Source organism: Eucalyptus grandis, chromosome 10 (assembly GCF_016545825.1).
Source record: "Eucalyptus grandis isolate ANBG69807.140 chromosome 10, ASM1654582v1, whole genome shotgun sequence".
NCBI lineage: Eukaryota > Viridiplantae > Streptophyta > Magnoliopsida > Myrtales > Myrtaceae > Eucalyptus > Eucalyptus grandis.
Window position 1 is genome coordinate 32,587,577 of NC_052621.1, and position 136,888 is coordinate 32,724,464.

The window sequence follows — 136,888 nt, forward strand, 5'->3', positions numbered from 1 at the left end:
TGAAATTCCCGGGGGCGGATTTTTTCGCTATTCGCGGAAATTGATAGGAGCCATCGGCGAATGGGAGGAAATCGCGATCCTTCGGAAGTAGAGAAAAATGAATAGGCGAAAAGGTAGAGAGAACATGCGTCGCTGTTTCCGACGGGCCGAGGTGTGGGCCCAAACGCGTCCGCTAAAAAGAGGAAAAATAAAAAAACAAAAAACAAAAACAAAAAGAAAGAAAGAATTCCCTATAGTTTGTTGAATTATAATGTATTTAATATGGTTTTTTTAGCGCAATAGAGCTAAAGCAATTGCTTTGACAATTAATTTTCTATTGTTTTCTAATTTGACTAGGGTTGTGATGTAGCATGGGCTGGACAGCGTTACCTCTAGGAAACTGGACAGAGAGCAGGACATTGAATATGCAATAAATAATATATAATATATATATATATATATATATATATCATTTTATGGCCTAAATGCCACCACGTCATATATATTGACATGATAAATTAATTAAAAGTATCGATTTTTTTCTTCATAACAGGCCTCGTAAGAAGTCAAGCTTGATTTTTTTGAGCTTCAAATCTGTCGATATCTACGAAGATAAGAATACGCTAGAAAGCACGCCGATACTTGATTGACCACCCAATTCGGAGTAGGTCAACATTATGCTGGATTTAATGCCGGCAATTGCCATGTCGTGTCATTGTACATGTCGTCGCCATTATATTGATGAGGTCAGTGCTTTTTAAATGAATTTGTTGGGCATTCGAGCATTAAAGAAAAATTGACTAATGTAGCATTGATAATTCAAAGCTATTGTGATCATATTGAGGGTGACTCTCTATCTTTGGGTAGGACTCCTGCTTCCGTTTCAACCATATGGAAGAGCAAGCAATTGAAGAAAGTCGTACTTTCATCAGCGGCCTTATGTCTTCCCCATAATGTGCAATTAAATCCCAACTCCCACCAACCTTCCCATAGGACATGTGCTGGTCAACTGGTTCCATGCTCCCTAGATTGAGTTCTTAATTGTTGTGATGTCCTGTCCTCATTATGTGATTTAGATATCAGTTCATCCAATCCTGTTAGGATTCGTAATGAAAGACAATTCAAACATCCTTTTACCCTTGGGGAAAACCTTTAGAAAAATATAAAGCAACTTTAACTCAAATAAGTTTTTCAAAATACAAATTGTATTTGTTAAATTGTAATTTGAAAGTCTATTGTAAAGCAATTTCAGATAAAATAATGTTTCATTAAATTATTCTCATAAAGGACTCTTCTTATTTTTATTCATAAAAAAAAGTCCAGCCGCCGGCAACCTACATCAAGTGCTAGCAATTGTCGTTTGAGGTCATGTGACTCAAAGTGGCACCTGACCTAAACAACCCTCACTAATGTTGTACAATCCTTTGTGATCGTCACCTAGGGGTTCCCTAGGTCACACAACCTTACCGACCTCTGGCAACCAGATCTAGCCTCACCGGTTATTCTCACGCAAAGAAGAGCCATTATCATGGGCAAAATCGGAAAACCAAAAAATTGAGTGGTTTTGGAAGGAAAAAAAATTGTTAACCCTAGGACTTGTAAGCCAAGAAAGCTAAAACCGCAAAGCATCCCAAAACTGGCCTTTTTTTTCAAAGAACGTTTTTTTTTTTTCAATGAGTTATAAATGGACCTATCCATAACCCATTTACAACCCATTTTTTCAATTGGGCTCTATTGTAATAAATCAATTTCAACTCCATATTAAAATTCCAACTATCCCATTGTCCATCCAGTCCATTAAATGCGAGTTACAATATAAGTCATTGACCCGTATGACCAGCCCTTGCAAAACCTCATGGGTAATTCCAACCATCGCCTTACGCGCTGCGAATCCTTAATAAGAAATTGTTTTTATCGCATTGACTGAGACAGCGAGCTCGTTGTGCCTCTTTGACTAGGGCGGAACATTGCTCAAAAGACCCGTACACGTCATCAGGATCCGAGGCAAGTGAACCAGTTCCTGCCCAAATCCCAGTCGTAATTGCTGAATTCGGACAGAACTGACCGAGTTCTTTAACAGGACCTACTGACCGACTTAACAGTTCCTTTCCCACATGATCTTTCGAGGATCCGATGTGCACCGAGGACCGCGTACCCGAATTAACAATGCAAAAAGCATCGACCCCATTTGCACGCAGATTAATTAAAATAATCACGTGACTCGTCACGTGGCTTCTGATGGGAAAGGGTTTAAATCTAAACCCCTCCCAGTCAGGGGAGATGGAACAGTGATATCAACAGTCAAACATGATCACATGATCCCACAGGCACCGGATCTCGTGAAAATCTCTATATTGACCTTAGTTTGAGGAAGTGGCGGATGACCGGGTACATAAATCCAAGAGATTAAACAGGCACGCCCATCATTACTTTGAAAAAAACACATCCTCACCTTTGACAAGAAGCAGCAGATACATAGGTTGCTTCTTGTGTTTCTGAGAGCGTTTCTGGAACCATGAGACTCAAATCAATACTAATGGCTGCACTCACCTTCCTGCTGCTGGTTCTTTCTTCTTTACCGCATGAGCTTTGCGTCGAGGGTCGAGTTTTGACGCAAAAAGCTCTTCGCAATCCGGCAAGGAGTCAGCGGCTTCTCAGGAAATGCCAACGGACGGGAAGAGTCCTTACGAGAAAGTCGGCTCGAGCTTCCGGCGCATACCTCCGAGCACATTCAACCCTATACAGAACAAGTGATCATTCCTGTCACCCGCCTCGGCATTTCCACACGTTTTGAAGGTCCCTTCCATCTTCTATCCGGGATGACTTTCTCATAAGGAAGGTCCTGCTTCCTCCAGGAGATGGGTAATAGACACAGAAGCTGAAAGATCAAGGTCAATCACATAGATTTCCCAGCATTTCCTTTTCTATTCAGTAGAAACTTATTCAGTTTTGTAGACCCACAGTAGATTTCGACTTCTAGGCCACTTGTACCGAAATTTATAGCGAAAGAATACGATTTTCTTTTGTATGGGGGAACTCTCAGAATGCCCATCTTTGACGAATGTAAATACATGGTTTCTTCTATGAAATCTGACTCTGTGCTCATAGTGCAGCTGCACCATGATATGTGACCATCAACTATTTGTAAGCACTCGAGACTCAGACTCTTGGCTTAACAGACTCGATAAATGAAGGTTACAAAAAAGATGCAAAAAAGTGGAGACGATATAAGAACTTAACAATATTCAGCTTAAAGGCAGATGTTACAACGTCTGGCAAAAGGAATGCCAAGTGATATCATTTCTTTGATTTCTTTTTAGAAACCTTTGAAGGGTCATCCTGTCTGCGCCGTTTCTTATCTGACTTGTCGAAAGAGTCAAACGGTCTCTTATTCTTGGCTTCCTTCTCAGTAGCTTTACTGGCAACATGGGCACTGCTGAATTCACCAGGACCCTTTCTCTTCTTCCTGTCATTTCCTTTGTAACTATGATGTTCAGCTCTTTCTTCACGCTGCCTAAGATCCGACTTCACTAAGGACGGCACAGCGGAACTCAGGCGATCATCAATTTCTTTTCTAATTTGCTTTATATTTGCAGTCTGTGATGCTCGTTTGGAAGTATTAGTGTCTGTAGGAAAGCTGTCATTTCCAGAAGATTTGGTTCCACTCGAGCCAAATATGGCACGAAATTCATCATAAGTTGTCTGTTTTGATACTTGTCTTGACCTCCATTGATCCGCGTGTGAGGCGTATCTGTTGCAATAAAGCAAACGCGATAAGTTCATAACTAGATACAAGATCGAGAGATGTGGGCGAAATTTCTAAAGACAACTAAATATCATTACAAAGATACAGGACCATTTGTTTCACCACCTTGATATAAGCAATCCACAACCAAAGGACAGCATCATTCAATCTCCATATCTTAAACGAGAAATTTTAACTCACCCATGAATGTCAAGTTTTCTCAAGAGGTGAGGCCCATGTTTTGTCCTGGAGAGCTCATTCCGCACAGCTAACAACTCACATACTATAGCCTCTCTGAGTGAGACATTACTGGCAGTGAAGCACTTTTCAACAGTAAAATAACCACTTGAGTGCATTGAAAGCTCTCCATAATGTTCCTGTAACCTTCATAAGAAAACCCAGGCAAATTGTAATTCCTCACGTGAAAGCCACAACAGAGTTCAATTAAGCAGATATATAGGATGACAGAGGATTCAAATCCCAAGAAGTACTGCAAATGCATGCATGTGAATTTGTTGTGACCATGGAAGTGGAGAGACCACATACTTCAGAATCAGTTTGCGCTTATGTTTTCCAGAAGCACTTGAATCAAGAAAAGCTTCAATAACATGTGCACCGGCAGAATCCTTAGCTGCTTCCACCAGATGGTCCACTTCCATCGATGTAATGCTAGTGACAAAAGGCTGCATGTATTCCTGCACACCAGGTATTCCAAAATAATTATTTGAATAATGAGCAGAAGAATTTCAAATAATACTCATTTTCTTGGGAAAATAACATGAGTTTTGATGGATGAAAAACTAAGTGGATTTCTAGTGCAAGAAAGCTAAAAGATGCTAGACTGTCAGCAACAAGCAAATTTTACTATAAGGCACATAAGTAACTGCAGTTATACATATAAAACCCAGCTGGTTGGGGAGATTGGTACCAGGCAAAAGCACCAAAAATGCAAGAAATAGAACTTACATTGCGACATCTGAATACTGCTTGCAGAATCAGAGAACCCATCACATGCATTTTAACACCGGCTGGCCATTTCCAATTGGATTGATCTTGGCAGCGGAAGTAACTATCAAAAAACAATAGCCGAGGAACAACACATGCTGGGGGGTCATCTGCCGAGCAAACTGCAGAAGCGATAGCCTGACAACACTGTCAAACAAGAATGGGAAATCAAAAACCAATATACAAAAAAGAAAAAAAAAAAAAAAGGAATAGTTCTCACTTGTGAGACTGGAAATCGACATAACAAGCAAGATCTATTAATTAAGCTAAACCCAAATAGAGGCATACAATAGAAAAGCACGTGCTTTGACAATGGTTACTGGACAAGGCTCCCTTGGCTATCTTGTTAAGCAGGAATGCACAAAAACTGCCTTGAATGTAACAAACCTTATGTTCATGGGTGTGAAGCCGGTGACTTGCAGCAACTAGCGAAGCAATAACTCCTGACCGTCCCATCTCGAGAAGATCCTTGAACTTTGTTCCAAGTTCCTCCCAGATCAACTCCATCTGATGGACAAGACACAGAGAAAACTTATGTCGCTAAAACAAATTCACACTATAAAGGATGTAGAAGGAGCAGTACAATATAGCCGAAGAAGAAAGAAAAGAAAAACCAGTTGATCAAAAGGAAGCATGCAATCAAATAAGTCTTCTCAGTAAAGATATGCACAGAAATGATTAGCCAAGCTCAAAAGTTTAAAAACACAAAATGGCCAGTGGCATCTAAGGAGGCATAATTGGAGGAGACAGAGTAAACATATATGTAACTAAAAAGTATCCACTCTAAAAAAATGTAAAAGGTGCAGAAAAAAGGTGCAGAATAATATAGCTGAATAAAAAGGAAAAGAAAAACCAGTTGATCAAAAGGAACAATGCAATAAAATAAGTCTTCTAAGTAAAGAAAAGCATTGAAATATATTATCCACAGTGGAAAATGAAAAGGATAAATTGACCAGTAGCATCTAGGGAGGCATACTTGCTCTTGATGCCTCGCCTTGGAAATTAGCGCTTGAACGACAAAGCTACCACATTGATGAGAAGACATCTCAAACAATGAATTCCTATATATCTTGTTGAACATTTCATTGTACAAGTAATCAGGAGCCACTTCCAGAATGACCTGTGAGTTATGCAGGGAAAAAAGGAATGGTTCAGTAAATAGTACTAAAAGAGGCTACTAACAAAGTCGAAGGTACATGTGAAAGCATGTCTGGGACGTTATAGTGAGCATGTGGTTGTCGATTCTATCATTAGGCCATTAGCCTGTCAAAAAGAAGTGGACACTGATGATTGGGAACATAACAAGAGACTATAAATTGTCTAGCAGTGTAGAAAACTGCTGATGGTATAGATTTTTAGGCAGCACTGTACTTGCCTATATAAAAGTCAACGACAAGGGAATTACATAACAAAGACAAACTCACTTGAACCGTGAATTAATGGTCACCAAAGGAAAGACTTGCAATAAGATATAAGATGACAACAATGTAGAAAATTTTAGGCATCTTACCTCCAATAAATGACTGTATGAAGTGTCTACCATAAAATTTTTCACTTCACGCCCCACAGTCATATCAATGGCATTCCCTTCCGCAATATTTCGTTTGTCGCAACCAAGAAGAATAGGTATTATCTGCCCCAACTCCTCATCATCCCCCGCTAATAGCTTCAAAACTGTCTGCCATGATAAAACCAGACATACCCAGGATGACCTTGTCAGTGTTAATAACAAACAGACAAAAAGAAGTCAATCAATCATCCATCAAATGGAGCCACTCTTTCCCCACACATTCCGCACGTGCATTCGCGCACATTCTTTCAATGAATTGGAAACTATTAGTACATATCCCAAGGCAACAAAAAGCTGTTATCGATGCTACGCCAGCTTTAATGAAAAACAGAGCAACATTATGAGGGTATACCAGAGACATGCCTGGAGGACCAAACTGCCGAACCGATCAACTAGCAAGTTCTTATCATTTGCAGTGCAATTAAGCATCCCTGTGACAAGATCTTTCAATAAACCCGGAAATCCATGGCCAAGATTCAGCTGGGCATGCTCATTAGGGCGAGATGTCTTAAGATTCAAGCGCTCTGCTACATTTGTCGAGGACTTAGTTCCCTGAAATTCTGCAGAATCTAATGATACTCCTTTGCAAAGACAAAGAAGTCTTCGAAGAACGTGTGAGCCGTAGCAGTTATACATCAAGTCAGCAGGGTTCTCAACAATCACCTGACAGGCACAAAAGATTATTTTCCACAAAAGATTGCACATTCATATTAGTTCATCTTACCAATCATAGTCAGGAGAATGCACAATCTTGTGATGTGATTTACTGACAAAGAATTTCTGCAGAACATGTATAGTTCCAGGGGCTAGTTCTTTCATCCAAACAGAGAGAAAAAACTAAACTGTACCTTGCATATCATTGTTAAGGTCTCCAAAATAGCAGAATAGGTCTCTTCATCTTGAAGATGCGTAGCTATAGACCTTAGAGCTGTTTCAGCCACATGAGAACCAGATCTATCCATTGCAATGAGAGGAAAGACCCTTGAGCAACTTCGAAGAAAGCCACAAAGATGGTCTACATCACAGGCTTCAAGGAGATTTTGGAAAAAGTGGCTTATGATGTAATCAGTTGCCAGTTCATATTCTTTGCCTCTAGTTTCTTCAAGAGCATTATTACATATTATAGATCTTTCCTCCAATTCAACTTCATTACTTTCAAAAAGATTCGCAATATCTGAGAAGTATTTTGTTGTCATAGGGTCGACTTGTTTCCTGCAAGGAAGTCAGTCATGCAATTATCATCCATAACCATAGAACAAATCACTAGAGCACGAATGGTTCAATAAGAAGCCTAACATTCACAAGTAAACAAATGCACCATCATCAAGCATCAAATTAACTCCAAAGGCTAATCACCTAATGATTGAGGATTTCGCAATCTCAGCATCCTGTCCTTTCGAGAACTTTGCATGTTTCCCAGAGCCATGTGAGGATTTCCCAAAACCATCTCCACCGGATCCAAAATCGCGTTCTTTTGCTCTCCTGTTCATGCCTTTTTTCCTTGTCGCTGACTTATGTGACCTATTTTCCTCATCCATGGGTCTGTCTTCCACAGAACTACGAACTTTGTGCCTTCTTGATTGTAAAACTTTTGAACCAACAGAAACCATGCGCCCCTTGATTGCAGCAGCCTCTGTTGTAGACAGCATCATAATTGCCAATAAATAAGATAAATTAAGATTGCTGACACTTCAATAGGAGAGCAAGAGTGAGTGCGTGCGTGCCAATTTACAGGACATTTTATGCAAGAGTACATGAGCAACACGAGTCTGTACAAGATATAAATGTAATCCGAATTCGGCAAGGCATAGACATCCAAGCATAGTGCAAACTAATGCTTGAACACTCCAGAACCGAAAATTTTGCTTCTCTGATCAATCAACATATCGGAACCGAAATCCAAGCAATCAATGACGATGCGCGTATGATTACATTGCACTACAAAGAGAACACGTAACTCTCGAACTAGCAACACTTCGAAACTAGAAACTCCTCGCAGACAAGCAGGACCTGCAGCACAGCTACTACGACACAACTCAAACCGACATCGAGCAAAGCGCGGACACCGTACAAGCTCCCGACGCCAACGAAACCGCGATTACACGAGAGCGGAGATCGCACAGCATCAACTCAGCAGGCAAGAGAAGCCGAAGAGAACGGACGAAGAAACGAAGCTACGCAGACGGAGAAGACGTCGCGGCGGGGGAGAACTGAAGGAGAAGGCGAACCGCCGGAAACGGCGCCGGCAGGTCGCCGGACGGGGAGCGAGGATTTACCTCCGAGAGCTCGAAGCTTGCTTCGGCGACGGAAGCGACCTCGGGTCTGGAACGGCGCGGTAATGAGCAGGAACGAGGAGGAGACGGGAGAAGCAGAAGGTCGCTCGGACCTTTTCCGGTTTTGCTGGGCTTGAAAAAAAGGCCGCTAACGGGCCGTCCGGTCGGCCCGTTTCCGGCCCGGTCCGATCATGGGCCCAACTTAACATGACTGAACATAAGCCCATCCGCTCGACGGGCCTACGGGTCCAGACCAGGCCTGCACCGACCCATTTAGATAATTTATATTTAGATAAGTTAAGTAAGGAAGGACAACAGTCTCTCTCGCTAGGAAGAGATGCTCTCTACCCTCTGGGGTAGCTCACTATAAACCCTAACAATGTTGCAAAATCCTAAACCCTCTCCAACTTCTTGGATCTACTCGACCCAGATAGTGGGATAGCATTGCTCCTTTTCATTCCAATGCCTGGGGTATCTTTACCCTAATGTAGTTTCTTCTCCCTTTTGGTGCTTACTTCTCATTTTTTTTGCTAGGATAGACTAGGTTCGTTTACCACGATGGAGGAAGGCTATCGGGACGAAGCTTGTCCGATTTCGCTCCACACAAGGTAGGAGATTTATTGTCTCAGAATGAAGTCACCATCACAAATGAAGAACAATCAGACGCAAGAATGGAGGAATGCAAACTCACCTTATTTGGTCAGCTTTACCAAAACCCCAATATTAACTTTCAAGCTTTTCAAAATACAATGCGGAAAGCCTAGCAAATAGATTCGATGGAAATCACACCAATGAAGAATGAGTTGTTCATATTTACCTTTTAAATTAGAAAAGGACTTGAAAAAGGGTCTTAGATTTGGGACTTTGGTCTTTTGCAAACAACTCGTCATTGCTCAAACCATGGGAATAGAATACACCCCTTCATTTGCTATAAGTTTAAATCATGCACTTTCTGGATTCAAGTCCATAGTTTGCCCCCACAAGTGGTGCTCGGAGAATATAATAGGTAAAGATGTGGAGGAGATGGGTGAGGTTCTTGAAGTTAGGATCGAAATAGGAATAACAAAAGCAAAAGCAGGGAAGGCATGAGTGCTTGTTGATTTGTCCAAGCCACTTTATCTAGAGCCATTATCAACCTTGCAAGAAAAAGAAGCTAGTTAAATTTCAAATATGAAAGATTACCCCATTTTTGTTATTCTTGTGGTAAGATGGGGTACAATGCTAGCTATTGCACAGAGATACCATATGATGAGGAGAAAATCTTTGCTGAAAAGGAAATTCTATTTGACAGTGGCTTAAGGCTGAAGTAAGTGATTACAGCCCTTTCTAAAAATTATTTTATAAAAAGGGGATGAAGATATTGGGGAAGATGCATTTGTACCTGAATTTCCAAGGAATTCTAGTCAGCTTGGTCCTTATCAACATGGTGCAGTCCACTCTACAAAGTTGAATGCATCTAATTAATTAGATAAGGGCAGAGAGAAGATGTCGGCATCCTATACTGAGAAAGACTTGGCAAGCCAGTATATAAACCTATTTGATGCTCTAGCTAATGTCCCTACACAAGATAGAGAAGGGAAATTAATAGTTGCTGACCATGGACTCTAGAAGTACTAGATGGAGACAATAAAGAAAAGCAAAACACTAGCAAGCAAAAGACCCAAACGTTATTCTCCTCATGATAACAAGAGCAACAGTATCAAGATTATAAATGAGATGCAACTCATAGAAACACAAGTTCATATGGCAGATGAAGTACATGAATGAACTTTGATGGCGAGCCCTAAAAAGTCACCGGAACTGTCAGGGATTGAGCACAGCCCCAACAGTTCAATATCTTTGAGCTCTTTTGGCTTAAAATAAGCCCACGATAATCTTTCTTATGCAAACAAAAAACGAGGAAAGTATGGTGTTGCGCATCAAAAAGAGACTAAAGTATTAGGGCAACTTTATTGTCAACCCAAAGGGTATAGCCGGAGGATTGGCTATTTTCTGGACCGACCAAATGAGAGTGCTAGTATGAACAAAATAAAGGAGTTAGGGAAGAGAATAAGAACACAAGAATTATAGTGGTTCGGCTTAATCCAAGCCTACGTCCACTCTCCCACGATAACAGCCTTCTTGGCTGGATTCCACTATGCAATCAACAAGAGATTACAACTCCGAGTGCAAACACTTAGTAGTAGATCACACTATCTCACTAAGTCACTCTCTTGGTATTTCTCTCACGATTACAAACGTTTAAGCTCTCAAGAGACAAGTATATGATCTAAAGTCGCTTAGACTTTGGAATTATAAATTCTACGCTCCGTCTCTTACTTGCTCATCGGTCCATGATCTCCTTAAATACTCCTCCACTTCCAAACTACCGTTGGACAGCATCCCGAGAATCGTCTTCCAATATACCCATTAGACAGCTCCGTATCTTAGAAGATTTGGTAGCCGTTGAGTGACAAAGGTAGAATCCCAAATTGATTCCGATCGCCCATACAAACGAAATCTTGGTTTCCATAAGTAAAGCTTCTTCGTATAGAAAGATCTTGTCTTCAATCAAATCAATCTTGATGTGGAATCCAAACCAGATCATAAAGCTTCTTCGTATAGAAAGATCTTGTCTTCAATCAAATCAATCTTGATGTGGAATCCAAACCAGATCACTAGCCGTTGTATGATTGGGCTTGAGTTACGATTCATCGAATGGATGTAAAGTCCGAGTCTTGAGACTTTACGATATGAGTCTTGAGACTTTACAATGCGGGTCTTGAGTCCGATGGTCTTCGCACTTTGAGTCTCGAGTCCTGCGGTCTTCGACTTTGATAATATCCTCTACATGTTCTATTATCTGCATGGTCTATTACTCAACCATCAAACATGTTAGTAGCCTTTGATTTATTTTGTCATCTTCAAAACATCATAAGGCTTCAGCATAGAGTCTGTCTTCAGACTTTGAGTCTTGAGTCTGACAGTCTTCAGACTTTGAGTCTCGAGTCCTGGCGCCGGACTTTGATAATATCCTCTACATGTTCTATTATCTACATGGTCTATTACTCAACCATCAAACATGTTAGTAGCCTTTGATTTATTTTGTCATCTTCAAAACATCATAAGGGATTTCCCTAACAATCTCCCCCTTTGATGATGACAAAACAATCTCTGAATATGCAGATTTAAAAATTTAAATCAAAGGATATCGAAGATAAAAAATAATTGCAGCTCAATATTATGCAATAAATAATATCAACCAATCAGCACATATGCATATTCATATCTTCTCCCCCTTTTTGTCATAATCAAAAGCGATAATGGATTCACGTAGAGAATGATAACAAATATCTTGCATGAATCACAATTTTCACAAATCAGCTTTTATAAAGTAAATCGAATATTAAAGATATGCAATATAGCTCACTTCGATTATATCAGCAAATATCCAATAAAAATCACGGATGCATCATGAAATTCACGTACCATTTTTGTCATAAAAGATTTGTTAATGACAAAAGGTAATAAGAGATGCACTAACCGGATTTTGTAGAATAAATTCTGATACAATTACCTTTCCTTCCATCCATAATAAGATCACGATCAATCAAAAAGATTTTCCAAGCTCCCCCTCAATTTGTTGCCTTTTGAGATGATCACGATTCTTTTCCTTTTCTTTTGGATTCGATTTCTCCCCTTCATTTCCTCATCGGATTAAGTCCGGTTCGAATCGACTGATTACGAGTCTCCGTCCGAGTTAGACTCGGATTCGAATGTGCCATCAAGCATAGATTTCTTTGCTCATCATCTTCTTTCATGATTCTTTTCTGCCATTCTGCTTGTATTTTCTTCCATCGAAATATGGTGGCCTTGTGTTGCTTTGCCCTTCCATAAGTCCTGGTGCCAACATACTAGCCATAAAGAATCTTTAGCTCAAAAGTAAAAACACTTTTATAAACCGAGCACTTGGCTCGATACCAATTGAGAGTGCTAGTATGAACAAAATAAAGGAGTTAGGGAAGAGAATAAGAACACGAGAATTATAGTGGTTCGGCTAATCCAAGCCTACGTCCACTCTCCCACGATAACAGCCTTCTTGGCTGGATTCCACTATGCAATCAACAAGAGATTACAACTCCGAGTGCAAACACTTAGTAGTAGATCACACTATCTCACTAAGTCACTCTCTTGGTATTTCTCTCACGATTACAAACGTTTAAGCTCTCAAGAGACAAGTATATGATCTAAAGTCGCTTAGACTTTGGAATTATAAATTCTACGCTCCGTCTCTTACTTGCTCATCGGTCCATGATCTCCTTAAATACTCCTCCACTTCCAAACTACCGTTGGACAGCATCCGGAGAATCGTCTTCCAATATACCCATTGGACAGCTCTGTATCTTAGAAGATTTGGTAGCCGTTGAGTGACAAAGGTAGAATCCCAAATTGATTCCAATCGCCCATACAAACGAAATCTTGGTTTCCATAAGTAAAGCTTCTTCGTATAGAAAGATCTTGTCTTCAATCAAATCAATCTTGATGTGGAATCCAAACCAGATCATAAAGCTTCTTCGTATAGAAAGATCTTGTCTTCAATCAAATCAATCTTAATGTGGAATCCAAACCAGATCACTAGCCGTTGTATGATTGGGCTTGAGTTACGATTCATCGAATCTGGATGTAAAGTCTGAGTCTTGAGACTTTACGATATGAGTCTTGAGACTTTACAATCTGGGTCTTGAGACTTTACAATATGAGTCTTGAGTCTGACAGTCTTCAGACTTTGAGTCTCGAGTCTGGTAGTCTTCAGACTTTGATAATATCCTCTACATGTTCTATTATCTGCATGGTCTATTACTCAACCATCAAACATGTTAGTAGCCTTTGATTTATTTTGTCATCTTCAAAACATCATAAGGCTTCAAAGATAGAGTCTGTCTTCGACTTTAAGTCTTGAGTCCGACGCAGTCTTCGACTTTGAGTCTCGAGTCTCGCAGTCTTCGGACTTTGATAATATCCTCTACATGTTCTATTATCTGCATGGTCTATTACTCAACCATCAAACATGTTAATAGCCTTTGATTTATTTTGTCATCTTCAAAACATCATAAGGCTTCAGCATAGAGTCCTGTCGTCTTCGACTTTAAGTCTTGAGTCTCGATCTTCGACTTTGAGTCTCGAGTCCGCGGCCTTCGACTTTGATAATATCCTCTACATGTTCTATTATCTGCATGGTCTATTACTCAACCATCAAACATGTTAGTAGCCTTTGATTTATTTTGTCATCTTCAAAACATCATAAGGGATTTCCCTAACACCAAATAGCAATTTCCATTAAGCAAAGTACTAATAAGTTTATCGATATAGCGTGTGAATTGAAAGACCAGCTGCATACTTGTGTCCATGCACCCAATGTATTTCATGATAGATAATGTTATGAGAGGAGATAGAAGGAATCAAACTTTTGAACCATTTACCATGGGGTGTGTATGGGGACATTTTAATGAAATATTTTATCCCTAGAAGAAGATGGGAAGGAGGATAGCTAAAAATTGTTGGCTAGTAGCATTTGGAAACTTCTTAAATAATTGTGATCTTATGGAAGTGGAAAGTAAGGGTTGCACTTACACTTGGGCTAATTAGAGAAGGGAGGAGTTCGTCAAGAAGAAACTAAATAGAGTTTTGCGCACAATTGAATGGAGGGTGCTTTTCTCAGGTACAACAGCTTTTGCTTTACTAGCAATAAGGTCATATCATAGTCCTATCTTGCTGAAACTATTCCCGCAACCAGTGAAAAGAGTAAAAGACTTCAGATTTGAAGCCTACTGGCTAAAGGACAAGGAGTACAAAAAAATTATCAAGGAGGTTTGGCTTTCTCCCAAGCAAGAAGAAACTAATTTATTGACAAATTTGTGAGAAGTGACCATAACCCTTACATATTAGAGTAAGAAAAAAATTCTCAAATGCTTATAGAAGAAGCGAGGCGCTAAAGTTGGAAATCCAATATATAACAAATAATCCAGATATTGTGCAAGGCAAAGAATAGATACTGAAATTGAGAGAGGAAATTGGTTCATTGTGGAAGAGGGAGGAATTGTATTGGGGCATGCGTTCTTAAAATTAGCTAGTTGAAATGGAGGGATAAAAACTCCAAATTTTTACGTGCAACAGCTATTCAAAGGAGACACCGAAATAGAATTTCTATGCAGGTTAATGCATAGGGGGAATGGACTAGTGAGCCTAGTGTTCTATAGCAAGTGATGGTGGAATACTTCAAAAGTTTATATATATCGACAGGACAAAGGAACTTTTAGCTTGCTGTTGAAAAAATCCCAACTTTAGTGAGGGAAAATATAGATTGAGAGTTGATAGCTGAGGTCACCATGTGAGAAGTCTCAAAAGCTATTAGTTAGTTGGGAGCTCTCAAAGCCCCTAGTCCTGATAGCTTAAGTGGATAGTTTTTTAAACATCATCAAAAGGACATTCAACAGCGCGTCTTTCAGGAGGTGACTTCCTTTTTTTAACAGTGGATGCTTAAATGCCAGGATGAACAAAATCCAAATTAAACTTATTCCCAAAGTGCCCAACCTAGAAAAGCTAGAACGGCTTTGTCCCATCAGCCTATGTAATTTTGTCTACAAAATAATATTTGAAATACTAGCCAATAGACTAAAACCATTACTTCCAAATGTTATCTACATAAAACAAAGCGCCTTTGTAAGTGGCCATCAAATTCAAGATAATATACTCATTGTTCAAGAGGTTTTACACCATTTGAGGGTACGTGCAAGTAAAAAAAAGTTCCAAGTTATGTTGAAACTTGGCATGTAAAAGGCATATGATAGAATAGAATGGGACTTTTTAGAAGCTTGTTTACTAAAAATGGGCTTTCATGCGTAATGGGTAAAGTGGGCGACGCAATGTGTCACAACTGTTTCCTTCAATGTTAAATTCAATGAAGAGCCCCTCCCCTACTTCAAAGCTTCGAGAGGTATTCGAACAAGGAGATCCAATTTCTCCATATTTGCTCATCTTGGTAGCAAACGTACTTTCATTAATGATTAAAAGAGCCGTCGAAGATGTACACTCCAAGGGATTAAATTGACTAGATCGTGTCATGTTCTTTCTCATCTTCTCTTTGCAAATGATTCAATATTTTTCTTGGATGAAAAGATTAGTGAGTGTCAAAATATTGCTAGTATCTTGAATCAGTATTGCTTTGCTTTTAGTCATGTGGTAAATTCGAATAAGTTAGGAGTTTTTTTAGTAAGGGGACCCCAGCGAACTTGAGGAAAGCAGCTGAGTTGAGGGTTCTAGAGATTGAGAAAATAGGGAAATATTGGGGGATTCCTTCTGATTGGGGAGCATCCAAAAAAAAATATATGTTTGCATGGATTTTGGCTCGGGTTAACATGAAACTTGAAGGTTGGAAAGAAAATATTTTGTCAAAAGCGGGAAAGGAAGTGTTAATTAAAGTTGTGGTGCAAGCCCGTTCCCAATATGCTATGTCAATTTTCAAGATATTAGTTTCAATTTGCAAGGCAATTGAGAGGAAAATAACAAACTTGTGGTGGCAAAATAATGAAATAAAAAAAAAAAAAAAAAAAGAAGAGTGCAGAGTGCATTGGAAAAGCTGGAATGTGCTGAAACTTGGCAAAAAGGTCGGTGGATTGGGTTTTTGAAACCTCATTTCCTTCAATAAGGCAATGTCAGGGAAGCAAGCATGGAGATTGTCGAATTCTCCTTCCACACTTTGGAGCCAAATTCTCGAAGGAATTTACTTCACAACTAATGACTTCTAGAAAGCAAGGAAAAGCAACGCCCTTCATGGGGTTGGCAGAATATACTTACCGGATGAGATTGCATTTTGCTCGATGTGATGTAGACCATTGGGAATGGGGAAAATTAAAATCAAAGAGGATAAGTGGTTGAAAAGGGGAGTATCGGAAGGACCGGTGAATAGGGATGGGCCCTTAAGGGTTGCTGATTTGATCATGAAACTTGAAGTAAAATGGAATGAAGCCTTTTGGAAAATCTATTTGATGAATAGATTGTGAAGGAAATCATTGCTATTCCTTTAAATCCTATTCTTAAGGAAGATAGTTCAGTGTGGACAAACACTAAAGCTGAAACTTATTCTATCAAGAGCAGACACCATAGTAGCAGGAAAACTATAGAGGGAACAAATCAGAATTCAGCATTTTCCTCATATCAAATCTCTAGACCACTTTGGAGTAAAATTTGGCAAACTCGAACAGCCCCAAAGATTAAATATTTCCTATAGGCTGCTTACTAGAACGCTCTCCCTACGATGGAAAATTTATATAAAAGAAGGGTCGTAACTGAACCGACCTGTGGTATTTGTCATCAAGTACTAGAAACCGTCGAGCACGTGTATATGTAGATACAAAAATAGGGAAGAAAGAAAATGTTCGGATACAAAAAATTGTCATTTTTTCTTTTTTGCATCTGGTGGGTTTCGTATTGTATAAATAGATATAAAAATAAATAAAATGTGTGAACTTAATGAAATAGGGCTAACAGAGAAGATTGGGCACAATCATTGGCAACGCGTGAACCGTCCCGGGCTTTTCACATTGTCACATGGTTCTGATTAATCCTCATGCGCATCGGTCCAACTCATAAGAGCTATGTATCAATTATGGTAACGTGTGCTTGATTTACATTATCCGTAGGCTATATAATATATTTTTTTCTTTCTGAACTTGGAAATCTTAATTAAGGATACGACGTGCCGAGAGCCCATTTGGTAACTTCAAATTAGTGTTCAAAATTAATACATCAACAGCAAATTTTATGAAACACGTCTCGAAATTGTAATTAGCTTTGACTTAAGAAAAAGCGACAAAAAAAAAAAACAATTTGCTAAATAAGAGTGGGCTTACTCAGCTCATTCGACTAAGTAAAAATCTAAAAAAATGAATTAAATTCTCGGTTCTTTTTCCGAGCATCTGTTGAAGAAAAAGATGCTGATCTTAAACTAATCAATTGAGAACAAATCATGCAAAGGCATGAAGTTGACCTTGGCTAACCGGCGGTTTTTATATCGAAGGGATTTCGCATGAACATGCACGATGCACTTCGCTGGCCAACTTTCTAATTTCTCCCTCTCCCTCTTTCTTTTTCTTTCTTGTTTCAATCCATTAACTGGAAGAACAAATTTCTATGTGAAATTTAAGGTTTTCAGTAAAAATTACATATAATATAAGTTTTAGGATCGCCCGGTAAAATTGCCCAGTGCATCTTGAAGATCCTCAAGTGAAATTCGAGCGATCAAAAAGTTAAATGAACATTTTAAAACACGAATAAAAACTCAAGGGAGATAGCCCAAACTCGAGATCGATCAAATTCAGTGCTATGCACAATCAACCCCCGGTTGTACCAAACGCCATGAGGATAATGTTTCAGGATAACCAAAGGCATTACTTAATTCACATTAAGCACCTTCGCTGAAACCTCGAGCTATCGTTTTCAAGGCGGTTCGAGGGACACCATCCAACCGAAACTTCCGACAACTTTCGTACTCTAAATTCTTGCCGCGTGTGAACGACAGACCTTATTCAGAAGGCCACGCTGAACCGATCCCGCGCGATGATCGGGAGAGATTGGGAGAACGGGGTCGTCGCTGCTGGTTGGTTTGGCATGATTCGTGCCGTTGATGTCCCGGACGAAAACCGGATTAAGACAGAGCTCGCATCGGGAATTGGTCAAAAGCAACTGTTTTAATGTGATGATTGGACGTTTGATGGTTTTTGGAGCAGATCCGCGTGAGCGCTGCGGCGCTGCCTGCTTCGCACATGGCTGGAATCCAAGACATTGCGCGGGACGCCAATTGTACATTTGCTGGAGCAGCCGGGTCGTCCCCATGAAAAAGATATGGTAGCGTCGAAATTGAATTATTAAACAACTCTTGATGACTTAAGAAGGGCTCATTCTAAGAGAAAAAGAAATGCCGTGTAAAACGATATGGCAGACTTTCATCTTGAGTTTAAATATGTAGAGGTGACCTGTCCGGCCAATTCTAATCAGGTTCTCGATTTGAAATTATGGGAACCGAACTACTACCAGTCTAATTCAGCTCTTGGCATGGAACAGAACTGAGCCGAGAAATCATAATTCTCACATTTTTAATTTTACCTTGCATATCGTATTCCTTAATTACTTCCTCCTCCCACTATAATAAAAGAGATGGTTTATTAGTAATAAGAAAAATTGGCTGGTTCTTGAGTAGACCTTGAAAAAGGACTGAACTAGACTAAATCGGATCGACAGAGTTAGTTCCAAAGTCTACACAATAAATTCTAAGTTTTAAAAATTGGGAATTAGTTCCGATAAAATTCCAAATTTAGAAACTACCCATCTTGAAAATTTGAAATTGCCCATTTATGATTACAGTTAAGTTTTCTAATAACAGTTTTCACGGGGATTGTCTCGTCTCGAAATCGGTTTGCCGTTATGAAACCTTAGTTTTGCTATTCGAATAGCAACGTTACTATTAAAGGGCTGGCAAAGGACTTGGGGGATTTCGTTTACAGGGAAAGCAAGTTATGGCTCAACAATTTTTGTTCCCAAAAAACCAAAATTAGAGCTTAATGAAAATGAAAAGGACAATTATATGCAAGTGCAGATTGGCCTCTATTAAGCAACCTAAAAACCCATTCCGTCATTATTGTGTTTGCTGAATGCTGACTCACCCTCAATTAATTTCTAGTGCACCCCCTGAATCCCCCATGCAGGTTTAGACATTCGGAAAAAGGACGTAGTCCCTATTATGCTTCCTAACTATACCCTCATTCCAAATGTCGAAAGAAACATTTCTTTTACGAGTGTGTACATGTCCCATAGGAGATTCGAAAGTGACTACCGTGCCTCGTATTGAGCTCAATCAGACTCGACTCTCTTGCACTCAACTCAATAGTCATGAGAGAGAAATTGAATGTATGTGTATGCCTAAATTTGCGCCAACAAAATGTTGCCATCAAAAGCGCTTTTGATAGAATAATTGTGTATAAAATCGTGTCTTCATTTAACAGTTTAAAATCTTTAGAATAATAGAAATTGGTCATATAAAATCTCATATGCTATCGAACATAGAAAATATTGAGTTCAAATAATTCCCACCATTGTTTGTCTTCCAAATCAGATATATTCATACTTAATATGAGACAAAAAGAACAAATTAAGTGCGATTAAAGATAATATAAATCGTATTTTCATCTAATAATTTAAATTTGAAAAATAATTTGCAATAGTTTCACAAGATTTTATAGGCTCTTTGGGCATTTTAGGACGGTTGGCAGTACGTGGAAGAAGAGAAAATGGAGATCGAATAATTGCTGATTATGGATTAAGCAAGCGAACCCCGAGCTGCCAAAATATGGGGATCCAACAATTGCAAATTACGCATTACCGATTTAAGTTTGGTCGGGGAAGAGATGGAGCGCCACGTGGCGCGTCCTCGATCGCCACGATATCCATGCACGACCACTTTCGCTCCAAAAGGCGAAGAAAAAAAAACCTTAGCAATGAAGAATCGACCTACCCCAAAAAGCTTGTCCAAGAATCACTCACAATTTTCAATTTCTCTTTCTTAATTTTTCTTTTTCTTTTTCCTTTTTTCACTGTTTAGTGTTCACAAATCGTCCTCTGTTGTAGAGAGAGAAAAAAGGTATATTCTCTCTCCTCTGTCTGTCTGTCTCTCTCCACTATAAAATGGAGGCTCCCCCGCCTAACCTTCCAAAAACCCACAGCATCTGTCTCTTTCTCTCTCTAGAACTTCCCACTTCCCACTTCACACGCTCTCACTCTCTCTCTCTCTCTCTCGCTGCGCGTGCTGCCGGACGAACTCGGGTCGGGTTTCCGGGTTTCGGATCCGGTCGGAGCTCCCCCTTCCGGCGAGGGATGGACACCATGAAGTCCTTCAAGGGCTACGGCAAGGTCGACGAGGCGGAGGAGCGGGCCTTCCGCCAGCGGACCCGCCGCCGCCTCATCATCCTCGTCGCCTCCGGCGTCCTCCTCCTCGCCGTCGTCGCCGCCGCCGTCGCCGGGACCATCATCCACCGGCGCAACAGCTCCGGCCGCGGCGGCGACGGCGGCGCGGCCCCCTCCGAGCTGACCCCGTCGGCCACCCTCAAGGCCGTGTGCAGCGTCACCCAGTACCCGGACTCCTGCTTCTCCAGCATCTCCGCCGCCGAGACCGCCAACGCCACCAACCCGGAGCATTTCTTCAGGCTCTCCCTCGCCGTCGCGATGGGGGCGCTCCAGAAGCTCCCGGGCTACGCCGACCAGCTGGGGAGCAGCGTCGATGATGTCGGGGCCAAGGCGGCGCTCGGCGTGTGCTCCGGCGTGTTCGACGACGCCGTCGAAAGGCTGAACGACTCGATCTCTTCGATGGCGGCCGGCGCCGGCGCCGGAGACGGGATTCTGTCCTCGTCGAAGATCAACGACATGAAGACGTGGCTGAGCGCGGCGATCACGGACCAGGAGACGTGCCTGGACGCGCTGCAGGAGATCAACTCGACCCTAACCGACACCGTGCGGGCCGCCATGGAGAACTCGACCGAGTTCGTCAGCAACAGCCTGGCCATCGTGAACAGGATCATCAGCCTGCTGGCCGATTTCAAGATCCCGATCCACCGGAAGCTCCTTGCCTCGTCTCCTTCGTCGTCGTCGTCGGAGTTCCCGAGCTGGCTCGGAGCGGCGGAGAGGAGGCTGCTGCAGGACGAGGGGTCGGCGGCGGCGCCGCACCTGACGGTGGCGCAGGACGGGAGCGGGGACTACAAGACCATCCAGGAGGCGGTGGACGCCGTCCCGAAGAAGAACGAGACGAGGTTCGTGATCCACGTGAAGGCCGGGACCTACAACGAGACGGTGCTGCTGGACAAGAGCAAGTGGAACGTGCTGATGTACGGCGACGGGAAGACGAAGACCATCGTCACCGGCAGCAAGAACTTCGTCGACGGCACTCCGACTTTCAGCACGGCGACCTTCGGTGAGTGAAATTCTCCTCCTTCAATTCGGTCACTTCGCTTTCGTCTTCTTCCGTCCAAATTCAATCCGACCCACAAGAAAAATGTCAAACAAGTTTCGAACTTGGAGCTTTCGGGAAGTAATTCCAGCTGATTAGCCCAACTAATCTTGGACTAACTCGTACCCAGAGACGGAGCCGTGGAAGCAATTCCACTCGTGGAAAGTGACGTCTCGAGTTCAATCGAAATCGAAACACCGTCTGACTCGAATGTTGTGGCGGTTGACGGGACGTGAATCGCTGGCAAGGTTAGCAACTTGCGTGATGGGTTCGATCCTGTTTTGGTTTTCGGACGAATCATCCACAACCGTTGCTGTCAAATGTCCTTTTCCGACCCTCGTCGCGATGTGAAACCGACCCCATCATCGAGCTCGCCGAAGGGAAAGGTGCTGCTCTGGTGGTGGGGTGGGGGCCCCATCGCTTAACCAGATCGACGGTCCAGATGAAGAATTTTGGTCTCGTGCCCTACCACCATGTGCATGCTATGCTAGGCATAAGTGAACGTGAAATTCTGCGAAAATTACCATTGTCCTGTCCCACATATGGTCCCCATCCACTACCCCTTGATTGGTGCCTGGTCAACGTAATCGCTTTGCCCTAGTCAGGAAAAAGCTAGATCTTCTACTTTTTCTATGGGTTTATGTGAGAGGATATGACCTATACTAGCAAATCAAAAAGCCTAATCTCTCTTTTCTAAACCGCCGACACTCTACCTTCAAAAGACCTCATTTTATAAAACGACATCTGGGTCTTCAGTTAAATCGTGTGTGATTGCATCAAAGTTAATTTTGGTTTCCCCTGATTATGCCATGTTCTATTTACTGCTCTGCTTTTTTTATGTCGGAGAAAGTTGCTGAACAGGGCATGAAAACATGACCCCGCTGTTTCGTGGGCCGTGGTGTCTTTTGTCCGTGATCGCCGCATCCGAACACGGAAAACTTAGTACTTTTATTCGTTAAAATGATGTCGAGAGCAGGGCATATAGAAGTGCTGATTCCATTGTTTTATCTTATGTTTTTTGCGGGTAAACTGTGCAAATAATGCTGACTCGGGTGATGCCATCTTTCACCAGCTGTTGCGGGTAAAGGGTTTATTGCGAGAGACATGATGTTCGTGAACACAGCCGGCGCGGCAAAGCACCAGGCAGTGGCGTTCCGGTCTGGGTCCGACCTCTCGGTGATATACCGCTGCGCCTTTGATGCGTTCCAGGACACGCTCTATGCGCACTCGAACCGCCAGTTCTACCGCGACTGCGACGTCACGGGCACGATCGACTTCATTTTCGGGAACTCTGCAGTCGTCTTCCAGAACTGCAACATCCAGCCCAGGCAGCCAATGGCCAACCAGTTCAACACCATCACAGCGCAGGGCAAGAAGGACCCCAACCAGAACACCGGCATCTCGATCCAGAAATGCAGCATCACCGCCAACGGCAACGTGACGGCCCCGACGTATCTCGGCAGGCCCTGGAAGGACTACTCGACGACCGTGATTATGCAGTCGACCATCGGCTCCTTGAACCCCAAGGGCTGGATCGAGTGGGTCAGCAACGTGGATCCCCGAGGACGATCTTCTACGGGGAGTACCAAAACCGCGGGGCGGGGGCGAGCACGGCCCAACGGGTCGCGTGGGCCGGGTATAAGCCGGCTCTCACGGCGACTGAGGCCGGGAAGTTCACGGTGGGGACGTTCATCCAAGGGAGCGAGTGGTTGCCTCAAACGAGCGTGACGTTCGACGCCGCTTTGTAATACGGTATTTGGTAATGATGTAGAGCCGCGAAGTGCTTATAGAGAAAAGGAAACTGTTTCCTATTTTCCCCTTCTTTTTTTATTTTTATTTTTTATTAATCGATAATGAAATTTCTTTGTAGCGTTCCGGTTTTCTCATATATGCTGTACACTAATTATGAAAACGGTAAAAAGAGAATCAATAGAGAAATGGTACCACTTTCTAAGCTTGTTCGTCCGTATGTCAGCCGACGTTCCATTATGTAATGAATGTGTGTGACAAGAGGCGAGGGGGAGATTATATGGTTCACCGATGATGGATTCTCTAAGTCTAAACGGGTCGCAATACATTAAAATTCTTCGAAACTCCTGCACAAAATGTCATGACACACGAAAATTTCCGAACTTTAAGATCGACACATGAAAGCATCCGAACTTTAAGATCCTGCACAAAATGTTGTAACGCATGAAAAGTTCCGAACTGTAAGATCGACACATGAAAGCATCCGAACTAAGATCAACCCCCGGAAGAAGATAGTTGGATGATTTCTTATCAGAGCCCAGTAAGGAAGATGAGTATTGCAAGAGCGAATATCTATGGCTAAAATGCAATCTCTTTCGAGTTAACATAGACCCTCCATGTGCGACCCGAATATATAAGCATCTGTTGTGTTGAGATGTCCTGAAAAGTTCAAGGGGGGGCCATTTCTTGTACTTTTGCCCTCGCGTGTTATGTTTTGCTAAGCACCAATTATACTCTGTAACTGCAAATCTTACCCCGGGCTGTAATGAGAAACTACCTAAGGTGCACCCCAAAACTTCAAGTTTAAGGACTAGAAGTGCATATAATACCCAAAGCTAATGCATGTGCACTTTAGCAGTGTAACTATGTCAAGAAGCAACACGAGCATTTTCGTACCAGCACGACAACAAATCAAAGCAAAAGATTTCATGGGCCACCCATAAACTGCCTGCGGTTGAAATTGTCTACACTGTATTCCATTCAAACGAGGGGCAGAAATTGTATAATCACAACATTAGTCCCGGAATGATAACCCAGCCAAAATAGGACGACAGTTTCAATTTCTGGCTTTGCAAAGTACAATTACAGGCAAGAATTCTTCAAAAGCACGCATGGGTGGGCACATGCCAAGAACATTACTTTAAACGTGAAGTTCCATGTAGATTCTCCTCATAGTCGACTAATGACCGCCTCCACCTCAGCAGGCGTGTAGAGATGGTATGCAGGAGCCACCTTCGCAATGTCCACATTGTTGGGTGTCACCTAAAATTCATACCAAAATCCACTTACAAAGAGCACACGAGGAAGCCAACAATTATTCAACACCGAAAAGTACACAGGCATTTCAGTTGATGCATTACCCTTTCTTCCATGACCTGCTTGAGGATGGAAAGAGCAATCGTCTCAGCTTCCGCAAGAGTTAAGTCCTGCAGCAACCAATCTTAATTGATTCACCAGCACTTCTCAAGAGTAGCAGCAAATACAAAGGGTGATGTATTCACCCAGGTAAGATTGTGATCACCTAGTATGGAAACTTCAACTTTGCTAACACCTATCAGATGCAAGCACATACCTTATTATATTGCTCCTGCAATGAGCTATCTGCTCCTTCCGAACCTGACCCAATGGCTTTTGCGTTGCACTGCCAAAATGTGCCAGAGGGATCTGTGTAGTATCTGTCAACCAAAAGATCCTTTTCTGAGTAAATAACCCAAGGCCCTCATGGATTGCACATTGATAAGCACAGGCCAACAAGCGAAAAGACATTCAGAGTCTCAAAATGCATCTCAAGGATATTTTAAATAGTATCATAGTTCCGATCCAAACAGTTATTCCTCTGTTATTTTCTCCTTTACCAATTGAGAGATAGAGCGTTTAGGGACAATAAGGAAAGATATGAAGCACTTACAAATTACAAAAGACTTGACACATGGAGTGCATTGGCATAAAAATTTCATATAACCGACCTCACCAAATGATATAAGGTTCCATCTGTTGTAGTTGTTTAGAATTATGTGTGCAGTTTATGTTAAAAAGGATTATCTGTTGTATTCAGTAAACACTACCAGTATAACGAGCAGCTATTTCAAGTTTAAGTAATAATTTTAGGTAATTCTCCAAAAGTTGATTGAGAGAAGAAAATCTAGCTTGTTGTAAAAATAATTGAATTACCGTACCATGACTCAAAGTCCAACACAGCTAAAAACTTATTCTTGTAGTTTTTGTTACTTTGGAAGGAATTATTTGTGCAGTTCATGAGTAGAAAAGAAATACTAAAACTTCGAGAAGAGAAAATATAGCTTCCAGGCTGATGATGAAAAAAATTAACGAAGATTATTTCGTCACAAAGCCTAGTTTTATACAAGTATGAATAAAAAAACGCAATTTAAACATAGTACTTGTGCAACAACAAACACTATACTCTGCACTAGAAATGATAAGTGCAGATCATTCAATCTTGAAGTCTAAAAGAGACTGCCCAATAAAAACAGCAAACTTACTATGTTGCTATAAAAAAAGACAAGTCGAGACATTTTTAGGTTCAATGATAGTATGAGTAGACAGAATCTTTTTCTTTTTTTTTTAAATAATGAATAACTAGTAGAAAGGATACTTAAGACTTTCATAGTAAATATGGTATTACGTTGCATTGTAATGAGGGCACCAACCATACAAGTAGAAGCTCTGACACGCTGTCTTATTGTGGAAAGGAAAAGCAAGAAAATGCTAGTGGTTGTTTACTTGATCATTGAGTTTAAGTCATATAACAACTGAAAAAATACTCCGAGGAAATCACAAGAAAGAATTTCAAACTCTACGCCAAATTAGATCCCATTAACTCCTCCCAATCCAGCAATAAAAGATATTCAAGGCATGAGAAGAAAAGGAAATTTTGGATCTTGCAAGCATTTGGACTGTGTTGAAACGCATAAAAGATCAAGTCTACTTACAAGCTGGGTCCATTTTCATCATGTCCAGCAATGAGAAGAGAGACTCCGAAAGGACGGGACTGCACAGCAGGATTATCACCCATGAGAAAGCATATAAAATACACGATGCACATGCACTCATGAAGACAAAAAATAAAAGCAGTGCCAAATTGAAGCATCTTTTGCCCTCAAATTCAAACCCATATTTTTGCATCACATTGCAGAATTGCAAACTAGAAATGACAGATGTACTTGTCTAGTGTATCCTCAGACACCAACTCTGCTAGAGAAAGATGGCCCTCAAGAGACTCCATGATCTCAAAAAACAAAGTTGCTATGCATCCTATGCCCTGCCACCTGGCTTCTGCCCAAGTCACAGAATCTCCAAGCTGCAAACAGCAAAGTTTTTCACCCTAGGAATAAGACCTATTCCTTACACTCTTTTCTTTTGACATAGCAGGCTAAAGGAATAACCCCAGGATCATTACCATCAAAAGGAAAAAAAGAAGCATATGAAGCAAGAAGCATTAAGCCATCGACTAAAAATCTACAACAGCGTTGAACATCCGCAAGTTATTTCTGAGAACAATGAGACAAAAAAAGGGAATTTAAAAGGCAAAGCAAGCACCAACCATATCAAAATCGATCTTCATATGCAAAACTCAATGATGGCTATTTCACACAAAAATTCTGCAGAAAATGAAAAAGAATGCACAATCATTAAAAAAAAACGTATTACCATTGTTTCTTCGTCACCCTCACCAAATCGCAAAGCAAGATCACAAATGGCTTGGGTGGATGATTCAATTGTCATTGGCTCACCATACGAGAACCTATGGTTCTGCGGACCATATCCAGCATAATAATAAGTTTGAGAAACAATCAACTAAGGATAAGAAGGCGGACAAAAAATTAAGACAGCCCATACCTGAGTTTCCACCCGAGCATGTTCTACTAGAGTGCGGGCATCGGCAATCAAGCCACTCATGGCACATCCAATATGGTCATCAATTTCCATGATTTTCTCAACACTGCTCGGCTCCTGCCAGTGAGTGAAGAATTGTTCTAGTAAGAACTCTATGTAAATTGTCCACAACTACCATATTGTGAAAACAATATTTAGTATTCAAAATAGAGAAATGCTCTTCATGCATTTAGCTCACTGACTTGGGTTAAATTGATATAATCATACTCCAGTGAAAAACCAAGTAGCATCAAGTAAAGTCTTTACAAATTCATGTGAATATATCATGTCATTTTAAGTAGTCATCTATCCCCTCACAACAGATGTAAACACGCATTCCATTCCCCATCGCATGAATTGGCTAAACACTCAAGCCGTATATATTTCCATTACCCGGAAAATTCTGCCAACAATTCAAGATAAGACTAGAACAACCAGCAAAGGCACTCAAAATCCCGAAAAAGCACAGCATCTCAAATGCCGGGCTACACTCGAAATAAAAGGAGAACTTAAAAAGAAAACAGACCAGCAGGGGCGAAGTAATACGCTTCTCGACAGCGAGCACAACACCTTCCTTCGTCTTCAATCCGATCGCAGTCGAACCAAGCTGCAGCAATCCAAACACACCCACACGCGTTCCAACTCATCATCAACCGTCTCAATAAACAGTCCCAATAAAAGCACCGCAGCCGCTACTTCATTTCCGCGACATTAACCGGAAAAAAAAAAAAAAAAAAGGAGGCAGCAGCAGCATTTTTACCTTGATGGCTTCAATGGCATATTCAACTTGAAACAATCTACCTTCCGGAGAGAAGGTGTTCACTCCCCTATCGTACTCAGTCCTGCAACAAACCGAAGAACAACGCCAAAAACCACTCAAGCTCAAAACTTTTTCAAAATCTCCCCCCAATCCCAGAGCCCTAGAAGACCCCCCAGGGCCAACTCCCGCGGAATCAAATGCGGCTCACCTCGTGAGAAACATCCCGGCGGCGGCGAGCTCGACTCACGGAACCTGCGACACGGCGAAACGAATCTCAGAATCCGCAATCGGATCGCGACCGGCACCGGCGCGCGATTTCCCGGGCGGTAGCCCTCCGATCCGAGGATCGGGCGGCGAATCGCGACGCGGGAATGCCGGACGAGGAGGAAACGAAATCGATCGAATCGCCGGAGAGAGAGCTTACCGTGGAGATTTCAGGGGTTCTCGAGTGCCGTTGCTTGGAGTGATTGGAGAGGCTTCGTGCTTTCCTGATTCAGTGTGGCTTTGCCTTTTAGCGAAGAACCCTTCTTGTGAAGCAAGTCAAGATGGTGGTGGTGGTGGGAGCGAAATGGGCCTGGGATGAGGGTGCGTATCCAGGCCCAGTGGAGGCGTTCTTATAGGCCCATCTTTGATAGGGCCCGTCCAGGCCCAAAAGAATCAGTGATTAGTAGTAGATGTGTATATCGTTTATTTATTTATTTATTTTCACAGTTGGGCATTTGGCCAGGCTAGTCACGGATCCCTAGGAGGCCGAGATGCTTTTATTGGATGCCTCACGCGGTGGCAGCAGCGGCTCGCGCGGAGGGGATCGACTGCGTGTGTGAAAATTGGGGCCAATCAGATGAGAAGGATGGGGTTCGAATTTCGACTTGAGAGGGAAGAAATTTTGGTTGTCATTTTGGAGGAATATTTCCCGAGAGAAAAAGAGAGAGATTTGCGCATGTGTTTCTCACACTCATTTATCTAATGTTACCGGCATTTAAAGCACATTGATGAATTGAATTAATTAGTGTCGAACTAAGCGAGAGTTGAATTGGAGTGTGTGGAAGCTCAACTAATTGCCTTTGGAGGCCGATGTCGATACATCTTATCAGTAGATAGTAGGTTGCATGATTTTATCATTGATGCCTACAAATTCCTATTCGTTGATATAAATTCATTACTCATCAAAACATGTTCCTACCTGGCGAAAAGGAAATGTTAGAAAATTGCCTTAGGTGCTGTTAGGTCAGGAGGTGGATAATTACAAGGTGGGAATTCCATATAGCTCCAGGGAAGGAAAGTGTCATCAATCAAACATTTTACAAGATAAGCTCCATGGACCCACCCCGTCCAGATAATACAAAACATGATGCATTATGACTAGACATGAACTATTTTAAATATCGATGCCTCACCATTCACAAGACCGGGCGTAGCATTACACGATGCACACCACCCAACAATATTAATCTCCTTGTGTTCAAGCCTTCTTTCCTCTCTTCTCACTCATTTAAGGTCAGAATCACAGTTTCATCATCTCCCTTTTTTAGCAATCGCTTCACGAGATCAATGGCCGCGACATGTTCCACCTCCCCTCGGCTTATTCTATGGGACTCAAGCCAGATTACGAGGCGGGTCGGCTCGGTTGCGATGCTCATGCGCAGCCGGATTCCGATCAACAGAGTGACTGCGGTCCGGACCCGATCGTCCTTGAAGAACCAGGTACACACGGTATGACTTGTGCTTCTTGGCGAATATTCGTCATAGGAAACGGTCAATTCGTGGTAAAGAACAACGGCGCCTTCTTTCATACTTGGATTCTGGGTTTTTATTGCAGGTTTTTGAGGATCAATGTGAAGGTATAGTATGTTACAGAGACGAGAGCGGGGAGATCATTTGTGAAGGATACGACGAGGGCCCGAGATTCGGCAGAAAGATTCTGAGGACTACATACCGCTACGAAGCTAGGTGAAGGACTTTTAAGCACAGTTCTTATGTTTTTTTATTACGATCGACCGAAACGGATCAGCTTTATCTAAACAATCCCGAATGGTTTTCAGGGATGCTGAAATCATCGACCTTCTTCAACGAAATTGGCTTCAGATTGCAGAAGATGGAGCATTGTACAAAGTGGAGGTGGGAGATATTCTACAAGAGGACTTGAGCTAGAATCGCTTTTCAATGGTGTCTGTTGAACAGAGGCTTATTTGGTCCAAAAATGTGAATTTTTCTTTGAATGGCCTAGCGAATGTGAAGTGTAATGTCAAAAAGGAAGGGAGTTTCCTCTTCAGTTGCAGGATATGAATTACGAGCACAAGCTATAATAATATTCTCCCATCAATGCAACACTATATACCCAAAGAGCCAAGCGCTTCGTTTTCCATTCCATCCCCGAGATCATTTCGATAGATCGCCCTTTTTCCAATGTCTGAAGGGTAAAACAGAGTAGACAGATTCAAGAGAAAAGAAAACGCTCTACTTTTAGAATCTGATGCGTCGATCTTAATCTAATTCATCGAAAGTATGCAAAAGCAGCCGCGGCGCTGACCATTGCATATGCAAATTGACGATCTTGAGTTGCTAGTAAACTCATGCTCACTGCCGGAGCTTTACTCGGTAGAGAAGCCACTACAGAATGATGAAAGAAAAGCGAGGACGAAGAATGAAGACTGCATGTGGATTGCATTAAACATCGATCAAAATTTATGGAAATCGACATTTGATTCAAGGCAAAACTTCACATGGATTCATATACACATTGCAATGCTTAATATATGCACGATTACTTCTGTACAACAGACCCCCTATCAAGGCAATCTAATAATTTACCCCTGACAGGTCGCCGTGGCTTCCACAGCCCCGTTCCGCAAATTTCTACAAAACAATGAAGATATATGCTCTTTCGGAAAATAGCATGAAGAACCTGGCAAGGGAAAAGAATGGGACACGGCGAAAAAGGAAAAGAAAATTTGTGAGTGAACAAATGAGAGTGCTTATCCTAATCGTAGCTTCAAAATCTACAGGTATAGATCGGAGTATCAGTTCACTGAGGGGGCCATTTGTGTGTCTTCCTCCTGTAAATCAGACTGCGATTTACTTGGGATAATGGTTGCAGGCGACCACTGATCTGGGAGCATGAGGAAATAGGTAGTCATCGCTTTCCTGAATCTTTTCTTGTACTGCTTGGGCGAAATTACGGTTGGAGATTCATTTTTTGGCCCGCCGAGAATGCCCGAAGTCTTTACCCATGTTTCGAGGTGCTTGTCCCAGGTATACTGACGCATGAAATCAATGATCCCAAGTACCAACTCATGCTTCTCTTCATCCACTCCGACCAGAAGTGAGTAATCCATCACATCCACCAACTGCAACAGAAGGCCATCACAGAGAATTATTAGCTTTACCAGTGCAAACGCGTGTTCATGCACGCGCGTGTGTGACCAAGCGAACACGAGAGAGAGAGAGAGAGAGAGATTACCGCAAGGAAAGAAGTGTCGTTCCAGACAGCTCTCTCCAACAACCGTTTCGCTTTATTTCCCACAAAAATGGGTGAAGTTCGCATTGCTTCAATCAAGTTTTGATCCAGCAGAACTTTGTTGCTTCCAGTGGAATCAGCATTATAGCGTGATCGAGTAGATCCTTTTAAGTCATAAAGCCGTGTCACTTTCCTCCCATAGAGAAGATTCTCCATAACAAGGACATCCATCTTGGTTTCTTTACCTCCTTTGACATGCTTTGTTGTTACCTACCGAGAGAGAGAAAAAAAAAAAAAGTAGATCGATAATTAAACTAAGATCCCGCAAAGAAGCTGTCTTACATGAGTGAACAGTGATAATGGTATTAGCTGCAACCGGCAAATATAGAAATGATTTCTTCACTCAATCAACTTGAGATGTCCTTGTTCACATACCTGATAAATCCCAAGAATCTTTGCCAAGCATGTTGGACCCCCTGTGCCAATCGATTCAGAGAGGTACTTGAAATATGCAGGAGCGAACTTGATAAATGACTCTAGCTCTGTCTTGGCGACTTGCTTGATGATAAACCGATCATCCAATGTCTTAGCAAAGAAGACATTACTCTTCCCTCCCTGTGCTCCCCACTTCTTACAACGACTAAGGGACCTCACGAAATCCATCTCAGATGGGCAACAAATCCTCCTTAAAGCTTCAAATCGTTTTGCATAGTAGCAAGTTACAGAATATTTCACCTGTCCATCATCTGAAAATGGGATCTTCACATGCAAGGCTTTAGTATATGATAGACAGTCTAAGCCCCCGGAGCTATGAGACCCAGACATCGATAGCATGCCATCATCTACAGAACCAAGACTTCTACTTTCAGAAGTCAGATCATCAAGTGACTGAGACGAATGAAAACTCATGGAATCCAAAGATGACAATGCAGCCACGGGCTCGGCATCCTTCACCTTTTCAGCCTCACCGCATAATTGAGCATGATAATACGGTGATGCCAATGCATAAGATATCATACTAGTGGGCTCATCATCATACACAGGAATAACAGTGTCATTGATTCCAGCAGGCAGTAGCAGCCGAGCTCCACCATATTCTGACTCCCGAAAGGATGAAATATGGATTGGATCGTAGTCTCCAAGCATATCAAGCTTTTGAGATCCTGCTAAATTATTCTTGTTAAGAGAGCGGTATAAGCTTATAGGTACTCCTAGCCAGCTAACTGAGTCAACCGCATCATCATAGTCCTTGGTAGACAATAAAGGAGGCAAAGAATGGGAAACCTTCAGTTTGCCCAAGTCCTCTGCACAGCCATTCACACCCAACCCCTCGGCCACTGCTTCTCCCTTCAAAGAATCAATTATGGCTGAATCAGAAAGTGCAGAAGAGATCTCCTTTTTCACAGCCATATTTGATTGATTTTTACCAGTCCATGCAGCATCCAGGGTCTCTGACAAATTGGCTGGAGTAGGAAACTGCCCCTCAGATAGGGTCCTGCGAACATTTGTCCCACTTTCTAGAGGCTCAGATTGACTGGAGGCATTAGCGCTTTCAGAGACTTTTGCTTGCTTTTGTTCTCTGGAACTTGCACTTTCACCCATCTGATCATTTTGACAGACATCATCACCTTGCTCACTTTGGCATTCAAATCTTCCTTCCAGACTAGTATTTCTGTCATCCAAACGGAAAGATTCAGAATTGCTAACGACTGTTTCTTCCTTGTGGACCACATTCCCCTCAGAAGGTGTCTCGCCTTTATGAAAAGAAGTCTCCTTTTCTTCTGAGCTCAAGCTCCTTGGACAATCCTCAACATTGCTGCTCAAACTAGACAGGTAAACCAGGCGATGATCCCAAATAACAGATTGGATAAGTAATTGTCTCCGCAAACGATTAATCTCCAGAATGTCGATCACATGTTGGCCCTTCGTCGGATCCCCTTTCAAAGCCTTTTGAAAGGATTCCTGAGACATTATGTAGAGATTGTTCTTCACCATTAGCTAGCAGATGGACTGAGATTTCCACAATACATATCAAGTTCAATTGTGCAGATTCTAAAGTTTCAATTAAGTATGATTGCAAATGATGAACAAGCTACTGATTTTCATCAGGAAATCAGGTCATGGTGTGTCAATACAATTTAAACCACTAATTATTTCCTGTGAATTTCAAAATAAAACAGATGAAGAATAACTTAGTTTTATCACTGCATGACACTAGCTATACACAAATGTATTCAATACTTGAAGCTCAAAGAGTGGAAACAGGAGATATCTATACCTCAAATTCTGCCTTCTCCTGTTGTAACGTAGGCTCCAAGTCTACAATTCGACGTCTTAATTCTGATGAACACGGAACATGCCCCTCAACATATCTTTTCTCTTCAAATTGACTAAGAGTATTAAGTACTTCCGAAAAGAGAAGCTCTGCCCGGTCGAACACCTGCAGAAAGCAAACATAACAATCAGGTGTATTCAAAATAGGGGCAAAAAAAAAAAAAAAAAATACATCTGTCAGTTGTTGAGAATTGTACTTTATCTGCTTCTTTTTGTATCCACTCTTGATTCTCATGGCTAAAATCCACTTTGGAAGGTGGAAGATAAACAGAGTGAACGTCAATAGATGCATACCGGAAGCAAGCAACCATATCACCAAATCTGCACATTCAAATACTGTAAGAGCTACAAACATTACTACCACAGGAATAGACAACACAGGTAAGCAGCTAAGCAGGGGAAAATAAAGAATGTGCTATGTGAATGCAGTCTGCAATGTTCAAAATAATATTTTTTTTTTCCCAAGTTCTAACTCCATCAACTTGCCATCTAGCAAGTGAAATACATCAAAGACCAACTGTATATGTTGCCATTTGATATTGTCAGAGCGAAACTTCATTTTCTTGCCCAGATCTGCTAGTACTTTCTGTCATATATGGCTGCACATTTTGCTCATAAACTCCTTTCTTTTTAGACATCCACTAAAAAGACATATAAAAGATTACCCATAAAAACGAAGACAATCTCTATGAAGAGAGTGACCACAGCTTGCAACCCTACTAGCAGCTGCATGATTAGAAAAGCTGAGCTCCAAGAACTTCCCAAAAGATAAACCCCAAGCAGCATCTGACATCACCACTCTTCGAGTAGCTGGAGGGAAACCCTTAATACGTGGACATTGCAGGCAGCGGTGCCACATCCAGATCTTCCCATCCCTTTCACCAGGTAAGATATCTGGTACCTTCTTAACAGATATAGTGAGGGTGCCCTGTCGATGAGTGTAGCATTGAAGATGTGCTTCTGACGGCATCTCACATTGATCGCATCGATAATTCTGGGCATGGGAACAATACGTTAACTTAAGTATAAATAAAAAGAAACATACTTTCGATGAAGATGAATAGTACCTGATCAAATAAATGATCTCGTAAAAATCGACCCAGAGGTTTATCAAAGCTGCCATAGTATTTGATTCTGAAGAGATGTGATCTTTCACAAATGGTACCCTTCCATACACACCGTGATGACAAGGAGACCAAAATGCTCTGATGGTCAGAAGGTGACGGAGGAAACTCTTCTTTCGAAGCACCAGATTCAACCACAAGGTTTTTATTTTCCTGTTGCGGCAATGCACCTTCCATGTGACATAGTGGCGACGCATCTGTTGCAAGATTGTCTGTATGGGCATTGTCGGACATAGTAACATTTCCAGCCGCATCTAACAGCCCAAAATTGTTAGCAGTGAGTTGATCACCCTTGATGGGATGGTCAATGCTGGAAGCATTGCTTTCCTTGGAGATTGTTTGCTCAGGTATCCCAGATATACCATAAAGGGTAAACAGGTTGTCATTATTATCAGAATCAACTTTCCTCCAGGAAGGAGCAAGCTTAAATGAAGTAATGGAGTTGATGAGATTTGCAGAGATATTGCCAGAACCATCAGTAAAACAAGCTGACAACGCCATCTCCAGATTTTGAACAGAACTATCACTTGTCAATGGCAACACATTAGATGAAGGGACACTGTTAGATCGGTGGGCTCCAGCATCAGCTTCAGAACCTTGAGACTTCTCGCTTGAAGGAACCATGAAACCAGGTATTGTTGATATTGACCTCTCTATGCTTAATGACTTATCAGGAAGTGCCACGGTAATAGGGGATTTCAGTGGAAGTTCTGGTAGGGAAGCTCTCTCATCAGCAAGGAAGGATGTCTCCAATGCCAAATGATAAGCAGCAAAAACTCCATACTGGACCACATGCTTAACTTTCTTCAGCTCATCTCCATTAGCGCCTCTCAGTAAAATCTAAATCCAATGCAGAAGGGAAATTAATCGCAAGTTCACTAAATGGCCTTCCAAGTTTCAGCTAACCCCCCAGAGGACAAAAACATCTTTAAGATTGCTACCTATCAGTGTTGCTTAATTAATTTTACCAATTTCTACCAAATACTTCTTCAGAATCAGAACAACTGTACATTCAAGATAGTAAGCATAAGGAGACAAAGTCAAGGTGAAAAGAAGGAACTAGAAGCATCTGAGAGCAACCAAATGAAATAACTCACATTTCTAGCCTTTTTCTCAAGACTTCATGTTTTTACTCCATCCTTTACATTCTACAACATCTTCATAGACATGCACTATGTTAGAGAACTTACAGTGAAACCCAGTGGTTTTGGACAGCCTTCAAAGTACATGAGCGTCTTTGTCTGTTTTTTCCCCCCTGGTCCTGCAGTAACATGCTCCTCCAAGAACCTCTCCACATGAAATTTATCACAATAGCCCAACTTCTGTGCTGACAAACTATCAATAGAAGGAACTATCTGAGCACCAATGCAGCGGGCTATGCGTTCCAACAGCGGTCTCTTGATATTAAGAACAAGGGATATGTCTTTTGCAAGCAAGTACTCCAGCGCATACCGAGAAACTGAGTTCTCAACCAAAAGAACATCAGGGTGTTGTGCATCTATCTTTGCAACTGCCATCTTTAAATATTCGATTTCCTTCAATGATGAAAAGGTGAAACTTATAAAAAATCAACTCAGAACAAACATTCCATATCCATGCACTAATAAATAAGCATAACTCTTTATGTACTCTGGAAATGGCATGTACTCTTCTTTTTCTTTTTCTTTTTTTTTATTATGAAACTATTAGATAACAAAAGAAATTAACAAGCAAAACCATGCAGAATGAGTGTTATAACTTGTCCAGCTTTAACAAAATGGCTATTTACCAGACTAAAGCAAGAAAAGGACAAGTAAGTAGAACCTGTCGCAGCAGAGTATCAAAACTTGACAAGAGGTTAGAGACTCGTTGATACTCGAGAGCTCCTCCAAGAATCAAAATGCGTGGTTTTTCAATTTTTGAGGTCATCCTTCGATGGGCAACATTTTTCTTACATACAACTCCTTTCGCCACGATACTACACAAAGGGAATAGAAAAATTCATCAGGAAGATAAAATGAACGCTGCAGCCATATGTTGTTAATCAACATATATCTCTTAGTGAAACAGGAGACATTGCACACAGCTTGTATCATTGAGAACCGAATGATGTAAAGCTGATGATTAGACACAAAGCACAGGTTTAGAAGAGTACATTAAGGGAAGCCATTTTAGTAATTCAAGAAGATATTGCTTCTATATCTGATAAAATTGATATCTAAAGATAGAGATCCCACTTCCTCTTTCATGGGTCGGAAAAACAAAGCAGGTACTTCAGATCTCCAGAAAATATCTTGGGTAGGGTAGAAAATGGTTTGGACAACACACAATGGGAGACACCTCCTCGACCTGCGGGGGCCACCTCAGATGTCCTAACTCCCTGGTTCATTTCATGCGTTACGGACCACCACAATAACAAGGAAGTCAGTGCTTTTAGTACAGAGCTTGTAACACCTCGACTTCCATATCAAATAGGATAAAGTTCGTGAAATGATTCATAAGTACAAAACCACCCCCAAATGGCTCCCCTACCGAATACTCCTTTCAGGGGCCTGGCTCACTTGTAGTAGGATCAGATCCTTAGATAGGAGATTTTTGGAAGCACCCCACTGATTTCATTGCTAGTTCTCACAATTCTATTTTTTGCTGTTAAAACGATGAATTAAGTCCATGATATACAATAGCCCAGCTTGAAGTCCGTCCTCTCTTTATTATCAAAAAGAAAACTGCATGATCCATCTGGGGAAACCATTGCATAATAAAACCAAATCAACAGATTCAAATTTAACTCCTGCAGTTCCAGTTAGCACATCGTTTATGCATGTCAAGGATCATCTAAAAGAGGTGCACTATTATAAGTTTCCCAATACCAATTTACAGCATAAAGTGCTCTTTGGTTTCTGCCTTTAATATAGTTTAATATTAGAGGGAAAAATGAATAACAAAAGAGATAAAAAAATAAATAAATAAAAAATAAACTGCAGTTTTACCTCTCACGGCGATGTCCAGATGCTATGCATTTTACTTTCACATAGCCCCCAGGGTCCATTCCTCCCGTTTTGCTCATATCAGGCTTTAACAGTGTTGCAGCCTCCCATGACAGAGATGAAATTATCTCCAACCAACTATCCTCACTGTTTTCCTCATCCGTATGAAGATTCTCTACCTGCAGTAGCTGAGCTATCAAAGCTCTAAAATGCCCATAAACCACGTCCTTCATGACTTTCTTGTGCTCCTCACCCGATCGATCTTTAGCGCGATACTCACCACTTCCAAAACTGCCAGAGGTATGTAGATATCCCCACTCTCCTGCGGCATCCCCCTCATCATCATCATCACACAAAAAACCTTCCTTCTCATCTTCTTCATCTTCTGGTTCAGGAGGAAGCCAGAGAGAGCCATTGTTCTCAAAATCCACAGGCTCTGAAGTGACATCTTCCGCAGGATATAAGGAGGACTCTACCTCACACTCGTCACTATTTAAATGCTCGTCATCCTTTTTATCGAGCTGTGGGACCACATTTGATCCCTGTGAATCAAAACTTTCATGCAGAGGGGAGACACTTGAACCTTCTGTTTCAACTTGCTCTCGATGAAGATCCACCTCATATGAATCCACAGTATTGCCAATCCTGTGGAGATTAACTTTACTGTCAGTGTGATTCTCCAGTGGCAAGTGCCTTGTCTCAGAGTCACATCGGTATAAATCATGCTGATCTTCATCGTCATCACTCCTGATGCCAAAGCGAAAACAAATGATAAAGAATATTAGGTGCACACATTCAGTCCAAAGCCTAACAGAACATGCAAAGACCGGACAGGTATCTACATAGTACGAAATAATGATGCTTGTGTACAGAGATCGCATATCGCAGGCGTGGCCTTCGCTACAATGGTATGGATAAACAACAAAGTAATTCATAAACTCTAATCTTCTCTAAGAATTCCACTCATCAGAATCATCCAGATGGCCATTAACATATCCTTTTTTCGAGCATGGACGCAAATAAGCAAAATAAATACCTGTTCAATGAGAATCCATAATGGTTTGGATATGGAGCCCCATGATTTGCAAAATCTACTACGTCATAGTTGCACTTTCCTGATGTTACCACACCTTGCCTATCTGCACATTCTTCCACCATACATAGCTGGTTTGAGCTCAGATCAGAACTCTGCCGAACAAAGCGATAAGGCTCAAGAGATTGTGACATTGAGCCAAGAGTAATACTTCCACTATTGGTAGTATTAATAGATTTGCTGCTGACAAAACTTGTTGCTGATGGTGAGGAACTAAAATCCTGGTTAGGTAATTCATCCCCATTATTAGTACTTCGTAGGTTTTTCTCCCATTGCTTGAAGCAATAGTTACACACCCGAATCCTCTCCCACTCCTCGCAGGATGCCTTGTAGTCAGTTGACGAGGCAGGAACTGAATTGGCTGTGCACTTGCCACAGAATACTCTGCCACAAAGTCGACAATGGTGTCGGCGGTTGATAAGGTTAAACTGGGAATCACAATCGTAGCAAACCCTACAGCTTTGATCGGGCATCCAAAAGTCTCTCGACACGTGGGCCGGATCAGATCGCCAAGAAATCCACGACTTGACGACGGCAAAAATATCAGAGAAGGTCTTGTGTGCGGCATCCATTGACAAGAAATTCTCTCGACCCACTCATCATGACACACTCATTTGCTGATCTCCAGAACTAGGATACCAGATGGCAGGCCTACGAAGTATTATGCAAGTAAAAGATAATTACGACCCCCTACGAGATATAGATAAATAAAAATATCAGGAGACCAATATGAGTAGTCTCTCGCAACTTCGATGCTATGGTACAGCTCCACAACATCAAGCCCCTAGAGCAGTCGAAGCTATCAGTTCTCGAAGACGCTGCGGTGCTAAACAAACTCAATATTTACTTCGATAACCCATTCGACATGCAAAAGACACAAGCAATTCTGCACATATTCATTAGCTGACGCACTGCATGGAAGTTGAATCAAATGACAAATCAGACTAGATAACACATATGGCGGGGAGAAAACTCAGAAGCCAGGACCTTCAGATGGAACTGGCAAAGGAACAACAAACGCATGGCCAAACTAAATTTCGAGAAGCTGGAATCTCACAGAAATCATCTCACGCTCACCCGCTACGAACGAGATCAAAACACGCTGCTCTTGACCGACACGACTCAAACCAAACTTCAAAACTCCAAAAAAAAAAAAAAAACATCACATCAATCGACAAAGAAAGAGTACACGAATCGCACGCCCTCCCGAGCATCGACAATTCCTCGAGAAACAGAACACGAGAGGAGGAAGAAGAGTTTTCAGTCTGATCGCGATCGAACTCACCTGGCCGATCCGATCTTCCGCGAACGAAGCCAAGCGCGAACGCGAACGGATTCGCGCCACCTAGGCAGCCGACCGCGAGCTCCGACGCGGAGAGGAAGGGGAGGTAGGTGCAGCCGCAGAAGACGGAGGATCAACCGCCGCGACGCGGAAACCGACCGACTCCCCGCCGGCGTACGCCCCTCTCGCCGACGGACCCGATCGCCGATCCCCGAAGTCAACCCCGAGGCCGGACGGAGGAAGTGAGACGGCGATTTGAGGAAACGAAAAGGCGCCCTGCGCGACAAACCGCCGCCGATCAGCGAGAGGAAGTCTTCGCCGCCGCCGTCAACGCCGCCGCCGCAACCGCAAGCCGGCCGATCGTCGCGGATTGAGAATCGCCGGGGGGAGGATGAATGGCGTCACTTCCGCTTGACGACGCTGCTGCTGCTCCGAGCTTTTTTTGAATTCCGTCCGCTTGCCGTTCGAATCGTTTCCGTGCTTCTGTTCTGTTTTCTTTGCGCAAGAAAAGGAGCAGCTCCTTTGCTCTTCCTCCGCAACATGTAAAATGGCATCACCGTCCGATCTCTCTTTTGTTTTTATCTCTTTTTTGTTTTTTTTTTTTTGGTTATTTTCCTGTGACTTGCCCAAAATACACAAATAAATAAAATGAGATGTGTAATTTTATTTTGTTCTTTTTTTCTCCCCGGATTTTCTAATCGAGCCGTTTTCTCCGTTAGACGCAAGGATTGGGCGGCGGCGACGTCGTTTCTTCGCTGCCGGGGCAACGGTCCGTTCACATCACCCCCAAGATGCCCTTCCTTGCGCGTGCAAGTTGCGGCTCAAGATTATTATTGACCGCAAAAATAAAAATAAAAGAAATATGTGCGTTGAAATATTAATTTAGTACACGAAATCGTTGTAAATTGATTGATTGTGGAAGAAGCATTGCCCATTTAGGGAGTACTTTTTCCATTCTAGTACTTTATCATCCGATAGGATAAAGCACGCAGATGCTCTGCTTTTTCATTTTAGCGACGAATGGTATCTTTATTAGCTTTCGTGCATCTTGATAAGTTCACATTTCAGAATAATTTTAAGGAACAACACTCCTTGACATAGAAAGGTGCTTTCGCAATTTTATTCCCAAAGCACAACCAACAAGACTTAAACTCAATACTACAAATCAGACCAGCAATCTTTAGGATCTCATGGAATTGCGTCTAACTTCTTTACAGGTCATTGCCCACTTCTCTCTTCACAAACTCGCCATCTAATCATACTCACTCGCATAACCCGTGGGCGAGTTTTACCCACATTTCCCGCAAGATTTTCGCCTTGAGGATTTTACTGTTACATTTTCTTGACAAGGAGCATTACAATCAATTAAGTTTTTCCTCCAATCCACTAAAATCACTCCAAGTTCAAGCGCGAAGTCACGGTTTCAATACCGCATTAAATCAACAATAGACTTCACGATAGATACAATTAATATACGAGCGTACGTGCTTATCGGTTTGCCTATGAGTGTGACAATCGTCCTTGAACATCGGGGTCCGTGGGGCAAGGTTTGAAGTAAGCTCATTCGCCGCCAAATTTGAGTTAGGAAGTTGGTCAATTTCATTAAAAAAAAAAAAAAAAAGGTTTCGAGACTGGAGCCAAAAATGTCCCATATCAAAAATCGCGACGTCGAGAAAAATTCAATTCTGCTGTCAAAATTGAATTCTTCTTCTTCTTCTTCTTTTAATTTTGATTTCGATTTTTTTTTTTATTTTTTTTTTGGCTTTTGTGGTGGGGGACAGGCATATATGTCTGTGCCGCGTACGTTTGACTTTTATGCAAGCTGTCCGGGGAGGGTAGGAGTGGATAAACCCCCGCCTTTCTCTTTCCTGTCCTTTTTGGCTTGCGGTCGAAGCCGCCGCCACCGTCGGATCGAGCTTCGGATTTTTCGGGCAAGAAATTTCGGAAATCAATCACTTTGCTGGCCGATCACTGGATAACCGCGTCCGCGTCCGCCTGGACAATGATACGCTGTCCCTGCATGTTTCGAGGAGCACGTCCTGAATTTTGGAAATTTGACGGTTTTCTCCTCCTCCTTCTTTGTTTTTTTTTTATTTTTTTTTTAAATTAATCTTTCCATTTCTTTGAAGCGACGTCCGTAATTAATGGTTTTGAATTTGTATTTATTTTTATTGCTCTTGCTGAGCCTCCATTTGTGGTCTCGTCGTGATCCAGCTGGAATTATTTTCTTGTGAAGTATTTCCTTTTCCATCCATTCTCAGCGACAAAATAATAATAATAGGATCTCGTACATTATAAAAATTATTTACACAATCGAACGATAGATCACAAAGACAATTATGGTGTTCACTAGAACCGTTGTGTATCTTGTATCGTGCTAAGAATGTGAATGCTTGAAGAAAGAACTCGTGATGTCATTTCATTAACTCAACCCACCTTGATTTAATGTATCGATAGTTAGGGGTAATCGGTTCCTAATGAGTAGATCTTGAAATCTATCATGTTAGAATGGTTTCTTAGTTTTTGTAATCTCCAACCTTATCTTATTTGCGCTAGAACTAACCCTGAAACTTACCATGTTGCTCTAGTCTGGTTCTATGGTTCTAGGGTTTAGGGTCTACGTGAGAACCTATTTTTTCTTTTATTCATTTTTTTAATTTCATATTTTACAGCAAAATAATATAAGTAACAAAATGATTCAAAATAAAAATAAATTAGGACAAGTGAGCAAAGATGAGCTAGGAACAAGCGAGGACTGCAAAGCTCAAATGAGGGAGAGCAAACAGCGAGCAAGTGAGGAGGAGGGTGAGTCGCAGAGAGAGAGAGGGAGGGAGAGAGAATCGTGAAGTGTAAGTGAGGTTGAATAGAACAAACAAAAAGTGAGATAAAGAAAAAGATGCCACGAGAAAAATTATGATTTTTGAACTTTACTAAATCAGTTCCAAATTCAGTCTGGTCGGTCTAATTCTTGGATAATTTTTCACTCAATATCGGACCGATTCCTACCAATTTCAAAAATTTGGATTTAGGAATCAGACTAGTTCCAACGGAACCTAGAACTAGATTAGTCTTCAATGCAATCTTATCGAATTTGCACAAGCCTATCAGTACTTTGCTTATTTCTTTTTTTGCACATTACTCTTGTTTCTTCCCGTCCTCCTATTAAATAAGCATTATCTCTTTTTGAAAACGTCGCTCCAACCTCATCTCAACATGCTCGAATTAGATATGTCATACATGATTTAAAACTCAAGTGTTGAACCTTAGTTGATGAATGGGAAGAAAAGGGTTTGAGTGACTAAGAAGATAGAAAAAAGGTGCAACATGCTGACAACTACATTGATTAAAATATGATTTTGGACCCAAGCATACCGACGTACTATAGGACCAAATCAACCCCTTGAAACATGCAAGTTGGGGGAATTTAATGCATTAAAACAAATTTGACCGGGTGAAGACAGGTGTTCTTTTAAAAAAAAAAATAAATAAATGAGAGTCAATGATGGCAAATGTGAATTATGCAATGTAGGTATATGAATAATAATTCAAAAGTTGATGTGGTCCAAGCCAATCTAAGGCCCGGACTTCGGAGAAATGGCCTTGGAAAAATGCAAATACCTTTGGAATATAGGGGTTTTTTGAAATGTTATACCGTTTGGTAAATTGTAATTGCAAATAACATTAGAAAATAGTCTTAGCATAAATACTATTCGGTAAAACCCACATTTAAAATGAGCTTTTGCTATATTTCTTTCTACTTTTTTTTTAAATCTGAAAATTAAATCTAATTATGATTAGCCATCAGACTGCTGCCAAACCACTACTAGACAACCAGATACGGCTGTGTGGCGGCTAGATTCGACCATCTAGCTACTAGACGGCCATATCCAGCCATTCGACTGCCAAAACTAGCAACTTGAGTCGTGCTACCTCAGGCATCGCTTGGATTGCGACCCAGGCAACGTCACCTCGACCAGGCATCGCCTGAGGTTGCTCCCTCAGGTGGCGTCACCTGGGTTTGGGTGACCCAGGCAACCTTAGGCGATGCCACCTAAGGTCCACAACCCGAGTGATGCCGCCTGAGGTCGTGCACGCAAGCGATGTCGCTTGAGTCACGAATTGCGCCACCCTAGGTAGTGGTCATCAGAGACGTGCAACCCTTAGGCAACGGTAATGGTCATCGAAGAAGCCCGACTCAAGCAACAGACCGGGAAGATAAATGGGCATTATGAATGAGGAAAAAAATAAACAGTGACGGGTGAACAATAGATTTAGTATTTTCGAAATATTGAAAGCCCAAAGTAGATCCCTACCTGCATTAGGCTTTCAGCATTTGGCCAAGGAAGCCTCTAAAATACTTACCAAAAGCTTTGTATTTTTCCCAATGAGCTTTGGAGGCCTAAAGCTTCTTGCAAATGTTCAACCAAACGGGCCTATGCTCAATGTGACATCTACGCACAAGTTGATGTTGTCCTATTGGACTCACATTGGAGGAAGGTGTGATAATTAGCTAGAGAACAATGTTTAAACTAGTAAGACCAGCATGTAGACTTAATTAGAAACAATGTTTCGTGTTAATTATCGTATTCTTGTCTGATGTATGAATTCATTTCGATCGTTTAAATGCTCATTCACAGTTCGTCACTTCGTGTCCAATTTTGTATGCAACTCCTAGAATTCTAGTATTTTCGAGTTGATTGGTTCTAAACTATACTTGAAAAACACTTTACCAAAAAAAAAAAAAAAAACTATACTTGAAAAACAAATCAATAGTATATGATTTTGAAAGAAAAAAAAATGAGATCAAGAACCGAAACAATTCTATAATAATATGGCAATTCTCGACTTGTGTGCTTCCAGTTTCTACTGAGAATCCATCGAATATGTTTCAATTGTTCTTGTTAGGGATATGAATACCAAGAGTCATACAATTTTTAAAAGTGCAATCAACTTTTAAAACTTGTTAAATTGGTGCAATCAAGTCTCTCCATCAACGCCATCAAATTTAATTAATGGAAAATATTGATCGACCGATATACAATTCGATGTTCAAAATTAAGTCTACGTGCTGAAAAAATCCCTTAAGGGGCAGTGACTATTGAAAAAATCCCTTATGATGTTTTAAATATAACAAAAAATGTTTGAATTTTGATACATAATATGAGCGAATTATGGAGAGCACTTATTATTAATTGTAATATCTTTTGAAGTGTACAAGTGTTACAATAATATTTAGGATTTCGTGTGATCTACTAACTTCGAGTAGGAGCACGGGTTATGCTTGTATTCACTAAAGGTTTACTGATGACCTCTAGCCTGTTTGTACAAGTGAGCCCAAAAGGTTAACGTAGACCTAATTTAAGCCGAATTACTATAAAGATTTGCGTGCATCTTTCTCTACCTCTATATATTTCTACATCCGTTTGATTCAAGCAACACCCTTGATATATACTTAGTTCATTCTTGCATATGAAAAATTGCTCTCTATATACATGAACTTTTTTTTTTTGAACAGAGAAATTTTTTTTAATTATTCAGCAAAAATTCATCGAGTTTCATTATAGAACATATTCACCCACTCTTGGTTATATTTCTAGTCGCAACAGAGATTGGTCCGAAGCCATGGGCTTCCTGGCAATAGTGGGCTTTCTTCTGGGCAAGGCTTTAGCAAATGGTCTCCAAGTTCGTGTCTGGCCATGAGCTTCGTACTTTTATTTTCTTTTGATTTTTTTATTTTCATTTCCTTTAAAATTTTAAGTTGTTTTTTCTTGACACGGCATTTGGCGGGTTTACATGCCACCTAAAAGCAATAAAACATCACGTCAGTATTTTCTTCGCTTAACAAAATTGGACCAAAAAAATTAATGAGAGGAACTTTATCGTATCAATTTGACAAGTTTTAAATTTTTGTATAATTTTATCCCTTTCTCCAAATATCAAAAATATGATTTACATTACTTGCATCCTCTAAAAATAGGAGCTACTTTCGATCAAGTGTCTAGTCTGAGCTCATATAACGGAGTTCTAGATAGGTTCAAAGTTCTTCGATTTTTATTTTCACGAAAAAAGAAAAAAAATAACAAACTGAATCGTAAGTCACATTCATAATCTATTCCAAAAAAATTCGAAACCTAATCATCAATCCCGCCTCTAGCTAGATCACCTCCTCGTTCGGGACCAACCCGATTGCAAATTGTGGCTAACATTAGCCGGACAAGCATATTAAGAGTGATTGATTTTCAGTCAATCCAAGAAGACTAGTTCCTAATTTCTAGGACTCGAGAATCGGACTAACTAATCGGTTTGGCCTAATGGAACTGTTCAATTTACTCGAAATTTCTCCCAATCGACCTTTCTTAAAGAAGAAAAAAAGTTGTATTTTCATAGTAAAATGTGTGAATAGATGAAGAGAGGCCATAATCTTACTCAAGGAAGAAAAATAGAAGGGAATTGAGAAATTTAGTATTTATTAAGAAAATTTAAAAATAAATAAATATTTATTTCATTAGTCCAATCCGATCGGTTTGGTTCTCATCTTAGAATTGGGAACCGGATCAACTAATCATTGATTCCAAAAATAGGAATTGGGAACCAAACAGCCATATGTGGAATCACCCCAAATCGATCCGTCCAGTTCAATCCTCAGTTTGGGCAGCTCCGTTTTACACCCCTAAAGCATACGTCAGACTCGTGGGATAAAGTGTTTGGTTCTATTAAAAAAGTTCAGAATGAATAGAGCGAGACCAGGAGGGAGAAGTGAAGCAGGATCATCAAAAACCTAGTCCGTGGTCTCCAAGGTATTGCAGTAGTTTGATATTCAAACTCATTACAGAATCAAACTCCTTAATAAACCCCCGACCGAGTCCGTAATCCGCCCCGTAATCTCCCCACCGTTTCAACCGGAATCTTCTCCCCACGGCGACCGGCGCTTTCCGCTTTTTCCCTTCCGCTTTCTCCCGTACTCCGATTTTTTCCCGATAAAGCGACGGAAAATTTTTATTCCTCGCCCTATTAAATGTGGCGTAGATCGGCCTCCTTCATTCTCGACAATAGGAACGCCGCGCCGCCGCAGCCGCCGGCCGCCGCCAAGCCCGACACCCTCACCCTCTCGTCCGCGCCGCCCCCGACGGCGGCCACCGACGACCACCCCCGCCCCGCTCCTTCCCCATGGCGGACGCCCTCCAGAACCCTAACCCTAACATCTCCGCCTACTACCAGACCCGCGCCGCGCACCACGGCGTCGTCACCAGCGACTGGCTCGCCCAGGCGCAGGCCGCGGTGGGGCCCCGCTCGGTGGAGGGCGGCGACGGGTCGAGCTCCGCCGCGGACTCCGGCGGCGTCGGCGGCGGCGGGGGCGGCGGGGTGGGGAGGCCGTTCAGCGTGATCGACGAGTTCAACAACTGGAGGAAGCAGCCCGATTTGGCCGAGGCCGTGGCGGCCATCCGGGCGCTCGCGGCGGTGATAAGGAACAGCGAGGCGACGACCATGATGGAGCTCGAGATTGAGCTCAAGAAGGCCTCCGATTCGCTAAAGGTGCGTGCTTTCGTTCGCTGAAGCATCATCTTTTGAAGCATTTCGGTTCTCTTCGATTCAATCTATGCGGGGTAAAATTTCTCTTGCGCTCCTTCTGCAAGAAATGTCAAATGTGGAATTAAGCATCGGTTCAATTTGTAAAGGTTCCGTTTTTCCGTCTCGCATGCTTCATGTCGCTTGATTCACACCTAGTAGAATGGTCGCCGTGACTAGTTATGGAGGGTTCTTTTCAGACGATGCTTGCTTTGGTGTCTTCTCAGAACTCGTGGAAGGCATTTTGATCAGTTTCTGCTTTGAAATGCTAATGACCACTCTCGCTCTGCATCATTTTGGTCTAAGGAGTTGATGATGCCAGGATATGTTTTCTTCTTGGATACTCTGTTTTTATTCACAATTTGGATAGTACGGATTCTTGGGCAACTGCAGCATGCTGCAGTATCTGTTAGAACTACTCTTGTATTGGAGTAGGTACTTCCATTTTACATCTTTCCTTTTACCTTTCATGATAAATCCACCTTGAAGCTATTTCGTAAGTTAAATGCTTTGCGTTGTTATTATGTTTTGTAGGCCTTTTATGCACTGAATGGGCCAAAGATGCAAACTGATGGCTGTTCTTAGCCAATGTGTATGATATTGGGATAGTGATATAATTAACATCACAGTTTGTCATAGTCTCAGCCCGCAACCTCAAAAGAGGATGGGGGGTTGGTTTCAGTTAAAGAGGAGACAAAGTATCAAGGATCCATTTGATGAGTTTATGAATACAACCATGCGAAACAATAGTCAGCTATGAATCGTACTTCTCTATCGAGGGGTTGGTGGCCTAAGTGCTTAGCTTAGTTGGATGCTCATTTTTTTTTTTTTTCTGGCTTGATGATATCATAACAATATGTATTTTGCCTTAAAGCATGTGTATAACGAGGCCAATTTACCAGCAGACTTCTTAGCAGAAACATGAAGGGCGGTGTCCCTTTTTACCCTAAAATGATATAGCAACTAATTACTACCTGTACCGAACAAAAGAAATGTTTGATCTAAATGGTCATTGGTATTGTAAGGAAGTTCAGTCTCCGGCATTTATAATGTATCCTTGTTTGTATGAGGCTGAGCTTCGTCAAACTAGATCATCACAAATGTATAGACTCTGCATTCTTTACCTATTTTTGCTCTGCATTTTTGGATTATTAACACTGTACTTTTGCCAGGCATGGGACACAACCTCTATCTCTTTGACAGCAGGCTGTGATCTCTTCATGCGCTATGTGACCAGAACTTCGGCCTTGGAATACGAGGAATTCAACTCGGCCAAGTCACGATTGATAGAGCGTGCTGAAAAATTTGGGGAAATATCTCAGAAGGTTGTTGAACTGATATGAGAAAATATACCGCTGTTTACCTGATGAGTCAATTTTTAAACGATGAACTATTTACCCATGTATAAGCAGGAGATATTACTTCATATTGCAGGCACGGAGGATCATCGCAATGCTTAGTCAAGATTTTATTTTTGATGGTTGTACTATTTTGGTCCATGGTTTCTCTAGAGTGGTTCTAGAAGTTCTGAAGACAGCTGTACAAAACAAGAAGGTCTTCCGAGTATTCTGCACAGGTCATTTTTGAACTCTATATTGCATCTTGTCTGACCTTTGACATGCAGAGTTTACTATAACCTTGACATTCTGAACATCCAACTTTGAAATCACCGTGTCTTTTCTAACCTTAAGTTTGAATATTGGTTTTAAAAAATGTGAAGGAACTTCATCATCAAGTACTATAACTAGTATCGACATTTGAATATTGCAGAGAACATACAGGCATGACACTTGATAGCTGAACAGTAATTCTAACTGGATTTTCCTACCCAAAAAATCTCCAGATTTTAAAGTTCATGTTCTCTGCATGCAGAGGGAAGACCTGACAGGTCAGGGCTACGGTTAGCGAATGAGCTTGCCAAGCTTGATGTTCCTGTGAAGATCCTGATTGATTCAGCAGTGGCGTATACCATGGATGAAGTTGACATGGTTCTTGTGGGTGCTGATGGTGTAGTCGAAAGTGGTGGCATCATCAACTTGATGGGGACATACCAAATTGCATTGGTGGCACACAGCATGAATAAACCTGTATATGTGGCTGCTGAAAGTTACAAGGTACTTTTGATTTTATGCTTCTGTAATTGCAGTGTACTTAAGAGAATCTTGATTATTTTCAACTTACGAAATGGGAACAAAGTGAGAATTATCTTCTCTGGTGAAAACTAGTCTCAAGTCAGAACCTGCCAAGCACATTCTGCACTAAAAGCAACTGAAAATTGTTCTGACTTTTGTAAGGAACTTAGGAGTTTTTTAAATTATCTCCGCCTCACCTATCATATCTTGATGTATGCACATCATGACTGATCAATCTCTTGCTACGCAGTTTGCTCGCCTTTATCCTTTGGACCAGAAAGATATGGCCCCGGCCTTACGACCCATTGACTTTGGGGTGCCAATACCATCTAAAGTAGAGGTCGAAACATCAGCCAGGGATTATACACCGCCCCAATACCTGACGCTGCTTTTCACTGATCTGGGCGTTTTGACACCATCCGTGGTCAGCGACGAGCTCATTCAGCTATACTTGTAGCCATAGTCAGCAAATTTTGTTTCTGTATGATATATCTCCTATTGCAGAAGGTGGTAACGATGAGCTATAATTGCCTCTTGGCAGTGTATGATTTAACCTGGAATCAATCAATAACTAGTGCATGAGTGCTTTTCTTGGTTGGAGAATCAATTGATCAGTTTTGAGGGGACAGTATATTTGATCTGGTTCATTTGAGAAGTTACTTTCGAATAACTGTCTTGGATAACAGCACCAACAGAGACTGTTGTTTTGCTAACAGGATGTCATGAGCTCAATTTAACCTCTTGATATCATGGGTAAGATTTGGTTGAAGATGAAAATGTATTGGTCATGCATCGTAGTACCGATAGAGTTAATTGAGTTAATTGAGTTAATTTGTCTCCCTGAATCGAGTGTTTTTTTTTTTCCTACAATTCATTAGACTGATCTGCGGCAGCATGCTTAACATGATCGAGGGCATTTATCATAGAAATTGAATACTCGTCGAAACTCTCATCTAGTTCGTCTAGATTCGAAAGTCGAGGTGCGTACATCGCAGAGTTTAAATTAAGAAAAAGGCGAAAATCTATTCGGACCTGCTCATAGGACAAAGTAGAAATCGAACAGAAGAGCTTTAACAAAAACATCTTATCCTTCTCGGATGAGTCTCAAGCGGCTAAGGGGAGATGATAAGATAAGAGCGGCGAAATATTATATGCGTTGAATCCTCATCCTCGGAAAAAGTCGAGACTCGAGAGGCCATGAGTACGATGTTCTCACGTTCCTCATGTTGGATTGGCCCGACATAAAGGTCCTTTCATCCCGTGGGCCAACACTGGCAAAAACAGCAAATAAAGGTCGACCGAGGTTCTTTCAAAATTGTCCACAGCCAACGCGCAGGAAAGGCAACCCGGCAAGCACCCAGAAGGCAATAGTGCAGAGCAGAGGTAAGAGGATCGTGGTATGAAACGGACGTGCAGATTTGATATGTTGTAGGCCGACGTGTATGTCCTGTTGTCCTAGTTTGACGAAATGCACATGTTTCATGTCGGCTTCTTGTCGTCGGGGTTGAAACTTGCTCCCGAGTGACTGCGACGTGAATCTGTCGAGATGGGTCGATGGATTTGGTCGAAGTCGCCATTCCGCTCTTCATCTGCTCCGTGTATATGATATTGATGGGTGGAAATGCAGAGTGTTCCTGATATCCATCTCTCTCTCTCTCTCTCTCTCTTTCTCTCATCAGGACATCTTCAAAGAAGGGCATGATACCAATGGCCGAAGTAGGTCTCAGAATAATCCTCGCTCAGATAATTTCCAAGACCAACCAGTCCAACCGCATCCTGGTGAAGCCCTCGCTCATCTCAACTCAAATCGGTAAATCTTCATCTGCCCTACCGCCGCCACCATCGAACACAGCCCGTTGTTGTATCTGCGACGCGGATTGCTTCCTTAAATCCTGCCATCTATGCCAGAAGAGATTAAGCCCCCACAAGGATATCTACATGTACAGGTACACACTTAAGTCACTCATGCCACCCCGTGTCCTCAATTCTTCGCTCGTTTTCGCATTGCTCGATTTCAAGAACGTGCGAATAACATACGTATGATGCAGGGGTGATGAAGGTTTTTGCAGCGTGGAATGCAGGGAAAGGCAGATCGTAATTGACGAGATGACAGAAATGGAGATGATGGCGAGAGCTTCGTCTGCTTCTTCCACCAACTGGAAATCACTGCTGCGACGCTCGTGATGGAATCAGTCAAGTCACAGGATCCGCCATTTTCAAAGAACCCACCGAGCCCTGTCCTTTCAAATCATCACCAACTGTTATTTTCTCGTTCTTTTCTAGGCTTTGCAAGCGCAGTTTTGACCAGACTATCTGACTCTTAGATTCGTTTCTAAAAAAATGGCTTTTTCTTTGCCTTTCCAATCTTCCTTTTTTATATTCATGATGAGAAAGTCTACATTAAATGGCTAATTCTCGAGCACATTAACATGCCACGAACTTCATGGATCACTTAAGACAGTGACCGAAAATCCAATTAAGCAAACTGAACTCAGTCGATGCGAGTAAAATGGAAAGCCGAGTCAGCTCGTTCGGTCGGCAAGATTCCAACCGTGCGCCCATGTGTGAAAGAGATGCTCCAATTAAACGTGACTAATCCCATGCGATCGAGGGTCGTTGAGATTTGAAAGCTGGCCATGAACTCGGAACGCAATTTGCTGGTGATGAGTAGATGGAGTTTAGACTTTTAAGTTAGTGGCCGTCTATGCAGATGGGATGCGTCTCCTCCATGATCTGACAGGAGTGATCTTTTTCATCAGTTTCGCCCGTGGAAAAATGCTTTGCGATTCGAAGGCTCCTTTCCTTTCCACCCCCCGACGGGTCACATGCCCACCGGAAACTAACGTGGCGAAACCAGCGTTAGCATGGACGGTCACGGCCTTCCCATGCTTATCAATCAAATCCCATCAGTCCACTGGTTGCCATTTAATGCGGACGACATATGTAGAGATGACAATTCAACCATCAATTTTTCAGTCCGGCCAATTTAGCCCCGTGATCCTTTGACTCTGACCAATTTATTGCCTGGAAAGTTACCAATGTGGACGCCCGCCATTTTATATGGCACAATTTTACATGGCACCGGCCATTTTAAATGGCACGACTAATGCTAATATGTATAATTTTTGCTCATTAACGGAGGATTCAAGGTGAAGTGCTAAGTTGTGTTTGTTAGATGTATTCTTCTCAACATGTTTAATTCATCTTATACAACTCGAGATATTAGCCAATTTGGATATGACTTAACGTCAAACCATACCTCAAGCAATGTTATCCACTCATAAGACATTGCAACCATCAATGCAACGGAATTAAGGAGTAATGGATCGATACATGTTAAGAATCATTTCCCATGATTGCAACACCAATAACATCAACGACCCTCGAACTAATGTGACGCTCTAGTTCTCGGCCCCAAAATTCTCGTTTAAGAAAAAAAAATCGGTCGATATCGCATGAACGGCACTCATCTACATGTTACTCGTCCGATAATGGTTGTTCAAAAAATTCTTTACATCGATAGTAGACTCAGTAAAAATTCGGACAAAAAAAAAATTATTAGATTTACCCAAAACTTAGTAGAATTCAAATCAAGTCCCCGTTTTCATGAGACCCCCGAGGTGGACAACTAACAAAACGTCTGGCTTTTCAAACCATTCCTGGTTAGATCCAAAATTAAGTAAAGACTTCGCATTTCGATCATCAAGAAACCATCGAAACCGTGCCCTAAAAATAACTTTTCTCGATCTATCAAAACTAGAGCAAAAATAATTTTATATTATCTGCGAATAGCTCCCCAGATTCCATGCTCCCTGGTCTCATTTTCTAACACTAAAAAAAAATTCGATTGGAGAGAAAGCAATCATTTATTTTCAACTGAGCTGAGTCAATATCTTGCTGTCTACACCAAAATAAAAATAAAAATAAAAGAAAATTTACATGTTATTAACAATACACTTAAAAAATTCTTCATATCTCTCGAAATTACACATATATCTTCATTAATTATATATACCCAATTGAATGTATTATATTTAGTGATCCAGAGAATCCCGTACAGCCGATAGCTGAAAACGAGTAAATTTTAAAATAACGCTAGCGAATGACCCACCACTCTGATGGAATGTATTCTATATTATAATACATTATTATTTCTTTACAAAACACACCAAAGTTACACAATCATCTCTTTCGCTTATTTTTATATTGTTCAATATATAAATAGGGAAAGTTATTGAGTTTTATAGAAAACCAGTAGATTTTTTTTTTTCATGTGCCAATCAAGCACAGTCAACAGTCAAAATATAATTAACTGACTAAAATCATTCAGAAATCAAACCTCAGATCTGCATTTATTGGGGGAAAAAAATAAGGATTCAAAATGGATTTTTTTTATCCATATTATTGTCATGCTGTTGTGTGAAACCGAGTGCACGATTCAAAAAAAGACAAATTATTATTAAATGACCTCCCCTGCTGGAGACAAGGCTGAAGACAACATATGCCTACAACCAAAAAAACCAAAAACACATGCAGCAACATCTGCAAAAACACTCTCTATCTGCCGGCCAAAGTCAGCCATGGCTGGCCCGACCGCCTCCTCCAACTTCTCCCTCCCTCTCCTCCTCCTCCTCCTCGTGGCCCCGGCCTCCGATTGCCGTGCCGAGCCCGACCCCAAGGCCGCCCTCTTCGCCTTCGGCGACTCGTACCTCGACCCCGGCAACAACAACTACATCAACACCACCGCCCTCGACCAGGCCAACTTCTGGCCTTATGGAGAGACCTACTTCAAGTTCCCGACCGGGCGGTTCTCGGACGGCCGCTTGGTATCGGATTTCATCGGTAACGACAGTCACATTACTTCCCTGGTGGGGGTTGCTTCTTCCATGTCTCCTTCTCTTTTGTCCGAACGCAATTTCTGGTTAACCAACATATATCCTTTCTGCCTAATCTCCTTGTCCAACCATGTACTGCCAATGCTTCATTTGGTTTAGCTTCTTTACATTAAAATAGAAATTGGGTTCATGTTCGTTGGCATTATGCTGCAGCTGAGTACGCAGGGCTGCCGCTGATCCCACCGTATCTTCAACCCGGGGTTCGCAGCTGGAGACACGGAGCGAACTTCGCATCCGCCGGCGCCGGTGCTCTGGCGGAGACGTTCAAAGGGTCGGTACGTAAAACGGGTCGAGCTCTTGATTATTCCCGCACTGGGGTTTTCGGTCAGATCAAGATTATTGCTGCTGGATTCTTTACCTCGTCCTCGGGCGACTTTTTTCACCTCCACCCGGAACCCATGGGGGAGGCGTCTTGTCGGGACGCGTTTCTCTACGGAAATTCGTCAGACAACATGTCGTCGATTGGTTTTCTTGCTTTCTTTGCGGCCGCTGTTTTTTGCTTCGAAAGTTTCGGCTTTCATGGCTGCTGCAAGGGTTTTTTTCCCCCTTGGTCTTGAATGTGAACCCCCCCTGTCACGATAAAACAAAAGGGCGAATTCTGGCGCCATTTGCGATTTCTGGAATCTCTTGTTTTGACTTTAGCCTGCCCTTTTTTTTTTTTTGGGGTCTCTGTGTTTCTTCTTCTTCTTTTTCACTTTTTGGTACAACGAAGGGTGGGTCCACACGTTTGGAGTTCTGATTGCTATGTTTTGCACGTTCAGGAAATAATAAGTGTTTGGCAAAGTAAGTTTTTGGAAGAAAATTAAATGAAAAAGTTTAAGATTTTCACGTGACAACCTTGTGATGTATGCAATGCATAACCTGGTACTCTAAAAATCGAATTTTTGGTTTGTTAGGTATGCGGAGCACGTCTTAACACAGCCCTTGATATTAACAAAGCCACACCATTTGCCGCACCTTTTGATTAAGACTGACTTTGGTAATGGCTCTTTGATAAGTAACTAGCATGTGGGTCCAATGGAAAACCGTGCAGCCACTTCCTTCAAGGAAAAGATCTACAAGCACTCACATTCTCAAATGCCTAAAATTTACGCGTGTCCTTATTCAATTTCTCTCCCTTCTTTCAGGTGATTGATCTCAAAACGCAACTGGGTTATTTCAAGAAGGCGGCGACCCAATTGAGACAGGAGCTGGGGGAAGCCAAAGCGGAGTTGACAATATCGAGAGGAGTTTACATGTTCAGCATAGGGAGCAATGATTACAATAGCCCTTTCTTGACTAATTCCACCATCCTGAGCTCCTACTCCAAATCGGTGTATGCGGGGATGGTGATTAGCAACTTGACAAAAGTTATCCAAGTAAGGAGTGCAATAATCTTGGCTTTCTTTGGTAGCTACTAGCTATAGAGCCTGGTCAATTCTAGATATCCTGTGGACACCCTTTTGGTAGTTGATAGCTAGGTTGGTGAGGTTGGCACTAATTGGCATTTTATGAGGGACACTGCTCTTGGCATCATGTGCTTGGTATCAGTTTCACTTTGGTGGAGAGTACCATAGTACCTACCACCTTGTTACGAAGGTAGTACCGAGTCGGCCCCATTGTTGGGAGGAGCTGCAGTGAGTCCATGACCACCGTAAGCGAAATTAACCGTCTATCGATGAAAGACCGGACGGTCAATTTGGTCTTAGGAAGTTGAGAGCAATTCAGCATAAAATAGCTGACTTTTAGATAAACCAAAGAAGAGGTTCTGGGGCGATTTAGATGGTTGACTTTTAGTAGGTATTTATGTAGCAATGGAACAAATGTTTTTTTTTTTTTTTTTTTTAGTGTGTGTGGTGAGACTGAGAGAACAGTTTGTGATGAAATTTGGCAGGAGATATATGGAATAGGGGGAAGAAAATTCGGGTTCATGAACCTACCTCCATTGGGGTGTCTTCCAGGAATCAGGATAATCAAAGCAGAGCAGGGAGGGAGGTGCTTGGAAGAAGCTTCATCACTAGCAAATTTGCACAATCATGCTCTCTCTAAACTCCTAGCAAAACTTGAGCATCAGCTCACAGGTTTCAAATATTCCCTCTATGACTTCAACAGCAACCTCAGACGGAGAATGAATCACCCCCACAAATACGGTGAGAATCGCTGTACCCAGTGTTTCAATCCTATTTTGCTCATGCAGTACTTGCATGCAACTAAAGTTAGTGCATGCCGGAATGTTTCGGCTTGAATGGTCAAAGGAAGAATCAACTGAAAGATAGTTACAGTTCAAAGAATTTTTTATTTTATTTTTTAGAATGGAGTACTATAGTTCATATATTTCCTTATGGTGAAAATTTCCCATCTTGATGAAGGTTTCAAGGCAGGGAAAGTGGCATGTTGTGGAACAGGGAGATACAGAGGAGTATCCAGCTGTGGAGGGAAGCGGATAGTGACGGAGTTCGAGCTGTGTGAGAGTCCTGGTGAGCATGTGTTTTGGGACTCTTTCCATCTGACTGAGAGGATTTATGAACAGCTAGCACGTCAGATGTGGAATGGAGATGGCATTCGTTCTAGCTCGAGCCCGAACAGTCTGAAAAATCTCTTTGATGGCCTTTGATTGAAGGTCTTTGACCTTAGTTGGTGAACCATTATTCCATTTGAGATCATTGAGGCCTCAAATTAGCTGCCCTCCAATGGCGAAGGTTCAGTATCTCTGTCAGATCAATGGGGGAAAATGTCGAGGGCATATTAGAGAGAGGAGAAAATTACAGAAAAGGGAATTAATTAGTAGAACTAGTTGGATACTTATTCTTGATGTGTTGAAATAGACCTATAATTTCTCGAACTGCTACAATTGAACAGTGAGGGATAGCTAAGTCATGAAATCTTGCATTGGACTGCATCCACAATTTGTTTTTGATCACTTATGTTTGCAGAAGACGGGCATGCCTACTGCAGTCGAGTGCACCCTGCTCTGCTTCTTTAACACCGAAAAAGAAGAGAAGTCGGTTCAGCAAGCAATCAGAAAAACATGCCTTCTTCGGGCTATTCCCCCTTGTGTAGTGTCTTTTCATGAGGACCACGCAATCAGTTCTTATCAAGCAAGACACAATTATCGGCTTATTTCCTAATAATGCATAGCCGCCAAAAGACGGCCATCCAAGAATCTGATTCAAACAGATGGAGTGCAGAAGCATTAGTATAGAATCAAGTCTGCGGGCATCTCTTGCTTCTTCAGCCTGGAATGATAATATAATGGGTCATTCAACAACCATTTAAAGACTCGGACACCAAAAAAGCACTAATCATAGATCCAGGAAATTTGGTAAATATCAAGGAAAGAGATAACTTTTCATTCTAACGGTTGAATTGCAGTCTAAACACTAAACCCTTTGCATGTGAACTGGGGAACTACTACCATTCATCATCCTTCTCCATGGATCATATTCAAACTTGAGCTTGTGTCGAGTTGATCCACCAAACAACGAATATACAATATAAAACAAAGAATGAAACCAAGGAGATTGTGTGTGCTTTTGTCTAATGCAAGAGCTGAGCGGTTCACTCCAACAGACTTCTTGCCAAGTCCATGTGTGGTTCAGTTGATGGTCAAAGAATGGCTTTTCTTCTGATGTTTCTATATGATGTCAATCTGGGGGAACAGTTCTTCGTTTTTCAAAACTTCGTCCTTTTAGCAGGGCCTTGATCAATAATGGGATCGATGGTAGGTATTGATTCTGCTGCTTGCTGAGTCTCTGCACCTTTCTCCGCTTCTGTAGTTGATGGGGCATAGCCCTCGGGGAATGGTGGCGGCGCAGGGGCTGGTGGTAGCTGCATGTAACATTTTGAGAGGAAACAATCAGAAACCAAACCTAAGAGAAACTTTTAGCAGTTAAATTATATTTCAGAAAGAGAAGCGAACCAAATTCATTTACAATTCCATGGTCATGTTACCATCTTTACCATATTCTTGCTATAGGGCAGAACTACAACAAGAGCATGATCCAATCAAAGATATCTGGTGGTTGTCTTTTAATTACCACATTCTCACTAGTGCATTCATTGTTCACCCCACGAATTCCTCACTAGATATCAAGTATATTTAACATTACCCTGCGCTGTAGTGATGCAAGAATGTGATCTATCCGCTTAACTTCCTTGATGTCTATGGTCTCCTTGGGGACCTTAGAATCTGATGCTGAACTCTCATCTTCACCATCAACTGCATCAGGTATGACAGAAGAATTATTTCGCCATAACTCGTGAGAGAGATGAAGCTGCACAAATTGATGCTAATCACATTTTTTAGCCTTGAAATAACTCCAGATTCCAAATGAACATAAACATATTTTATAAGTACCAAAACTGAGTACTATTTTTCCATCATCATACAAATAACAAAATGAAAGGAACGAATTTCAAGTACCATAACCAATCTTCTCCAACTTGGAGGCAGCTGTAGTAAAAGCCTTTGATATATAGTAAAGAGCCCTCCCCTGTAATGGGTGCAGACAAATTAAGTGATGTTGGCATCACCAATCCAATTAACATCAAGAAGAAATAGCAAGTATGGTAGTATTATGGCACCATCAGCAGACAATAAAACTGTAGAAACAATGAAACAATGAAACAATCCAGAATCAACGGAGGCTTGCTTTTCTACACATTGCATCGAAATGGTAAATATGAAAATTAGTTACAATCTGATAATGGTAACACTAAACTAAGGAGTTGCAATAGTAGGAGAAGAAAGTTGTAACGACTTACTATTCGGGCAGCAAAGACACTGGATAACTGTGGTGCTTGGTATACCGAACCATCCAAGACATAGTAAGTTAGCATATGTGTCACTTTATCAGGACCATCCCTCTTTTGCTTACGGATAACAAAAAGGTTAGGTTCCAATACTTCACTCAGCGCGTATTCAATGCCTGTCATTTTCCTGAAAGAGAAAAGTGAAACGCTAATCTCATTTTCCAATCACGAGAACATCTTGTATCATAATTGGTTCCAGCAACTTGTCAACCAGATGTATTTCGTATTAAAGTGCAAGATCTCAATCATCCCGACATCAATGTCAACATATCAAGGCAAATGAATGCATTGAAATAGCCAACAGTTGTTCTGAGGACCCTAGAAGCAAAAAATATGTGCACTGGTGCACTGGCGATCACAATTATTTGGAAATTAAGGGACAAAAGGTATGATATCGCATTGTGAGATAACAAGGTGCAGTAGCTCATTCAGCTGTCAAATTATTTGTAAAAGCAAACCTATTAACACAAATGCAGGCACTCGGCATGCAGATGCATGGGATCATAATAACTTAGATACATTGGTAGAAATCATCATCTTAAAAAGTTTGCAATCATTTTCGGACAATAAAAGAGAGGAATCATTCTCAAACAGCAGCATTGATGTTAAGCAGAACGGCAATGAACCAAAATTAAAAATCGAAAAAAGCAGGAAATTAGCACAGTGATCTACGTTGTCCGGCCACTGGCCTCCATTCACAGGGAAGGGAGAAGCAGAAAATTACTTGAACCAAATATGGAGTACACGGTAGAGTAGCTCTCAAACCCCAGCCCCCAACTCACCCTAATTTCTCGCTCCTCAAGATGTGAAAGGGATAGTATGTATATCTAAACCCTTGAAGGGGACGGACAATAACGCACTAGGCCTCCGACCTGGGCCTTCCGCTGCACTGCCTCGTGAAAAATTCTCAAACAGGTCGCAACAAAGTTTACCTAATAGGGTCAGAAAATCGGCAGACGCCAAACTAAACAGTTGACGAGCACACCCGCCATTTCACGACAAAGGGCAGTAAAATCCATTGAAGCCGCAAAAAAGCACTTTTCCAGCTGAAGATACCTAATTCAGTGCAACCTATTAGATCAAAAGGCAAAGGTAATTCGAAGCATCTCGAGCTCCTTCGCCATTTCAACCAGGAAATGACCAAGCACCAACCGTTACAAGACCGATACAAAGTTCTCTATACGAGGAATTACCCCCAGACACCGCCCTACATCGAGAATCAATAGAACATCGGCGACACCAAGCTCTTCTCTTACGCACAATCGTGCTCGGTCTCGCATTTCACCAGCACAACACCGACAAACAAGCAATCAAAATTCCATTTTCAAGACCTCGATCAGGAACGCAACTTCAGCCGATCCCAGATCAACCGACCACACGACATCAAATCGACACCTTTCAGTATGCAAACATCTCTACACGACTCAGCACGAAACTGCTTACGAGAGTTGGGGCATGTCGAGCGGGTGGATGGACCGCAGCCGCAGCTGCTCGTTGTTGCAGGTGAAGTCGTAGAAAGGGGAGAGGGCGAAGTAGTCGAAGACGAGGTTGCGGTCGAGCGGGTACGTGTTCAGCCACAGCTGGTCGCGGAAGCATATGCCCGTCATGTCCGTCGCCGGCGGCTGCGGCGCCGCCGCCGCCGCGGCGGCCATCGGGTTGCCGTCGAACTGCATTGCGCCCAGTGGCGGGGTGGCCATCGAGGGAGGGAGCTAGGTTGAAAGAATCCTTTGTTAATTTCCGAAAAGGAGATATAAAATCTACGACTTCGAAAAAATGGTCCCACGTGCTATATAAAAAGTAAAACAAAGTGAAGAAAAATTTTGCTTAATTTAAATTTCGAAAAATTTATAAAAAAATAAATATGTAAGTTTATATGTCCATGTACTGCGATTATTAAATTTTTTAGTTTTCTACACTGAATTAAGGTGGTTAGAAGCTAGATCGCGAGAGTTAAAATAAATGAAAGAAATTTGATGAGCATTCACTTCAGATTTGTACTTGAAACAAATTTGAAAATAAAAACACTGCCTTTGTTATGTGAAAATCAAAGTAGCAATGTATAATCATATTATATGTTTTTGAAATATTTTAGATCTTTAGTAGTCGATAATAATGAAATTGTACAAGGCATTAGATTAAATAAATGTAAAGAAAAATTGATTTTTTTTGATTGAAAAGAAAAAAATTGAATCTAGGCAACTGTTTATTTATGCGCGTTTGGTAACGATTATATTCCTCATAAGTAAATTTTGATAAGAAATAATTATTTTTAATTATATTCCTAAAACTATTTATAGCATTTTAAACTATTTGATAACTATCCAAAATTTCTAATGGAATAATAGAATTGCGTTTAGTACCGCGTGATTATTAATTTTGTTCCAAATCAATTTCTTTTAATTTTTAAATAATTTTTTTACTTTTTTTCTTTTTTTTTTTTCCTTTTTCTCCTAATCTTCTTCTTCTTGTGGTTGGTCACCAAACCGGCGACAGACCGAGGAGGGCCCGCCAAAGTGTCGTCACCCTCGGTGAGGTTGGCCGCCGATCCTCGACAAGGCGAGGCCGGGCCCTCGGCCATCGGTGGGCGATTGAGCCTCGCCACCAGCCAGGCCAAGGTGAGGCTTGGGTGAGGCTCGCCTAGCCTCCGGCAAGCTCACCCTGGTGGCGGCGGGTGGTGGTGGATGGCGCAAGATGGCCAAAAGGAAAAAAAAAGTTGTTGATTTTGATTCTCAAATTTATTTCTAAAACAATAATCAATTTTTTTTTTTATTTTTTGATTTCACTCAACAAATTTGTTATCGAACAAAAATTTTACCAAACACGATTTAAAAACAAATCGATTCTTTAATAAAGAATCAAATTTTCATGTTTGGATGATTACCAAACAGGGCCTTAAGGTTCACTCTTAGTAATGGATAGTTTCTGGGCCGACTGAGCCCATAAAGAATTCTTATTTACTGCCTCACGATGGGCCACATTTGCAGGGTTGCAAGCTTCTTGGGCCTTGAATGGAGGGGTTTCTTTTTTGGCAAAGTATAACCGAAGGAAGGTTCAATGAAAAAAGGGGAAAATGACATGAATTCTCTCGACTCCTTTTATCCTGAATTCTTCATCGTCTTTTTTTTTATTTACTCTATATTTGTATCGAGAATTCCCAAAAAAAAAACCCACTAGGCTATCACAAGCCGTTGGAGGACCGAGCCTAGCTACACACTGCAAAGCAAAGGGAGTCTTATAAATTTGATCTTAAGAGAACCTTCTGAAACTTAAGTCAGCAAATGAGAGATGATGAGATAAAAGCCTGGAAGTTTGTAAGAAATTTGTTTCATAAAAGTGAAACCAATGACGGCTTCGCATGCTTAGGGTTTCACAAGCTAGAGGGCAGTGTTTGACAAGAAGGGGACTCGGGCTGACTCACAAGCCTTGCTTGTCGGCTCGACTACATCAACATTCAGTAAGAAATTTAGATATATCTTTGGTATTTTTCTTTATAATCTGATGCGAGATAAATGAAGCAAAGAGAACAATGTGGACCAGGGCTAGATGGATGGTGACGAGACACGAATATAATTTCATAAATGATGCTACTACTTTTGACTCATGAAGATTCTTTAAATAAATGTACCATATAGGAATCTAGTCTTACGTAGGAAAAGGAACCTTCCATCACTTGAGAATCAAACAGCGCCAAGAGTAACTTGCATCTCTCTTTTCCATCCTTTACTAAATGACCCAGATTCCCATTTGTCCCACTTAGCACTCCCTTCTCTTTTCCCCCTCTCTTTCTTTCTATTTTTGCTAACATATAATGAATTTACCTATTACTTTTTTATATGTTCCCTCCGTGTCTCGAAAAAAATCTAATTGTAACCTAATTGTAACCGGCATCACTTGAGAATCAAACTGAGAGTAACTCGCATCCTCTTTTCCATCCTTTACTAAATGACCCAGATTCCCATTTGTCCCATTTAGCACTCCCTTCTATTTTCCCCTTCTCTTTCTTTTTGCTTTTGCTAGCATATAATGAATTTACCTATTACTTTTTCTATATGTTCCTTCCGTGTCTCGAACAAAATCTAATTGTATGAAATCACGCGAATCCTATTAGTCGTAAGACGAACAAACACTTCACCAGTGATGACATATCTCGTATTCAGGTTGGGAACTGGCAAGAAGAATCTAACTACACTCCAAAAAGACGTCGATTGATTATTGAGATTTCCATTATGAACGTGGGCAAATCTTTTCGATCACCTGATAATGGAGAGACGATCGAGTCAGGCTTCCCAGGGACTCGACTGCCCTAAAAAAATCCATGTCGAGAATGACGAGTGGAAGCAACAATTCGAGACCCGAGCAAAAGAAAAAAAAGCTGCCAATCGCAAGTGGCCGAAGCGCGATGAGCGAGGAGTGCACTCCTCCTCGGGGCAGATAATAATTGCACGCAATTCGCAAGCAAATAAGAACGACCTTTTCTGGGCTCCAATAATTGAGACGACTTCCCGTTCCCAACCCCCCCATTTTTGGACCATCGCCCACCACGAAATCGAAAAGAAGGTCCCCGTCGTTCGCATCGATTCTCCGATTTTTGGAAAACTTCTTTTTTCTTCTTCTCTTATCTTATGTCGTGTCATTGATTGAGATGCTTGCGGATTTGGGATCTTGTGAAATCGTGCGAAGGCGGGAAATTCTTATCGCTTTATTCGGAAGATAACGCCGTGATTAGCGACATCTTTCCATTCGGATCCCCAACTCAAAATTGATGGTTTTTCTTTTCCTTTTTCTTTCTTATATTAGCGGCTTGGCCAATGATAAAAAAAATCGATTCAAATGCGTAATTCTTTGCCCTTCATGTCCGATCAATTAGGAGATGATATACTTCATACAAAAATTAAACCGATGTACACACGTAATTAAAAAAATAATAATCGCTTATAATACTTGAAAATGTTAATACCGTAAAAATCCTCAAATCGATAGATCTTTATACACATGTGTCAAAGTTATTTATAAATAATTTTTTGACCACCATAAACTCCAAATTTAGTACATTTGTAATAAATTTATTTCAAACCAATTTTCTTATCACAAAAATATTTGTAATAAATTTATCTTTTATTAGTCTCCGTTGAATTTGATTAATACCACAAAATAACACAAACCGATACATCAAACCAGTACATCCGTTTATCATCATATGTCATCAAATTCAAGAATTTAACAAAGAAACTTTAATAGAAATTAAGGGAGAGTAAATTTATCACGAATATAATAATTTGAAATTTTTAATGGTAATAAAAATCGTTAAGAATATATTTATTACGAATATACTAGTTTCGGATTTTTCATATTACTAACCCTTTAGTATTCACGAATTGAGTGTGACAACGAAAGAAGCCATGCCCGATTGTTCTTACAATTTTTTAAAAATTTTCTAATTTTCTTTATTATTTCATTTTTTGGATAAACAACGTTGACTGTTCCTCGATCAGGCGTTTAAAATTTTCTGATCTTCTTTATTATTTCATTTTTCGGATAAACAACGTTGACTGTTCCTCAATCGGGCGCCTTATCACGCACGGAGAATTCAAGCTCTTCTTCTCGACCAGGACGACGTCGTTTCGGATCAGCTTCGCGGCGGTGGAAGAACGCACGACAAAAAAGGAAACTTCTCTTGACGATTTCCAACCTCCCCCTTTGCGCGATCTGCGTTTCCATTATTATCGTCATCATCGTGATTCCTGTGCCCTTTCCTTTCCCCCCCACCTTCTCTTCTTGACTCGGCATTCGAGGATGGAAGCTGAGTCTATAAGCTTCGAAAATAAGCTGAGTCTATAAGCTTCCAAAATAAGTAAAGTTACCCATATTCATATAGATTAAAAAAATGACTCGTTCTTGGGAGAAAAGTATGGCAAAAAAACAGAGAACATGGACTTTTAGTTTGGATTAAAGCGAATCCAAACACGCGTTCAAATTAGAAGGGTCATCACACCGCCCTATATAACACGTCTCTGAATAGAACGAAATTTTAATCATTCACTCGATAATCACGCAATGAAAATTCAACCACCACTAGCACGTGAATATTTGTGCGAGACCATTGCTAGCTACTTTATATATGGAGAGAAGTTATATGAATAGAAAGAACACGTAAGATTTGACGTCAAATGATATGGGTCAACATTTCAAGGTCCAATGACTAATAAATTGATTTAAAGTCACGATAGACTCTATAATTGAAATTTCCACCCTTGTCGATAGTGGGAAATCATCGAATTAGGTAAGGCAACGTGAACTACGTGGCCATGGCAATTTGTGCACACGGTAATTATCTCTATTCCCTCGCACACGAAAGTTACCTGGAAGCATACATTCGCGTTGACTGGCATTTTGTGGTCAACGTACTTGGGTTCTACACGGGATTCTCGAGTTCCTCGTGCTGCTCGTTTGGTTCTGGAGAAAAACGAAATCAGATCCTCCACGCAACATGGTGGCTCCTAGACAAATCAATTTATATTCGCCAAAATTCCACGATTACTTGATTTTTCCTAAGAAAGAGTTGCTAATGATTACATATTGACAAAAATACCTTCTCGATATATTCATTGCACATTAAGATTATTCCAACTTATCTCTATAATTGTTTTACATGCATAAGCATTACTTATCAAAGATCTCCTTATTTTTGGTGCTCCGAAAATTGTAGGTGCATTTTGGATTAATTCGAATTAATTTCCTTTCTTTTCTCTGATTTTTTTTTTTTTTTGGTTAGAAAGGCATTTTTTTGCACCCGACGAGCCGAAAAAACAAAAAAGAATGTGAAAAGTCGAGGAGAGATTGGGGGAGCACGTGCGAAGGGGAGCGCGTGAGATCTGGGATGCTGGTCGTCGGGGGCAATTATTGGGTTTGACCTGGGGAGGACGGGACACGTGGAGTGGCCGCCGGCGCAAGGGAATGGAGAGATGCCATGTACCTTTCACGTGGTCGTCAGCGATCGTGACGTCCTGGCCCGCCACGTCGACCCCCGTCCAGCTGTCTCCAGCTTGCGCCTCGCGCTCGGCCACATCAGTGGCCATCCAGAATGTCCAGACGCCAGATTTATTTTCTCCATATATCTGACAAGGCGAGAAATTAGTCGCGCTCTAATTTATATATTTATATATATGTATATATTTATTTATTTTTTTGGATTTATTTATTTATTTATTTATTTATGTGAACATTAAAAAAATTCATGTGTGTGTGGATATGATTTGTTTTTATTTTGCCGGTAGACTGCCTAATTACTAAAAATATCGAATTTATTTGGTGAAAAAAAAAAATGCCTTATTTCTTAAACTGAAAATTAAATCTCTTCCTAAATCCACGCACATAAAATAAAATAAAAAACTCAAGGTAGGTTCTATAACACTTCCTGAAAGATTTCAACGTAGACTTTAGCGGATCAGGATTTTATAATTATAAATATTTGATTTCATTTACTTTAGTATTTTTTTATATTTGAACAACCAATTTACACGTGTGAATGCGATAGCTTTAACACGGCAAGGGATCTCTTGATACTAAATAGGTTACGTGCCATGTTACATTCAAGGGGCATTTTAGGTTGAGTGTCTTGCCCATGAAAAGTGAACAAAAGTATGGCGTCAGCATTACAAAAGCACTGTCACCAGTAAGTTCTTAACCTAAGCATTTTGTAATCATGGATGCGTGAGGAAATTAATTACATCCAATTTTAATTCATAAGCTCTCCATACTTATATTCTATTTACATATCATATGGTTAGGAGATGATAAAAAATTAATACTTTACCACTTTGAACACTATGATAGATTGTTTTCGAACATACACATGTCCCAAATCACATGGTTGATCAATGCGTTCGTGCTTCCTTTAATCACTCGCAAAGGTACAATTGCGCTTGTTCTTATATTTATTCAATGATGACCGATGGTGTCGGAGCATAGCTCCCTCTAATGGATACGCGTTTCAATAATAAACTAGCCTTCCATCATATTAAAAAGAAAATAAGTGATCGGACAAAAGAGTTTGAATAAGAAATAACATCTAACGTTCTTGTAAGATAAGAAATGAGGCGGGAATCACAGCATGATTGTGCATTAAGTTGTACTAGACGACACGAGACAATGCTAAGAAGACCCTCTTAAGGGAAGGATCATTTAAGGCGGATCATTTCGCTTTCATTACAATCAAAAAAAAAAAAAAAATCATTAAAAATGAGAAATAATGCCATTCCGAATTTCTTGCATTTTAGCGAAATCTAGAATGTCCAATCGTCTCGTCATCTCGAGCAATCTCACCACCGAAATCGATCAATCTCCCCACAAAGATAGAGATCAATCCGTACGCAAATTGGCTCCATCGGTGGAAAAAATAAGAATTTATTTTGCAAATCGAAGTGGTTAAAGTAGATAGATCTAAAAAGTGTTGGGGCCTCAATTTCACGTGGCGATGGGCCACCCCGAATTCCATGCGTTTGGTTTGGTGGGTGGGTGTGCAATTACGGCGTGCAAAGGGGTCCCAATCCGAAATAAAGTAAAATTAAAATAATAAAAAAAAGGTGGAAAATCGGTCCATGTTGGAGAGCCAAATCATCGTGGCTCGCTCATTCATTGCGAGTCCTCGAAGTTGTCCTATGTTATTCATTGCGCCCGGTCGCTTTTCACATCGGACCCGCGATGGGATTGAATATTTTCAATTTCACCTTTTTTACCATTGAAAGGCGGAATCTTTCCATGTGGCGTCGTATTAGAAATGGAATAATCCTAACTCTTGGAGCAAGTAGATCTCTAGAGAAATTATTTTCTTCGACCAGATTGCTCGCGGCATTGATCAAAGTAATTGAACTCCACGAAAGAGATTTGTTGAAAGAGGAAATGAAAGGGAAAATTACTAAAATTAAAAAGTGTTAAACTAATTATACCGGTGCCGATTTATTAATGAACTTTTCAACGTGATCAATTCATAATTTAACATTTTGATAATATGCCAATTAAGCCGTTCTGACCAATTGCCAACGTGAGTGTTGGTCATCTTATCTCCTATGTGGCAGTACAAGTGCTGGCAATTTTTTTTTTTTTGAATTTTTTTTTAAAAGATGTATTTTTTATTTTTCTTGGCCTAAATAAATAAATAATCAAAAATTTTAGAAAATTATAAAAGTTGTTCACATCAATTGATCTTGTCGTGTAGGAGAACTAACGCCTATGTCAGCGATTTTAGGCCAAAATTGGCAAATTAACAAAATAATTAAAATTAAATTGATCACATTAAAAGATTTTGGACTTTTTTATTTTTTATTTTTATAAAAAATGAATAGCAAATGATTAATTAAGCAATAAAATGAATTTTGTGTTTTAAGGAGCATGAAGTCACGTGCTTAATTGGTTATTTAGCGCAAATATTTAAAAATTATGCTAGGTGAAAGTGATTTCTCATAAAATTTATAGTCTAATGTGAATAACTCAATTTTGATCGAATATGAGAGTCTAATATGTACCCTTACGTTGGAATGAGATTGTCATCATTTTGAATTGGGCGAAAGAAGTAGTCAATTGATCTAAACTTTTAGATAAAGATGAATCTATCCAAAATGCTCGACAAGAGATTTCCGATAAGGATGAATAAACAAATCAGTCTGCGGGAAGAATTCGAAAAGGAAATCCAAATGACCATAAAAAAATTACACAATGTTTCGTACGCTGAATATTTAAATATCCTCTGACCCGAAAAAAGGAAAAAGTTTAAATATTCCGAAAGTGAATTAATAATTGCCGCCGCTTATCTGGCAAACCCCAATGGCCGACTGGCACGAATAAAAGTCAGCTCGGAAATTTCCACGTATTGTAACCAACGTGTAAGCGTCATTCTTAAAAAAATGGCCTCATTGAAATGACACCATGAGTTGATAATCAATTTTTTTATTATTTTTTTGGTTGGAGGTGGGGAACGAAGAATCCCACTCTGCGAATTCCCCACGAAAATTCCGATAATTATCGACCACGGAATATAAAAAAGGAAAGACATGATTTTGGCACGTCGTCTCGCGCCCTTGGCCAAGACGAAAGGGCGTATCTTAGCATATTCGCATTTTATAGCAAACATATCGCCTCAATAATTAGGCCTTAATTTAATGACCACATTTTGCTCTCGTACGAGCAAGCAATCGGGCTTTGCACGACGGGACCTTAGCCGTCGTCTCACTGGGAAATTATAATATATTATATATTTATATAATATAAAGTACAAGCACCATATGATATTAAGCTATAACGACAGAAGGCCCCATAAAAGGAGGGGGAAAGACCGATTTTTTTTTAATTAACCATATTTATTATGAATTTCTTTTTTATCATCAAAACTTGCAATTTCGTTCATGGCTCACTCTCGGATTTATTTGGTCGATTTAATTCGTCGGATCAAATTCCATATCGATTTGAGCATCTGTCAATTAAATAAAGCAAGTTTCACCCAATAAGGTTGGTGATGATTCTCATTGCCAGGATCATTATCATTTAGATGAGCTCGTGCTTGTAATGGTGACGATTGTCGTGGTTTTATTGCTAGAATATATCCGTTACATATAATGAATTTAAAATCAAGATCTTTATCATTTTATAGTAATTTTTGAATTGATTTCACGATTACTTAAATATTGTGTTTATCTAGCAAAAGAAGTCTTTCAGATAACAATTTATCGATTGCCTTTTGAAACTCTTTTGAATAGGACAATACCAGATGGTCGATAACTACTGGCTCTTCTTTCCACATCTTTTGGGCTCTCGATAAATGATTTCTATTCCTAATTTTGTAAGTGCTGCCGAGCATGGTAAATGAATCCCTCATGTTCAAAATTTAAGAGTGCTATCTACTTTTTCGAGCTATTAAAAATCCATATCATCCTTTATCAATATTATCAAATACAACCGATAGATAATTAAAACGATCCCAGTTTAACCGGTATCGCGCGAGATAAAATACCGATTTTGACCTGGGCGGCTCACTGAATTGGAAAAAAAAAAAAAAAACCAATATTCGTGCAAAGCCATATATTATGTATCTAGAAAAGGAAAGAGGCAAAAAAAAAAAAAAAAAAAAAAAGAGGCCAAAATTGGAAATTACCGGCTGCGCATATTTGCCCGCCGTAATTTATGAATATCCAAAATATTTATTTTTTCAAAAAACAAAATCACGGAGCTGCCAATCAGTTTAAAAAGAAAAATCGAACCAAACGCGAGAATTCTAAATTCTCTCTCTCTACATTTTCCCGTGTGTTTATTGTGTGGACACGGTCGCCGAAGCTGTTCCTCTCTCTACGCTTCTCTCTCTCTCTCTCCCTACGTCCCTCCTTCCTCCGCCGTCGCCGTCGCCGTCGCCGTCGCCGTCGGCTGGCCATCTCCGGCGCTCCGCCTCCCGCTCGAACGAAGAAGAACGGCGGCGCGACAAGCGCAGAAGAGATTTCTCACCGCGCGTCCGCGAAGTGCGAAGTTTCTGGGAATCCGACCGATTGAGAGAGCGACTCTGTTTTCTTAGCCTCTTTTTTCTTCCTTTTCGCTTTTCTGTAAGTTGCGTCTGTAATATGCGCGTGATTTCGAGTTCGGCGTCGCGTCGTGTACATGGGCATTGCGCGTGTTGAGGATTTGAGCTGTACAGCGAGGTTGTTGTTTGTTCCTTGTTATGTTTAGCTAAAGTCAACCCCGAGCTGCCGGGTGGCGGGAGAGCTCGGGGGTGTGGATCGGGAGTCGCCATGGACGCCGGGAATCGGGGCCGGATCGGCGAATCGGAGCCGGCGAATGATTACTATCTGCAGAAGTTCCGGCTCTACGAGACTCGCTCGGTACGTCGCATTGCTTCTTCTTCCTCGCTCGATTTCTCTATTTTTGAATCGTTCTTCAAGTGTCGCGATGCGATTCGATCTGGTTTCCTCAGTTCGAATACGCATCGCCTTCTTTTCTCGCAGTAAAAATTGCTTTTTTGCTTGCGTTCACTGGTTAACTAGAACCTGCTGGTGTCGATGGTTGCTCGGTGATTTTTGTTCATGGAAGCTTTCGGTTGATTTGGCGTGAATCTATTTTCTTTTTAATGCTCAGTTCGGCAGTTTCTCTCATACTTAAATTTTACGCGGTCGGTTTTCTGTTTCGGTTGAGTTCACGTAACAAAGAGTGTTTTTGAGGCAAATTGCGAAGCGATTAGGGGCTATGTCATCTGGCTACGGAATGATAATTTGAGTGCTCGTTTATCTGATTTTTGCTCGCTTATTGCAGAAATTTTATATGATCGGAAGAGACAAGAGCAGGGGTATCTGGCGAGTTTTGAAGATCGACAGGGAAGATGCCCTTGAGCTTAACGTCATCGAGGATTCCACGACCTATACGGAGTATGAGTGTTTAGAGCTGCGGAAACGGATACACGAAGGGAACCTGAAAACAGGAGGCCTTAAATTTGTCACCACTTGTTATGGGATCATTGGTATGTAGCGAGGGGATTTCGTGTTGCATCGACTTTGCTGGTGCCATTTGCAAGCTGTTACCTTTTACTCTTTCTTTATAGGTTTCATCAAGTTCTTGGGACCCTACTACATGCTGCTCATAACAAAGAGGGAGAAGATCGGTGCCATCAAAGGCCAAACCATATATGCTATTACCAAGAGTGAAATGCTTCCGATTCCAAATTCTACTGTTCAGTCCAATATGGCTGTTTCTAAGGATGAGAACAGGTCTTTTGTCCATTCTGCATGTAAATGTAACAACGTATTAACAGTACTATGAAATGACTAAGATTTTGCATTCAGACACACTTGTTATCTCTGTAATTAATTTCTGATGGTGATGTCTGGTTAGTTGCTTGGCCTTCAATTTAAATTACTTTGCTGTTCTCTGTTTCGAAGTTTGGCATTTGTTTCCATCCTAGAGAAGCTATACTTCGTGAGGTAAACTATATACGCGACTTTATGGCGATTAATTTTTCAGTTCAGCGGTGGAATGTATATATACAATAGTCTGTTTCTGCCCAATACTCAATACTCATTTATGTGTTAATAGGCTAGATTGCTAGGCGCACATCTTTAACGATCTCAGTAGAGCAACTTAATGGCGTGATTATGTTCTACATAGTTATTCCAGTATTCCAGTTGTCTAAGGCCATTGCCAGTTCATTTTCCGCAAATGCACAGGGGCAAACTTCATTGCTGTTTTGATGTTATTGTAACATGTTGAGTGAGACAAGGTATCAGAATGGTTTTTGAGGGGAACCACTCTTTTCTTATCCCTTTTGTTGTTCTATTTTTATCCTGAATATTTAATAGCTGCTCTGAGAGTTGGTTCTCCTCTATGCTCTCTTCCAGATATGCTTTAACACGTTCTGGATTTTGTGTTTTGTCTTTTGTCATAGATACAAGAAGCTCCTATGCATGATGGATCTCAGGAAGGACTTCTTTTTCAGCTACTCATATCATGTTATGTGTAGCCTTCAGAAGAACTTTGGTGACCATGAGAGTCGGCAGAACTTGTATGAGACAATGTTTGTGTGGAATGAGTATCTAACGCGTAGTATTCGGAATAACCTCAAGAACACCTTATGGACGGTTGCATTGGTATATGGATTCTTCAAGCAGGTAAGAGATAATGGTAATTCATGTTAGCAGAGCAACCTGAGGTCTGCATTTTTGTAGGGGCTCCTTCATGCATAATGGGCTTATACCATTTTGTTTTTAGGACACTCGAATAGACTCCTCACACTGGGATGACTGGACATAGCGGTCTTTTATTTTTCTGCATAACTTTGATTTCAAAATCTACTGTTGAGCTGTCATTTATGTATTTGGCATCTCTTGTCAGTACTTGTTAACGCATTGAACCCCTCCTCAGGAGGTTCGGAAATGGCAATTTATACGTCATGGCTTAATTTGTGGAGCTAGATGAAGGGTGTTCATAAAAGTTTAACTTCTGTCTTATGCAGACCATTAAAGCTGCTAAGATGAGAAGTTTGGTGCTTGCAGCTGACAATATGGTCTTTCTTTGCTTGAACCTGCAGGTTAAACTTTCAGTGTTGGGCAGGGATTTTTTGTTGACTCTAATTGCCAGACGCTCACGCCATTATGCAGGCACCAGGTATGGGCATCCTTTATCATAAAAACAGGAGGCAAAAGAACCCAATGGTTTTGCCATCTTTTGGAGGCCTTCTTTCCTTGAAGCCCACCTTCAATGTAACTTGTACCTGTATTTCTTTTCCTTCTTCTACATGTGAAGCAATGAAACAGATACGGAGTATTACAACTTTCCCGACTTAAACCTGACTCCTCAATTGGTCGATGACATTTGATTCTATCACATCATTTTCTTTCCCTTTTGACTACAAGTCATAGAGCAGACCATTCCTCTAGCACACATTGCGTTTCGCTGTTACTTTATTGGCACGAATAGAAATTACATTTATTCTTCTCTTACTGGACGTGGACGCTTATCATTTACTTGTCATTTTTCTCCCTAGATATTTAAAAAGGGGTGTAAATGAGAGGGGTAAAGTGGCCAACGACGTGGAGACGGAACAAATTGTTGAAGATGTTCCTGGAGGGTGCCTGAACCAAATAAGCTCCGTCATTCAAATCCGGGGCTCTATCCCCCTTTTCTGGTCCCAGGAAACTTCAAAATTGAATCTCAAGCCTGACATTATATGTATGACAAGGACAGAGCTGTTTTGTTTTGCCCTTGTTTTTACCTGTATCTTTCTGACTTGACCTGCTGTATGCAGTATCAAAGAGGGATTACAAGTATGCAGCAACAAGACTTCATTTTGAAAACCTTGCCATGAGATATGGGATTCCAATTATAATATTAAGTTTGATCAAGGTAGCCATACTTTAAGAATCTCACAGTATTATGATTCACTTTTGTTGTCACTATTAAGTGCTTGTAATTCCTCTAATAAGCATTAGGAAGCCCTCATAATTTTTCATTACTTACCTTTTGTTCTCCTTTTCTAAAATGTTAATGTCAAACAGACACGTGAGAAAAAGGCTCGAGAAACTGTTCTTCGTGATGAGTTCTTGAATGCCATCAGATTCATCAATAGAGGTTTGACTGAAGAGAATCGCCTGAGGTTTCTACAGTTGGATCTACATAAGCACTCAAGAAAGTAATTAGATGTTCACTTTTTTTATTATAAGGACTTTGATCTTCTTCTAATGGTGCAATTGGCATAATCCTTTTTGCCCCTTTTTTCCCCAACAGCAAAGGTAACAACGCGTTGGCACTTCTTGGCAAGGTGGCCAAGTATACACTCAACCAAATTGGCATATTTTACTGGCGAGTAGCAGGAAATTCAGAGCAAGAGGGAACAATGATCGCATCGAACCTAGAGTAAGTCTTTTTTACTTAATTTGCGAAGGTTGTTAGATTATATGCGCATTACTTTTCCCAAATTGATGTAGTTTTATTCGTTAAATTCTGTTCAGGCAGCTAATATGATGGAAAACCACTTCTTTTGGTGCAGGAAAACTGAAAAGGCTGATTTCACTTTACCAGAACTTTCCAACCGAATTGAGGATTCTCAGTCTCAGAGCATGCAAACTCAAACCGCTGATGGCAGGGGCAGCTCTAGTGGAAATCCTGGTCTGAAACCTACAATGTTACAGAAAGGGGTGCTGAGGACCAACTGCATTGACTGCCTAGATCGCACAAATGTTGCCCAATATGCATACGGACTGGTTTCCCTTGGAAGGCAGCTGCATGCGTTGGGAATTCTAGACTCTCCCAAAATTGATCTGGATAACCCTTTGGCAGAAAATCTAATGGATCTCTATGAATCAATGGGCGACACCCTTGCGTTGCAATATGGTGGTTCGGCAGCACACAACAAGGTAACTTACATAATTTATTTGATCTCTAGGAACAATGATGTTGAAGTATAATTTGGTGCCCATTCTTAGTAGCTGTCATGGTGTTAAATTTAGTGAAAAGAAAAGAAACAAATCAGTCCAAGAACAAGCAATCTCTAACTTATCTCTAACCAATTAGATGTGTTAAAGAGAGAAGAGAACATGTTACATTGTCAAAACAGAAGCCTGAATGTTCACAATTCCAAACAAAATTGACCAAACAAGAGATATTACATCTGCATCAAGTGTGAATAAAGCCACTGGACGTGTTTGTAGATTCTGATTTCTGCTGAAGATATAATTGTTTCTTGAGGTTTTATTACTTCTGAAAGAGAGTTGTAATTGTTGTTCCTTGGATGCTGGGAAGATTTAATCACAAACAATGCCGCATGATTATTGACATACAGGATCTTAGTGTTCCGTAAATTGAGATTCAGGAATTTGATGTATCCATGATTTTCATAACTGGGTTTAGATCCTATATGTATTCGGCTAACCATGAATTTCAATTCGTGCATGCTTCTTCTACCTGTGAGGTTAATTCTGCAAATTTCTACTTTATTTGTTATATCAAAGGGTTTCCAATACGTGAACCTTGTGAAATTCGGCTTTATGATGGCTTGGGGTTTCTTCTGAACAATTGTTTATTTAAGCATAGACATCATTGGCTGACTTCCTTTGATTGAAAAACCAAATTTAAAGTATGAGAATCTCAATCTTTGAATTTGATATTCTCATTTTATTTCTTCCAATTTCTTCTAATGATCTAACATATCTGATCCAGTGCCGAAGGGAATGTGGGTTGGGATGGAGTCCAGGGATTCCAATCCGCTCACATGCTAAACTTACCCAGTGAAAAAAGAACTTGATATAGATCACTAAGCATCAAAGGGCAGATCCTTTAGCGTTGACATAAGCAAAATGCTCAGCAAATTAACCAAGAAATGGTCCATGGATATTTGTTGATTTTATTAAATTTCTACATGCACCACTATATCTTCCAACACCTCAATCTTGTTGGCGATTGTCAGATTTTTTCTGAGCGAAGAGGTCAGTGGAAACCTGCAACACAGTCCCAGGAGTTTTTCAGAACTGTACAACGGTATTACAGCAATGCCTATGTGGATGCCGAAAAACAAGCTGCCATTAATGTGTGAGTGCCATTTTTTCTTTCATGAACTCCTACTTTGATTTATGAGCCTCGGGTACTTTTGAAACTGTATTTCAAGCGTGATGTGTGTATACAAATGTTATATGGTTGGTGTAATATTTGGGTGATTTGTTGATCAGGTTTTTGGGATATTTTCAGCCCCAGCTGGGTGAACCTTCGCTGTGGGAAGGAAGGCGTCATCTTAACTATGTTGATGAGAACACTCGGTATGAAGAGTTATCTTTCTTTATTCTTAAATTCTGTTAGATCTATGTCATCAGCTATCCATAGACTGGATCAATACGATTTATACTAAGGGATCATAATGGTTTGCATTCCTTTCAAGTTGCATATTGTTGTAATCTTTTGAAGTATGTATCATGTCCATGATAGAGCTATCGTCAGCTTAGTTTGAGTTTTTTCTGGGATGCATTCCATCAATGATAAATGTTAAATGTCCTAGATATTTATGGTTCCTGTGTAATTAATCTTACATCAAGTCTAAAGGGACACAAGTTTGTGAATAGGTGATTGAATAATGAGGTAAGAAGTGCCTGGCATCTCCCTCATGTCTTTTATATCTGCTATTCAATCAATGTTTCTGGCGAATAAGCACAAGTGATGACTTAGTGCTTTTTGAACGTGGATCTGTTTTTTTTTTTAACTGAATAAGAAGGAAAATTACATATCTTCTTCTTCTTCTTCCCCACAACAACAGATCTTTGTTTTTATGAGATCTGGAATACATATATGAGAAGGTAATTGTAACTTTTGTTTTTTGTAGGTCATTAATGAAAAGATCACTATCTGATGGAAACATTCCTTGCGAAAGCGAAATGCCTATAGCAACCAAAAATCTAATTCACAATCAGCCTCTTATTGGACAAACACAAGGAGGTAACCGAGGTCTTTCAGAGTCTTCTCCAGAGATCTCAGCTGCTGAAAGTGATGACTCTACTTTCAGGTCTCTCTCCCAGATGATAATTTTAATGTACCTCCCCTATATGCAGTTATAGATTTAAGATCCTTCTATTGGTGCAATAGGAACTTGAGCTCATGCTTGAATTCTGAGAATTGTAATTCTCTACAGGGATGAATATGTGATGTTTACAATTTATCTTTCTTCTAATGAGGGCTGTCCTTGCAGATTATCTGCTAATTTGCTAATGGGTATCAGTCTCTGTTGCAGATATACCCCGACAGTTGCTTGTGGGCAGCCGTCCAATATTATCAAAGAGGATGCATCCTGGCAAGAAAGTGATGACATCTGTTATGATTGTCATGATGATGAATGGAATTTTACCAACTTTCTTGATGTAGATGGGTTATCTTCCTCGGCAAACTCTTGTGATGATGAAGTTTATGAGAGGTATGAAATGGTTGAGAACTTTGCAGTACTTTGCAGTATCACTTCTTGGAGGAGATTTGTTTTCTCTTCTTGTTAATTTTATACAGCGAACCTTCTACTCTTTCTTAATTATGGCCACTGTGTCCCAAAGTCAACCAGAAAGCCACATCGATGCATGAGATGAAATGGGATATATTTCTAATGTTATCTGATATTCAAACTCGTTATTGGTTTTAATGGCTGCAGGTCATCTATTGCGAGTGTATCTCTGGGAAATTTTATCAGTGGACCAAAAAATGATGTGACCAGGCATGCAAGTGCATCTAGGCCCAAGTTGGAGGTTTGTTCTCTTTCTTACTAGTAAAGTTTAGATATTCTACGTTTACTCTAATCATTTTAAGAGATGTTTTGAGAACAAGCACATTAAAGAATTTGAATTTCAAGCAGAATTCTTATTCCATTTCCTTGATGCATTTAAACACTGAATCAATGATCTGATGTAAGACACGATAGGCTATGTTTGATATGTCAAATTTGGTTGTACTGCAAGCTAGATTGCAGTTCCCATACCCGTTACCCTCATCGGTGGCAAATTTTTATATCACGTGCCTGGTGGAACTTTCATGACATTCCTTCCCAATGGAATAACACCCATAAGGGAAGGACAACAGCTACCCATTTCCATAGACAACAATAATAAAATCACTTTTTATAATCTCAGCTTCTCCACATGCTTCGAGTTCTGGGACTTTCTGATGCAATAATCCATTGAATCAGACACACTATAGCAATTTGCGTTTTCCGTTATAAGCACAGTCTGTGTTAGTCACAGTGATAAAGAAGGATGGTGATGCTGTATCAGTATTTTGAGTAATTCCATTCTCTTCTGTATACCCAAAAAATATTTTTATTCCTTTTGGACCTCTTAATTCTCCACATCAGAGCAGAATTTACCATAGATATAGTTAAATGTATACTACTAGGATATGGTCACTTGTTTTGTTTGTCATTGTGAGTTTCGAGTCGCACAACACAGGGTAGTTTTGTGATTCTAGATCAGCTGCTCAAAAGTGAAGTGCTCACTGCATTTCTTCTTGTGCATCTAAATAAACTTTGATAAATATGATGGAACAGGAACAGGAACTTTTTTCCTTTGGTTAATCTAGATTTTCTTTTATAAAGAACCACAATAAGTTCGTACAGTGAAGGGTGCATGAAGTTTTGAGTTTTGACGGCAAAATAGTCGCCATCCCCCGCTTTTTCAAATAGCCTATTTATTTCTTGCCTCTGATAAGTACATTTGTCTTTTCTTCATTTTAGAGAAAAGATCAGGCTGGGAGTGACCTCAATGATGGTGGAACTGTCCATTACTCTGATGACTTCGGGCGCTGGGTAACTGATGGCGGAATGTTGTTCCACTGATGACTGCTTACAAAGTTATACAAGAACCAAACATGACAAACTCATAAATCTTCGATTCAACCCATCCCAAGGATTCGGGTTTCTTGTAAATAGGAATAAACGGCACATCCTTGGCAAAGGAGGGTAAAAGAACACGCCGAAATGATTCCGTCGGAAGTAGAAGATGATAGTTTCCTCCCTCCAAGCCGAAGTCATGTTGGGGCCGTGTAAATCTCAAGCATTCATTTGTCCGCGCGCAAGTCCTTTGCAATTGTCGATCACTTCTAGCTATTCACTAGGAAGGGTAAATTTAAGTCGTCAAAATCTCTTTTGAGCTACTTAGCGGGAAACAAAATCTCTATAGAGCTCTCAATTGTAACCCAATTTTCCCAATTCTCTTGTCGAATTTTGTAAATATTTTTTAGTCTCTTGCCCATGGGCTTCAATATATAGTCACAGGTCTCATTTTGATTCATTAGCAGTTGATCTCCGCTCCAAATGTACAAAGTCCTGATTTTTCGTTGTTTTTCGAGTAGCAGGATATTGAGACTTTAGTTCGTCACAAGTGCCAGCCGTGCAAGGACTGAGAGTTCAATTGCTTTCATTTCTGCGTGGTTTGTAAATGGTCATAGCACGAAAGAAAACAGGACAGACGGATCGAAGGAGTTTTCTCAGTCGGCTGAGGTTTTGGACAGAGGCTTTCATGAACGGGTGGGAAAAAGATGGGTATTCCGCATGGAACGTCGCCTATGCAGGGACGGTGGGAGCCCACACGCACTTCAACATCTTCAACCTCGAATTGTCCATCATAAAACTTTGCCCTCCTTCAGGATTTTGGTATTTCGCACTTAGGCAAAGCACAGACTTTCCATAACGATAGTTGCAACTTCCTTGAAAAGACGTAACTCTGAACAGGTGCTGAAATCATGGGCAATCTTGATGTCTTTTTATGTCTCGGGTTTTTTTAGGTTTAACTTAATTGGATCGAGAACTCACCCGTAATCATATATATGCCTTAGAGCCACCATATGTAATACTCTCTCGATGCTGGTTTGAACCCTATATATGAGCTGAAGAAAGAAGCCAACGATGATAGACGAGCGTCTTCGAAAAGAGGCAATACAGAATAAGACTAAATATATTATCAGCATAATAATTAGCTTAAAATTACTTCATTGGTGATCTATATACATTTTAAATGCATTTTCCTAAGGTATGAATGCCATGACTGCGTAGTATAATTATGCTTCACTTTAATTGAGGTCCAATTCTCATGTTCTCACTCAGTGGCTTCATTCATGGCAGCCAGTAGCAAACAATCTTTGCAATCGCGCTTGATACTTTTACCTCATCAGACATGCACGAGATACCGGCGTCCCCGTCTAACTAGTGACTGTATGCCAAATCGTGTCATTCCACAAATTATCGTCCCATTAAGAACATCTGTGCGTTCAAACATCCTTAACACTACATTGTCTGACTTCGTTAAAGAACAGAAACAAATTCAGACTCGAAAACAACCATGGATAAATCTCCAAGAGTACCGGTATAGTTGAATGGTGCCCTCCATTAAAAAAAAAAAAAAAAAAAAAAAATCTCAAATGGGTGACGTCTACAAAAATTAGGAAAGACAGATCACACGTCATTCCCAGCCGGCGTCATTTGCTGGTACAACAGGCGTTGCAACAACAGGCGTTGCACCTACTGGTGCGGCCACGGCATCCCATCCATCAACTGCCACTGGTGCTGCTCCTGAGAAGAGGTCAAGCAACAATCAGAAGATAAGAAGCGCAGCAAATGAGAATGCTGGATCCAACAAGCAATTTCTGTTCTCGGTTGTTGGAACCACAATGAATTAGATTAATAAAGATTGGCCCGGCTTCCATATGCTAATCAAGAAATAAAGATATGATGTTTGCCAACAATCAGTACCTTGCTCTGGTGCCCAGGTTGCAGCTGGCACGGCGGCCACCGCAGCTGGGGCAGCAGTTTCACCAGCCCATGAAGCATCGGGGATTTGGGAAGTCCATTGGTCAGCACCAGAGTAATCTGGTAATCCATATTCAGCTGGGGCGATAGCGTCCTCCTCTTCCTGTTGCTTAGTCTCCTCTGGCTCTCTATAGAAAAATAAGTCCACCTATGACAAGAATTTTCCCTTAGTCAGAAGGGATATCTAAAGCGTTTCAAATGAAGAATAAGGTCACATCCAATCCATGCTAGTCTAATGGGGATGACACTGGGGTAAAAAATGCAAGTAATTTCATTCCTCCTATTAAATTCCGGATGTTGCAAATATTAATCATTTGTTTGGACTGCCTCGTTATTCTCCCTCCAGAGTACCATAGCCACCATATTCCTCCACAGGCTCCAGAAAAAATACTAAGGGAACCACAACAGAGATATTTTGGAATTACCATCACGTCCCACTTATGACCCATGGGAATGGTACCGCGCATCTGTAAGACCATCCTTGCCAACAGCCAAAAGAGACATCCGATGCTGTCTTTTCCCTTGTTGTTAGCAGGGATGCCGATATCGACATATCGCATTGGTGAATCAGTATCACAGAAAGCAATGGTTGGAATGTTTCCAAGAGCTGATTCCTTGATTGGCTGCAAGAACGAAAAGTATTGAAATTTATTGAGGACAGAATATGGAAGTACTTTGCCATGACGGTCCAAAGCTAGAAGCTAACATAAAACAAAGAACTTGCGAAACCATGGCACCCGTAGAAAGGAAACTTTACTTGGTGATCGGTTCTCGGATCAGTGAGAATGAGCAGACGAGGCTCACAAAATGAGGTCTGCATCTGATTAGTGAATGTTCCTGGAGTGTGCCTTCCAGCAATTGCTTGAGCGCCCGTGTATTGGGCAAACTTCAAAATGGCCCTTTGACCATATGGTCGAGCAGACTGAACAATGATATCTTGTGGATTCTCAATCGCCACAATAACTCTAGCTGCCAGCTGAAGTTTCTCCCAAGTTTTACCAAGATTGATAATGTATATACCTGAGAACCCAAGAGTGAGATAGTCGCTGAAAATAAAGAAAAGCCTATTCTTCAAGCATACTGAAGTATGATTACTATTCACATTGCAAGTGAACTCCCAGTACAAGCATCTGTCTAATTTCCGGCAAGCTGATTTTCGACAAAACATGATGCGACAAAATGTCATGCTCCAATTTCAACATCAAAAAACGTAGCCAACAACTGAGCTCCATCGTTTTATTCAATTTTGGAACTTTATCTAACAAAACATGCTGAATCTGCACCCAATTATCATGGGTGCAGAACGGGATGGGAAGGTCTAATTTTTTTTTTTTGGGCTCAGGCAAGCCGATTCTCGACAAAGCACGACGCTACATGATGTCCCGCTATGAAAGACATCAACAAGAGTAGCTGACAATGAGTTCCATCTGTTTCATTCAATTTTGGAACTTTCAAGTCGAGAAGTATCTAACAAAACACACTGAATCTGCGCCAATCAATCGAGGGCGTGGAACGGGATAGGAAGGAACTTCTCCTAGCATCTCAAATGTGCACAAAATGACCAGAGACATAGGCACACAACCCACAACTTCTCCAAGTAACACTACACTCGAGCAGTAACATCGAAAGAACTTCCGACATAAAAACACCGTCTATAAGCAGCTCACATCCCAGCAACCAATACGCATCCCACGGAGGCGCAACCGCACATCGCCAATCAAAATACGAACGATTTCACATCACATCGAGCCCGAGCAGACTAAATAATTTTTTTTTTTTTTTTTGGGGTGTCCGGGGAACGGAACGGAACGCACCGTCGTTGCGGCGCTTGAAGACGTAGCGCTCCATCTGGAAGTCGCAGTTCTTGGTGCCGAGGTGGACCTGCGCGGCGAGCATCATCTGGATGTCGGCCTCCTTCTGCGACAGCTGCTTCGCCGGCGCGCCGGCGGCGGCGGCGCCCGAGGTCGCGGTCATTCCCGTCGCCATCGAGGAAGTTTCCGAGGATCGGGAAGCTCGCAACCGCGGGAGGGGCTCCGAGGAAGTGAAGAAGAATAAGCTAAAAGCGGCTCCAGCTCTTCGACATGCCGACGGAGGCCCTGCATATAAACGAGCTCGAACCAGACCAAACCCTAGCTCCGCCGCATTGTCGATTTTGCCCTCGCTCGAACCGTGTTATCGCCAAAATGACCTTTGACCTTCCGGATCGCCTCGTTGACTACGGGCCAACCGGGCTTGCACGAAACATGGGCGGGCCGGGCCGGGCCGGGCCGCGGTCGACCCCCCCGAAATTCGCTCTCCGCAGAGCACTCGCGCCACCTCGCAATCGCCGCAAGCTTTGGACTAAAAGGTGTGTAAAATGAATAGCTCAAACTGAGAATTGCCTGATCTGGATCAAGCCCGGTTCTTGAAAATGTCATTCAACTTCTTTTTATTTTTTGAATGATTCAGGGAAATCTCATATGCCGACAGCGTAGTAAAGTAAATCACTATTGCGACGTTTAGGAATCGAATTTCTCCCCTTGCGTTAGAGGAAGGATTTTTAATTCTAAAAGTTAGAATCGATATCCGAACAATTCGGTTCTCAATTTCAATTTCAAAAGAGTATCAAATTGAATTAATTACAAATTTATTTATCGCAATAAGTTACGGTATAATAATTCATCACTCATAGTTATTTCTATCACTATATTAAGATTTGTTACTATGGCTTATCATGCACGACCATCCTTTAGCGAGAAAAAGAAAAATAACCGGTTCTAAACCCTCGCCGCCGTCACCCTCTGATAAACCCTCCCGTCTCTTTCTCCTCTTCGGACACCGCCGCGCGCGAAAATGGTGGCGCCGTCGTCGAAGCCCAAGAGGCCTCCGCCGGCCGCCGCCGCCGCCGCCGACCCGCGAGACGTCGAGCTCCTGAAGTCGGACGTGGCCTCCTTCGCCTGCTCGCTCGGCCTCTCCTCCTCCATCCCCTCCTCCGGCTTCAACGACGCGGATTTCCGCCGGAAAGGCCCCCTCAAGCCTCGCCCTGCGGAGGCGGATTCCGGCCCCGCCGCCAGTCGCGGCGACGACCGGAAGAGCAAGGGCAAGGGCAAGGGCGGTTCCGGCGACGCCGCCCGTCGCGATAAGGCCGCCGATTCCAAGGACGATGGGCCGGCGCGTAAGCCTGAACCCAAGGCCAAGCGTAAACCTCCGGTGCTGTCGGTTGACGAGAACGGCGGCCGCCGCGGGGCCTCGTCGTTCGATAAGTTCAGGAACTTGCCGAAGCTTCCGCTGGTGAAGGCGAGCGCGCTGGGCGTCTGGTACGTGGACGCGGAGGAGCTGGAGGCGAAGGTGGTTGGAGAGAAAGGGAAAAAATTGGAGGTGAGCAATGTGGATGAGTGGAAGGCTGTCGTCGAGGAGAAGAGGAAGCTCGGGGAGAGGCTGATGGCGCAGTATGCGCAGGATTATGAATCCTCGAGGGGGCAGAGCGGGGACGTCAAGATGGTCGTCGCGACGCAGAGATCGGGGACAGCCTCGGATAAGGTGTCGGCCTTCTCAGTCATGGTTGGGGATAATCCAATTGCCAACCTGCGGTCGCTCGATGGGCTAATTGGTATGTTATTTAGGAGTTCCTCTTTTAAGCCAATGGATGGTTTCTTGGGTTCTACATATGCTTACTTGTTCTGTAATTTAATCCTTATAAAGTGCTTCAAATGTCGTCTCTTGGATGATGTTCTGAAGCTGTGAAGTTCAAAATGGGCAAGCTTTCTGAGAGTCTCTCTTTAGATGAAATTTTTGCTGTTCAAGTCGAATGTTTTCGTGAATCCTATTTGTCATTGGGAAGGATCTCATGCTGTGTTGATATGGTAATGGACTCAAGAGCTTCTTGCTTAGTGTGAGGAGCAAGACTCGTGTTGAAGGAGAGATGTTGAGCTCGCAGCTAATCAAACCATGTTTAGATTATTGATGATGCATACAGCATTTTGAATTCTTTCTTCTACTTTTTCTGGAGTTTGCCTCATCTACTTCATCATGCGTGTGGTATGATGTGCCTGTAACCCATTGAAGGCTATAGGCACAGTTCTCTAGGTTTTATCCTGTAACCTGAATGCCTTTATCTTTCGATTCATAGAGTTACCAAGGTTTGTCTCTATTACCTTTCCGTGTTTCGTCTACCAGTTCTAGACCCAAAAGGTGTAATTCAATGAATTGGGCTGTTTTGGTATCTGCCTCTTCTTCAAATGTCGTGATTGTATGTTGCATGACTGCCGGTTGTTTTTCTGAATCAATGCTTTTCTTTGTTAGACCATGCGAGAATTGACTGAAATAATCCTCTAAACCAAGAACATATGTCCGTTAATTGCACTATATTGCTATAGACAGATATTCTGGTCATCATAATGTAGCTGACTGCTGATGTAATATCTGCGCTTGAGTTTAGATGGATAATATCTAAACACTTTCTTTTTTAGGAATGGTGATTTCAAAAGTGGGGAAACGTCATGCTTTAACTGGCTTCGAAGTACTGAAAGAATTGTTCATTTCAAGGTTCTCTCTCTCTCTCTGTGAAATCCCAATTCTGGCTGCTGCTTTGCTGTTAATCTTCTAGAAGAGCCTCGTGTGGGCGCCATCTGCCTTCTGTGCATTACATTTATTGTTAACCTGGCATTCCCATCTTTTTGGGTGAAAAAAGAAGGAATCTGGCATTCCCATTTCAAGTGTCTTTGAGTCACTGATTTCTCTTGAACCTATGTTTGCCCTGGCATGGTGCAACTCTGGATGATGAACTACTGTGATCCTGCTTTAAAATTTATGCTAAAGTTTATTGTGTACATATTTGATTATTAAACCACTTTTCCTACTTCTTGTTAGTCTATTACCTGAACGTAAGCTGAAGACCCTCTTGCAGAGGCCACTAAATCATCTTCCAGAGACAAAGGATGGCTACTCCCTTCTGCTCTTTTGGTACTGGGAAGACTGCTTAAAGCAGAGGTATGCATTTTTTAAAGCCTTAGTAATCTGCAAAATGGATGCTCCTGCTAGAACTAACTAGTCCGCATGCTTCATCTTTTATTAGAATATTGATTTATACTTGTGGTCACGTGCGGAGACCTATCTAGCTTATTGAGAACAGTAGACTGGAAAGAGAGTGAAGGACGGTAAAAAAAAAAACTTTCACAAAAGGATGCCTTTGATATGATATATTACTGACATACACTACAGATAATTGAAAAACTGAAAACTATTATTTTCATCTAGTGAGTAGATGAGGCTACTCATTGATATCTATTAAATCAAACATATTTACTCATTTTCAATCTATAGGTGAAATTGTCACTTGCATGCCGAATGTGCTTTTGAGGAAATCAAGAATAAAAACATGTTTTCTACATCATGATGCAAGCTTAAAGCGGCATTGCATTATTTGATTTGAACAAAATGCTTCAGGTAATTAAATTTTGGATTGCATGATTTCTTTAGGTATGAGCGTTTTATTGTTGCGCTTGAGGAAGCATCAAGGGATATGCTACCCATTCTTAAGGACAAGGCTTTGAGGGTAAGTTTTTTCACTCTGTTGTGAGATTTGTTAGCTATGCAATATGCACACATTCTTCTTGAAAATAATCACTGGGTCTGAAATATTTTTTGGACAGGTGTTCTTATTGTATCTATAGTCAAAACTCTCTCAAAAGTTTTAATTGGGTTTGGAGCTAGATATGCATGAAATTGATCTACTTCATTGGATGGAAATTGTTGCTGGCATATATGATAGTTAATAGTTATTCTGCCTTTGAAATTGATTCACAGTTTCATGTAATCTCCACTACCTTTTCCAAGTATATTTGTCAAATTTACCTCTTCTGTACTTGTTGCTTGATCACCTTATTGAGTTAGTCTATTGACAATATTTTTTTTTTTTTTAACTTATTCTTTTCTGAAATGCTTGTATAAATAATCTGATTGGTTTTGGATTTTGGTGCTTGTAGACCATGTATGCACTCCTGAAGAATAAATCAGAACAGGAGCGTCGACTGCTCTCTGCACTTGTCAACAAAGTAAGTTGAGATTGAAATTTTTGACCATTTACTAATTGATTCTTAATTGTTCATTTATCCAGATTCCAGTTGACTTTTATAGCAACTGACGGTGATAACACGTGTTGTCCTTGTCTATATGCAGCTTGGGGATCCTCAAAATAAGGGTGCATCCAATGCTGACTTTCACTTATCCAACCTTTTGTCGGAACACCCAAACATGAAGGTATATTGTTCAAGTAGCGACTTTTTTTATGACTATGCACGTGGCAATCTCATGATTGTGGTTTCCTGTGTTTTCAGTTAATTGGTTAGGACTATTCTCATGACATTTAACATGGAACAGGACCAGTGTAGATCTGTAGAACATTCCTTCCATGTGGAGGGAAGAAATTGCATGTGTTCTCATTTATGTGGCTAATGAAGGACCATCTTTTTGTATAGAAAAGTTTAGTCCTCCGTAAAAACAATCTGCTGAAGCTAGTTGAATGTTGGATGGACATATAACTATATGAGTAATATATGGTTCTTTTGTTTAATGGAAGGAAACTCCGAGATTAGGTCATAATTACTTCTCAGAGGATTGCCCTGTAATATACAAATCTCCTTTTGAATCAGGTAGTGCACCATTCAGCATATCTCGTCCTTGAACACGTTATCTTTCAGCAATCACCTCTGTTGGTGGAGCAAATATTAGAGTTTTTTGCGAGTTTTACAAAGGACACATGAATGTCAATGTGATTTTTTTCCTGATTTCCAGGCTCTTGTATCAACTGGCATTGGTGAAAAATAACTTGTAAAAATCAACAAGAAATGAATAAGAACTGGTAGAAGAGCCACTAAGAAGAAACACTGTTCAAATTACATAAAATTTGAATGATACCCTGCACCACATGTGTCCTCCTCAGTAGTAAATCAACATTGATAGGGTCTAGGTTATCAAACAGATTGTGGTTCATTAGAACAGCAACTGAGCTTTAAATTCAAGGCTATTGAATAAGAATCTTCTCTATGTCATATAATTTTGAAAGTATGAATGAAGTAACATGGAAAGCAATACATGATATTGCCTCTATAACTATCAGGTCGTTAAGGTGCTGGCTTGAATGATCTGTGTGGGTGCAAGTAGCCATTTCACCTATTATTCTGTGACTGACTATTAAGTTCTGTTTATGATGCACAACTTTTATATTTATTTTGGGCAAATGTCATCACAGTGGGTTCTTCCTTTTACAGGCGGTAGTGATTGATGAGGTGGACTCTTTTCTCTTTCGCCCACACCTGAATTTACGGGCAAAGTATCATGCTGTACGTCTTCTCATTCGTATATTATTGTCATTTGTTTTAGTAATATCATTTGCAGGGCCTTTGATGATCTTTTTAAAGAAATGATTAACGTGTCACTTTTAGCACCTTCCACTGCATTGTACTGTATGGTAATGGTTAGTGGATACATCAAGCATTGGCTGTGCCACCATACCCCAAATGGTGATGAGGCATTTGTGTGCAACATGAGTTTATCAATCTTTAAAATTTCTTCTTTCCAAGAGGAGTAGGCTGATTGCCTAGGTATTCATCTGCAATATTTCTTTTCTAGTTCCTTTCTATGCAATTGTATCTGCAAATCATTTCTGAAAGAGCTTGTCTTTGAATTACTCTAAATTGCGACAGTCTTGTAGATGGACTTTATTCTAGGCTGATTGCTTCTTGGCTACACATGTTTCCTATAAGATTGTGTGAGTACATTGCTGTTAGATTTCTATTTTTATTCACTTCAATTAGCTATTTTACATGTGCAGATTAATTTCCTGAGCCAAATTCGTCTTAGTAACAAAGGAGATGGACCAAAGTTGGCAAAAAGATTGATAGATGTGTACTTTGCTGTGTTTAAGGTACTATTACATTATAGTAATTGCACCTTTTGTATTATTTCATGGTTGCATAGAATGAGGTCTCTTTTCCTTCCTAGGTCTCCAGCAGAGGCAAACGTTTTTGTTATGATCTGATTACCTAGAGATTCTATTTTGAAGATCTCGGATGTTTATTTTTGTTGGACAATGTCAGGTGTTGATTACTGAGGTTGGTAGTGGTCAACAAAAAGCTAAGAGTGGCAAAAAGGAGCGTAAGAGGGCCTCTGGTTCTGAGGGGGAAAAGGAAAAAGATGCAACAGAGGCTCATGTTGAATTAGACTCAAGAATACTATCAGTCTTGTTAACTGTCAGTTTCTCTTATTCTTTCCACTGATTTGTACAATCTGCGATGGTTTTGCAATTTCTCTGTTGATCTTATGGTACCTTTTCATTCTTCCAGGGGGTGAACAGAGCATTTCCCTATGTTTCAAACAACGAGGCTGATGACTTTGTCGAGGTCCAGACACCACTGCTCTTCCGATTGGTGAGCTCAGAGACACAAGTCATTTGTGATGAGTATCTTGTGAAGGGAGCTATATGATTGGTGCAAGAGGGAAATAACCTTTCTATGTGCTCTGATACCTGCACTCTTCTTATGCAGGTTCACTCAAATAATTTTAATGTAGGAATACAAGCTCTGATGCTTCTCAACAAAATCTCATCCAAAAATCAGATAGCCAGTGACCGGTTTTACCGTGCCTTATACTCAAAACTTCTACTTCCTACTGCCATGAATTCTTCCAAGGCAAGCGACACTGATATTTTTATGTCTGATTGGACATACTATGTAGAATGCCTACGGCCACCTTGAAATACCATTCATTAGGGAAATTTCTCAATCGGAAGCTTGTTATCTAATGGATGTGGAGTTTTGTGTTAAGGCTTACATGCTTCTTTTAGTTCTCTTTATGCAAATGAAGATCAAGTGTAGCTTGAGTTTGAAGACATAAAAGAACTCACATTGAAAGAGTTAAATGACTTGAATTAGATATTGCTGAGTTGGTGGTCTTGGGAAGATGAGATCACATGTCAGAGTATCTTATGAGTTACTTGCCATGCCCCTGTATGTATCCTCTTGTCCTGCTTTTGGCCCTTGACATGCCCCTCTCAAGAATAAGGAAGCTAACAAATACTTAAGAATACAAAGAAGAAACAAGGAATGGTTTGTGCCTTTCTTATAGTGCGCGCGCTGTCTCTCTCACCTTTTTTGGTTTTTTGGCATTCTTCAGGCGGAAATGTTTATTGGTCTACTTCTGAGAGTCATGAAAAGTGATGTGAATTTAAAGCGTGTGGCCGCCTTTTCAAAGCGTCTGTTGCAGGTTTGTAGCAAGGACCATTTTAGCCTTCCTCAATTCTTTCTTATGGTTGCTAGATATCTCTCTCTGCTTAAATCTAGAGATAAATACTGCAAAAATGTCCTTAAAATACTCTTAGATGAATGTTTGCTTTCCTCTCTTCCTCATAGAAGTGCATGCTTGGCACAACTATTTCAGGCAGTTCCTGGTCGTAGAAGTAGAATGTTAAACTAATATTTCTTATTTGCAGAACATGGCTTGTTGTGCTTCAGTTAGTTATAGTTCATTAATATCTCTCATGCTCATTCTTCTAGAGATTTTAACTTATAAAAATTTTCTGAGAACTGAGACTCCATAGATAAATGATGGCAATGCCTTTCCCGATTTTTCATTTTCTAATGAAAGTTCACTGACTTTTGACAGGTTGCACTGCAACAGCCACCTCAATATGCCTGTGGATATCTTTTTCTTCTCTCTGAGCTTCTTAAAGCCAGACCTCCTTTGTGGTGAGGACAGGATGTTCTTTGGATTGTTTTTGATGTTTAAATGAACTTACTGGAGGATGAGAGTTTCAGATGGAAATTTCTTGAAAAAATACATACTATTGTGCAGGAATGTAGTGCTCCAGAGTGAGTTGGTTGATGAAGAGCTAGAACATTTTGAAGACATTGTTGAAGAAGCTGACAAAAAAGAAATCAATGATTCAAGAGAAGAAAATAATTCGATTGTTGATGATTCTGTGAAGGATGATGATTCCTCAGAGGAGGAGGATGGCTTGCCCATCTGTTCTTCTGATGATGATGAACTCTCTGACGAAGCATCTGAGTTGCTTATAAAGAATGAATCTCCAACTACTCAGGGAGTTGAATTATCTAAAAACAAAATTGACCAGTCTGGAGTAAATTCAACAGATCCATTGCTTCCTGGAGGGTATAATCCTAGGCACAGAGAGCCATCTTACTGGTAAGTTAACACCCCCTTTTCTTTCCCTGGTATGTTCCCTGTAATGGACTGTAGTATTGTTGCCAAATCTAATCGTGCTGTATGATCTCTTGATCATTGTTTTAGGAATATGTTATAAGTGGAGTAAATATTTACTATATGTATAGAATAATTATTTTCTCTAAAGAGGCTATACATTAAGGGTCTACAATTCTTCATCGAATTGGCGGCCTTCTCTTGTAGCTGTTGCCAGTTTCTGAACTGCTTTGCATTTTCATAAACCCTTGATAATTTATGTTTAAAAAACTCCAAATGAATTGATTTCATTCCCATTTGGGGAACTATAGCAATGCAGATCGTGTAAGTTGGTGGGAGCTCACGGTACTTGCTTCACATGTTCATCCATCAGTTGCTACCATGGCTCAGACACTCCTGTCTGGGGCCAACATTGTGTACAATGGAAACCCATTAAACGACCTCTCACTCCCGGCCTTCTTAGACAAGTTAATGGAAAAGAAACCCAAGCAAAGCTCATGGCATGGTGGTTCCCAAATTGAACCTGCCAAGAAGGTGAGACATCAATATATATGTTTCTTTGCCCTAGTATAAATAGGTTCTCTAAGTTGCTTTCCATTTGTCTGTGACCCATTGACCTTACTATGAGTGTCCACTGCCTACTGTGGAACCCTCTAAATTTGTGTCTGCTCTTGTGTTTCTTTCCCCAGCTTGATATGAACAATCAGTTAATTGGGCCAGAAATTCTGTCACTTGCTGAAACGGATGTTCCCCCAGAAGATCTAGTTTTCCACAAGTTCTATATAAATAAAATGAATTCCTCAAACAAACAGAAGAAGAAGAAAAAGAAGAAAGGAGCAGATGAAGAAGCTGCAGAAGAACTATATGATGTGGATGATGCAGAGGTGGATGGTGGAGATGAGAGCGATAATGAGGAGATTGAGAATATGTTGGACTCTGCTGACATTTCCTTAGATGGAAATGGTGAATATGATTATGACGACTTGGAGCGAGTTGCTGCAGAAGATGATGATGATTTGGCTGGCGATGCTAGTGAGGGAGAGACTGATCTTCCATTCGACATGGATGAGGGAGAAGAGGACGATATTGGCCCCATTGAAGATGACGATATTGGCCCCATCGAAGATGATGGAAGTGACGACGAAGACGACGAAGACGATGTGGCAATTGGGGTAGCAGATGATGAAACTGATGAAGAAGAAGATAGCTCCCATCGGAGAAAAGGAAAGAGGAAATCTAGGGGGAAGACATCAGCATCACCTTTTGCCAGTCTTGAAGATTATGAACATTTATTTAAAGAGGATACCGAGGATGCTGGCTCGCAGAAATCGACTAAAAAGAAGTCAAAATCACGAAAGAAGGATACCGAGGATCCTGGCTTGCAGAAATCGACTAAAAAGAAGTCAAAATCACGAAAGAAAGCAAGGTCATCCAAGTGATTATAAGAAGCCGATTTGCAGACGCAGGTGATAAACATTGACACACTTTCAAAAGCTGTCAAACACGGCTGGCGACTTTCTTTCATTTGCACATGGATATCGATCAGAGGAAGGGAGGAACTAACCAGCGATTGAGGTAGCAATCAAGTGTTTCGGTTTGTTTGTACCTCCTTCCTCTCGAGTTTTGACTAATGCGAGGAAAGATGAATTATGACATTTTCTTCAATTTTTATGATGTTTTCGGCAGAGTTTGTACCTGTGATTTAGTACACATTAATGAAGAAAAAGTAATCTTTCTACCCCATCTCCTTGTAGTGAGATGCGATTGGGTGGCATTACAAGCTCGACAATCGCGATCTCCATACAGAAAAGAATCACAAAACATATCATCGATCAGAGTTTCATCAATGTCTTTACTCGAATGAATTAGTTTCTTATGTTCATAAGAGTCTGACTTCCTTTGGAAGTGAACACTGAACAAGTCTACTTCTTCACACAAATCAACTGACTTCCAGGTCATCGGTTTTGCTAATCGGGGTTGATATCCAGCTTCTTTAGGAAGTTATTTCTATGACTTTGCGATCGTTGTTCAGTCTCATTTACCTTTAACGAGAAAGGTGGAAGAGAAGTAACAGTGCCATGGTCTCCCATGTTCTTGACCATAGAAAGACCCGTCGGTCCATCAGAATCGACGAGTCGAAACAGAGTTGAAGCAGCGAAGCGGGTATCATAACGTTCAAGAGTCGTGTTCTTTCTCTGTGAGATGCATGCTAGCAGCTGGATACAGCGTATGAACCCGTAGCCTTGGCTGAAAAATTAGAGAAGTTCAGCGTTATTTCCGTTCTTCTTGTATAATTAGCTATGATGCATCCATTTATATCAAATCTACAAGAAACTTATACTAGGTTCCTGCTTCCTAGACTTTACATACAATTGCTTCATAATATGGATAAACAGCGACGACCGCGAATCTTCGACCCGGCTTAAGCCGGCTTCACCCTTAAATCTTTCGTCTTCGAAGCTCTGGCGATCCAGTCTTCGAAATCTTCAGCTGCAAATGGTATCCTCAACACCCCCTCGCTGCAGAACCCAAATTCCTCGGCTGACTTGCGCAGCAGCTGGATGAAGTCTGCATCCGTGAGAGCTCTTGTGTGGACGATGAACCGCTTGGTATCGTCATTCAATCCCACGCATACCGGAACGTATCCTCTCGGGGTTGCCGGGCCGCCCTCCAGCCGCCTCGCTCCTTGCTGCTGCCCGGCGATTTTGCTCAGCTTGCTGGCTCTTGATCCCATAGGACCTGTTAACTCGATCAACCCTGATCTGAACACCCCCAGCTGATCGCTGGGACAGGAAATACAAGCAAATACAGAGAGGCTGCTGTACTTGGTGTGTCCTTCCATGTCCCATCGGAAGATATTTTCTTCATCTTTTTCTCCTGATAGGCTGATAGCGATGCGTTAATCACATCGATCCTATTATCTTCTAATAATAATATTAATCATGGTTTAATTCCGCGCCCATTGTCTAGAGATGGAGATTTGCATGCCGTGATGGCAAAGTCGATTCAATTAGAGCTTTGTTTAATTCAAATGCTCAATTATTTTTCGTCCGCCCGCCATAGCGATTGTGAACATTTGACATGACTTCTTCGTTGATTAGATGAGGATGTAAGCACTCTTGATAAGATTAAGCTGGTTTTTTTAACTTCTTCTCACTTGTCCAAACTCTAGGACGCCCGGAGAAATGTGAAAATGGCCCATTTTTGTCTGCAAGGAAGGTCCCGCCATGGATAAGTCATAAAGGTGTACTTGTGATTAGACAAGTACATACGGTGTACTCAAGTTTAAGTTTGATGAAAATTGATAAAAATTCATGATTTTGCCCGTACCAGATGCTTGAAAAACGAAAAGATTTATCACTAAATAAAAATATTTATGTATTACACGATGCGCATGTCATGTAGGCAAATTGACTTAAAATAGCCTCAAACAATAGATCAAATTAATTGAAAATCACCGATAAAAAAGAATTTGTTATTTTTATGCCATTGTTCAATTTGTTCTTTTCTCTTTAGCCTTGCATGTTTGTGTTCTTTTTATCTGTTCATGAACAGATTTTCTGTTGTTTTGTTCTCGAGAACAAAAAAAAAACGCGTTTGTTTGCGTTTTTGTTCAAAATCGTATTTTGTTCCTAACAAAATTGGAACGAAAATGAGAAATAAATTTTTTTCTTACTTTCTTCTTCTTCTTTTTCTTTGGCCGGTCGCCGGCCTCGGCCATGGCCGAGGCTCGGCCTCGCCGGGGGCCGGCGAGGCTCGGCCTCGTTGGATCCGGGGGCGAGGCCGAGCTCACCGGCCAGAGGCGGTGGCCGAGCCTCGCCTAGCCAAGGCGAGGTCGGCCCTTGTCGGCCGGTCGCCGGCCTTAGCATGGCCGGCAATTGGCCAAAAGAAGATTAAAAAAAAAAAAAAATTAAAAAATTAAAAGAAACAAAAAAATATAAATTTACCAAACGTGTTTCTATTTATTTTTTATTTCGGAACAATTTTACCAAACGTGTCTTTCTGGGTCAAAATTTGTTTTCCTCCTAACAAAAATATTTTTTTCTATTTCTATTTCCTTTAATAATTTTTTAACGTGCGTTACTAAACGCGCCCTCTCTGTTTATTTTTTCCTTATTTTTTAGCCTGAAGGATGTAATTACTAATGACAAATGGCGAGGGCTAGGTGGCACCCGTTCATTGGTCCTCTTATCGTGCACCTGTACACTCGACCACACCATTCCCTTTTCTTTTTCCCATTTTGCCCTCGAACTTCCCTCACTCGCCGACGCACGAACTGACCAGAAACCGAGTCAATTACGAAGAGCAAAGAGGTTAGAGAATAGAGACGAGCGCCGCCGGGATTCGCCTTCGGCCGGCGAGGGGGCCGCCGGCTGCGGGGCGGCGAGCGGCGAGCGGCGGCGGCGGCGGCGTGCTGGATTGTAGATGGGAGAGAGAGAAGGAGATTTTGCGATCGGGCGAGGATCGTCCGATGGGAAAACGAGCCATAGGAAGTCACCAAAACGACGTCGTCGTTTTGGGACGAAACCTGAGAAACTTCCACGTGTCTCGGAGCCGCCCCCAGTCGCAAAAGTGTTAGAACCTCGCCTCGAGCTTCCGCACAGTTCCCACACCTCTCGGCGGCGGCGGCGATCGGCTACCGGCGGCGACCGCGAAGCCACGTCATCACTCCGATCGACCGGCTTCTCCCTCTCTCCCTCTCTGCGTGCTTCTCCGATCAGTTCGAGGTCATTTTCTTCCCAAACGGTTCGTCATTTTGCCAGGTCTTTTTTTTTTGGGTGGATAGGCAAGCTTTTGATTCATGCGAGTGGCCTTTCGTATTCCAGATGATGATGGTCCTGCTTCCCTTTCTGATTTTCAGGATAGATTTGGGGAGGAAGAACGAGAAAATGTCTAGGTTTCGAGCGTTGTGGCAGGCCTCTCTAAATGCTACGAAGAGAGGTACTTACATGTTCTTCGTATTCGTCGAAAACTTCCTCAGATTTGTTGATGCAGTACCTAAGGCCTTATTTCATTCCTCGGTGGTGTGTTTTGCATACGAAGCTTATCAATTTTTTTTTTTTTTTTTTTTACCTTGGCCGTGAGTGTTGTTTCCTGCTAACAATTGCGTTTTGCAATGAAATATTGTTTCGTTAAGATTGATGGGTGACTGGCGGTATCATGTTCCGGTCCTGTCTCATTCAAATTTAGCATTTTGGGGGCATTTCTTTGGTAAGGGAGAGGCCATGGATAGTGCTTGAGGGTTAACTTCCTCTTTAAAGAGACATGAGGACACAGATGCGGGCTCATTTCCAAGGCAGGGTCAAATTGGCGGCTTTGGTAAATTCATTTTTGCAATGGGTTGGAACATGTCAAAATGATTCTTTATTCGGTTTCATTTTCTATTAGTCTGTCAGTCGAAAAAATTTCATCAGCTGTAGCCCTGAAGGCATCCAATTCTAGTGATATGATTTTTCGGCTGGCTGGTATTTAGCATTTCCTTTGTATTTAGCTTTTCATGATGAGAGAGTTTATTGTTATGTGCTAGACTTCTCGAGTAAGTATTCATGGAATGCCCATAAAGAGCCTTTCTTAGCCAGAGTCCCTTGCTGGATGATATTGTTCAAACTTGGATTTTGGAACTTCCATCCAGCATTATGGTGGATTCCTCTCTTCTTTGATTGTATAAAAAACACCATCAAATTGCCGTAATCGAAGTTCTTGCAAAGTAAATCTACTTTGTGATTAACTGCAGCATTTATTATTCCATCAGCAGCATAGCGGTGGTTGCTGAAAAAGGAGTTGATGCGATTACCTTTGTAGTGTTTCTCTCTTCGCATGACTTGAAAAATGTCCTTTCGAAAAAAAATCTGCTTCCCTGATCATAAAATGGGTTTTTCGATTCGTCTGTGGCTTTTTGGCATGTTTTAATTGTCTATCTGCTTGAAGAGAACTTGATCTTTTGATTTTTTGCATTTGTTATGTACTCTCATGTTCAGTATCATTGTCTGAAGTCTTAACCGTATACTTTCTACTCCAAAATGGTTATAAACTACTTTTCTAGAAAATAAAAGAGATTGACACTTACGTAATTTATAACTACACTCTCTACCTTTGGTAATTGTTGTGTTGATCTTCTTATATGTGCAGCTCTCACATGGAATGTTGAAGACTTGATACCTCCAAGCGAGAAAAGTATATTTAATTTCAACTCAAAGGAAGAGTTGAAAAGGTGGCATCTCTACTCGGATTCTGAATATGGGGGTATGCATGTGTTTTAGATAATATTCGGTTGGTGGATCAGACAGTTTACCAAACAGATGAAAAGAAATGAGGTTAAACGGGAAATAAATGACCAGTATTTTGCACACCCAGAGTATATTGATACAATTTTGTCTTTGTCTAAATGGAAAGACCACATTTCCATCATATTGCACTGCCAAATGGTGATATGACCTTTCATCTCATTGGTAACATCTTTGCCACTATTGTGAGTTTTCAGGGCTTTCGTCTGCCTCCTTGGAGATTAATGATGCTGGGAATGGACTAAAGGGTATTGCTTAGTCATTATTCCTATAGTGACTATATCGGCATAATGACTTGTGATGGTTTTGAGTTCTGAACACTCAATAGCTTCTGTGTTTCTTGCATAGGAATATTTTCTGGCCACCTCTCACTGGATCTTGCGGAGGATTCCAAATGGAATATCAAAAGGGGTGGCTTTTGTGGAATGCGGTCCAAGAAGGTTAGTGATTTTTGCACGTTCTTGCAGGATATTGCTCATTGCTGACACTAAGAAGTTCTTTTCCGTGTCTTACTGAGTGTTTCCTTTATTCTTCCCAGCATCAGTATTTAGTTAGTTTCCTTGTTCATTTTTCCCCCCTTCTGCAGTTTGATGGCTTCATTGATTTGGATGCATATGATACCATAGCTCTAAAGCTTAAAGGAGATGGTAGATGCTACATATCCACTGTAAGTATCTATCCATATTTCAGCTTTTATAAGAGAGGTAGTCCTCAGGTTTCCCCTTTATCTTGAACATTTTAGCTGGTGTACAACTTGCTTTTCTGATATTGTTGACCTCTGATCTAGATCTACACGGAGAATTGGGTGAACTCACCTGGACAGCCGGAAGATAATTCATGGCAGGCTTTTGTCTTTGTGCCAAAAGACAATTGGTATATTGCAAAGGCAAGTCTTGTCCTTGTTAGTGCAGTGGTTAGCAAGTCGAGCTTCAGTAGCGTATTAGAAGCTGGACTCATTTAGACCTCTATTCTCGGATACTTTTTTCCATCAAGCCTGTTATATTGGTCCTCCCTGTGGTTTAATTTTTCCGTCATTCATTTCATGTTGGTCCTTTCTGAGTTCAAATTGTCGCAGCAAACTGATGGTGATCTCTTTTCTATTCACCATCAATGGCATCTCATCGATGAGCATTTGATCTCAAATGGGTTGGTCCTTATGCATGATTTTGCTGCAAAAGATATTTTTAGGCTTTATTACTTTGGTTGAAACTTGAAGTGGCAAGTAAAAGAGGACAGGATGCATATATATATGTGTGTGTATTGGCTCTGATGCGTGAAAGCTATTTTGAATCTGTGGATTTTATGGCCTTTTCAGATTCCTCTTGCCCGATATTTGCCAACGTGGAGAGGGAATGTCATAGACGCAAGTTTGGAAATGAATCCATCTCGAATCCTTGGCATGTCACTGTCTGTTAATGCAGAAGGTGGAATGCCCGGTGCAAAATCTGGGCCCGGTGATTTCAGAGTCGAACTTGAATGGATCAAGGCGCTGAGGACAGAATGAGCATCTGTACATCACGTTGGCGGGAATTAAGTCCATTTTCCTAGAGCTTCGGTCGAGCTTCATGGTGTAGTTTTGTAATCTTTGCTAGAATTTACTATTTAGCGATTCAAAATTTTGTACCTTCCCAATAGTGTGTTCTTGAGAGGCTTTGGATACTGCGCAAAGGCTCAGTCTTTCTTTTTGCACCAGCACACCATGTTTTCCTGTACGTTGAGTTAAGCTGGAGTGAGTGCCAAAGAACCTCTTCCAAGGCCCAATGGTGCATAACACAGATAATTCCTTGATGTTTTTGCTTGTTAGTTATTAAATATATATATATATATATATATATCATGTTACTATATGCATCATCCTCTATTGAACGGATCCAGAAAGGAAGTGGGTTTGATCTACTCGTGACTTTCAATATCAGCATCGAGAGCTTATAATGAAAAGTCGTTATAGTGCCTAGTGCCAGATTGACCAGTTTTTTGGCCTGTAAGATTGCCTGAACGGAGCGACCGAATATTCCATACACCCGGTATATGCCAGCCAATGTCATCTCAACCATAAGATGGTACGAGCCTACACCATTAAACCACATGGATCATTCGTGTGCTCGTATTGAAACTCAGGCGTGCTGTAGCGTTTAGTTGGTGGAACTTGGCATTCAAGCCAGCTACAGCCCGGGTATGCTTGCGGCAGACCTCTACGTGGTCCTTGGGTAGCCTCGAATTTAATCGGTTAGCATCCAAACCACCACCTCCTTTGTAGGAGACCTGCTGTTACCCCAGCAGCTGTGGACCTCTCGCTCCTCTCACTATTGTTTCTCCTGTGAGAGGCGGGATACGGGACCCCACTTTGGGGACTCTCACCTCAGGGAGGTTTTCCCTCCAGTGGGGGCTTCTCCTTAGCTGTTTAAGGACCTGCTCAGGTCCATTACCAGGTTCTTATGTGTTTTCCGGGAGCCTGAATTTTGCTCCCAACCTTCAATTATTTCTCCCCAAGGGAGGGCATACCCGGATTTGGCCCCCGGGCCCGCGAGTTGTACGGGGGGCACGGCATTACCCAGTCGCGTGGGGCCTTGCTATCAGGGTTGTCCCCCCCGGAGCGCTGCAATTTAAGGTCTTACCGAGGACCCATCTCAACCATAAGATGGTACGAGCCTACACCATTAAACCACATGAGTCATTCGTGTGCTCGTATTATTTTGAAGTGAGCTTACATATGCACTGATGCGTACGATATGGGAAAGAATAATTTAGAATTTGTCCAATCCAAGGAGGAGGACTGCACGCGGGGGGCTCTCGTCTTCCCTCTTGACGATCCACAGGGTCCATTCCATTGATGTCACCTCTCCGGTCAAATTAGAGTACAGGACCATTGAATTGAAACTTCCAGCTAGAGCCAGCCGGGCCTCAGCGTGCGCACAGCGACCCACCCACCAAAACGAAAGGAAGACCAAATCGCAGGAGATGACAAAGCAGCATTCAGCTGGGTCGTGGCAAATCAATCTAATCAATCAAATCAATCAAATCAAAAACCCTCAAAAGAAAAATTTCCAAATCGGAGGAAGGCCTTGCCCCGTCAACCCCCCCTCCGTTGCCCCTCCCACTAGCCTCTTTACACGCCCCCTCCAGGGTTTCATCCCCTCGTGCCCAAGTTGACGCGGCCGCCGCCGCTTCGCAAGTTGCCGTCCATACGCAAGTTGGGGTGGGGTGGGGTGGTTCCAGGAAAGATCGCTTTCGGTTTCGAGACGCCTCGCGGGCTATATAGGTCGGCACATGCACAGCTGCGCTCTGGCGCGAACTCGACCGACACGCGACCGACACACATCGATCCCGCGCATAACGCATTAAAAATCGGACGTGTTTCACGTGAGGCCTAACATGCGACGACCACCATCGCGCTGCATAGATCGCAGACGGACCCGCGAGCGAATTAAATTAAGCTATATCTATATCTATATATGCATTTATGCATATAAAGCATTAAAATCGGAGCTTTATGGAGGGGCATCTGTAGGTGACGTGGACGAACCACTTCCAAACGAACACGCACTGAAAACTATCTCTCGCCGGAGGGCCTGCACTTGGACGGTGCTGCACCAGCCCCAAAGTTCATGCACGCCGCCTATTTAATTTCTCTCTAGCGTCTCCTCCCACGACGGTTCCAGAACGCAGGGGCATTCGTCCTTTTAAATAAAGCCCCGGATGCTTCTCGCTCAATCATCCATCCCTATCCCCCCTCCCCGCCCCCAAACCAAATCGCACATAGAAAAATCCCACATCTGATGCCGATCTGAATCCCTAAACGAAAGAAAAATCGGAGAACAGTCGTGGTGACATGTCCTCGAGTAGTAGTGCAGCTGCATGGCTGATTAAGATGGTGCTGAAATTTGCGGGGAGAATTGCCGAATTTAGCGGCGAAGTTAGGGATTTCGGGGTGCGATATTTTTGCACGTTCAAGTTTTTAGATATGGTTTGGGGGTCCGTTCGGCCTAACACCCAAAAGGGTTTCCTTGGCTTGAAGGATGGTGGTAGGACGTTCTTTGGTCCCCCCACTGTCCGCTGGCTTCTTTTATTTTAGGGGGGTCACTTTTCTCCTTTTTCGAGCAAATGAAGAGGCAAAATGTGGCCAAAAGCTTTGATTTTGAGAAAGCTTTGGGCACGTGATCTTGGGAAAATCCCAACGCGAGATTGACTCCAATTCACGTGGCCTTGTGTTTTTTCCTTTTTTAAAATGATTTTTTTGTTTTTGGGTTGGCCTTTGGACCACTTGAGGGAGTTCTGGTCCAGAAACGTCAAACTGCTGCTGCACTTTGCACCAGTAGTCACATTTGGTGGCTATTACTACTAGCAGCTTTTTGCAACAGGGACTAGGCCAAATTGCAATTTCTTGATTTTACATTTCGACCCTCCATTTTCGGACAAAATAACCCAATGAGGACAAGCTGGAGATGGGCTAGACAGTTGAGAATCAAAAGCAAAGATTTGGTCTTTTGCAACTTGTGGATTTACTCTCAAAAAAAGGAAGAAGAAATCCAATCACCAACATAAAAAGGAAAGATCGAAATAAAATGGCCCGCCTATCGGGCAACTCCTTAAATTTTAATTTGATCTCTTTTCTCTAGATAAAATCAAAATCCAAGATAGTAGTCAATCACAAAGGTCGGTGGTGACTGGTGAGAAGTGAATCATGGGATGTCATTTGATAAAATGTTGTGTTTAAACGTGGGATGGAGAACAAAATGCATCCATATACGAACGAGGATGTGATCGGAATAGAAATCGTATCTTAGCTATTTAATGAAATCTTCCAATCAAATTTGGGGACAACATGTAAATATGGAAATGGTGAGAAGAAATCATGCAGGTCATTAAGGTGGGGCCGAAAGACATGATATAAATTAATGTTGCTAGTTCCTTAAAAAGTAAAAAGTTGGGGCACCTACAAGAGAGAAAGCAAGATGAGGAATGATTGTGGCAATAGGGCCAATCAAATTGATGCATTGACTACGACCATACTAGACCAGTAGTCACCGAGCAACAAAAAGTCATATGACAAAAATGTCAGATTAATATATTTATGTCGCATTTATCTTAAATTAATTTTCGTGTCTTAAAATATTCCATAGTAATATATTCTTTCCATATGTTCCCAAAATTTCATAAAAAAATTCCCAAATCAGTAATCCCACAATAAATTTCTTGAAATATTAGGGTGAAATGAGGGATTTAAACAAGATTTTCGAAAGGTGAGGGAACTCTTAGGGCAAAATTAGCATATTTTGGCAGAATTCTCCATCCTAGTTCATTATCTTTAGATCTGGCCCTCCCAATATGACGGTATTTTCCATTTATATTAATTTTTCACATCGGATCCACGTAACGGGCTGATCATTCAAATTGTTTTCTACCTATGTTTTCACGTAAGTGATTCCAGAGAGATATTAGACGGAAGTTATCGGAGGATAAATTTGTCACAAATTACAAATTTTCTAACTTGGAATATTTTGTGACACATGGCGCAATCATGCCAATTTAAAAGAAAAATTATAATGCATAAAATAATTTTAAATAAATAGGAAATGAGTGTAATAATTTCATATCAGATCGTGAAAACCAAACAGTCTTGGCTGTTATGATCATTGAGTTGTGAGAAAATAATAATCAATTTCGAGTTCATTACTTTGAGGTCACTAGAATTAAAAATTTCATCAAAATCTTCATCGATCTCGCATAGTATGCTTTGCAATATTTTTGGTCCAAAAGACATTCCATGCTGCTCTGCAGCTGCACAACACAAAAGTATCAGCAGCATGGCCAGAGACAACGAAATTTATATTAGTTAATTGACCACATTATCTGTTCATCCTCTTAAATAAAATTATCCCAAAAGGGCAACTATTGAAAAGATTGGGCCAATGAGGGATCTGATTTGTGAGGCCACTTATCACGTGTGAGGAATAATCTATCTTCATCTTAAATTTGTAACATTTTAGAGTTTTTTTTTTTTTTTAACATTTTAGAGTTGAGTGCAACCGTTTTTCCATAATTCTAGAAGTTAGTGTCATTTTCCAGGAAGTGCAATTTTGGGAAACAACACTTTTGGCACCGAAAAGTTAGCCAAAGAAAATGGATGGATCTCGTTTGTTTCGTAGAAATAATAATTTGAAAAATACTTTCTTGAAAATAATTGCATTCATCACTGATGGAAATAAATGAACGAAAAAAAAATTACTATATAAATTGTCATTGATATTAAAAATATTTTTCATTAATTAATTATTTTAAGTAATATAAGTAATTATTTTTGTCAACTAAATCATTTTAGATGAAACAAACGGAACCTAAGAAAATAGTCGTCTACATACGTAGTTGTAATCCAGGCCAAATCTCTTCGTTCTTCGTCCCTTCCTCTGGATGCTGGTCGAGGTTTGCTGGGCTATTTTAGTAGTTGTGCCTTTTGCGGTGTGTCCTTTGAACTGTTGTTAGCTTGGTTGTCTTCTTGCTGTTGCCTTGTGGCTCTTCTTCGGCTCCCTTCCACTCTCTATGCTTGTAGCATTTAGAGCGTAAGTTTTTTTGGTGCCGATCTTGTAAAGTTGACCTCAGCTATTTATATATTTTTACCATTACCGAAAAAAAAATAATCCAGGCCAAATCTGAAAAAGATAACCCACCTTTACAAATGATTCAAAAAGCCTAAAGGAAACGAAAATACCCACTATTAAGTTTTCTATTTAGGGATGCCGATGTGACACCATGATGCCGAAATTACACTTCGTACACATTAGGAAAATTCAAAGACACTGTTTCTCTAAAATATCGCTGTTTCTGATTCCTTTTAATTAGGACTAATTTTTTTTTTGAACGAGTAATTAGGACTAATTGACTTGCGTGTATTTAGATAGATCACTACTACAACTCTTTCCTTTATTAAACACACATCACAATTGGTCACATCATGCGCCACGTCTCCTTGCTTGGAGGGAAAATTTCAATGTGAGTACTTTCATTATAAGTAAAAGTACAAGGATAATTTGTGTCATTTGAAATGTCCATGATAATTTATATAAATTTAATTATTTAAAAATTCAAATTTATTATATAATAGTTAATTTAGTTTTGAAATTTTAAATTTAATCAATTTAATATTAAACCTTTTAATAATTTATCAATTTAGTTACTATGGTCAATTTTGATAAAAAAATCGTTGACGCCAATGATTTTTTTGAGGTTTTTTTTAACTTTTTCCTTTTTCCCTATTTCCTCTGCTGTCCATTGGACCTAGACCATGCCCTCGTGTGTAATGGCAATTGATGAAGGGAAAAATGAAAAAAGGAACAAGGGGAAAATTTAACAAAATTTGAAAAAATCGCCATTTAGGATGGCTAACATTGATTGAATCACTACATCAACATTTCCTATCAAAATTGGCCAAAATAACCAAATCAACAAATTTTGAAAAGATTTATAACTTAAGTAGTCAAGTTGAAAAAATAAAGGCTTAATTGACCATTGTACAAGAGGCTTACCGCTTTTTAAATAAATTTCCCTTTTATTCCACACACAAAAGTTTAGATGATTTTTGGGATTTGGGTGAAAAAATTGTACATTTTTTTTTTGGTCAGAAAAAAAAATTGTTTTTGAAAATTATGGTTTTGTAGAGGTGGCGGATCTCTCTTGGAGCTCGACCGTTTCGTTAAGATGTTTGTCTAGGTGCTTCTTCAAGTAAGCGGATGATTATGCAGCACGTATCGTGCAAATGGCTTCTCTCACCATTGGGAAGGTCCAAGATTTCGAGCATCTTCCAAACACCGGATCTTCATATAAAAAAAAAAAAACACTTTTTGGAATTTATTGCGAATTGAGATAAATGTATTAAAAGTCCTAAAATTTATTACGATAATGCAATTAAAATTGAAAACTTTTAAAAAGTGTCATCAAATACTATAACTTATTAATTCCTAAAAAAATTCAAAGGTATAATTGAGCCTTAAAATTTATTAATTTGATATAATCAAGTTTTAAAACTCATTAGTATTTTTTATTTGTCAAGTTGGATGGATTTATTAAAAATGACTTGACTCAATTACATTATCTCGATGAGTTTTTAAAACTTTCAATCCGCCTATCCCCTATGAAATTGAAAACCAGAAATGTCGTCCATAAAAATCAAGATATTTTAGGAAGCCATAAGAAGAAATGGATAAAAAGTCTAGCCCCGAGAGGAGCCAGCAATCGATTTTATTATCCATCAGATAGCGACCAACAGTCCCTCCGGTAGGGCCCGGGTCTGTCCGCGAGGAGCGAAGATGCCCGGGGACGGGCCCGGGGACCGCCCCCACTCCCACCGCGGGGTCGGGTCCAGCCGTGTCGGGTCGGCACGGCTCGGCGGCCGTTGCCAGAAACGGAGAACCGGGCAGCCGTGCTAAAAAAATTTCCTCCAAAAAAAAAAAAAAAAAAAAGGAAGAGGAAATTTCCCACAGCTGGCCCAGCAACCTTTTGCCCCTCCAACAAATGAAAAAAAGAAGCCTCGCAAGCAGAGGAGAGAGAGAGAGAGAGAGAGGGGGGGCTTGTGGGTGGGGCCCGGGGCTTCGCGACTTGCCCTGTTGCCGTCAAATCTTTTTTGACAGGACACGCAGAGAGACAGAACCTTCTGGAGAAGAGAGAGAGGGACATCATCATCGGATGATGACGATGCCAAAAATAAAATATCTGCCCTCGCCACTCGATCTCAGCCCTCCATCTCGGATCCCCCGCACCAAAAGCCATCTTATCTCCCCCCACACACAAATTCACCTAAAATTTCGACCCCCAAAAAAAAATAATTTTTACCTAAAATCGTTTTAATCATTTATAACAACACCACGACATTATTTTATAATTTATTTATTTGTTTATTAAAAAAGAAATTCGGCAACTTGGCTAGGGGGAGAAAGGCATTCCGCATTGACGCGGCCACTGTCTCTTTTTCACACCAACGGCAAAAATTCGTATAAATTGGCCCCCTCTCTAGAGCCTTCTTTGAGCCCCTCGTCCTCCGTCGGAGCCTGATCTTCCGCCGCCGCCGCCGCCGGCCCCTTCTTCTTTTTCTGCCCGATTTTCACTTCCGGGTCATCCTGTCTTTCGCTTTTCTTTTTCTCCAGGAGACAATGCTAGAGCCTGGAGTATTCTTGCGTGATCCTCTCGCGGTTTCGCCTTCGAACTCGGCCGCCCGGTTCCCTCGTACGGACATGGGTTCGAGTTGAATTCGTCGACGTAACAACAAAGTCGTGAGCTTGTGGTCATTCGGGCCTCGGTGGATTCGCAAAGGACGGCCCTTCTTCTCTTCTTCTCTCTCTTTCTTGTTCTTGAATTTTTCTTGGGTTTGGGTTGAGGAGAAGAGGAAGCGAGGGCCGGGGTAGATCGAAGTTTTGAGAGAATCGATGGCGAGCGGAGGAGAAGAGAAGAAGGAGACGAAGGACTTGTACGCGGTTCTGGGGCTGAACAAGGAATGCACGGCTTCGGAGCTGAAGGACGCTTATAAGAGACTCGCGCTGGTTAGAATCCGCGACCATCTTTTCGTTCTGTTCTTCTTTCCACCTAAATGGGTTCTTCTAATGATAACTTAACATGCGAAAAACAAGATCCTGGAATTCTCAAATATCATTCTTCTTCATCGTTTCGTTCCAATGAAGAAGCCGACTATGGCAGAACAGAGACATCCCTCGAACCGTTTTCCCAGTTGAATTATTGCTGTCTAATAATTTATTGCTTGAACAAAGGGAGAAACTTTTTGGGGGAATTTGATTTCGAACTTCGAAAGTGAACGAAAGATTTGGGGGCCAAAACAAAACAAGCTCATGGTTTTTTATCTTGGGTTGGTTGTCAGAGGTGGCACCCAGATCGATGTTCAGCTTCGGGAAGCTCCAGGTCCGTGGAAGAGTCCAAGAAGAAGTTCCAGGCTATTCAGCAAGCCTATTCGGGTAGACAACCCTTTATCTTTAGTTGTCCATTCATGATTTCTCACGCTCTTCGCGCTTTACAATACGAATTGGGATTTGAGGAGATGAGGAGTTTCCCTTATCTTTTCTGGGTTCTTGGTGGAACAGTGTTATCTGACGCGGACCAGAGGCTCTTGTACGACGTGGGAGTCTACAACGACGACGATGACGACGAAAACCTCGTAAGCTGCCCCCACTCCTGTGCTCTGCGGCCTACTCTTTTTCCCTTCTCCGTGCACCTTCACGTCTTATCGTCACGAGCCTGATCGGTTCTCTCTCTCTTTCTCACCTTCAACGTCCCGTCCCGTCCCGTCCTTTTTTGACTTTTTCGCAATTGGTGCCTGCGGTGGGCCCTGTACTGTTTGTTTTGGGACTCCATGTGCGCACCGAAGGGAGAAAATATTGGCTGGGGCGTCCCTCCCGAGTTTTTCGGTAATTTACTGGGGACTGAATCTCTCGCGCCTGCGGAGTAAGTTCTCCAGAAGCTTGCATTGTGATTGACCGAGTGCATTTTGAATGTGGCCTCGTGGCAGGGGATGGGCGAGTTCTTGAGCGAGATGGCCGTCATGATGAGCCAAACCCAGTCCGGCGTAAGTTCTCCGTGAATCTTGAAATGGTCAGAGCGGTGTGCTTAGCGACGCTGGGTCTGATTCGAGTGACACGAATGCGTGCAGGAAAATGGGGAGGAGACGTTGGAAGAACTTCAGGACCTGTTCCACGAAATGTTTCAGGCCGACATCGAGGCGTTCGCTTCCGACTCCCACGCTATGGCCCCCAACGGGTGCTCGACTTCGTCCTCGTCTTCGTACATCTCTTGCCGTGCGAGGTCCGGCTCGAGTAACAAGCGGAGCGCATCGGAGATCACCAAAATCAAGGCGGAGGGCTCGGCCGGCTTCGATGCCCACTTCGAGAACTTTTGTTTTGGGGTGAGTTCTCTTGCTCGCATTCTTGCGCCCTTCACCGTGCAAATCTCAAGGCGCTTTGCTTGAGCATGATTGGATAATGCTAATCGACTCGGTAGTACTAGTGCATCGATTAGTGTCAATGTTTCGAGAGAGTTTAGCTTAATGTCATTAGACTAGATGGCCCGTGTGCTAATTTCAGCAGTTAAGCTGATGTTCTGTTTCATTTCTTGAACTGTATCGCCAAGGCATGCGTTTAGGATTACGATTTCGCTTGAGGGGCAAACCGAAGGTTAGATTCATCATGAGTCATTGCAAGAAGAGAGTAAGTCCTCTTACTTGGTAATCTGCTGTGTCTTTTGATGATTTTCTCTGCTTTCTCTTTTGCATTTGCAAAGGCGAAATGGCTGTAGATTTACATTACACGATCAGTAAGGTGTCTGTTAACGTTCGCATTGATGTTAGCATACGGTTTTTTAATCTCTTCAATCCACATATGAAAAAGAATGTTGCGGTGAGGTGTACCTCGCCTCGCCCTAGTCAAAACAGACGCGGTTCCTTCTTGGGCTGATGATTTTAATTGGGTGCAATGAAGACAGATGGAGCAGCAGGAAGATCTCAGGATAGGAAAGGGGGTCGCAGGAGGAATTGCCGCAGCAACCAGCGGCAGTAGGGGAAGGCAGGGCAAGAAAAGGAAGGTCTCATCCAGCGACATCTCGTCGAAGGACTTCTACGCTGTCTCTGCCGAATGACAGTGGTGCCGGTTTGAGTTAGCCAATCGTTTGTCCAGAAATTCCAGGCCAGCTTTCAGCACGTCGAACGTGAAGTTCGGAGTGTCCAGGCGGCTGCGATTGAATTTTCGATCCGTGGTGGGGCTGGAAAGGAGTTAATTTTTGTGTACGATCCATTTGAGACCCGCGTCGAGAGGGAGGAACGTCTTTAGAATGGCGTTAAGTCATTCTCGACGTGCTCTGTAATCCTTGTGATTGTGACTGTTCTCCTGATCAGTGGTATTGGATTAGTAGCTTTCTTGCCACCGAGATGTTCCACTTCCAGGAAGATCTTCGCTTCTTCCCTGAAGTAGCATCACCTTGAGTACTTACATTTCGCGACCTGATTTATGATACCATCGGAGTGAATCAACGGGTCTACGGGTCTAAGGATAGAAGAGCATAACCTAGATTATATTAGTAACATGGTAATTCTTTGAATTATATGTGGAAGGTTTCAAGATATTTTAGGGATAAAGATCTATTGCAGGGTCCAATATGATCTGAAAAGTACTAAAAAGAAGAAGAAAGATATCAATATGCTTGCTTGCATTTAGCCAAAGAAAGGAAAATATGTAAATGCTTAAAAATGGATAATTTAAAAATATTTTTCTGTATCACTTAAAATAATAAATTATACGGAAATGTTTTCATTAATAATAAAAAATTATATTTAAATATTTTTATGGGTAGATATATTTATTTGAATTTTATTTGTTTTTTGCGAAATGTATGTATTTTAAAATTTAAGGTGGGTTATAAATTACAAAGGCATATTATGATGCTGAAAGACATGTCAGGAGTATTAAAGCGATCTCCTTTTGTCGCCGGTTGATTTAAGACTTGGTCTGATAGAACGAGCCTTTCAAACTTGGGAGTGGGTCCTCAAGCTCGATAAAAATTAAAAGAAAACGTTCAATTCAATCGCATTTAGGCTCGACTTTGGAGGTGCTCGTGAAGACCACACTTCGATTATAGAAGTCATTTAATCCAGCCTCCCTTTCTAGTTTAAAGGAGGATGTGCACTCAAAGTCCCCACTTCCACAGCTCCCCATGCAAGTTGCTATGGAAATATTGAAGTAGGTAGGGACCATGGCATCTCTGACTTTCAATCCATGACCTCCCTACACCATCAATTATGGGCAACTAGAGCTTCATTTTGCAGGATGCACAACTTGCATCAATTGGTGCCTATTCATTGTCAATTCTTCTGGTGCGGCGAGCAATTTCAACTCTCGACGTGCATTCTTCGTTCGAAACCCGACTTAGCACAATATTTCAGGTCTGGCGTGTGTATCATTTCAACACCAAGACATCATGAAGTAAGGACTGTTGCTAGTCTTGTACGATTGAAGGTAAGAGTGAACCTTCGAACGAAAGGAGTAGAGTGCAAGTATTAGAGCTGTGCTGCCAGAGAAGGAAGCAAAATCAATGCAATTGTCAATCAGAATCTTCACTTCAACTCCCGCTCTCATAAGCTCATTAATAGCATAGAATCGGTTCCTTGTAAATAAATAGTACCAGCTGCTCTTATTTTACAATAGTAAGGACGGTTGCTTCTATTATTGACTAAAAGGACACAAGATTCATGTTTGAACATTTCTTAGGATAGTCCCTAGAGGAAGTACAGACATGTATGTTCTTCAACTATTGGATAGGTGCGAGATTGGGCAGTTGGCAATCACATTAAAGATCGGTCAGGTGCTCTGAACGAAGAAAAGCAATTCTCATAATTTTTAAATCTAGAGAGATCAATTAAAGCTCCCATATCCATTAGGAATCGGGTCGAAATCAAGAAATATATCATATCCCATGATTGAAGGGTCAATGGTCAATGCCATTAATTAAACACATTTGAAAATGAAGTGTATAGAATATTGATTTCGCCAGCGTAAAAATTGGACCTTTAGACTAGGTCTCAAACACCACCAAATGACCCCAATTTTACTTCAAGGGCAAGAGCTATGCCATTAGAAAACACCAGTTGCTAATTATATAAGCATGAGACTTTGTTGAAAGGGAAAAAAGCCTAAGTGGGCAAGTCGCCTGATCTAGGCTAGGCTGCTTTATTCCTTGAGAAATATCTAATAAAGAAATCCACCGATTAAAGCAGGAAAACGAAAGACTCAACATTGAGATTTGATCGTATTATAAAATTCTCACGAGGATAATGCATTCGCTGCAAGTTGATGTCAGAAAATATGCCCTGGAAAATGCATTGGGATTTGGTTAAAACGTGTGTGGAAATCATGATGTCGTGTGATGAACAGAGACAGAAAGATTACAGATCTTTCTCTGATTTTTCTGTATCAGGCTGTCGCTTTTTTACCAGGAAAAACGCCTCTCTCTCTCTCTCTCTCTCTCTCTCTCTCAGTGAACACAGATTGTGACTGTGCTGAAAGTGGACGAAATTATTAGGCTCAAGAAAACGACGTGGAATATCGAGCTTATATACCACCGGCCGTGGTGACTCCGCTGGGTAGACTTCAGGTTTCCAACGAGGAGGTCTGGAGTTCGAAGCCCCTTCAACGCAAGTTGAAGGTAGGCTGGTGGATTGTGGCGTGGCGTCTTAAGTGGGTTGCCGGGGGTGGTGGGTCCTCCCGCGCACGCCCAGGTTTACCCTCTCCTGCCCGGCCGTGCGGGAGGTTCTGGGTCATAAAAAAAGAATATCGAGCTTATATCGAGGACAATCTTTTCTATGTTAAAATTATCATTAGGGTTGTCAAGTGGATGAATTAAATTTAAAATGATCATATTTATACGTAGCACAAATTTAGTCATATATACCTGCCTCAATCTGCACTTGATTCATGTTACTAACTTATAAAAACCCATATCTATGTAGCTAATTCACTTTAAGCTCTTCATATGTTATATGGATGTAATCATTATTGTAACTATAACAAGCGTATGTTGTATGGATATAATCATTATTGTAACTATAACAAGGTAAATCCGACAAAAAAAAACTATAAGATGTTAAAGAATTGATTTTTAATATCATATAGAATTTCCATTTTTTTTTTTATTGAGCACAATGACGAATAAGAGGAAATTATTACTTTGTAATGAATTTATAAATTCATAGCAACAAATAAAGTTGAGGAATTGAAATTTTAATTAAATTGAAGTAAAATATCCAAAAAGATGATATCATCATAGATTGCAATCATCAAAACTAAGATTAGATTGTTACATAAAAATTAGTGGTGTGCAAGAGGAACCATCCAAATTGGGAACTGCTCGAATCGGACTGGACTGATCGGGCTTACGAGCTATTCCCGAAGAGGGTGGTCAGTTCCTGGTTCTCGTTCTTGGAATTGGTGGCTGGTCGATTTAATTCACCGGGAATCGGACCGACCGAACCGGACCAGCTAATAATAAAAAAAAAACCAAGAAAAAACCCTTTGCCCTTTTTACTTTTTAGGTTTTGCTTTCCCCTCCTTATGCTTTTACCTTTCCTTTTTAGTTTTCGCTTTATGCTTTATCTTCCTTTTCCGATGAACACAAGCTGAGAAGAAGCCAAGAACCCATTGAAAAAATCAAAGCTTGAGACTGTAAGTTGAGCATCGCAAGTTTTGAAATTTAGGAGAGCTTTTTCACATTTTTTTGGTCTTCAAACAACAAATTACCGGTTCCACAGATTGGACCGGACCGAATCGGTTTTCGATTCTAGGACCGGGCCGGTTCGGTTCCCTATCCTATAATTTTGGAACTAGTTCTTCCGGTCTGATTCTTGGTTCCACCTCAGAATCGGACCGGATGGGAACCAATCCGTTCTAGTAAAAATAACAATGCCAAATGTAACAAAAAAAAAAAAGTCCTCTTAATTATTCAATAACTAATAGATGAAATTTACAAGATTAATAAAAATAAAAAACCATGACAAAAAATAAGCTAACTTGATATCTTTAATAAGGATGAAGTGGGCTCATCAAGGCTTCGTTGAGTTTAAAAGTAAAATGTGAATCTATTTAACACCAATATTTTTTAGGTTTTGCTATTCTAAACCCATTTATAATATACTTATTGAATATAGTTAACTCATATGATGATTTAACCCATAATATAGGGGTTAAGAAATTGATTTATGACCTATTTTGACATGTCTAGTTACCATGAATAAGGTGCACTTGAGTTTGCACCTACCTATGTGATGATCCAAGTGTTGCACATAGAAAGACATTGTAATTGTTGAAGATGCGCATTAGAAACTTGACGCCTTTACCTTCATCTAGGGAGATTGCCAAGGAAAAGCCCATGTCAGAGCCCATCAACATATCTAGATGGACTAAACTTCAATTAAAAAACTTAAATCAATGAGTCATGAGTCAATTATAATATATTAATTATCCCCCATGTGTGAGCTCAACATTAGTTTCGCTCCTCTTTGATTCGGCTCAACTATCCTTCTACATCAAGATATCTCAATTTGAATGTTCAACACTCGCCTTTATCCTTGGTCTCTTTCTCCATATCAAACCTTGAAGGTTGCAATTGGGATCGTATTGGTCACGAAATTCATTTCTTGAGATATTCATCGAACCCCAAACACACATTGGAGTGGACCACTAATCAATTATCAACTCTTGTACCATTTATATGGAGCCTCGATAGAAACTTGATACCTTCCCTTGGGAAAATTGTCAAGAAAGAACCTAAATCAAAACTCATCAATAGATCTAGTTAAACATACCTTCACTCAAAATATTTAATTAATAAGTTATGAGCCAATCATAATATGTTAACTATACCACGACACAATAGACCAATTTTCTAATGGGGATATTTAACACAACTCACACGTACATCTTTATAGTAATTTTACTTTTATTTGGAGAAAAACCAAAAGGAGTCTATGTTCCGTTTGTTTACTCCTTTTGTTTTGGGGAAAATAAACAATTTGGAAACAATTTTCCTAACTTTAATCATTATTAGCTCTTACAAAAACGAGTCAATGCAAAATGTTTCCAACAAAATTTCATGCGAAAACATTTTCTTTGATAATGAGAAAAATTTACTTTACCTCTATTCCTAAGAGATGTGAATGAATAAAATTAGGAAAATATTTTTCCAATCGTTGATTTTATGCAAAACCACTAGAGCCTAATTATTAGGTTTTTGGTCGGAGTGATGATGGATAAAATTATGAATAACCAACTAAACGTTGTCCTTGGGTCATGTATCTAGCTCATCACTGAAAAATATGTTGTGCATAATTAGCCAATTCTTACCGTTATAAATGTAGAAGCATCATTAAAGTGAGGTTGCGCACTTGGGAATTATGCATTACTTATGATCCGTTTATTCAAAAGAAAACTTTTCTTTTTTTTTTAAGAACTTGTTTTCCGACTTTCCTTTTTTAGAATGATGGAAACCAATCGATTTATGGAAAACATTTTTCATGAATTGAAAATAACAAGATGAGATTAGAGGAAAACAACTTTATCTTGTAATGAGGAGAAAATAACTTTCCCTAAGTCACAAAACAAATGAAAATTAACTATTTTCCTTGAAATTAATTTTCATGGAAAATATTTTCATTTATCATGAAATTTTCAGTCAAACAAATGGACTCTTGACGTTCGTGATAAGAATTTTGACCACTCTTTTATCAATCTAGAAGGGGCTGTTTAAGCTTGGAAATATTTAAGGTGAATTCGGCATTAGATGCACAACTTCTGTATCTGGTCATGGGCCCATGGTTTTCTGGGTCAATTTCAGTGTTCCGATTGGCCCAAGGAGCGGAAGGCCTTTGCCAAATAGGGAGCCCAATAAGGGGCAAATTCTATGTAAACCCCGGTGGATTAGAATTAGCATATGTCACGGCAGTGATCTCATTTAGGTCCCTACAATTTGATGTATATACTAACGTGTACATACATATATGTCGATATCGCATGATATTGTCTTACCATTCTAAGTCGTCGTTATAGTTGATGTGGATCGGTTGATTATCGATCGGTGCCATATACCCACCGGCATATCCAAAAGAGTATACTTCACGTGTGGCCGCTAAACTTAGGTGGTATGGTCAACTAGATGTCATGTCAAATCAATTTGGTCTTCATGTCAGTACTCTACAGGAAAATTGTCAAAATCTTTCGAGGTGGAAGAAAGTTCAATTATTTGCTGATTGAAATCGAAATTTGATGACTCGATTGTAAATTCCAAGCACGTGCGAAATCCTCCCACTTTCTAGTCGTTAAAAGGTAGTCTAAATACCCTTAAGATAAAAGAGAGAAAAAAAAAAAAAAAAAGGGCTTGGGCAGTATTCGTGGAGATTGAAATTCCATTAATTGGGCTCACGTGGGGTACTTATATAAATATATTATCATAAATATTTTTATTAAAATCTCCAAATTATTGTCATGTATTGCTCACGAGGTCTGAGCATAGCATTTTTAACCCACAAAGCCATCGATCCATCGATCCTCGCCAATGAGGAGAATTATGAAGATCGAATGTAATGAAATTACAAGTTCTTTTAACGAGTAACATTTTTGCAATATATCGAAATGGTAATTTCTAAATAGCAAAATCAATATCTACACTGACCGAAGAGAGAAATAATAATACCTAAGAAGAAGAAGAAGACTTGACCCAAAAAGAAGAAGAAGAATAAGAAGAAGGAGAAGAAGATTTTTAAAATTATTTAGTATTTTTTATTGGCATTTTGATTCGATAAGCGTGGCATGCGAATATAGCTTATAGCATGCTAGAAAACGCATGATAACATCACCGACGACATTCTTAATACAAAGTCAGATTCGAGGTGAGGATGCTCCAATTAATGCCGGTCATCACATTCATCGATGTGACATTTGGCAAATTGCCTTGATCTCAATATCAAAAAGCTCTTCTCACAATATAAAATAAAATAAACAAAAAGCTGATCGAATATCTGCGGAACAAAAGACGCCCACTTAGTTTATATGGCTATGAGAAGGAATGGAGGAAAATAGACATCTGCTTCCGCTTTTATTAAGTAGACCCCTGCATGCTTCCATAAATCCAACTATTATTTCGTGAAAATTTCATTATGACTCCCTAGCATTTTCGGCCCGAGCAAAGGCGAACCCTTAAAAAAAAAAAAATTGGGAGTTGAATTGGACCAACATGCGTGAGAACCCGTCCGACAGAAGTATGGGCAATAGAATGGATATAGATCTTTGGATCGACGTTGCTCGTACGGGATCAACATATTATTTCAATGCCATTTTTTATATTCGTGTAATAATTTATAAGGGTTAATACCACAAAAATATGAAATTGATATCTTCATCACAAATTTATCTAAAATTAATAAATTTATCATTTATTTGTTTTTATTATTTTTTAAATAATAAACCAAGTATTTATTTAATAATTTACATATAAAATCTCACATACGTTAAATTGAAATAATATCATGAAAAATAATAAACCGATACACTTACGATAAATTTATAGTAAACTTCTAAATTAATATACTCGTTAATTTTCACGTTTCATATAACTCAGTAATTTGATGAAAAAATTAAACATGAATTAATGAGGAGTAAATTGGTTACAAATATATTAATTTGAATTTTTAATGATAAAAAAATGAATTTATGATAAATTCGCCACCTCGGAATTTTTCGTGGTGTTGACCCAATTTCTTAATATAATAGCGCCCACTCACAATCCGCCACGTGGCGGGATTCGTTCAACGGGATCCGGTATTGGCTCTTGGAGGAAAGAAAACCGACCGCTGAGGGATCGCTGTCACGTGACGGGGAGGTGTGGCGCGCGCAGTTGCGGTAGGTGGAGGTAAAACGATCTGCAGACAAAACGACAAAACCACCCCACTCCAATTCTTATCTTATCCGATGACGTGTACGGAGTTACTACAAATCCCCGGGCCCCACCTCGCATTTTCCGGACGGTCTCCTCGGCTCCCGGCTCTGCGGCTCCGGCTCGCCGCGAGCCGCGCACTCGGCTTCCCCGTCGCCGTCGCCGTCGCCTTTTTGCCACCTGCCACCACTAGCCGCAAGCCAAGCCGGCGCGCGAGCCGCGATAGCGACCGTTCATCGAACCCACCTCTTTCTCTTTCTCTTTCTCTCTGTCCCACCCTTATATAATACTTCTCTCTTTCCTTCAGAGAATCTCTTTCTCCGTTGGCTGCTTCTTCTTCTTCTTCTTTGGCCCCCGTTTCTCCGTTAACAGTCGCGCAGGCGAAAGTGAGTGAGTGGGTCAGTGACAGATCGGCGAGCGAGCGAGCGATGGGTCTGCTTCACAATCTCTGGGACGAGACGGTCGCGGGCCCCGCGCCCGAGGCCGGTCTCGAGGAGCTCCCGGAGCACCGCTCCGCCGCCGCGGCCGGGCGGTCGGCCGCGGCGGCGGCGGCGGCGGCGGTTCTTCCCCGAGGCGCCGGCCTCGTCAGTCGAAGGATCACCTTCGTCAGGACCGGGACGCTGGGCGGGGCGGTCGGCTGGGATTCGGTTCCGGAGACTCCGCCACGTCCTGTAGTGACCCGGGAACTGCCCCATCTCGTATGTCCCGTTGACCCTATTTTTTCTTTCCCTTCTTTTGCCGTTTTCGCTTCTTGCCCTTCGGCAAGGTCGTGTCGCATGAAGAAGAAACCGCAGAAATGGTGGAAAAATGGGCGATTTTTATTTATTTATTATTATTTTTTTAAATTTTGTTCGCTTTTCTCCTTTATTCGGCTTCGATGCGATGTTTCAACGAACGGGTCTGCTTATTCAACTGTTTAAAAGCGCGAGCTTTCTTGAGAAGACAACGCAACCTGATTTTTTCTTCTCAATTATTGCACACCGCGAAGAAGAAAGCGCAGAAATGCTGAAAAAGGGCAATTTTTTATTATTTTATTATTTTCTTTGCACTTTCCTCTTTTATTCGGGTTCGATTCGACGTTTCACGTAACGGGCTGCTTATTCAATTGTTAAAAAGCGGAATCTTTCTCGAGAACGCAACGCATTTGGACTTTTTCTTCACAATTATTGAAGTTTCCCATCTTGTCTGAAAATGAAATGGCTCGGATGATGGGTTCTTTCGTTTCAAGTTTTGCTCTGTGTTTGCGTGTCTAGATGTGCCATTGATCAAGAAGAAAACTTGACCCCCCTCGGATCGTTTGTCTTCAATTTGGAAGCTCTGTTTAGTGCTTATGGCGTCAGAGATCATCCAAGACGAAGGCTCTGTTATAATTACAACATAGTATAGTAACGCATGAAACCGAGTGAGCTTACAAGGTTGGACTTACTTCTGCATTTGTCTTCAGGCACTTGAGCCAAAGTGGATTCAATTTTTCCTACCCATTTTCTACTATGTAATAATCATGGAGTATGATATATTAGGAGCCTTACCTAGCATGGCAATGCGCATCGCCGACGAATGAAACGGGGGTTTTTGCGTGCTGCTATTTTGCTGTAGCCAAAACCTCAGAATATTGTGACTAAATGCTGTGTTTTTCTGGTTTTGAATGCAGCCGGTACGCAGCAGGGGATTTCAGAAGTTCACGAGGAGAAAATCCTCTGAAGCATTACAGAAGGCAGAGCCTAGAAGTCCTACGGCTTTCGATTGGTGAGTAACTGTCTAGTGTTCATGACCTGCATATTGAACATTCATGTTCCTGCAGAGTAGGAATGATGAGTTTTGCATGATTTTATCAAGAATATGCCTGGGCGATTGTAGCATGAATCGATCTGATCCCCAAGTCACCATTCACAGACGGGACAGGCCTATCTTTGATAATTTCTAGTTTAGGTTTTGTCCATCGGAGTAATTCAAACATGTTTAGTCGTTCATGGTTATGGCATGCGAGAACTTTCTGATTTTTCTAGGCTGCAGACTCAGTTCTTTTTTCAGGATTTCCTGTACTGCTTATTTCACGGAAGTTTTTGCCTCTCTCCCATGTAGTTGCGCTGATCTATGAACGCTAATCCATTGCAGGATCTTGATCAGCGCTTTGGATCGTTGATGGATGGAAGCGTGGGTTGATCTTCATTCAAGAACGCCCTATGGACATCTATCTACTAGAAGATGTCCGTTAACGCCGGAAACATGGAATGAAATGAGCTCAGAGTCTGAAGCAACCCAATCCCCATCAACGTTTTTGAGATAGCCGCATTTTTGGTCGTTATCTTTTCTTTCAGCTGCGCCCTTTTCGCCTCTGGATCTCCTGTACATAGGGCTGTCCGTTTTTGAAGATTTTTGTCTTTTGTTTTCGGGTTCTGTAAATGCTTCAACTCCGAATGCTCCTCTAATGTTATTAAGTGGTCTGTCTAAGTTTGTATTTCTGGCTTCATATCCTACTGTTTGCCTATGGTTACTGTTCGAAAGGTCTTATTCTGCCTCAGTTTCTTGTTTTAAGCCTCATGATATCCTCCTAAGAAAATCCCAAACAAATTGCATACGAGTGTCGAAGTAATCGTCTTCATTATTCGACTAAGTACTAATATGAAAAAGGATGAATACAATGATCGTGTCTTCAAAGTGGTCTAGCAATAACACAAAACTAAGGCAGAATTCAGATTATTGTAAGGACATTGAAATCGGGAACTTCTGAAAATGCGGCGAAATTTTTTTTCCTCTTGATCTTCAGCAGACTCTTCATGGCTGGCTAGCTAATGTCGGGGGTACTGGCGTAGCCAACTTCGGCTTATGCTGAGGCTGTCTTCACCTTCTCGATCAGATCGGCAGCATCCTGAACGGTTGCAATATTCTCGGCTCCTCCTTCGCCGATTGACACTCCAAACTTCTCTTCCAATGCCATCATGATTTCAACCTGTGAAAAAGTAATATGACAATCAAGAACCAACCCAATAGCCACATTTAGGAAGGAAACAGTCATTTCATGAACTGGGAAGCTGGAGCATACAGTGTCAAGAGAATCAGCTCCCAAGTCTATAAACTTGGTCTCAGGGGCTACGGTGCTTTCGTCGATCGAGAGCTGCTTTGCGATGATGCTCTGGACGGTTTTCAGAGTCTCCGGCTGGGCCTGCACATAGCATTGGATCATCAGACCATCGGCTACCGCAACTCGTATTCCGGATGAAGTCCAGATTCTGGTTTTGTTTTCAGGACTAGAATGTAGAGGGGAGGGAAAATCTTACACCACAGCATGTGATTGTGGTCTTGGAGTAACTTGGTGCAACTGGCGACACTCTTCTCGCTGCCTTGGTGATTCGGATCCTCGGCACGAGTCTTAGTCTGCCACCCTGCAATTAAAGATCATAAACATGTTTATTCTTGCGATGAACCGGCCCTTAGTACTCGTCATTGTCAGCACTGTTGCCCCTCCGTCTGATAAGACGCTCAATACAAAGGCATGGTACTTTATTTCACTAATCCTACTACACATCTGTTCTGTCACATTGTTTTTCTAACAAGAACCATAAAGCATGAATTAAGACTGAAAACATGCAACAGGATTGCACGCACAATGGCCGAGAGGCTGCCGAGTTGGCAAGAGTTGCTTCTGGCCTTGGGAGCGCAGCAAAAGGTGGCCACTGGAGACGGAGAAGCCGAGAGAAACGCAGTGGCCATGGTTCCTCGGCTAAGAGTGGAAGATAAGCTGATGATTAAATTCACACAAAGCTCTCAATAAAGCAGACGCAGAGCTTTCACTTAGGCTTCAACACAATATATAATGTTGTTCTTGGGTCTCTCCAAATGGCTCAAATCAGGGTTGCGATGATTACTATGATTTTACACAGGCTTTTTGATTGTTTTTCCCATGGCATTGGGCGGTTGGTACCATGCGTTGTGTCCTTTGTGCGCATTAATATCCAACACAACTCGCCAAACTGTCACAGCTTGCGAATAATTTCTTAGTATTGAAGAGCTGGCATCATTTTCCCATTGGTTGTGGCTGAAACTGCACATATACACATAAATCAGAAAAGAATAGGATGGAATCGATGAAATGATAATTGCATGACTAAAATAACCATTGCATGCAACGATTTTTCATATGGTGGTACTCATTTCCGATGCCATGTACGAAAAAAACTAAGGAAAATTTCAAATAAGGACCCAAAGTGCAATTATTTTCTCAAAAGAAGACCTGAAGTGAATTTTGTCTCAAATGATGACACTTTGGGTCATCATTTTCTCAAAAAAAGACCTGAAGTGAAGTTTGTCTCAAGAAAGGACCCAAAGTAGTTATTTAATCTCAAAGAAGGACTTCACTCGTCGGGGTCGGTCGGTAAATAGATGCATCTTCAATATATATTCTGGTGGCCTGATTAGGGTATTTTCGTCCATTTTTTTTATTTTCATTTTGGTTGCCTTATTCATCATTTTCTTCGTCCCCTGTTCACTTCTTCTTGCCCAGATCAAGAATATTGGACTTGGGAAAGGCCTTGTTCACGAGTCAGTCAACCGTCAGGTAAGGGTCGGCGAGGGCTTGACGCCCATCGCCCGGTGAGCGAGGGCTCGACGCCCATTGCTGATAGTAAGCAAGGGCCATCGAGCCCTTGCTAGCCATGGGGTAGGGGGGCGTCCAAATCGAGGCCCTACAAGAAAGTCTTCGGGGGCAAAAGGGGTAGCCGAAGAAGTCGTCGATCTAGGAGCGGTGGTGGGAGGAAGGGATGAAGAAAGTGACGTAGGCATCCCAATTGTGTCGATCTAGAAGCGGTGGTGGGAGGAAGGGATGAAGAAAGTGACGTAGGCATCCCAATCGTAGTCCTAGTAGAAGACGAGGTTGTTGATGGAGCAGGCGGGGCGGAGGTGGGGAGGTCGCCCCTCACGGCCATTAGTGAGGTCACCCCTCGCCGGCCCGGGCGAGGGCTCGCCCACCTCATCGGCCACGCGATAAGGGCCAACGAGGCTTGCAAGCCCTCACCCACGGCCAGGCGAGGGCTCGACGGCCCTTGCTAGCCACAACCGAGGCCACCCTCGCCGGATTCGCGAGGGTAAGCTTGCAAGCCCTCGCCCACGGCCAGCAAGGGCTTGGTGGCCCTTGCCTATTGTCGACGATGGGCATCCAACTCTCGCCGACCCTCACCAACGGCCAACGCTCGCTGGCCCTTCTCAAGTCCGATGTTCTTGAGAAGAAGACGAACAGGGATAAAGAAGATGATGAACAGTGCCACCATTGACCCAAAATAATAATAATAATAAAGAACAAGACAACTAAAAATTTTAAAAGAAAATTGACAAAAATATTCTTGATCAGGCTACTGGAATATACATCAGAGATGCATTTATTTACCAATCGGCAAATGAGGTCCTTCTTTGAGACTAAATGATCACTTTAGGTGCTTTATTTGAGGCATGCTACTCCAGGTCATTTTTTGGGAAAATGAAGGTTTGTATTTTTATTTGAAAACTTCACTTCACGCCTTTTTTGAGAAAATGATGGACTGTAGGTCCTTATTTGAAATTTTCCCAAAAAAAAAAAAAAACTATTAAGTCTTGTTCATCCTAAAGAAACAGAATCACAACCTAGGCGAACTTCTAACCATAGAAATGCTCTAAAAGATCTTCCAATGAAAGAACCAATAAAAAGCACTCAAGCGAGGAAAAAATTGCTTTAAGTTGGTATTTCGAATTCGATTCTTGCTAAGTTTGTCCTGCATATGTCTAAACTAGGGACCTGAATGAATATTGTATTCACAAAATATCTCTTTCCTGTTGAAACTTTGGCAGGTCCATTGAAATCCGCACCAATAATGGATAGTCTGTGTTGTCAGCATTTGCCAGCCCTGGTCAGTCTTGCTTTATTCCCCCAGGGAAAAATGAATCTTGACTGACCAGTGGCTTCTGATGTCTTTCATCTTTGTATTCAAATGATAAGAAACTGAAGATGCATCTTGAGTAACTCGCCTATACAATTTTTCTTTTTCGTACTTTGATCCGAATGTTGACGGTGATATTCTTATTAAAGAGAACTTCAAATATGAGAAGCTGCGCTGGTTTATGATTCATCAGAACTACAGGTGAGTCAATGTCGGTGTAGTTCGATGTAGAAAACCGTGGGGTCGACACTGTCTCTTTTGTTGGTTAGCACTGCTTGGGTTTCCTGCCGGGTCCCCACTATTTTACTCAATGAATTGCATGTGACTTGCACGCTTAGAAGGACAAAGGGGGCTGAAACTTGTGCAGATCAGATTGAGTAAGCTGTTTGGGTGAGAATCCAGGATAGATCCAATCCTGCGGGTTAAGCCGGGTTACATTTCCTTTTTTTTCTTTCAAGCCTCCTTCAAGTGAACAATTCTCTTTTACGTTGTTATTCCCATAATGATGGTGTTCCCAGTGCCAGATGACAAACTTTGACGCTTGAGAATCTTTGCTGGTGCAATGTAGTTTCCTTTCTCAGGACCGACTAGGCAATGGTAACTTTCTTTCACTTTTGTTCTCATTGTTTAACCGAGCTTCGTATCTTTTCGCCTTACAAATTAGTCTTGGAAGCATCTTGAACTTTTTACAGCGGCTACCAGCAGTACACTTGAGGAGGGACAAGAGACGTAAGTTTGGCTCTTAATGTTTTCTGATGCGTGTCTTTTACAAATGGCTTTTGAGATTTTTAGTTTAAGAATGACTGTTAGTTTCATAAATAATCTTTGTGAAATCTGATGTCTAATCATATCAACCCGACCATAAAAAGCCATCGTACGCAGAGGATTCTGCTGTTGGGCAAGAGGTTGTTTCATTCTGTTCAGCTTATTATGGATGCACTGCTGTAGAAAACTGGCGATTTCGTTTATGTATTAGCAGTATTTCTGTCACATTCGTTGAGAAAGGATGGAGAAGAGAAGCATATAAAGGTTCCTGTCGGAATGCTGATGCGGGAAGCTGCCCATCGAACGACATAGACCTTGGAGGAGAATAAGATTCAGGCCCAGGCATGCTATCCGGCCACATGAAACTCTGCATCATCTTTGCATAATGGCTAATGGAAATGCTCCTTCTCTTAACTGCATCCACATCAGTGATCACCGCATAGCAAACGAACGCTCAGATAAAAGCACCCTTTACATCCATTTGCCATGTGAGCAAGAGCATTTCGCGTGAGCCATGCTCTAGATTGGATGCGTGATGCAGCATCTCGAGGGTGGTCAATGCACTTTCTTCGACGAAGAAAATGTTTCTAATGTCTGTTTAGGGAGCCTGGGATGGAGATTAAAGAGAGAATTAATGGGATTTGGGCTTTGGGCTGGGCCCCTTTATTGCAGGGGTTATACAAGACAGCATGTCTTTGGTGTGTACATATTATATTCAGGCACGGAGCCAAGACTATGCAAAAATTCAGGAGTGCGTTTGATAATTGTTTTATTCCTAGAATAATTTCTATTCAAAAGTAGTTTTTCCCATTTCTATCTTTGGGAACAAGGAAGAAAATTTGTTTTACGTGTTGTTTTCATTCTAAATCTATTTTCTAACCATTTTTTCCATTTTGAGGAATAGAAAAATTAGTTGACGTTATCAAACATATTTAAATTCCGGGGAATGAAGACTGAAAAATTATAAAAAGGGATAGTTTCCCAAATAGGTGCTCAATTGCACGGTTTCTTGAAGCTTTTTGTTACTGAAATGTGAAGTTAAATGGTGAGATGGAGGCAATGGTTATGGACTTGAAATGATTCTAGTTGTGTAGGACTAATTTGTTTGATTTCCTTCATAGGGCCTTGCCTTCTCTCTCTCTCTCTCTCTCTCTCTCTCTCTCTCTCTCTCTCTCTCTCTATCTCTCTCACTCTCATATGATAAAACACTGGCTAGTTCCTTCTTACATGACAAAACAAGGCAAACTAGCCATTTTATCATGGCCTTCTCAATCGGTATAATCTAATCCATGATAGTAATTCATGCAGTGTGTTAGTCATTATCAAGCAACTAATGTAATGGCTACCCCTCATGTCCTAATAAGTTACCAATAAGCATTTGGACACTATCAATATCCAGTTAATCCTAAGTATGAATTGCAACGGCATACATTGAAAGTTATGAGGATTGTATTGGATATGAGTGTTCAAGATTTGTTCATGTTGGAGGTATTTTCAACTCAAATTGAACCTATCAATTCGTGAACATCTCATGGCGAACCAATAAAATTACTATTCAACCAAATCGATAACTTAGACTTGTTGTTGGTTTAGTTCAGTTTTAAACCGTTGCCATCAAGTCGGTGTACAAGTAAGAAATCTAATGCATACTTAGACTATCTAATTTCAACGTGCAATAGGATAACAAAAGAGCACCTATTTCTACACAATTATTAAAAGAAAGGAATGTAATCACAAATAGTCATATTAGACTATTGAAACATTCAATGATACTATTTAAGTAAGTCAATGGAAAAATACAAAAGGTCATAAGCAATTGGGAAAATGACTTAAATATTTCATAAATTTTGGTCTAATGTGTAATATCATCATTTGACTTTAATTCATTTAATGTGGTATTTGAATTATAATAAAGTTTGATTTAGTCCCTAAACTTTCAATTTATTTAATTTAACACTTCAACTTTCTATAACAAAGTCAAACTTATCACTCGATACCATTCACAAATTTTCATAATTACACTATTATCCAGATTTTAGATTTTTTTTTTCATTTCAATCCATTTCATAACTCTGAAAGAGAATTCTATCATTTACTACCTTTTTAACTTTTAGATCTCTATAAATTTTACTATAGTTCCATTAAAATATATTTTAACTTATGATTTCTATAATATTTAAAATATAACCTCATTTGAAGTTATATCTATTCATTTTCCTTTTATTTTTAAAATAAGTGATTCCCAAAGAATATTTAATAACAATATTCATCATAAATAGACTTCTTGTACTTTTATTAACCTATATCTTGTTCCTTTTTTTTATTTTAAATAGCTAAAATTTTCAAGTTTTTGTGTTTTCTTAATTAAAATTAGTTAGAACTGTAAATTAGGAAATTGAAATAACATGATTATTAGCTCAATACAATTCCAAATGAGATTCTACTTTTTACTACGATAATGATTATAAGATAAAATATAGTTAAATGGAACTATAGTAATATTCATAAAGATCTAAAAGGTAAAGAAATGATAAAAGATAGTTTTTTTTTTTTTGCTTAAGTTAGAAATGGATTAAAATGAAAAGATATTGTAAAATTCAAGCAATAATGTAATTATAAAAACTTTTGGCTTTTTCCTATGAAAGGTTGAGGACTAAATTGAACATTTTATGAATAGTTTGATTACCATATTGAACAATTAAAAGCTCATAATTTACATCACATGTTGGGCCAAAGTTTAGAAACTACTTGTGTTATTTCCCTTTAAGAGTTCTTTCAAACAAATTATAAAATCAACCAATAATGGTCAACTTTTTTTTTTTTTTTGGCCAAATCTACTCTAATCCTACGCTACACTCACTCGCGAGCCTCGCAGGCATGGGAGTAACCCACTCGAAACGTACGCGTCCCTACCCCCCATCTTTCACCTCCCCCTTCCATGTTGGAATAGCGAACCCCCATAAATGGTCAACTGAGAAGTAGAAATCTTTCAATAATAGCTTCTTAGATAGGAAGAACTTATTTGATTAGGCCAAACTACATTTTTATTTGTCGAAAAGAAATATTTATTCTTCTTACATACATTTATTGGTTTAATTCAATTTTATTGGTTTCTAAAATTGTAAAGTAAAACCAACCCAATAATCTAAATACAAAGAAAAAACAAATCTAAACTAAAACCGAGTGTACCCATGTGAACCGGTTCGGTTCGGTTTAACTCCACTTGTCGATTTTCAGTATTTCTATGGCAACTTTTACTAATGGAGGCTAACAGCTGCACAACGCTAGCTTTTGAAATGTGAGTTACCAATTCAAGTGAAATGTGCATATTTTAGTTGAAATATGCCACAATTGCCGGCAACAATTTATCGTGAATATACGGCAAAGTCATCAATTTCTAGCTGAATTTATCAGGATGCAGTCCATTCGCAAATTTACCAACTTGTCGAGAATGAGCAAGAGGGGTCGAGAACTTCTTTCCCAAATATGGATCCACGAGATCTCAGGCGAGAGCCATTGACAGCTGCGATTTGACTTGGTCGGTGGCTTTTGGTTCAGGCAAGAATTCCTCCTCTGCTGTGGCGGTGTAACTATGTGGACCGGTTCGGCGCAATTGAACTCCGTTTGTCATTTGTTAATATTTCTATGGCAACCTTTATCAATGGAGGTTAAGAGCTGCACAATGCCAGCTCTTGAAATGCAAGTTATCAATTCAAGTTAAAATTACATATTTTAGTTGAAATATGCGACAATTGCCGGTAACAATTTATCATGAATATACGGCAAAGTCATCAATTTCCAGCTGAATTTATCGGATGCAGTCCATTCGTAGATTTACCAACTTGCCGAGAATGAGCAAGAGGGTCGAGAACTTCTTTCCTAAATTTGGATCCACGAGATCTTAGGTGAGAGCCATCGATGGCTGCAATTCAACTTGGTCGATGGTTTCCGGTTCGGGCAAGAATTCCTCCCTGCTGCGGTGGTGTAACTATGTGGACCGGTTCGGCGCAGTTTAACTCCATCTATCAATTGTTAATATTTCTATGGCAACCTTTACCAATGGAGGCTAAGAGTTGCACAATGCCAGCTCTTGACCAGCTCTTGAAATGCAAGTTACCAATTCAAGTTAAAATTACATATTTTAGTTGAAATATGCCACAATTGCGGTACCAATTTACCGTGAATATACGGCAAAATCATCAATTTTCAGCCGAATTTATCGGATGCAGTCCATTTGCAAATTTACCAACTTGCTGAGAATGAGCAAGAGGGTCGAGATTTTCTTTCCCAAATCTGGATCCACGAGATCTCAGGTGAGAGCCATCAACGGCTGCAATTCGACTCGGTCGGTGGTTTCCGGTCCGGGCAAGAATTCCTCCCCTGCCACGGCGGTGTATAAATATCCCAAAGGATTTCTTGGCATGACATGTCTCTGTTTGCCTTTTCTCATATTTATTTTCTGGTTTCACATTAGGTGGCGCAAAAAAAAAAAAAAAGGAAAAAAAAAAAAAGAAGTCGCTGGTTTTGTTTTCCCCGTCGTCGACCCGACCAAAAGAGGACGGCCAAGAAAGCTCCACCTACCATCACCAAACAGCCGGCGAACCCGCAGAGAACCCGCCGGTGACGGGACCCCCGGCGCATGATAACCACCCAATCGGATCTCGCCACCTCGGCCCCTCCCTCCACCGCCTCCCCGCCACGTGTCCCTCCCCTCGCCGTCCCGCTTTTCCGTCGCCGTCAGCCGAACGCGCCCCCTCATCTCCGTCAACCGTTAATTGCGCTGAGAAAAACCCCCACACACCTCGACGCTCTTCTCTCTCTCTTTCCCTCTTTCTCTTCTCTTCTCTTTCTCTCTCTTGCTCGCGAGTTACGTTGATCAAACCTGCGCACCCCCCCGGCGCACGGTAGCTAGCCCCCGCGCCTCCCATGGAAGACGACGACGAGATCCGCTCCCCGCCGACCCCGGCCCGCCGAGCGCGTCGTCCTCCCCGTCCCCGCCGCGCGCCGCCAACGGCCGCATAACGGTGACGGTCCCCCCGGCCCCGGCGCCGACGCGGCGGCCCCCCTGAGCGGCCTCTGCCGCCGCCGCTGCTGCCCCCGCAGAACAGCCTCGCCCTGGCCCTCCCGATCCAGAACGTGAAGGCCGGCGCCGGCGGCGGGGGCGGCGGGGGAGGGGGCCGCGAGGACTGCTGGAGCGAGGGCGCGACGGCGGTGCTGATCGAAGCCTGGGGAGAGCGGTATCTGGAGCTGAGCCGGGGGAATCTGAAGCAGAAGCACTGGAAGGAAGTCGCCGACGTGGTGAGCGGCAGGGAAAACTACGCGAAGCCGCCGAAGAGCGACATCCAGTGCAAGAACAGGATCGACACGGTGAAGAAGAAGTACAAGCTCGAGAAGGCGAAGATCGGCGCCGGCGCCGGCCCGAGCAAGTGGAGGTTCTTCGACAGATTGGAGCAGCTGATCGGGCCGTCCGCGAAGTACACCTCCCCGGCGGCCGCCGCGGCGGCGACTCCGGAGTCCCGTGCGGACGCTGAAAGATGTCCCCGTAGGTATCCCGGTCGGAATCAGGTCGTCGGTCGGTAGTCAAAACAAGGACCAGCGATCGTCGCAAACGCAGCAACAGCACAAGCAAGGGCAGCAGCAGCCGCGAGGCGGGCAGAAGATGCAGATCCGGAAGCGGCGGCCGGCGGAGTCGGAGTCGGAGCCGGAGCCGGGGTTCTCCGACAACGACGGCTCCTCCACCGACAGCCTGCCGCCGGAGATTCGCCGCCCCAAGAGGTCGAATCCCGGGCGAGACGTGAACCTGAACGAGACCGGAGCGAGGCGGCCGCCGAAGCCGAAGGCGGGAGCGGACTGGGGAGCTCCATCGGGGACCTGACCCGCGCGATCGCCAGCTTCGGGGAGGTGTACGAGCAGACGGAGAGCGCCAAGCTGCAGCAGGTGGTGGAGATGGAGAAGCAGAGGATGAGGTTCGCCAAGGAGCTGGAGCTGCAGAGGATGCAGTTCTTCATGACGACCCAGGTGGAGATCTCCCAGATCAGGCCCCATTCCGGGAAGAAGGTCGGGACGGCGGCAAAGGCGGAGGCGGCAGCGGCGGCGGCGGCGGCGGAGGGAGCAGGGGAATCACCAGCATAGGGGCGACGACGACGACGACAAGGCCGACAACAGCGAGGATAGTAACTAGGATTTTTCCAACTGGAAGTGTTAGAAATTTATGTAGAGTTTCTAGGAAATCTATGATTCATATGGGTGAAGAAGAAGACTTCTAGAAGTTGAGATTGCGTTTCTGAGGGAGTTGTTATTGTTTGCTCTGTATCTCGAATTGGGGCTTCTGTCAAGTGTTATAATCTAAGGCAAATGGCCAAATCCCCCAATTAGAACTATCTAAATTTCTGGGTATGTGCCAGTTCTTGGCTTTTCAGTGACTAGTGAATTGGGAATCTAACCATCCCAATAAATAATAATAATAATAAAAAAAGGAATTGGGGATTTGCTAAAGAATTTGCTATTTTCTTGCTGAGGAATAATCTAGTTGAGGAAGTGAATTTGACAGAGAATTGGTACTCACTCCTCTGTTGCTCTGTTGCATTTCGCATTTTGGGTCCGTGTTAGAATCGGGCAATTGCTGTTATAGGGGGACTATTCATGGATCGCATGCATGATTCTAAAGATTTGATTGACCTTTTAGGGACCGTAGGGAGCTTAATTGTTGCTTTTGATGTTGACTTTGTAACTTATGTACATTCGTTCTACCTTTTCTTTTTTAATCTAATATAATGCTGAAAAAGATTGAAGTCCCTCTTCGTCCGTTTCTTTGCATTCACATGAAAGCCAACACTAATTTAGATCTTTCTCGGACCTTAACCATCATCCGCCGCCTTGAAAACGTGAAGAGTTGTCTTGATGCTTTTTCCGTGAATCCTTTCTCTGTTCCTTTTGGGATTGGAAGAGCAAGGATCATTTAGATAAAGCATTGGTGCAAAAGAGGGTCTACAAACTTTATCCTAATCCCACGGGAAAAGGGAAAACGCGATCGTTTCCTGGTCTCGGAATTGGAAAAAAATTTAGGAAAAAGAAGAAAAAGAAAAGGGGTTGGGGGAGATATTCTGTCATGTCATGTCTCATGATTATGAACTCATGATGATGACCTTATGGCAGGTATTAGCAGTTAATAATTGGCTGCTTTCGAGATCCCAAATTCCACGTTCTCGGACTTGCCGCCCTGTCGAACAGTTTCACAGTATTCTCCTGTATTTTCCCAAATTTTGTTAAGGAAAACAATAATCTCGCATTTGCCAAAGTGATGTGCTCTTGTTATTTTCCCATCCTCCTATTTTATTTAATAGTTAGTACTACCAAAAATCCTAAATTAATATATATATGATAAACTTATCTAACACAAAAGATTTTAAATTGATATATTTATTTCTCCTTAATTTCCGTTAAATTTAATTAATATTAGAAAAATCACAAAATCACACATCTATGACAAATACAAGATAAAACTCCAAATTGATGTATTATTGATTGTCTCGTGTAATCAAATTCAGTAATTTGAATTTATTACTAGATTTTTACTGATTTAAAAATTCATTTAAAATAATTTTTGTTACAAAGGTATTATTCTATAGTTTTTCGGGTATAGACCCTCCTTTTTATCCGCGGTAAGCCCAGCCCCCATGCAATTCCCAGCGAAGGAGACCACTTAGAAGCCACGTGTCAACAAATTAAGCCGTCTCTCTCTCTTTCTTTTCTCTCTTAGTCACCTGAGTATGACATTGTCCGCTGACGATCCGCCACCAATGGAGGCAGAAGGAAGAGCCGCGGGCCCGCCCATCTCTTCGAACTCGACGTTTGACTGGCCTACGCTCCCCCGGGGCAATCGCGAGCCTCCACGTGTCGTGACCCAGAGCCCCTCCTCGCCACCTCATCCTCACTTCCTGTCACACTCCCCATCCAAAACGAGAGATCGCACGAGGGGATGAATAATAATACGAGGAGCCTCACCTGACCGAGTCGCCAAACGACCTCAGCCGGCCCGAGGCCTCCGTGCATTGACCGAGTTAGTCTCCTGAAGATCGAACCGATTCAGAAGCAGACAGGCGGCGGGAGGAGCAGATGCTCGATGACGCGACTTCGGCGTATCGCTCGATGGAGCTAAGCTCTTGCGAGTCATGAAGTTCCAAGCACGAGCTCCCAGCGGCTCCCGGAAGATCGCGGGTCGCGTGCTGCGGCCGGCCGCGAGACGGGTCCTTCTTCTGGTGATGGGGATGCAGTGTTTCCGGGCGGACAGGCTCCGAGAGTCCGGTTCCGAGGTTGACACGGCGCTCCAGGGGGAACCAGGAATTCATTGAGGAGCTCTGTAGAGCCAAGCCGATGAGTTCGAGAGGCTTTTTGAGCAGAAGTCAGACGCCTGACGATCAGTTCAGTTCCAGACGGGAGGAGTACAGAAACTTGATGGTCAAGGATTCCTACTGAGTTCATGAGAAGCAAATCGTGACCGAGTCGTGATGAGGAGTTCGAGCGGGTGGCACAAAGTTCGGCACCTCTCCATCAGTGAAGATGGTAGGTGATCGGGAGGACAACGCCGATGCTTATAGGCAGATGTATCGGTTAATCTGAGGGGGAAATTTAATGACGAGTACATGCGGAGACGGGACGAGACGCAGACAAGAAGGGGATGCAGCAGGGTGGCGAAGGAGGCGAAGTTGAAGGACATGCAGGCCGACTCGAAATGAATATTTCAGAGTTGAAAGCCAAATTTTCTGGGTCTGCGGAAGGACCAGATTCAAATTCCAGCGCGGGTCGCGCATTGAGACGCTGCGATCATTCAATACTCAGTCGAGCACGAGGATGGACGAGGTACTGTTCCATGTCATTTTTTTGAAAGCTGGAATTAGGGCTTCCGGGTTGTTACTTGGACTAACCATCAGAAAGTTTTCCTTGTCGCAGCATACGAGGGCATTATTCTGTGGTGAAGCAGAGAATTATCCAGATGGACAGAATGAAGCATCTCCTGAGCTGGTTCTTCCAGGTGCTCTACAACCAAGAAGCAATTTTCACCTGTTCAAGATCACCTTCCAAGAAACCTCAGACAACCGCAGTGCCTGTCCCTCGGTCTTCCTTAAAACCATCCAACTCCATTTCTGGAAGGCGAAGCCGTAATCTGAAAGCCCTCTTGCGCAGTCACTTCCTGTTGTTCCCAATTTCTCCAATACGAAGAAAGAGAACAAAAATCCTGCTCCAGGACTCAGTCAAACAGTGCCCCGCTCCCAAAATAGGAGCTTCACCAGAAGCAAAAGCAAGGAAGAAGAGATAAAAGTACATTGGCAAAGGAAAAGAAGACACGGACTCTCAGGCGACGAGGAAAGCTTTCCAGTCCATCAGAGTCCATAAATATTTCTGCTCGAACTCCAATGGGGCTATCTTGGAGTCGGTTAGATTTGATGAAGAAGGGGTTCGTCCCAGCCTAAATGAGGAACATGTCAAAAGTGCTGATTCAGAGGCCTTCCTAGTAACAGCGATGATTCGAAATACAGCAATGATTTTGGCGATTTAGCCTTGGAGGCTGCTGACATGGCTAACAAAACCGAAGACGAAAAGAGGTAAAAACCGAGAAGTTAGATGTCATCCCCCTAGATGATGGAAATTCAGGAGACTCGATTGGATCTTATCATTCTGATCTCATGTCTGTTTCTGAAGCTGCCAAGGTATTACCAAATACGATTTATCAGAAATTGATGCTTCTGTTGATTCTCAGTTGGAAGCTCCATATCCTGGAGCTCAACCAATGGTCCATGAGACCGGTCTTGTTCGGAACAAGAAAGAAGTGGGGCAATGCTCGAAACCCACTTTCCGGTGATTCTTCCTAGAATGAATCTTCCAAGGATGCGAAGAAAGGTTTTTGGTTGCTGAAGTTTGAAGAAGTCAGGTGGCAGAGCTCGGTCAATAGGGTATCTACATTGACATCGGATGGAGATGACGCTATTGAAGGCATGTGTGGTCCTCCTCCCCAGAGATCACTTGAACACTTGGGGCAGCCTGTTGCAGGTTTTTCGCAGGATCATTCTTGCAGTGGTAGCTTTGATGCAAGTGATTTGTTCCAGGAACAAGGTCAGTTTTCCTGTTGAGCAACCAAGTTCGCCACAGTGTCTGATTTTGCTCATTAAATGTGTTGTCTGTCTGCGCGATACTAACCTTTTAATGATGATGTCAGGATGAGTTTTTGCTAGTTAAGATTAAGATAATTCATTTGCAATTCCTAATGCGAGATTAAGATAATTCATTTACAATTCCTAATGCGGATATCTCTATTTCTGGGTGTTGCTTATGATGCAGCCACTGAAATTTCAAGCTCAGGCCCTGAAAATTTGTTCTGTCTTTTCGTTTATGTGTGATGTTCAACTTTTATTTTATTTTATTTTTTAATAAAAGGGTTATGTTCGTGCATCAGAAGTAAGTCTGCATGGGGTCCTGTTGAAACTAAAATAACGTGTTAAGCTAAAAGTATTTCATGAGTGAAGCATACCCCAAAAAAACAGAAAAAGAAAAGAAAAGCCCTGCAGCCAGACTAATAAGCACCAAGAAAATACATCATAGTTATTTTTTCCTTTGAAGTCCACCACAAACTAATTTTATCTATGCTTTACGTTCTCCATAATCATCTGTAAAAACTCACATTTCTTTTCTTTGCTGGACACTGGCCCCAGTGATTGTTTAATGCTACCTACAACTAAAGCATGACTCTTGACTTGATTATGAAATCTGGTCTTCTTTATCTTGCAGTTCAAGCCCTAGATGGATCTATCCCAGCCCCACCAGAAAAATTCAAGCTGAGAGGTGCTCAACAATCACTGTCGGGAAGCTCTCTCAAAGGTAATAGCTCACAATTGATGTTTCTAGTTGTCCAGCATTCTGATGTGCTTCAAAGCTTTAGGTAGGGTCTGCGTCAGGGCGGTTTATTATGTTTACATCCCTACTGAGCTCACTCCGGTGCTTGTGCAACAATATTTTTTCCAAGTAAATTTACATGCCAGTTGAAATTTTGCAGCACCAATGATCGTTTTTCTCACTTTCATCTTTCCGGAGCAAGGAAGAGACTTGAAGGTTTACCACTGAGTCACCCAACTCCTAGCGATAGTGTTCTGATTTTTCCCTTTCTCAGTGATTTGGTGTAAAGGAGGAATTCATGCTAGATGAAGATGTTTAGCTGGGCATGCTTTTAAGATTTGCATGAGATCCACTATTTATCACAGTACATGTATACACCAAATAAGTTATGCTGCTTGGCCAAGTTGAATATGCCGTATGTTGTGTGGAAGTTCTCACAGGCACGCACCAAATCTGATTTTGGTATTGTATAGACCGCATTTATTCCGTATGTGAAATATGTATCAGAATGTGGGAACCATTCTGTTAGTGAGAGAGTGATAGTTTGGCAAGTGAAGATGGATGACGTATCATGTGCAAGCGGGTGTTATATTTTTTTGCATATCTCTCCTCAACTTTCTTTTCTGCTATATCATGAGACTCACGAGTGGCCTGGGAACTGGATTCTGAGTTAACATGTTCAGAATTGTATTTCTGGCGAACAATATCCCAGGTCTTCAAAAAGCAGCCTAGTACTTTGAAAATGAATTTCCCAGTCAGGCAGTATAGTGCATTTTGTTTCCTAAGCATTAAGCTAAAACAGAGATTCTATTGCTCCAAACAGGAAAAAGACTGCACAGGTGAAATATGTGAAGTATCTGTTACTTAACACAAAATGAAAGGAAGCCCCAGAAGTGAAACTGCGCAAGAGAATTTCTCAACTGATTTTCATGGATTTTAACTGTCACTCAGAGCATACAATTAATTTTATCAGATAAATGCAGCCTTGGTCCTCTGTCCTTGCATTTAACTTTGAAAACATATGACTAGTTGCAGAGGATGAACATGAGAGATGAAGGAATTTCATGCATAGAGCATGGAGGTGCAAAGAGTAAAACCAACAGTGACATGTACAAGCTACTATCTTAATCGAACTCAGTCCTTTTCTTTTTTTTTTTTTTTCCTGGTTATTTTCTTTATAGGGAAGATCAGACCAAACCTGAGTGACTTGCTTTGAACAACTCCAACTAAATTGTACCAAATTAGACCCTCAAATTAGCTTTGCGAGACTGTATACTTGTGTCTATGTGTTTTAACAGCCAAACTGGAAGCTATGCAACCAAGATACAGATTGATTCTCACATCAAAACAAAACCTAACTGAATAATTTGATCATGAATTTTTCCCTTTCGCACTTTAAAAGGAAGCATTGTTGCTTCTCAATCATTACCTTCACCTTTTCCCTGCCAAAAACCAATTGACCATTGGCATACTCTTCACTCATTCCAAACGTACTCATATCCCTGTCTTTCAATTGAACTTTGATGCTTGTCATGACCCTTCACTGATATACTGACAGAGAAGGGATTGCATAAACTAATTAGCTCCAACTTCCATAGCCATGTCTTATGAGTCAAAGTTCTTATTGTATAGCTGCCAGAATTCACAAAAAATGAAAGAAAATGTGGAGCAGCTATGAATGATCTCGCTGCTGACAAATGGAGAGGCCCATTTTGCTTGGCCTAAAGATATCACAAAAAGAGCCCAGAGCTTGGCTAAGAGAGAACTCAATGTTTGGAGTTTACACATGGCTTTAAAATCGTGTATTTCCTTGGATCCTATGTTTTGCAAGACAACACACACAAAAGGGTCATCATGCACGACGAAAGAAGGACAATATTAGCATAAGCACCAATCAATTTAGTGCCTGTCTATCACTTCCACCCACTTAAATAATTATGCAGAAATGGTCAATATTTAACC

The 136,888-nt window shown here is 41.3% G+C and overlaps 18 protein-coding genes and 1 pseudogene across 27 annotated transcripts in view; 11 read left to right on the forward strand and 8 right to left on the reverse strand.

Annotated features, from left to right (window-relative positions):
• LOC104422891 (ubiquitin-conjugating enzyme E2 34) overlaps positions 1-80 on the reverse strand; it is a 4,309-nt gene extending 4,229 nt beyond the window's left edge. Inside the window, exon 1 of the mRNA XM_010035350.3 lies at positions 1-80. This exon is cut by the window's left edge and continues 35 nt beyond it. The gene's annotated coding sequence lies outside the window, so the exon portion shown is untranslated.
• Positions 81-2,953: 2,873 nt separating this feature from the next.
• Positions 2,954-8,669, reverse strand: LOC104422892 (pumilio homolog 23). Its single transcript, XM_010035351.3, has 11 exons — positions 8,576-8,669; positions 7,656-7,932; positions 7,148-7,511; positions 6,663-6,962; positions 6,240-6,407; positions 5,706-5,849; positions 5,117-5,236; positions 4,691-4,876; positions 4,271-4,419; positions 3,926-4,108; positions 2,954-3,730 (listed from the first exon to the last, which is right to left on the reverse strand). Exons 2-11 carry the CDS (start codon positions 7,907-7,909, stop codon positions 3,277-3,279), a joined length of 2,322 nt encoding a protein of 773 aa, XP_010033653.2. The 5' UTR covers positions 7,910-7,932; positions 8,576-8,669; the 3' UTR covers positions 2,954-3,276.
• An 11,658-nt stretch (positions 8,670-20,327) lies between these two features.
• LOC104422893 (pectinesterase 3-like) lies at positions 20,328-23,556 on the forward strand. Its single transcript, XM_010035352.3, is given in 3 exon segments — positions 20,328-21,566; positions 22,675-23,157; positions 23,160-23,556. Coding segments are annotated over 3 exon segments (1,764 nt in total). The 5' UTR covers positions 20,328-20,476; the 3' UTR covers positions 23,351-23,556.
• A 725-nt stretch (positions 23,557-24,281) lies between these two features.
• LOC104422894 (proteasome subunit alpha type-5) lies at positions 24,282-28,555 on the reverse strand. Its single transcript, XM_010035353.3, has 10 exons — positions 28,430-28,555; positions 28,214-28,257; positions 28,006-28,087; positions 27,772-27,852; positions 27,210-27,323; positions 27,021-27,122; positions 26,303-26,361; positions 24,925-25,027; positions 24,713-24,778; positions 24,282-24,614 (listed from the first exon to the last, which is right to left on the reverse strand). Exons 2-10 carry the CDS (start codon positions 28,225-28,227, stop codon positions 24,522-24,524), a joined length of 714 nt encoding a protein of 237 aa, XP_010033655.1. The 5' UTR covers positions 28,228-28,257; positions 28,430-28,555; the 3' UTR covers positions 24,282-24,521.
• An 845-nt stretch (positions 28,556-29,400) lies between these two features.
• Positions 29,401-30,333, forward strand: LOC104422895. 2 transcript variants are annotated; one of them, XM_010035354.3, is made up of 3 exons: positions 29,401-29,718; positions 29,825-29,955; positions 30,048-30,333. In XM_010035354.3, the coding sequence occupies exons 1-3, from the start codon at positions 29,557-29,559 to the stop codon at positions 30,154-30,156; spliced, it is 402 nt and encodes a 133-aa protein (XP_010033656.2). In that variant the 5' UTR covers positions 29,401-29,556; the 3' UTR covers positions 30,157-30,333. The 2 variants fall into 2 exon arrangements, with proteins under 2 accessions (XP_010033656.2, XP_010033657.2); XM_010035355.3 differs by having other exon boundaries at positions 29,401-29,709.
• A 356-nt stretch (positions 30,334-30,689) lies between these two features.
• LOC104422896 (1-phosphatidylinositol-3-phosphate 5-kinase FAB1B) lies at positions 30,690-40,805 on the reverse strand. Of its 3 annotated transcripts, none has more exons than XM_039303819.1 (12): positions 40,265-40,805; positions 38,923-39,630; positions 37,890-38,531; positions 36,724-36,877; positions 36,111-36,455; positions 34,864-35,760; positions 34,462-34,790; positions 33,994-34,117; positions 33,741-33,902; positions 31,898-33,424; positions 31,466-31,732; positions 30,690-31,352 (listed from the first exon to the last, which is right to left on the reverse strand). In XM_039303819.1, the coding sequence occupies exons 2-12, from the start codon at positions 39,549-39,551 to the stop codon at positions 31,026-31,028; spliced, it is 5,403 nt and encodes a 1,800-aa protein (XP_039159753.1). In that variant the 5' UTR covers positions 39,552-39,630; positions 40,265-40,805; the 3' UTR covers positions 30,690-31,025. The 3 variants fall into 3 exon arrangements, with proteins under 3 accessions (XP_039159753.1, XP_010033658.2, XP_039159752.1); XM_010035356.3 differs by having other exon boundaries at positions 37,890-38,633; XM_039303818.1 differs by having other exon boundaries at positions 37,890-38,633; positions 38,923-39,669.
• A 6,208-nt stretch (positions 40,806-47,013) lies between these two features.
• Positions 47,014-50,606, forward strand: LOC104422898 (translation initiation factor eIF-2B subunit alpha). 2 transcript variants are annotated; one of them, XM_039303964.1, is made up of 6 exons: positions 47,014-47,394; positions 47,427-47,794; positions 49,000-49,152; positions 49,262-49,403; positions 49,700-49,941; positions 50,210-50,606. In XM_039303964.1, exons 1-6 carry the CDS (start codon positions 47,277-47,279, stop codon positions 50,414-50,416), a joined length of 1,230 nt encoding a protein of 409 aa, XP_039159898.1. In that variant the 5' UTR covers positions 47,014-47,276; the 3' UTR covers positions 50,417-50,606. The 2 variants fall into 2 exon arrangements, with proteins under 2 accessions (XP_039159898.1, XP_039159899.1); XM_039303965.1 differs by having other exon boundaries at positions 47,014-47,365; positions 47,404-47,794.
• Positions 50,607-51,363: 757 nt separating this feature from the next.
• LOC104422899 (FCS-Like Zinc finger 17) lies at positions 51,364-52,295 on the forward strand. The gene is made up of 2 exons (XM_018863737.2): positions 51,364-51,905; positions 52,008-52,295. The coding sequence occupies exons 1-2, from the start codon at positions 51,658-51,660 to the stop codon at positions 52,141-52,143; spliced, it is 384 nt and encodes a 127-aa protein (XP_018719282.2). The 5' UTR covers positions 51,364-51,657; the 3' UTR covers positions 52,144-52,295.
• Positions 52,296-54,455: 2,160 nt separating this feature from the next.
• On the forward strand, positions 54,456-57,886 carry LOC104422900 (GDSL esterase/lipase 5). The gene is made up of 5 exons (XM_010035359.3): positions 54,456-54,801; positions 55,008-55,129; positions 55,982-56,212; positions 56,728-56,983; positions 57,203-57,886. The coding sequence occupies exons 1-5, from the start codon at positions 54,540-54,542 to the stop codon at positions 57,445-57,447; spliced, it is 1,116 nt and encodes a 371-aa protein (XP_010033661.2). The 5' UTR covers positions 54,456-54,539; the 3' UTR covers positions 57,448-57,886.
• Positions 57,887-58,118: 232 nt separating this feature from the next.
• On the reverse strand, positions 58,119-61,383 carry LOC104422901 (mediator of RNA polymerase II transcription subunit 6). Its single transcript, XM_010035360.3, has 5 exons — positions 61,089-61,383; positions 59,598-59,772; positions 59,257-59,326; positions 58,943-59,052; positions 58,119-58,661 (listed from the first exon to the last, which is right to left on the reverse strand). The coding sequence occupies exons 1-5, from the start codon at positions 61,340-61,342 to the stop codon at positions 58,506-58,508; spliced, it is 765 nt and encodes a 254-aa protein (XP_010033662.1). The 5' UTR covers positions 61,343-61,383; the 3' UTR covers positions 58,119-58,505.
• A 9,531-nt stretch (positions 61,384-70,914) lies between these two features.
• LOC104422902 (phosphoinositide phosphatase SAC2) lies at positions 70,915-79,918 on the forward strand. 2 transcript variants are annotated; one of them, XM_010035362.3, is made up of 17 exons: positions 70,915-71,227; positions 71,352-71,503; positions 71,931-72,135; positions 72,217-72,382; positions 73,057-73,279; positions 73,699-73,775; positions 74,155-74,339; positions 74,416-74,513; positions 74,666-74,799; positions 74,895-75,023; positions 75,157-75,523; positions 76,573-76,694; positions 76,832-76,918; positions 77,476-77,655; positions 77,881-78,060; positions 78,286-78,379; positions 79,360-79,918. In XM_010035362.3, exons 2-17 carry the CDS (start codon positions 71,414-71,416, stop codon positions 79,459-79,461), a joined length of 2,439 nt encoding a protein of 812 aa, XP_010033664.2. In that variant the 5' UTR covers positions 70,915-71,227; positions 71,352-71,413; the 3' UTR covers positions 79,462-79,918. The 2 variants fall into 2 exon arrangements, with proteins under 2 accessions (XP_010033664.2, XP_010033663.2); XM_010035361.3 differs by having other exon boundaries at positions 70,915-71,503.
• A 920-nt stretch (positions 79,919-80,838) lies between these two features.
• LOC104422903 (40S ribosomal protein Sa-2) lies at positions 80,839-83,515 on the reverse strand. The gene is made up of 5 exons (XM_010035363.3): positions 83,244-83,515; positions 82,187-82,449; positions 81,855-82,052; positions 81,373-81,577; positions 80,839-81,192 (listed from the first exon to the last, which is right to left on the reverse strand). The coding sequence occupies exons 1-5, from the start codon at positions 83,413-83,415 to the stop codon at positions 81,083-81,085; spliced, it is 948 nt and encodes a 315-aa protein (XP_010033665.2). The 5' UTR covers positions 83,416-83,515; the 3' UTR covers positions 80,839-81,082.
• Positions 83,516-84,168: 653 nt separating this feature from the next.
• Positions 84,169-93,366, forward strand: LOC104422905 (CCAAT/enhancer-binding protein zeta). The gene is made up of 16 exons (XM_010035364.3): positions 84,169-85,018; positions 85,878-85,953; positions 86,278-86,397; positions 86,887-86,962; positions 87,393-87,461; positions 87,586-87,666; positions 88,677-88,748; positions 89,240-89,332; positions 89,505-89,657; positions 89,751-89,834; positions 89,952-90,095; positions 90,580-90,669; positions 91,069-91,151; positions 91,258-91,608; positions 91,935-92,157; positions 92,313-93,366. Exons 1-16 carry the CDS (start codon positions 84,262-84,264, stop codon positions 93,060-93,062), a joined length of 3,222 nt encoding a protein of 1,073 aa, XP_010033666.2. The 5' UTR covers positions 84,169-84,261; the 3' UTR covers positions 93,063-93,366.
• Positions 93,367-94,045: 679 nt separating this feature from the next.
• LOC104422906 lies at positions 94,046-94,465 on the reverse strand. The gene has a single exon (XM_010035365.3). The coding sequence runs from the start codon at positions 94,463-94,465 to the stop codon at positions 94,046-94,048; it is 420 nt and encodes a 139-aa protein (XP_010033667.2).
• A 1,449-nt stretch (positions 94,466-95,914) lies between these two features.
• LOC104422907 (probable complex I intermediate-associated protein 30) lies at positions 95,915-99,719 on the forward strand. Of its 3 annotated transcripts, none has more exons than XM_010035367.3 (8): positions 95,915-96,386; positions 96,485-96,564; positions 97,753-97,866; positions 98,105-98,155; positions 98,256-98,347; positions 98,494-98,574; positions 98,695-98,793; positions 99,223-99,719. In XM_010035367.3, the coding sequence occupies exons 1-8, from the start codon at positions 96,049-96,051 to the stop codon at positions 99,409-99,411; spliced, it is 1,044 nt and encodes a 347-aa protein (XP_010033669.2). In that variant the 5' UTR covers positions 95,915-96,048; the 3' UTR covers positions 99,412-99,719. The 3 variants fall into 3 exon arrangements, with proteins under 3 accessions (XP_010033669.2, XP_010033670.2, XP_010033668.2); XM_010035368.3 differs by having other exon boundaries at positions 95,915-96,350; XM_010035366.3 differs by having other exon boundaries at positions 96,233-96,369.
• Positions 99,720-106,859: 7,140 nt separating this feature from the next.
• LOC104422908 (chaperone protein DnaJ) lies at positions 106,860-109,816 on the forward strand. 3 transcript variants are annotated; one of them, XM_018863811.2, is made up of 6 exons: positions 106,860-107,434; positions 107,767-107,860; positions 107,987-108,060; positions 108,412-108,468; positions 108,553-108,804; positions 109,029-109,066. In XM_018863811.2, exons 1-6 carry the CDS (start codon positions 107,321-107,323, stop codon positions 109,038-109,040), a joined length of 603 nt encoding a protein of 200 aa, XP_018719356.2. In that variant the 5' UTR covers positions 106,860-107,320; the 3' UTR covers positions 109,041-109,066. The 3 variants fall into 3 exon arrangements, with proteins under 3 accessions (XP_018719356.2, XP_010033673.2, XP_010033672.2); XM_010035371.3 differs by lacking the exon at positions 109,029-109,066 and adding an exon at positions 109,376-109,816 and having other exon boundaries at positions 106,861-107,434; XM_010035370.3 differs by lacking the exon at positions 109,029-109,066 and adding an exon at positions 109,380-109,816 and having other exon boundaries at positions 106,861-107,434.
• Positions 109,817-117,666: 7,850 nt separating this feature from the next.
• On the forward strand, positions 117,667-119,889 carry LOC104422910 (dormancy-associated protein homolog 3). Its single transcript, XM_010035372.3, has 3 exons — positions 117,667-118,066; positions 119,020-119,114; positions 119,484-119,889. The coding sequence occupies exons 1-3, from the start codon at positions 117,797-117,799 to the stop codon at positions 119,509-119,511; spliced, it is 393 nt and encodes a 130-aa protein (XP_010033674.2). The 5' UTR covers positions 117,667-117,796; the 3' UTR covers positions 119,512-119,889.
• Positions 119,890-119,990: 101 nt separating this feature from the next.
• LOC120288972 (acyl carrier protein 1, chloroplastic-like) lies at positions 119,991-120,810 on the reverse strand. The gene is made up of 2 exons (XM_039303327.1): positions 120,412-120,810; positions 119,991-120,318 (listed from the first exon to the last, which is right to left on the reverse strand). Exons 1-2 carry the CDS (start codon positions 120,550-120,552, stop codon positions 120,193-120,195), a joined length of 267 nt encoding a protein of 88 aa, XP_039159261.1. The 5' UTR covers positions 120,553-120,810; the 3' UTR covers positions 119,991-120,192.
• Positions 120,811-129,076: 8,266 nt separating this feature from the next.
• On the forward strand, positions 129,077-130,385 carry LOC120288839 (annotated as a pseudogene).
• The last annotated feature ends 6,503 nt before the right edge of the window (positions 130,386-136,888 follow it).

Excerpts from the sequence above, each read along its gene's own strand:
- LOC104422898 (XM_039303964.1), top strand. The coding sequence starts at position 47,277 with ATGTGGCGTAGATCGGCCTCCTTCATTCTCGACAATAGGAACGCCGCG. Across the intron at positions 47,395-47,426 it reads CGCGCCGCCCCCGACGGCGG|CCATGGCGGACGCCCTCCAG; the intron begins CCACCGACGACC and ends CCCGCTCCTTCC. Across the intron at positions 49,404-49,699 it reads CTTCCGAGTATTCTGCACAG|AGGGAAGACCTGACAGGTCA; the intron begins GTCATTTTTGAA and ends CTCTGCATGCAG.
- LOC104422900 (XM_010035359.3), top strand. The coding sequence starts at position 54,540 with ATGGCTGGCCCGACCGCCTCCTCCAACTTCTCCCTCCCTCTCCTCCTC. Across the intron at positions 55,130-55,981 it reads CGGAGACGTTCAAAGGGTCG|GTGATTGATCTCAAAACGCA; the intron begins GTACGTAAAACG and ends CCCTTCTTTCAG. Across the intron at positions 56,213-56,727 it reads ACTTGACAAAAGTTATCCAA|GAGATATATGGAATAGGGGG; the intron begins GTAAGGAGTGCA and ends GAAATTTGGCAG.
- LOC120288972 (XM_039303327.1), bottom strand. The coding sequence starts at position 120,552 with ATGATCCAATGCTATGTGCAGGCCCAGCCGGAGACTCTGAAAACCGTC. Across the intron at positions 120,319-120,411 it reads GAGCTGATTCTCTTGACACT|GTTGAAATCATGATGGCATT; the intron begins GTATGCTCCAGC and ends ACTTTTTCACAG.
- LOC104422907 (XM_010035367.3), top strand. The coding sequence starts at position 96,049 with ATGGGAGAGAGAGAAGGAGATTTTGCGATCGGGCGAGGATCGTCCGAT. Across the intron at positions 96,565-97,752 it reads TCTAAATGCTACGAAGAGAG|CTCTCACATGGAATGTTGAA; the intron begins GTACTTACATGT and ends TTATATGTGCAG. Across the intron at positions 97,867-98,104 it reads CTCGGATTCTGAATATGGGG|GGCTTTCGTCTGCCTCCTTG; the intron begins GTATGCATGTGT and ends GTGAGTTTTCAG.
- LOC104422902 (XM_010035361.3), top strand. The coding sequence starts at position 71,414 with ATGGACGCCGGGAATCGGGGCCGGATCGGCGAATCGGAGCCGGCGAAT. Across the intron at positions 73,776-74,154 it reads CGCCATTATGCAGGCACCAG|ATATTTAAAAAGGGGTGTAA; the intron begins GTATGGGCATCC and ends TTTTCTCCCTAG. Across the intron at positions 75,524-76,572 it reads GTTCGGCAGCACACAACAAG|ATTTTTTCTGAGCGAAGAGG; the intron begins GTAACTTACATA and ends GGCGATTGTCAG.
- LOC104422903 (XM_010035363.3), bottom strand. The coding sequence starts at position 83,415 with ATGGCGACGGGAATGACCGCGACCTCGGGCGCCGCCGCCGCCGGCGCG. Across the intron at positions 82,053-82,186 it reads ATCCGAGAACCGATCACCAA|CCAATCAAGGAATCAGCTCT; the intron begins GTAAAGTTTCCT and ends TCGTTCTTGCAG. Across the intron at positions 81,578-81,854 it reads GTCATAAGTGGGACGTGATG|GTGGACTTATTTTTCTATAG; the intron begins GTAATTCCAAAA and ends TTCTTGTCATAG.
- LOC104422905 (XM_010035364.3), top strand. The coding sequence starts at position 84,262 with ATGGTGGCGCCGTCGTCGAAGCCCAAGAGGCCTCCGCCGGCCGCCGCC. Across the intron at positions 89,658-89,750 it reads TACTATCAGTCTTGTTAACT|GGGGTGAACAGAGCATTTCC; the intron begins GTCAGTTTCTCT and ends TCATTCTTCCAG. Across the intron at positions 89,835-89,951 it reads CACCACTGCTCTTCCGATTG|GTTCACTCAAATAATTTTAA; the intron begins GTGAGCTCAGAG and ends CTTCTTATGCAG.
- LOC104422899 (XM_018863737.2), top strand. The coding sequence starts at position 51,658 with ATGATACCAATGGCCGAAGTAGGTCTCAGAATAATCCTCGCTCAGATA. Across the intron at positions 51,906-52,007 it reads AAGGATATCTACATGTACAG|GGGTGATGAAGGTTTTTGCA; the intron begins GTACACACTTAA and ends CGTATGATGCAG.
- LOC104422910 (XM_010035372.3), top strand. The coding sequence starts at position 117,797 with ATGGGTCTGCTTCACAATCTCTGGGACGAGACGGTCGCGGGCCCCGCG. Across the intron at positions 118,067-119,019 it reads CCCGGGAACTGCCCCATCTC|CCGGTACGCAGCAGGGGATT; the intron begins GTATGTCCCGTT and ends TTTTGAATGCAG. Across the intron at positions 119,115-119,483 it reads AGTCCTACGGCTTTCGATTG|GATCTTGATCAGCGCTTTGG; the intron begins GTGAGTAACTGT and ends AATCCATTGCAG.
- LOC104422901 (XM_010035360.3), bottom strand. The coding sequence starts at position 61,342 with ATGGCCACCCCGCCACTGGGCGCAATGCAGTTCGACGGCAACCCGATG. Across the intron at positions 59,773-61,088 it reads CTCGACATGCCCCAACTCTC|GAAAATGACAGGCATTGAAT; the intron begins GTAAGCAGTTTC and ends TTTCTCTTTCAG. Across the intron at positions 59,327-59,597 it reads GTGTCTTTGCTGCCCGAATA|GGGAGGGCTCTTTACTATAT; the intron begins GTAAGTCGTTAC and ends CACCCATTACAG.
- LOC104422894 (XM_010035353.3), bottom strand. Across the intron at positions 27,853-28,005 it reads ATGCCATTGAAGCCATCAAG|CTTGGTTCGACTGCGATCGG; the intron begins GTAAAAATGCTG and ends GGATTGCTGCAG. Across the intron at positions 24,779-24,924 it reads TGCAGGAGCAATATAATAAG|GACTTAACTCTTGCGGAAGC; the intron begins GTATGTGCTTGC and ends TGGTTGCTGCAG.
- LOC104422906 (XM_010035365.3), bottom strand. The coding sequence starts at position 94,465 with ATGGAAGGACACACCAAGTACAGCAGCCTCTCTGTATTTGCTTGTATT.
- LOC104422892 (XM_010035351.3), bottom strand. The coding sequence starts at position 7,909 with ATGGTTTCTGTTGGTTCAAAAGTTTTACAATCAAGAAGGCACAAAGTT. Across the intron at positions 7,512-7,655 it reads GCGAAATCCTCAATCATTAG|GAAACAAGTCGACCCTATGA; the intron begins GTGATTAGCCTT and ends ACTTCCTTGCAG. Across the intron at positions 4,420-4,690 it reads CAGTATTCAGATGTCGCAAT|GAATACATGCAGCCTTTTGT; the intron begins GTAAGTTCTATT and ends CCTGGTGTGCAG.
- LOC104422896 (XM_010035356.3), bottom strand. The coding sequence starts at position 39,551 with ATGGATGCCGCACACAAGACCTTCTCTGATATTTTTGCCGTCGTCAAG. Across the intron at positions 33,903-33,993 it reads TACAAAAAGAAGCAGATAAA|GTGTTCGACCGGGCAGAGCT; the intron begins GTACAATTCTCA and ends TGCTTTCTGCAG. Across the intron at positions 33,425-33,740 it reads AGGAGAAGGCAGAATTTGAG|GAATCCTTTCAAAAGGCTTT; the intron begins GTATAGATATCT and ends ATAATGTCTCAG.
- LOC104422895 (XM_010035354.3), top strand. The coding sequence starts at position 29,557 with ATGGCCGCGACATGTTCCACCTCCCCTCGGCTTATTCTATGGGACTCA. Across the intron at positions 29,719-29,824 it reads TGAAGAACCAGGTACACACG|GTTTTTGAGGATCAATGTGA; the intron begins GTATGACTTGTG and ends TTTTTATTGCAG. Across the intron at positions 29,956-30,047 it reads ACATACCGCTACGAAGCTAG|GGATGCTGAAATCATCGACC; the intron begins GTGAAGGACTTT and ends AATGGTTTTCAG.
- LOC104422908 (XM_010035370.3), top strand. The coding sequence starts at position 107,321 with ATGGCGAGCGGAGGAGAAGAGAAGAAGGAGACGAAGGACTTGTACGCG. Across the intron at positions 107,435-107,766 it reads CTTATAAGAGACTCGCGCTG|AGGTGGCACCCAGATCGATG; the intron begins GTTAGAATCCGC and ends GTTGGTTGTCAG. Across the intron at positions 108,061-108,411 it reads ACGATGACGACGAAAACCTC|GGGATGGGCGAGTTCTTGAG; the intron begins GTAAGCTGCCCC and ends GCCTCGTGGCAG.